The sequence below is a fragment of the Balaenoptera acutorostrata genome, chromosome 9 (assembly GCF_949987535.1).
Source record: "Balaenoptera acutorostrata chromosome 9, mBalAcu1.1, whole genome shotgun sequence".
Lineage (NCBI taxonomy): Eukaryota > Metazoa > Chordata > Mammalia > Artiodactyla > Balaenopteridae > Balaenoptera > Balaenoptera acutorostrata.
Genome location: NC_080072.1, coordinates 62563234 through 62707412, shown reverse-complemented (window position 1 = coordinate 62707412; position 144179 = coordinate 62563234). Strand labels below are relative to the sequence as shown.

At 39.8% G+C, this 144179-nt stretch overlaps 2 protein-coding genes and 1 long non-coding RNA gene across 7 annotated transcripts; 2 read left to right on the top strand and 1 right to left on the bottom strand.

The window, feature by feature from the left end:
* The first annotated feature begins 22618 nt into the window (after positions 1–22618).
* On the top strand, positions 22619–82931 carry CCDC90B (coiled-coil domain containing 90B). 3 transcript variants are annotated; one of them, XM_007168553.2, is made up of 9 exons: positions 22619–23109; positions 54139–54258; positions 56609–56712; positions 61187–61288; positions 62334–62375; positions 62475–62546; positions 62643–62696; positions 64522–64636; positions 75064–82931. In XM_007168553.2, exons 1-9 carry the CDS (start codon positions 23010–23012, stop codon positions 75117–75119), a joined length of 765 nt encoding a protein of 254 aa, XP_007168615.1. In that variant the 5' UTR covers positions 22619–23009; the 3' UTR covers positions 75120–82931. The 3 variants fall into 3 exon arrangements, with proteins under 3 accessions (XP_007168615.1, XP_057409901.1, XP_057409900.1); XM_057553918.1 differs by lacking the exon at positions 56609–56712; XM_057553917.1 differs by lacking the exon at positions 62334–62375.
* On the bottom strand, positions 73718–139393 carry ANKRD42 (ankyrin repeat domain 42). 3 transcript variants are annotated; one of them, XM_007168549.2, is made up of 13 exons: positions 138381–139393; positions 134531–134697; positions 126037–126144; positions 122952–123071; positions 121969–122104; positions 117912–118112; positions 106042–106167; positions 104631–104736; positions 100752–100927; positions 95231–95354; positions 91379–91523; positions 84261–84343; positions 73718–73848 (listed from the first exon to the last, which is right to left on the bottom strand). In XM_007168549.2, the coding sequence occupies exons 1-13, from the start codon at positions 138436–138438 to the stop codon at positions 73827–73829; spliced, it is 1572 nt and encodes a 523-aa protein (XP_007168611.2). In that variant the 5' UTR covers positions 138439–139393; the 3' UTR covers positions 73718–73826. The 3 variants fall into 3 exon arrangements, with proteins under 3 accessions (XP_007168611.2, XP_057409899.1, XP_057409898.1); XM_057553916.1 differs by lacking the exon at positions 117912–118112; XM_057553915.1 differs by lacking the exon at positions 126037–126144.
* A 121-nt stretch (positions 139394–139514) lies between these two features.
* On the top strand, positions 139515–142334 carry LOC130708854 (uncharacterized). The gene is made up of 3 exons (XR_009009280.1): positions 139515–139919; positions 140887–141003; positions 141205–142334. It is a non-coding gene; the product is annotated as an uncharacterized LOC130708854 (long non-coding RNA).
* Positions 142335–144179: the final 1845 nt, after the last annotated feature.

Genomic DNA, 144179 nt, shown 5'->3' with positions numbered 1-144179 from the left:
AAGCTATAAGATGGTATATACACTGTTATTTATGGCAACTATGCTTTAAAGAAAGAATTCATAAGAAAAAAGATTGCAAATAAATACACCAAGATGTAAATAATTGTTTTCTTGAGATAGTGGAATTATTTTGACTTTTTTTTCACCTCAGCTAGGAAAATACATGGTGATTGTACTCTGAGAGGCTGCAACTGCAGAAATATCTAACACCTCTGCAGGAAAATTCAGTTAAGTAAATCTCTGACTAAGGACTTTTATCAAAAGGATTTTAAAAATAACAATAATGCATTTATTTCAAAAGCAAGTGCCACCAAAAACAATTTTCCTAAAACCACTTCACTCCAGTATCTGCAGGCTGGTAAAAACGTATCAGTTCATGAGGGATGCATATATATTTGTATAAAAAGATGTCATGGCTATTTCCATTTGGGAACAGATCTTGCAGTTGAAATTATAAATCTGTGCTGTTTTTACCCGAAGAAGATAAAAATATTAAAAGGACAACCAGGGTAATATCTTGTTAGGAATAACTTCCCAACCAGCTCCTTGAAAACATTTTGCTTTACTTATTTCATTTGCTGGTTACGGTGGAGAGGGTCTGAGAAACCAGTTGGGACTCTCATTCTAATTATGACAGTAATTAGCTATAAAACCTTGAGCAAGTTATTTAACTTCATCATGCCTCAGTTTTCTCATCTGTAAAATGGGAATGAGAATACTTAGTTATAGAAGTATTATAAGGAATAAATGAAAAGGGGTGTGTATTTTCAACAACATATCAAAGCAGATGGTTGGACATAGTATCCCATCCTCCTACCAGCCCACGAGGTTCCTGAGGGAAATACAAGTGTGGGGCAAGGTCTGGCTAAAGAACACCCTTTACTGCTATGAGGCCATGAACACTAATGCAGACTGGGCCACGCGGAGCACTTCTTTGTCTACGCGACCTGGATCCTGGGTTCAAAGTGAAACCAAGCAGGACCTCATGGAGCTTTCCTGGGAACAGAACTCCCATGTTCCCCGCCTCTTGTTTGTAGAAAAGCTTTAGCCTCCTAGGCCTTCCCCAAGTTCCAAAGAGCAAATTTAATCAGCGATGTGAGAAAAAAGCAGAAACAAAACAGTCAAGCAAGACAAAATAATAAGAGTTTAGCCATAAAGCAAAGTCAAGGTCTTTTAGTTCCTCCTCAAGGGCTATGGATAATATCCTGAGCCATATCCTTGAGTTGTTTTGCAGGTACTAAAACCCCCACCAGGAGGAAGAAATTAACTGCATGCAGACCACCAGCATGTAGACTCCAGACCCGTTGGAACCAGAAGATTGATGATGTTGACTACGGAAATACTACCCAGTTACCTCACCACCAACCAAGAAGAAGAATGTCCATGAGCTGATCAAGCACCCTGCAACCCTCTCCCTCACTTTGTCTTTAAAAACCCTTCCCTGAAAGCCATCAGGGAGTTTGGGTCTTTTGAGCCTGAGCTGCCTGTTCTCTTTGCTTGGACCCACGCTGAATGCCTTGCAATAAATACTGCACTTTCCTTTGCCACAACCTGGTATTGGTAGATTGGCTCTACTGCACATCAGGTGAGCAGACCCAAGGTTGGCTTGGTAACAAAAGCTGACTGAGTGGCCTCCTTTGCCCCTTCCTTGTCAGCCCAGCTGAGAATCCCAGATCTTACATCTCAGGTAGGGAGGAAAGACCAATGCAGAAAGAAGCCAGGCAAACAAAAGAGCCCACGTGCTCAGGAGCAGAGCAGGAGGGCCTCTGCAGGCCTGCCCATGGGAGAGCTGGTCTGGGCTTCACAGACGTGGGCAGTAAAAACAGCCCCTGGCCTGTCTCACCTCTACACAGCAAGGAATAAGATGCTGAAGGAGCATAAGAGAGCAAGAGAGAGATGGCTGCAGTGTTCCCTGAACAAGAGAAACCCAACCCTGTGGAAGGAAGACCATCCCAAGAGACCAGCTGTCTGTCAGCTCTGACCCATAAATGGTTCAACCCAGTGGGTTCTCCTCTCCCTGTCCAATGAAATGTGCTCAGACACCAGTGATCTGTAGCAGTGCTCTCCCTACATGAGGTGGAGAGAATGAGGCAGGCTCAAAGAGTGGGTGAGTCTCCCCTGGGACTTACACAAAGGACCAGTGCATGATCCATCACACCAATGACGTTTCCCTTCCCCTTCTGGGCTCCTGGCATTGTTGATGTGGAAGGGACAGTAGAGCTGATTCATTCCAGAAAGGAGGGCTGGGTTTCAGCTACTTAGGAATAGAGAGGGGATCAGAAGCTAGCCCTCACCAGCTGTCAGCTGGAACTGGCTCCTAACAGCCTGATAGCTAATCTCTCCCCTGATCGTGTTCCCCTCATCTTCATTGTTTACACTGTAGTCACAGAAATCTCTCCAAATCACTCATCTGACCAGGCAACTCCTCTGCTGAAAGTGCGTCAGCATCCTCACTGCGTACAGAATAAAGTTCAAGTTCCTTGGTATGGCATTCAAGGCCCTTGCCTTCCTTGTCATGCTGTGCTACTGACCAGCTCAGAGACCTTCAGTGAGTTCATTAACTATTCTGTTTTTGCTTCCTCTTTGTAAAATTAAAATAATGTAGTTCCTATCTTATAGGGATTTTGCAAGGATTAAATGACATAATACATGTGTAGTTCTCAGAACAAAGCCTGGTACATGGGAAGCCCTCAAGACATTTAGCTCCTATTACCATCATCATCATCATCACTGTCTATTATTTATACCTCTGTTCATGTTTTCCCCTTTGCCTAGAATACCCTGCCTGATCTTTTACACCTGCCAGCTCCTACTCATCCATCAAGATTCAGTTCATCATTGCCTTCCCCAGCAAGCTTTCTCCGAATCCCTAGGCTTTTCTGTGATGCAGAGTTCCCATTGCGTAGCTCCATCATAGACCTTAGCACACTGTGCTTGTCTGTGCTCTGTCTCCCTCTGCAGACTGAGAGCTCCTCAAGGACGGGGAGGAGAGCTCCAAGAGCACATAAATGATACACAGTCAGTAGTCAGTAAATTGTTTACATTGAAATGACCCTGAAGGTGTCATGCATCCAACATTACATGAGAAACTGTGAGGAAGACAAAAGGTGAAAGGGATAAATCCTTGGACTTGAGGAGTATATGTGCTGATTGACTAATTCCAAACAGTACACAGATTGGGTTATACGTGCAAGAGCCCCAAGGGAGTTCTGATATGAAGTGAATTTTTGAGGTCCTTGGATACGCACTCTGGGTCAGACACCAGGTCAGCCCATCCAGCCCAGGTTCTGGCCTTTACAGCCAAAAACATTTCCAAGAGGGCCCTGAAATGGGCCAGCTGTAACCACACAAACTTGGAACCTTCTGGGAGGGCTGCGTGGATGTAAGTCTGGCCCTCATGCACTGCTGGTGGCTCTGCAGAGTTGGCACAGCGAGTGGACAAGTCCAGTTTACTGCAGCCAGTTCTGAGGGAAACTGCCCTGACCACTCTCCCCACTGAGGGAAAAGGTCATGCTCTGAGCCGCCAGACCTGTCCTTCCTCCTCTGGCCAGAACTGTTTGGAAGCCAGGATCCAAATACTCAAGGGCAGCCAACCCAAGGCTGGCCAGCAACCCGTAGAAAAAAGTGTTACCCAAGCAGGGCCAACAGTAATTAACTGAGTCAGCCTCACTCTCTGGAACTTGGTTAGAGAGTTAAGGAAGGAATCAGATACCTGTTAGAGGAAGAAGCAGCAAGAACGTTGGGCTGGTTATTCACTCCTTGCCCTCATCCCACCCTGGATGCATTCTCTACTCCTCTCTGCCCTGGTCTCCTGGGGGCTGACCTCCATGAGTACATTACCAGGCTCCTTTTCCCTCTGGCTTCTAGCTGGGTTGAAGTTCAGCCAATGGGGCAACTGGCAGGAGATTGGAGACTGGAGGAGAGGTCACAGTATTTAATCATCCAACTCCCTCCCTCCCACACCCCGTGTCTGGTGATGTCTGCCTTTGCTTGTGGCCACAGTTCCCACCAGGCAGTCCTTAGAAGGCAGCAACTTCTAACCAGGCTCCAAGACCACCATCTCCTCTCCTTGCTCCTGTAGCCCCGGGAGTGATAATGGCTTCCTGCGCTTGCTAGTTTCTGGGGTCTTCTTGTGGGTTCCTTATCTCTGCCCACATTTTTGCAAAAAATTCCTTCATTTAAAAGTTGTTCAAAAATCCCAGCTGAGGAATGCCAGCCATTTCCTGCAGGGGCCTGAACTGATACAAACAGAAACGGGATAGAGGGAGGACCTACAAACTCCTGCTCCTGAGGTCCTGGATTCTGAAGGCTCCCCCTTTTCAGCCTCCTTTATGCCCAACTACTAAGGATCCCCCTCTTCTCCTGAGGTGTGACCTTGTCTTTCAACGTTTCAGGGCTGGGCTCATGCATCTATTTTCCTTCTTACCACATGTCTCTACAATAAACGCCCTGTTCTCTTGTTCTTACACCACCGCCAATGCCTAGGTGGCTGGAGGGTGGGACCTCATGCACTGCTGGTGGCCCGTAGAGCTGACACAGCATCTGAGAAAGTCCACCTGGCTGCAGCCACCGTTAGCTTAGCTCTTGGATCCATCAGAAGGAGAAGAGGACCACTCAGAGCCTAGATGTGGACTCAGATTTGAACCCACGAATTCCTCACTGTTATCAAAGAGATAAAATAAATGAAGTAGGAGCAAGTTACTACAAAGGAATCTCGTGTACACACATTCTCTTCTGATTTTAACAGTATCCCCTTTGGCTTTTCTTTCTGTGATGATCGCTTTCCCATCTTATGTCCTTCACAGAGAACCAAGCTCACAGCCTCAACTGTGACGCGTGAACTCGGCTGCGGTGGGAACCAAGCTCTTATGATTCCTTTGTACCCTGATTTCATTCACATTTTCTTTTTCTTTTTCTTTTTTTAAAATTTATTTATTTTATTTATTTATTTTTGGCTGCGTTGGGTCTTCGTTGCTGCGTGCGGGCTTTCTCTAGTTGCAGCTAGCGGGGGCTACCCTTCGTTGCGGTGCGCGGGCTTCTCATTGCAGTGGCTTCTCTTGTTGCGGAGCACAGGCTCTAGGCATGCAGGCTTTGGTAGTTGTGGCACGCGGGCTCAGTAGTTGTGCCACGTGGGCTTAGTTGCTCCGCAGCATGTGGGATCTTCCCGGGCCAGGGCTCAAACCTGTGTCCCCTGCATTGGCAGGCAGATTCTTAACCACTGCGCCACCAGGGATGTCCCCCTTAACGTTTTAAAACTCACTGTTTCTTGATTTTCTATTCCCATATTTTATCTGGGAGGCAGCCTGCCACATACTGACCCATAAAATGAAAACTAAAAAATAAACCAAGGGTCTGGATAAAACTAAAAATAATTGCAATCACTCTTAGAGACACTGGAGAGGAGGAAGTGTGTGTAACCACCACCGTTGGACTAGCTAACCTCCAATGCCCTTCCAGCTCGGAGAATCTTTGCAAGAGTAGCCTTTGTCTGGACGGTTAAGTTTCATGCTGGTAGGCCCAGCCTCGTTCACTGCCAGGATCTGTACCCCTTGTCCTCCAGTGGGTGAGGTCTGGGGATGCTACTTGACTCCTACCTGCAACACCATCCTCACCCAGTCTCTGGAGCTGGTCCTGTCCAGAGGCAGGCATGAGAGTTTCCTCTTGACCATCTCTGCATTATTGCTTCCAATGGTCAGTACCCCAAGGGCAAGAACAGTACTTCTGCACGGCTCCTGGCTCAGGCCCTAAGCACAATAGTTTCTCAGAGAATGTTCACTGAATGAATGAGGGAGTGTTGTTCTCTGTGCGTAATCCCCAGCCTGGCAGCCTTTCCCGCAGCCCCGCTATGGCAGCCATGGTGAACTGGCTTGTGCAGCCCCTCTACCGTGCTCTTGACAGAGGCTGCATAACTAGAAACACAATTTCCCAACCTTCCTTTCGCCTATATTCTGAACGTGATTTAGTTTCTCTAATCAGAGGCACTGGTCTGAGACTAAAATGCATGGCGAAAGAGACAGAGCATGAAGCACCAATTTGGAGGGTAGAACAGAGTCGAACTGGCTTGGGCCCAGCTGTGGCAGTAGCTTTCTGATTCTGCACTTCCTGATTTTGGCAAAGGCAGCAACCCTGCAGGGTGATTTTGGGGAGTCATTCCTGGAAGCTCAATTTAGATTCTGTTTCTTCGACCCTCCCAGCAATTCTGTGAACCATAAAAGCTTTTTCATAAACCCCTTTCTGCTAACCAGGTGAAGAGATTCTGTTATTTCTAACTATGAACCCTTACTGACCCCTTCCACCCTCTCAAACTGCTCCCGGCCTTCCACTTTCCAAAGTTGTTCCCCAAACTCAAACTCCCACACGCATCATCACAGCTCAGTTTACCTAAGCTGTATTAAGAACTTGCTTTGCTCAGGGCCCTGGGCGAGACGCTGGAATTATTGACAAAAATGAGACCTAGTCCCTGCCCTCCTGGAGTTTATAGTCTAGTGAAGCAACTAATTGTGTCATCAAATAATTTATCCATCAGAGACCGGGAATCCGAGAAGGTCTTAAGTGCAAGGTACTTCTCTTCTGGGAAGCTCCCTCGTAAGGCAGCTCATCTTCCTTTCACAAGTGTTGACGGAGCCCTGCTCTGAGCATCTTCTAGAAAGTGAAACAAGGATGAGTAAACGTTTTGTGAGGTGAGGGATTTTTAAATCTACCGTGAGGTGACAATACTCGCACACCAGTCAGCTTGACTTCCACGAGGACAACACACACACGTGTCCCACCAACTCTACCCTGTTTCTTCACAATAAAGGCTCCCTCTCATTGTTTATAACAGTGCAAGGGACACACAAAAACTTACCCACATGCAGCTGTCGGGGAAGAGAATGCTGCTTGTCTTAGAGATTCCAAGGACTTGGTGCTATTCCAGCCGTATCTCCTATTAATCTCTCCATTCGCCCTGAGGCTCAGACACATCTAACTTTCACCGGCTCCGAAACATGACCTGCCCTTTGTCCCTACACCTTCCCCCCTCTGACCGTCCACACTGCTCTCCTGCTATGTCAAAATCAGCTGAATGCCACCTGCATCAAAAAACCTTCAATCGATGCCTGGAGACAGGATGAACTTCTCCACATCTGTACTGTAGACTCTTGTCATTTACAGATTTTAACACTCTCCATTTTGAACAGTTTCAAACTACCTTAAGGTCCAAGACAGGGCTAATTTGGAGTTTTGTTGAGGAGAGAATTTGAATCACAGCTGCTATGAGGCTGGGGTACAGGAAAGTGTCACTGAACCAAGAGGGTGGTGAGAAGGTTTCATGTAAACAAGGTCCTGGAGGAGAAAGGGGACAGAGAATGGTGGTGCCTTCTGGTCCACTCTCACCTTTATCCCACTTTCTTAGAGAAGAAGGGGTTGGTAAGGGATTGGAACCTAGCCCCTGAACGCTAGCAAAAGGGTCTGGGGGCATCAGGAGATGCAGGCCAGGTCCTCTAATAAGGGAAAGAGGAAGGCCGTGTAAGGGGGATGGCCAAGGACCAAGGGGGCAGGCCTGAGCACTGATGACTAGAAACCAGGGCTCCAGGTACCAGCTGTCAGGTAGAAACTAGAGACCTTAGGGCCAGAGAGCCAACCAGCCACCCAGGAGCCAAGCACCGTATTTCCATATTCCTTTGTCACATCTACCAATTGAGCCTGATATTTCTGTTGTATTTTTTCTGAATTCTGTGGGAGAGTATGAAGCTATAGAAGATTCCTCAAGTTCAGAGGTCCCAAAGGCCTTGGTATACGCCCTCTGAAATGAGAAAGTATACTGGACTTGGTAAGCGCCTCCATCACCGTACTGTCACCTGGGGGTCTTTTCCTCCACTAGACGGGCCAGGGACTTTGTCTTGGTGGTCCTTGTAGCTATCTATGGGACCACAGATCAAAGTGGAGCCATCAGGGCACTTGTCTACTGGACCAGGTTGATTGGTTCAGGAGTAAAATCATAGTCAAGCTGGCTCGTGAATCTCTCCCCTTCAATGTTTGGACTTGGAATCAGAGAAAACTCAGTCAGTCTCTCTCTGGTGGCCAAAGCCAGATGCAAAACTTTAGAGCCATCAGAGGCTGTTTTTTTCCCTTTCAAAAAAAGCCAGACTGCAACCGAATGATAGTAATAACAGCTAATACTTTTTAAGTCACTTCTATGTACCAGGCACTCTGCCAAGCCCTTTATGTGCATTTAGTCCATAATCCGTTTAGTCCTCACAACAACCCCAGGAGGTAAATAATGTAATTATATTTGTTTACAAATAAGGAAACTGAGACAAAACAAGGTTAAGTAACTTGCTCAATATCATACAGCTAGTAAGTAACAAAGCCTAAGGTGATCTGGCCCCAGAGTCCATTATAACCTGTACTCCACCTTGCAGAGTTGGTAGGCAGAAGGAAGAAAAAATGAGATGGCCAGAGGGTTGGTTACGTTTAAGCCCCTGTTTCAGCAGTTCCAGACTACATCTGGAACCATCTGCCCTGTGTCTGTTAGAGAAGGATGTGTGTGCAACCAGCACACAGTTGGTTCTCTAGGTGAATTTCTGTCACTAGCAACCAAAAAATCCCTAACGAAGATAATATATGCCCAGAACGGAGCATGGTGTCCACCAACAACCTTCATACTCTGCATCTTACTCTTCCCGTCTCAACTGGGCAGCCAAAGTGAGATCCCAGTTCCAAATGAAATCATATCCTTAAAACCCTCCAATCTCCCCCTAGTGCCCTAGGAGAAAGTTGAGACCTCTCTGTGTAACATACAAGATCTTTCGAGGTCTTGCTCCTGCTTCATTTCTCACCATTCCCCTGCCCCCTTCCCATGATGATCTACAACCAGGGGGAGAAAAATGAGTTCCTGGGCTCCCATGCACTGTCTCAACCCCACCCCATTTTATCTAAGCTCACCCCAGTTGCTCACAAGCAGTTCTCGGGATTGGTGTCTGATTTGGGTCTTGATCCCCCAACTGGTTTTTGCTACTCGCTTCTCCAGAGACAGAAAGCCAAAAACCGAACTCAAGACCTTAGCACTGCCAGATGAGGAGTGCTCAGCTGGCTGACTCCCAAACACTGTATCCACATCATTTCTGTCCACTGTATTTCACCTACCTGGGATTCTGCTGCCTAACTGAAATGACATATGAGCAAGCCCCCCGCACGGTGCCTAGAACACAGTAGTTGCTCAGTATGTGATATTTTCCTTCCTTCCTTCCTCTCTTCCTCTCTGGGGAACGCTATTATTGAAGTGCTATTGTCCTCATCCTGCCCCCATGAGAGCATTTCGGGACAGATGCCCCACTTCATCTGCTGTGCAGTATATTTGAGAACTATCAGGCCTACTATACAAGTCCTAGGACCTGACAAGAATAGTTCAAGTCCTAATGCCTTAGGTCAATGTGGGTGCTACTCTGGGGGCTGGGTCTGTGGCTGCAGGTGGGTATCAAAGGGCTTAGCTGTGAAGAGGAAAGAGCTTCAGAAGCTGACACCCCAGCAGCCCCGATGGTGCTGGTCCCACAGCACCTTTCCCTGACCCTGGATTCACGATAAAAAGAACAAGCTCAAAGCAAGTTATTCTGGAAGCACCTTTTCTCTTCAGAGCAATTCTCTTTGTGTCAGCAGAAGAGGGCTGGAGCATCTCATTCTGGTACAATTGGAACAATTACCCCTTAAATGTGATAATTACAATTTGATCATTTGTAGGCAACAACAAGATTGATTCCAAGATTTTCTCCTCCTTGTTGGAACTTTCTGTGAAGAAACTACTTATTTTCCAGAGCCACAGGCTTCGTATTTCTGATCCAGATGTGAATGTCTTCCAGTGCCTATCTTTCCAAGAGGACATAAATTCTGATATTTCTCTTTTGCACTGTTCTGCTAAATTTAGGGGTGACCATGACAATTGCCTGGATAACTTAAACCGGAAGAGGACTAGACCTTTAGCATGTGCCCATGTGCTTAAGAGCCAGCTGTCTTGTCAGATGCCATACCATTTGTCAAATGGCAACCATTTGACCAAGGTGGCAACATAAATAGTGTTTCTCTCAAGGCCATGAATACAGAAAAAAGCTATATTCAGATTGCATTTTGTATCTGGAAGCTGCATAATTGATCTGCCCATTCTGGACATCAGAATCTTATCTGCATGATTCAAGGTTTGGAACATTATCATGGCTGCAAAAAGTTGAGAATAAACAAACCTAACCTATGAAATAAACTATATACAAATTATTATGCAAATTATTTAAGCGTAAGTGTATATAAAATCAATTATAACCACCACCATGGGATGTGACTGTAACTTCAGGAATGGTGAAACCTTTTGATGCATAGCCGGGTATGTCTAAAGAACATTTCTGCCCTCTTCCTGTCTAGAAGGTCTTCATTTGTCATCCTGATCTGCATTATAATCCTTTCCTGGGCCCACAGGGCACATGTTCCACATATAAATCTCTGTAATGGCCACCTCCTAGTCTTGAGGTTTTGGGAATTCTCAGTCTCTCTCTTTTTCTGAGATGTTAAACTTTTTTTCTTTTGCATTTTAATTTTTAAAATTGAAGTATAGTTGATGTGCAATATTACATAAGTTACAGGTATACAATATAGTGATTCACAATTTTTAAACGTTATACTCCATTTATAGTTATAAAATATTGGCTATTACCCATGTTTTGTACAATATATCCTTGTAGCTTATTTTATACGTCTCACTTTTTTTTTTAACATCTTTATTGGAGTATAATTGCTTTACAATGATGTGTTAGTTTCTGCTTTATAACAAAGTGAATCAGCTATACATATACATATATCCCCATATCTCCTCCCTCTTACGTCTCCCTCCCACCCTCCCTATCCCACCCTTTTAAGTGGTCACAAAGCTCTGAGCTGATCTCCCTGTGCTATGCAGCTGATTCCCACTAGCTATCTATTTTACATTTGGTAGTATATATAAGTCCATGCCACTTACTCACTTCATCCCAGCTTACCCTTCCCTCTCCCCGTGTCCTCAAGTCCATTCTCTATGTCTGTGTCTTTTTTCCTGTCCTGCCCCTAGGTTCTTCAGAAACTTTTTTTTTTTTAGATTCCATATATGTATGTTAGCATACGGTATTTGTTTTTCCTCTTTCTGACTTACTTCACTCTGTATGACAGAGTCCAGGTCCATCCACCTCAATACAAATAACTCAATTTCGTTTCTTTTTATGGATGAATAATATTCCATTGTATACATGTGCCACATCTTCTTTATCCATTCATCTGTTGATGGACACTTAGGTTGCTTCCATGTCCTGGCTTTTGTAAATAGAGCTGCAATGAACATTGTGGTACATGACTCTTTTTGAATTATGGTTTTCTCAGGGTATATGCCCAATAGTGGGATTGCTGGGTCGTATGGTAGTTCTATTTTTAGTTTCTTAGGGAACCTCCATACTGTTCTCCATAGTGGCTGTATCAATTTACATTCCCACCAACAGTGCAAGAGTGTTCCCTTTTCTCCACACCCTCTCCAGCATTTATTGTTTGTAGATTTTTTGATAATGGCCATTCTGACTGGTGTGAGGTGATATCTCATTGTAGTTTTGATTTGCATTTCTCTAATGATTAATGATGTTGAGCATTCTTTCATGTGTTTCTTGGCAATCTGTATATCTTCTTTGGAGATATTTCAATTTAGGTCTTCTGCCCATTTTTGGATGGGGATGTTTGTTTTTTTGATATTGAGCTGCATGAGCTGCTTGTAAATTTTGGAGATTAATCCTTTGTCAGTTGCTTCATCTGCAAGTATTTTCTCCCATTCTGAGGGTTGTCTTTTCGTCTTGTTTATGGTTTCCTTTGCTGTGCAAAAGCTTTTAAGTTTCATTATGTCCCATTTGTTTATTTTGGTTTTTATTTCCATTTCTCTAGGAGGTGGGTCAAAAAGGATCTTGCTGTGATTTGTGTCATAGAGTGTTCTGCCTATGTTTTCCTCTAAGAGTTTTATAGTATCTGGCCTTACATTTAGGTCTTTAATCCATTTTGAGTTTATTTTTCTGTATGGTGTTAGGGAGTGTTCTAATTTCATACTTTTACATGTAGCTGTCCAGTTTTCCCAGCACCACTTATTGAAGAGGCTGTCCTTTCTCTATTGTATATTCTTGCCTTCTTTATCAAAGATAAGGTGCCCATATGTGCGTGGGTTTATCTCTGGGCATTCTATCTTGTACCATTGATCTATATTTCTGTTTTTGTGCCAGTACAATACTGTCTTGATTACTGTAGCTTTGTAGTAAAGTCTGAAGTCTGGGAGCCTGATTCCTCCAGCTCCATTTCTCTTTCTCAAGATTGCTTTGGCTATTCGGGATCTTTTGTGTCTCCATACAAATTGTGAAATTTTTTGTTCTAGTTCTGTGATAAATGCCATTGATAGTTTGATAGGGATTGCATTGAATCTGTAGATTGCTTTGGGTAGTATATTCATTTTCACAATGTTGATTCTTCCAATCCAAGAACATGGTATATCTCTCCATTTTTAATTTCTTTCATCAGTGTCTTATACTGTTCTGCATACAGGTCTTTTGTCTCCTTAGGTAGGTTTATTCCTAGGTATTTTATTCTTTTAGTTGCAATGGTAAATGGGAGTGTTTCCTTAATTTCTCTTTCAGGTTTTTCATCCTTAGTGTATAGGAATGCAAGAGATTTCTGTGCATAATTTTGTATCCTGCTACTTTACCAAATTCATTGATTAGCTGTAGTAGTTTTCTGGTGGAGTGTTTAGGATTCTCTATGTATAGTATCATGTCATCTGCAAACAGTGACAGCTTTACTTCTTCTTTTCTGATTTGGATTTCTTTTATTTCTTTTTCTTCTCTGAGTGCTGTGGCTAAAACTTCCAAAACTATGTTGAATAATAGTGGTGGGAGTGGGCATCCTTGTCTTGTTCCTGATCTTAGTGGAAATGGTTTCAGTTTTTCACCATTGAGAACGATGTTGGCTGTGAGTTTGTCATATATGGCCTTTATTATGTTGAGGTAAGTTCCCAACATTTTCTGGAGGGTTTTTATCATAAATGGGTGTTGAATTTTGTCAAAAGCTTTTTCTGCATCTATTGAGATGATCATATGGTTTTTAATCCTTCAATTTGTAAATATGGTGTATCACACTGACTTGTGTATATTGAAGAATCCTTGCATTCCTGGGATAAACCCCACTTGATCATGGTGTATGATCCTTTAATGTGCTGTTGTATTCTGCTTGCTAGTATTTTGTTTAGGATTTTTGCATCTATGTTCATCAGTGACATTGACCTGTAGTTTTCTTTCTTTGTGACATCTTTGTCTGGTTTTGGTATCAGGGTGATGGTGGTCTCGTAGAATGGGTTTGGCAGTGTTCCTCCCTCTGCTATATTTTGGAAGAGTTTGAGAAGGATAGGTGTTAGCTCTTCACTAAATGTTTGATAGAATTCGCCTCTGCTTTTCTAAGAATTTGTCCATTTCTTCCAGGTTGTCCATTTTATTGGCATATAGTTGCTTGTAGTAATGTCTCATGATCCTTTGTATTTCTGCAGTGTCAGTTATTTCTCCTTTTTCATTTCTAATTTGAGTCTTCTCCCTTTTTTTCTTGATGAGTCTGGCTAATGGTTTATCAATTTTGTTTATCTTCTCAAAGAACCAGCTTTTAGTTTTATTGATCTTTGCTATTGTTTCCCTCATTTCTTTTTCATTTATTTCTGATCTGATCTTTATGATTTCTTTCCTTCTGCTAACTTTGCAGGGTTTTTTGTTCTGCTTTCTCTAATTGCTTTAGGTGTAAGGTTAGGTTGTTCATTTGAAATTTTTCTTGTTTCTTGAGGCAGGATTTTATTGCTGTAAACTTCCCTCGTAGAGCTGCTTTTGCTGCATCCCATAGGTTTTGGGTCATCATGTTTTCACTGTCATTTGTTTCTAGATATTTTTTGATTACCTCTTTGATTTCTTCAGTGATCTCTTGGTTATTTAGTACTGTACTGTTTAGCCTCCATGTGTTTGCATTTTTTACATATTTTTTCCTGTAATTGATATCTAATCTCATAACGTTGTGGTCAGAAAAGATACTTGATACGATTTCAATTTTCTTAAATTTAGCAAGGCTTGATTTGTGACCCAAGATATGATCTATCCTGGAGAATGTTTCATGAGCACTTGAGAAGAAAGAGTATTCTGTTGTTTTTGGATAGAATGTCCTATAAATATCAAGTAAGTGCATCTTGTTTAATGTATCATTTAAAGCTTGTGTTTCCTTATTTATTTTCATTTTGGATGATCTGTCCATTGGTGAAAGTGGGGTGTTAAAGTCCCCTTCTATGATTGTGTTACTGTTGATTTCCCCTTTTATGGCTGTTAGCATTTGCCTTATGCATTGAGGTGTTCCTATGTTGGGTGCATAAATATTTACAATTGTTATATCTTCCTCTTGGATTGATCCTTTGATCATTATGTAGTGTCCCTCTTTGTCTCTTGTAATAGTCTTTATTTTAAAGTCTATCTTGTCTGATATGAGAATTGCTACTCCAGCTTTCTTTTGATTTCCATTTGAATGGAATATCTTTTTCCATCCCCTCACTTTCAGTCTGTATGTGCTCCTAGGTCTGAAGTGGGTCTCTTGTAGACAGCATATATACAGGTGTTGTTTTTGTATCCATTCAACCAGTGTATGTCTTTTGGTTGGAGCATTTGATCCATTTACATTTAAGGTAATTATCGATATGTATGTTCCTATTACCATTTCTTAATTGTTTTGTGTTTGTTATTGTAGGTCTTTTCCTTCTCTTGTGTTTCCTGCCTAGAGAAGTTTCTTTAGCATTTGTTGTAAAGCTGGTTTGGTGGTGCTGAATTCTCTTAGCTTTTGCTTGTCTGTAAAGGTTTTAATTTCTCTGTCAAATCTTAATGAGATCCTTGCTGGGTAAAGTAATCTTGGTTGTAGGTTTTCCGCTTTCATTACTTTAAATATGTCCTTCCACTCCCTTCTGGCTTGCAGAGTTTCTGCTGAAAGATCAGCTCTTAACCTTATGGGAGTTCCCCTTTATGTTATTTGTTGCTTTTCCCTTGCTGCTTTTAATATTTGTTCTTTGTATTTAATTTTTGATTGTTTGATTAATATGTGTCTTGGCATGTTTCTCCTGTATGGGACTCTCTGTGCCTCCTGGACTTGATTGATTATTTCCTTTCCCATATTAGGGAAGTTTTCAACTATAATCTCTTCAAATATTTTCTCAGTCCCTTTCTTTTTCTCTTCTTCTTCTGGGACCCCTATAATTCTCATGTTGGTGTATTTAATGTTGTCCCAGAGGTCTCTGGGACTGTCCTCAATTCTTTTCTTTCTTTTTTCTTTATTCTGCTCTGCGGTAGTTATTTCCACTATTTTATCTTCCAGGTCACTTATGCGTTCTTCTGCCTCAGGTATTCTGCTATTGATTCCTTCTAGAGAATTTTTAATTTCATTTATTGTGTTGTTCATCATTGTTTGTTTGCTCTTTAGTTCTTCTAGGTCCTTGTTAAACGTTTCTTGTATTTTCTCCATTTTATTTCCAAGATTTTGGATCATCTTTACTATCATTACTCTGAATTCTTTTTCAGGTAGACTGCCTATTTCCTCTTCATTTGTTTGGTCTGGTGGGTTTTTACCCTGCTCCTTCATCTGCTGTGTGTTTCTCTGTCTTCTAATTTGGCTTAACTTACTGTGTTTGGGTCTCCTTTTCACAGGCTGCAGGTTCGTAGTTCCCGTTGTTTTTGGTGTCTGCCCCCAGCGGCTAAGGTGGGTTCAGTGGGTTGTGTAGGCTTCCTGGTGGAGGGGACTGGTGTCTGTGTTCTGGTGGATGAGGCTGGATCTTGTCTTTCTGGTGGGCAGGACCACGTCTGGTGGTGTGTTTTGGGGTGTCTGTGACCTTATTATGATTTTGGCAGCCTCTCTGCTAATGGGTGGGGTTGTGTTCCTGTCTTGCTAGTTGTTTGGCATAGGGTGTCCAGCACTGTAGCTTGCTGGTCATTGAGTGGAGCTGGGTCTTAGTGTTGAGATGGAGATCTCTGGGAGAGCTTTCGCTGTTTGATATTATGTGGAGCCAGGAGGTCTCTGGTGGAACGATGTCCTGAACTCAGCTCTCCCACCTCAGTGGCACAGGCCTGACACCTGGCCGGAGTACCAAGACCCTGTCAGCCACACAGCTCAGAGGAAAAGGGAGAAAAAAAGACAGAGAGAAAAGTAATAAAATAAAATAAAGTTATTAGAATAAAAAATAATTATTACAAATAAAAAAATTAAAAAGTAATAAAAAAAGAAATTAAAAATAAAGAAAGATAGAAAGAAGAGAGCAACCAAACCAAAAAACAAATCCACCAATAATAAGTGCTAAAAACTATACTAAAAAAAGGACAGAACCCTAGAACAAATGGTAAAAGCAAAGCTATACAGACAAAATCACACAAAGAAGCATACACATACACACTCACAAAAAGAGAAAAAGGAAAAAATATATATATATCATTGCTCCCAAAGTCGACCACCTCAATTTGGGGATGATTCATTGTCTCTTCAGGTATTCCACAGATACAGGGTACATCAAGTTGACTGTAGAGATTTAATCCTCTGGTCCTGAGGCTGCTGGGAGAGATTTCCCTTTCTCTTCTTTGTTCTCACAGCTCCTGGTGTTCAGCTTTGGATTTGGCCCCGCCTCTGCATGTAGGTTGCCTGAGGGCGTCTGTTCTTCCTCAAACAGGACGGACTGGGTTAGAGGAGCAGCTGATTAGGGGGCTCTGGCTCACTCAGGCCATTGGGAGGGAAGGGTATGGATGCGGAGTAGCCTGCGGCAGCAGAGGCCAGCGTGACGTTGCAGCAGCCTGAGGCGCGCCATGCGTTCTCCCGGGAAAGTTGTCCCTGGATCACGGGAGCCTGGCAGTGGCGGGCTGCACAGGCTCCCGGGAGGGGAGGTGTGGAGAGTGACTTGTGCTCGCACACAGGCTTCTTGGTGGCACAGCAGTAACCTTAGCGTTTCATGCCCATCTCTGGGGTCTGTGCTGATAGCCGCGGCTCACGCCCGCCTCTGGAGCTTGTTTAGGTCGTGCTCTGAATCCCCTCTCCTCACGCACCCCGAAACAATGGTCTCTTGTCTCTTAGGCAGTTCCAGACTTCTTCCCAGACTCCCTCCCGGCTAGCTGTGGCGCACTAGCCCCCTTCAGGCTGTGTTCACGCTGCCAACCCGAGTTCTCTCCCTGGGATCTGACCTCCGAAGCCCGAGCCTCAGCTCCCAGCCCCCACCCGCCCCGGCGGGTGAGCAGACAAGCCTCTCGGGCTGGTGAGTGCTGCTCGGCGCCAAGCCTCTGTGCGGGAGTCTCTCCGCCTTGCCCTCCGCACCCCTGTGGCTGTGCTCTCCTCTGTGGCTCCGAAGCTTCCCCCCTCTGCCACCCGCAGTCTCTGCCCGCGAAGGGGCTTCCTAGTGTGTGGAAACCTTTCCTCCTTCACAGCTCCCTCCCACTGGTGCAGGTCCTGTCCCTGTTCTTCTGTCTCTGTTTTTTCTTTTTTCTTTTGCCCTACCCAGGTACGTGGGGGAGTTTCTTGCCTTTTGGGAGGTCTGAGGTCTTCTGCCAGCATTCAGTAGGTGTTCTGTAGGAGTTGTTCCACATGTAGATGTATTTTTGATGTATTTGTGGGGAGGAAGGTGATCTCCACGTCTTACTCTTCTGCCATCTTGAATGTCTATCACGCCTCCCTTTCTGTAGTTCCAAGTTCATGCCTTAAGTGCTGATAGATCATGAAATCAATATTTTTATGGTTCTAGTGGCCATTATTCCTAATATATCAATGCAAATATCTACAAAATGCTCCAACTTAAAGAGGCTCACAATCCTGCTTGCCTTTCTGCAGCTGCTTGCAGCTGAGCAGTGTTACATGTGTGTCCCTCGGCCTTTCAAGGGAAGAGCACCACCTCCAAGCGAAGTGCCATCTTCAGGGGTCTCCCACCACCTAGAGGTCCTCTACCCCAGGCTACTTCTCATGTCTTACAAATGTTCCCTCCTGCCCATAGCAGTTTGGAGTGTTGCTGTTTCTCCATTTCAAATTCTGTCATATCCAACCTACACATATTCTGTTAATCTGTAGAGGATACCTTTGTCACCTCTGGTTCTTCCACAGGAAAACATCTACCCCATTCATATATATATATGCCACAATTTGTTTATCCATTCATCCTTTGATAGACACATTTGAGCTGTTTCTATCTTTTGATTAATATGACTAGTGCTGCTATTAACATGTGTGTACATGTACTTACTTGAGTATCTGCTTTAATTCTTTGGATAGACATCTAGGAGTGGGATTTCAGGGTCATGTGATAATTCTATCTTTAACCTTTTGAGGGAAGACCCATTTCTTTTTGAAGTGGATGGGGAATTCTTTGTGAAAGGGGATGGATGTTTTCCTGTGGAAGACCCAGAGATGACTAGCTATCCTCTACAGAGGGCAAGACTGTGTCTTATGTCTGGATTCTCATGGCTTAGCACTGTGCCTGGCACCATAAATACTGCTCAAGGATTAGTTGAAGGAATAAATGAAAACTCAATGAGAGACACTATCAAATACAGTGTAACATTGCAAGGTACATAATGTTTTAACAGTTCTTTTTTTCTTTTTCTTTTTCTTTTCTTTCAATCATTCTTTCCTTTGATTCCTTGTAACTAGCAAACTTGTAATGGGGTGTCATTGCCAGGCCCCTAATACAATCAGGAAAAATTTCTCCCCATATTTGTGGGGGACAGGGGTTGGTGGTCCCTTTCAAGCCATGAAAAATGTGATGTTAATATAAAATAACACAAAGCTTTTGTGACAATGGGCTCCTCTGACTCAAAGATTACAGAAAAACTGTAAAATTCGTTGCAGAAATAGAGCGAAGGATTGTCTTCTGTTCAGTCCACATACGCCCTCTAGTGTCAAAAACTTCAAGTAAGCTAAGGAAGGAAATGGAGTCCATTGGGTCCCACCGGTCTCTCTCTCAATGCCTCACTCACCTGCCTTAAAAAATACACTGGGATTCCTTCATATCACCTATTCTAAGAGAAAATAACTGACCGATGTGAGTGGCCCAGGCTGCATCCACTCTCCTTGAAGTCACCAGAGCTACATTCACAGAGCTGGAGGATATCTGGCCATCTCATGCAATTATGTCCAACCTGGGTCCCCAGAACTCTAGGCATCAGAGGAAAGAGTATTGGGGTCCTCGAGAGGGTCCTGGCATTTCAAAATGCCTAAGGAAATTGTACTGTAGCTGGAGATGAAACTGGAAACCACCAAAGAAATTGGCAAGTACCTTTTCCTTCAGCTGGAATTAATCAGCTTGGCGTTGGATCGTCACTGCTTATCTCCCACTTGCTAAGTGGTAGTTACCTATGCCTTGAATTAATTGCAAATAGGAAAATAAGTAATGATTTTACATATGTGGTGGGTAAAGAGTACAAGATATGTTTAAATTGGGGACTCATAAGGGTAAAAACATAATAAAAGTGGTCCTTCACAGTGAAAACATCAGGACCCACTTCCCTGCTACCCTATTGGCTGGCCTCTGAGGTATGGATTAACTAGGTTGCTTTCAAGAGGGAGCATGTCTCATGGCCAGGTCCCCTCATCAGACATTGGGAGTAGCAAAGATTTTTCAGCCTGCACTAGTGAATGGCAGATAATGTTTTCCAGAAAGGTGCTCACACTGGCTTTTATCAGTTTGGGCTCAAAAACTTTTAAAATCTCCTGAGAGTCTACTCAAAATTCTACCCAAATTATTTAGTCTTTTTCTTCTTCTTTTTTCAGTTTTATCTCCCCAAATTCCACCCAATCTTCCAAATAACTCCTATGCCCCAACCTGTCAGGTCTTCTCACCAAACTATGACTATATTTTGAACGTTTATTCATTCATTCAACACGTTTGCCAAAGGCTCATTATGGGCCAGGCTTTATGCTAGGTGTTGGCAAAAACAGTGACAGACGTGCCTCTACCATCATGCAGGATACAAATAAGAAGTGCCGTGACATGGGAAAGTTGGGTTGCTACAGGAGTCCATAACAAATAGATGAAATCTACATGTGGGGAGAGGATGGACCCCCCCCCCAAACGGGTGTGATTTAAACTAAGATCTGAAGGATAGGAAGGAATGAACTAGGTAAAGAGGAGGAGAAAGGGCTCCAACTTGAGAGAACACCATGCACAGAGGCCCCAAAGTGGGAAGGAGCATGGAGATTAATTTAATTAATTAATTAATTAAATGTCCTTGTTTACTCCAATCCTCTCTCCTAGACCTTGTCCCTACAATCTCTGCCCACAAAATCCCCTAAAAACAGGGCTCAAATCTTATCTTCTCTTGCTAACCATGACCGAAAAGTATCATCCTCAACTGAACCAAAGGATTTTTTTTTCTGTAACATTTAAATGACACCAATCCATTACTGCCTTGTGTGGAAGCTATTAGCACACTTGTTCTATTCTCCCAGTTATATTACAAGTTCTGGGAGAGCAGAAGTCTTTGCATATAGTAGGACCCAAATAGTTGTTGGACTGAGTTATGTTTCTTTACATTCCTCACAACATCTAGCCTTAAACTAACTAGCTGGCATGCAGATATTTCTGTGAGTGAAATTAAAAGAATGAAAAATGTTTTAAAGTCCAATGAAGGGCAATGATTGTTAAGAACTGTGAAGGGTCTGAGATCTTACCTATTTGCAAGATAACAAGTTAGCCTGCCACAGTTGCCTGGATGTTGGCAGAAGACATGAGGCTCCTGGGCCAGAGACAAAGGATGTAATTACAGCACAGCAAGCCGCCTGAGCATCAGCGTATTTGCATCAGTTCCCCTTCCCCTGAGTCCCATGTCGTGATGCAGATAGGCCCAGGTGTGTGCCTGAGTGTGCAGTGGATTGCCTTACAGAGAGGAACCCTGAGCTAGAAAAACCCAAATCTTTTATAATAGGCAGTAAGCTTGAGGCTCCGTTTGGCTCCAGAGGGAGACACTGTACTTCCCAAGGCTGTTCATTATACAAACTTCCTTAAAAAGAGAGTCCATAACAAAAGGCAGAGAGGGCCTCTGCTAACGAGCCATGCAGAAGCATGAGAGACCCATGGAGAATTACTTCTGAACACTGGGCAAAGTCAACAAGCATTAGTAATAAAAATAGCCACTGCTTGTTAGGTGTTCATATGTGCCATGTACCGAGCTGAGTATTTTATATGCATTAGCTCCTTTATTCCTCTCAACACACGAGAAAATATTAACACATTTATGGGAAAATATTTTTATCAATTAAGACTTTCAGCATACAAATAATAGCAACAATGGAGAATTTGGAAACACAGGAGCCTTAGGAAGGTCTCAGGAAGTGGCTAAATCTATTAGCTGAATACCACCTGGACTCTCACTCCATCTGCTATCTCTGCTTCCGCCTTTCTGTACTTCTCTGGCAAAAATGTAACTGTGCCAGCTCCCAAATTCACTTGCTGTAGTTCCAGCGAACTTCAGAAGATGATTAAGAATCCCTGAATCCAATCGCCAATTCCATATTCAATTCCAAAGAATATGATTGGCCCATCATCAACACTGTGTATTTGTGTTGGGGAGAGAATTTTACAATAATATAAATAATAAGAGGTATTTTAATATAAAAGAGGTACACTTTTTTTCATAATCATTACTGAACTTAAGGTAATTTGTGTTCCCACTTACTGATCTATATCTCCCAGGCTGTGAGCAGCTGGAGTTATTTTTATTAACAATGCCTGTTGACTTTACTCATATCGTTTAACAGAATTATAGTCATATTGGGTATATATGTGTATATATTCAATTTTTCGAGTTTTATATATATTATTAAAATTGTTTTCCAAATATGTTGTACTAACATAAATTCCTGCCAGCAGCTTGAGTGACCCTATCTGATGGCTTATTTGGTAGAATTGATCATTATTTTTCAGAAAATCTTTAACAGGTAAGAATGGTCTATCTTTAGGTTTTACTTTTTTTTTAACTGGTGAGATTAAACTTTTTTTTTTTTTAGCCATTTATATTTCCTCTCCATTTATTTTCTGTTAAAGCCCTGGCAGGAATCAAGCGTTCTTTTAATGTGCCTCAGTGCTTAGAATAGGGCTTGTCAAGAAGCTGACACTCACAAAGCTTTGAAAACAAACTCATAGATTGACCAACCCAGTGGTAACTGTTTTACATCCTTGTAAGAATAATTAAGCCACTAAAACCTAACAATTGTTTACCATTTTAGAATTTACACAGAATATATTGGCATATTTGAACCCACAACTACTGTGTGTTGTTATTTTCAACATTTTACCATGTGGGGAAAAGTCTGGAGTACTGAGGTCTGATAGGGATAAAGGTTTAAAATTTGGTCTACCGTAGAAACGAAGGAATTCGGCTTCCCTGAAGAAAGCGATTAAACCAAATACATTTCGTCCTCCTATACACGAGAGGGCGAAGCAGCAGGATATGAAGCAGCAAGAATGAGGGGCCCGCGGGACTACACTTCCCAGAAGGTCTCTGCGCGATCCCCCGGGATGCTCAGCGGCCGAGGATTGCACTTCCCAGGTTGCCGTGCGGCTAGACGTGACTCCGTCGCCCACTGAGCCAAACTGGAAATGGGCACTGGCTCTCTGGTGGGAGTTGGCTGTTGAGCTGTACATCTCATTGCCTGGAAACGGGAGCCGGAAGGTTCTCAAACAAGATTCCGCTTTCTTAGGGCGGTAACGGCGTGCACGGGTTGGGGAAGGGAGGTAGGAGAAGCGGAGCCGCTCTGAACCATGCTAGGGAACTGTGGGTCAGTCTGTGAAGAGGCCCAGCTTTGCGGGACAGCGGTGCGAGCCTGCGCCGAGAGACGTTCGTGTGACCGGCGGAAAACTACATTTCCCAGCATCCTCTCGGTACCAGAACTACCTTACCCAAAAGCCTGAACGCGATTCATCCAGCTTTTCGCCCTTCCCCGCCAGCTGGAAAGCCGAAGACATGTGGGGTCGCTGGTTTGGGCGGCTCCTGCGTTCTGAAGGCAGCGGGGGCCGCTGGGTTTCAGCTCCCCGCGGGCGTTTTTCCCCGGCCCTGAGGAGAGGTGAGAAAAGGCACCGCATCACCTATGCCTGCGTGCTCTGTAGAAAGACGGTGCCCGTGGTTCGTGCCTGCTCGGGCGAGCGTGAGGCGAGGGTGCCACGCCTTCCAGCCCACTCCGGGTCCTGGCGACCCTGCTCCCGGGCTTCGCCCCGAGGGATTGAGGCGGGAGGGTCGAGGACGGAGAAGAGGACCGCCTTCCTCTTCGGAGGGCTTGCCTCTGAAGGCCTGGCTTCCCGCCTGTCCCCGCCACTAGAGCCCCGCCAGGCGTCTTTCTGAACCCTTCGCATTATTATCAAATGGGGCCGATAATCCCCGCCCTCTCGTAGGTGTGTCGGGAGCAACCGTAAGGTAATCTGTGTTCGGAGAGGCCGGATATCTTTCGCGGCCTGTTCAGACTTAGACTGTGTTGCTTAGGTGCAGTCCTCGAACCCAGGTCTCTGGTAAACTACAGCGTACATTTCAGGTCAGGTGCGCTTTATTTTCGCTGATTTTCAGTACTCTGTAATCACCTAGTAGCCTTTCAAAAAGAAAAAGGAAAGAAAAGAAAACGGGAATGCCGTAACTACAAGGGTTGACTGGGAGGCGCAGCTGTTAGCAGTGTGTCCTGGACGTCTGACTTTATTGAGAGACGTTTCCAGAATCTTTTTTCCCCTAATTTTAAAACTCTTTAAGGTTGTCCGCAGAGTAGGCACTTCGTAATAACCATTGTCTATTCACCTTAAATCTTCAGTGCCGGGTGGACTGAGCCGCCCAGTACCACTACTTTGTGCTGTTTTGCTCATTGTTTCGTTTTACTCACCCAGCAAGACTGCAGCTGTAGATCCCCCATCTATAAGACGCTGTTTAGTTCCCAGGGTCCTTGGCAAGGTATTTGTACATATTCAGGTGTTTAGTATACACGCACATTATGATGGGCTTTACAAAATGGACGTAGCATTTTTTTGAACCCTGGGAAATCACCGCAGTCTCAATCCTTTGTAAACTTTTAGAGCTAATATGATTTGTGTCCCTCTTCACTAAACAAATATTTATTGAGTGTTTACTGTGTACAAGTAGTTTAAGCTTGCCTCATAATGTCAGTGATCAAGGAATTTGAAAACCTTGACCTCTGACCAAGGGAAGGGTCTTAGTTAACTATCATCTAGTCCCATTCCCTATTTAAAGATAAAGGAGGGCACAGGAAGGTGATGTTATTTGTCTAAGTTTTGTGACCAGTAGTGCTGGATTCCTAGTTCATTACTACTTCCCAAACTTAGCAGAACATCAAAAACACCGGGGGTGCTTTCAAAAACACAGATTTTTTTGGCCCTCCCGCAGAACTACTGAGTCAGTCTGGAGAGGTGGAGCCCATAGATCTCTGTGTTAGTTTATTATTTAATATATTAATCCTGATAATTTGATGCATCTAGCAAAGCATACGTCTACATACTAGCATGTAAAAATATATATTAATGATCACCCACGTCACTGAAGTGTTGCAGCTCTGAAATTAGCAGTAAATTTTTAAAATTCTTTAAGTATAGTTGATTTACAATGTTGTGTTAGTTTCAGCAGAGTGACTCAGTTATATATACATATATACACACACACACACACACACACATATTCTTTTTCAGATTCTTTTCCATTATACTTTATTTTTTTCTTTTTAAAAACTTTTTATTGAAATATAGTTGATTTACAATGTTGTGTTAGTTCCAAATGTATAGGAGAGTGATTCAGTTATACATATATATTCTTTTTTTACATTATCTCCCATTATAGGTTATTACAAGGTATTGAGTATATCCATTATACTTTATTACAAGATACTAAATATAGTTCCCTGTGCTGTATAGTAGGACCTTGTTTTTTGAATCCATTTTATTGATATATGTAGTAGTTTGTATCTGCTAAACCCAAACCCCTAATTTATCCCTCCTCCCACCCTTTCCCCTTCGGTAACCATAAGTTTGTTTTCTATGTCTGTGAGCCTGTTTCTGTTTTGTAAATAAGTTCATTTGTATTGTATTAGATGCCACATGTAAGTGATATCATATGATATTTGTCATTCTCTCTCTGACTTCATTTAGTATGATAGTCTCTAGGTCCATCCATGTTGCTGCAAACAGCATTATTTCATTCTTTTTTATGGCTGAGTAATATTCCGTTGTACCACATCTTCTTTATCCATTCATCCCTCAGTGGACATTTATGTTGCTTCCATGTCCTAGCTATTGTAAATAGTGCTTCAGTGAACATTGGGGTGCATGTATCTTTTCGAATTATGGCTTCCTCTGGTTATATGCTCAGGAGTAGGATTGCTGGATCATATGGTAGCTCTGTTTTTATTTTTTTAAGGAAACTTCATACTGTTCTCCACAGTGGCTGTACCAATTGATATTCCCACCAACAGTGTAGGAAGGTTCCCTTCTCTCCACACCCTCTCCAGCATTTATTGTGTGTAGATTTTTTTGATGATGGCCATTCTGACTGGTGTGAGGTGATACCTCACTGTAGTTTTGATTTGCATTTCTCTAATAATTAATGATGTTGAGCATCTTTTCATGTGCTTTTGGCCATCTGTATGTCTTCTTTGGAGAAATGTCTATTTAGATCTTCTGCCCATTTTTTGATTGGATTGTTTGTTTTTTTGATATTGAGCTGCATGAGCTGTTTGTATATTTTGGAGATTAATCCCTTGTCAGTCACTTCGTTTGCAAATATTTTCTCCCATTCTAAGGGTGGTCTTCGTTTTGTTTATGGTTTCCTTTGCTGTGCAGAAGCTTTTAAGTTTAATTAGGTCCCACTTATTTATTTTTACTTTTACTTCTATTGCCTTGGGAGACTGACCAAAGAAAACATTGATATGATTTATGGCAGAGAATGTTTTGTCTATGTTCTCTTCTAGGATTTTTATGGTGTCACGTCTTACATTTAAGTCTTTAAGCCATTTTGAGTTTATTTTTGTGTATGGTGTGAGGGAGTGGGGTTTTTTTGTTTTTGGGGTTTTTTTTTTTTTTTTTTTTTTGGTTGCGCCACGCAACATGCGGGGTCCTTAGTTCCCCAACCAGGGATGGAACCCATGCCCCCTGCAGTGGAAGTACAGAGTCTTAACCACTGGACCACCAGGGAAGTCCTGGGAGTGTCCTAACTTCATTGATTTACCTGCAGCTGTCCAGCTTTCCCAGCACCACTTGCTAAAGAGACTGCCTTTTCTCCGTTGTGTATTCTTGCCTCAGTTGTCAAAGATTAATTCATCATAGGTGTGTGGGTTCATTTCTGGGCTCTCTGTTCTGTTCCATTGATCCATATGTCTCTTTTTGTGCAATACCATGCTGTTAGGATTACTGTAAGCTTTATAGTATTGTCTGAAGTCTTGGAGGGTTATGCCTCCAGCTTTGTTCTTTTTCCTCAGGATTACTTTGGCAGTTCTGGGTGTGTTTTTTTTTTTTTTTTTTTGTGGTTCCATATAAATTTTAGGATTATTTGTTCTAGTTCTGTGAAAAATGTTATGGGTAATTTGATAGGGATCGCATTAAATCTGTAGATTGCTTTGGGTAGTATGGCCATTTTAACCATATTAATTCTTCCAATCCAAGAGCATGGGATATCTTTCCATTTCTTTGAATCACCTTCAGTTTCCTTTATCAGTGTTTTATAGTTCTCAGCATATAAGTCTTTCACCTCCTTGGTCAGGTTTATTCCTAAGTTTTTGTTTTGTTTTGTTTTGTTTTGATGCAGTTTTAAAAGGGATTGTTGTCTTACTTTCCCTTTCTGATATTTCTTTGTTAGTGTAAAGAAGTGCAACCAATTTCTGTATGTTAATCTTGTATCCTGGTACCTTGCTGAGTTCGTGTATCAGTTCTGGTAGCTATTGTGTGGAGTCTTTAGGGTTTTATGTATATAGTGTCATGTCATGTGCATATAATGACAACTTTATTTCTTCTAATTTGGATACCTTTTCTTTTTCTTGTCTGATTGCTGTGGCTGGGACTTCCAGTACTATGTTGAATAGAAGTGGTGAGAGTGGGCATCCTTGTCTTATTCCAGATTTTAGTGGGAAGGCTTTTAGCTTTTCACCATTGAGTTATGTCGGTTGTGGGACTGTCATAAATAGCTTTTATTATGTTGAGACATGTTCCCTTTATACCCACTGTGGCAAGAGTTTTTATCATGAATGGATGTTGAATTTTATCAAGTGCATTTTCTGCATCTGTTGAGACACTCGTGGGTTTTTTTGTATTTTCTTCTGTTGGTGTGGTTTATCACATTGATTAATATGCATATGTTGAACCATCTTTATGATCCTGGGATGAATCCAACTTGATCATGGTGTATGATCCTTTTTATGTGTTGTTGGATTCGGTTTGCTATTATTTTGTTGAGAATTTTTTCATCTATATTCATCAAAGATATTTGGCCTATAATTTTTTTTTTGGTAGTGTCTTTGTGTTGTTTGGGTATCAGGGTGATGGTGGCTTCATAGGATGACTTTGGAAGTGTTCCCTCCTCTTCAGTCTTTTGGAAGAGTTTGAGAAGGATCAGTATAAGTTCTTCTTTGTATGTTTGGTAGAATTCTCCAGTGAACCCATCCCAGTCCAGGACTTTTGTTTGCAGGGAATTTTTAAATTATACATTCTAATTCACTTCTAGCAATTGGTTTGTTTGTATTCTCTCTTCTCGATTCAGTTTTGGTGTGCTCTATGTTTCTAGAAACTTGTCCATTTTGTTTAGGTTGACGAATTTATTGGCACATAATTATTCATAGTATTCTCTTACAGTTTTTTTTATTTCTGCAGTTTCAGTTGTTATTTCTCCTCTTTCATTTCTCATTTTGTTTATCTGGGTCCTCTCCCTTTTCTTCTTGGTGAGCCTGGCCAGATTTGTAGATATTGTTTATCCTTTCAGAAAACCAGCTCTTGGTTTTTTGTTTGTTTGTTTTTAAGATTATTCTTTTTGTTTTGTTTTGGCCATGCCACGCAGCTTGCAAGATCTTAGTTCCCCGACCAGGGATCAAACCCTTGCCCTCTGCAGTGGAAGCGCGGAGCCCTAACCATTGGGCCATCAGGGAATTCCCCAGCTCTTGGTTTTATTGATTTTTTTTTCCTACTTTCTTTTAATCTCTGTTTATTTTCTCTCTCTTTCTCCCTCTTTTTTTTTTTTTTTTTTTTTTCCTCCATGCCGCATGGCTTGTGGGATCTTAGTTCCCCAACCGGGGATCGAACCCAGGCCCTCGGCAGTGAAAGCACGGAGTCCTAACCACTGGATCAACAGGGAATCCCTTTTTTTTTAAATTAATCTTTATTTTGTTTACTAATTTATTTTGGCCATGCTGTGACTTGTGAGATCTTAGTTCCCTGACCAGGGATTGAACCCAGGCCAAGGCAATGAAAGTGACAAGTCCTAACCACTGCACACTAGGGAACTCCTTATTTTCTCTCTGATCTTTATTATTTGCTTCCTCTGCTGACTTCAGGTTTTGTTCTTTTTCTAATTCTTGTAGCTGGTAGGTTAGGTTATTTGAGATTTTTCTTGTTTTTTTGAAGAAGGCCTGTATCGCTATTAACTTCCCTGTTAGAACTGCTTTTGCTGTATCTATAGATTTTTTATGGTTGTGTTTTCATTGTCATTTGTCTCAAGATATTTTTAAATTTCCTCTTTGATTTTGTCATTGACCCACTGGTTTTTTAGTAGCACGTTGTTTACCCACCATGTGATGTTTCTTTTTCTGTGGTTGATTTCTAATTTCTTGCCATTGTAGTCAAAAAAGATGCTTGAAATAATTTCTATTCTCTTAAATTTTTGGAGGTTTGTTTTGTGTCCTAGTGTACGGTCTGTCCTAGAGTATATTCCATGTGTGCTTGAAAAGAATGTGTATTCTGGGGGGTTTTTTGATGTAATGTCCTAAAGATATCAGTTAAGTCTAATTGTTCTATTGTGTCCTTTAGGATCTCTGTTGCCTCACTGATCTTCTGTCTGGATGATCTGTCCATTGAAGTCAGTGCAGTGTTAAAGTCTCCCACTATTATTGTATTTCCATCAGTTTCTCCCTTTATGGCTATTAGTATTTGTTTTATGTATTTAGGTGCTCCTATATTGGGTGTGTATATGTTAACGAGTGTAATATCCTTTTCTTGTATTGATTCTTTTATCATTATACAGTGTCCTTCTTTATTTTCCTTTATGAGCTTTGTTTTACAGTCTATATTGTCTGATATGAGTATTGCTACCCCTGCTGTCTTTTCATTTCCATTTGTATGAAGTGTCTTTTTCCCCTCACTTTCAGTCTATGTGTGTCTTTGCCCTAAAGTGGGTTTCTTGTAGGCAGCATAATGTAGGTTCTTGTTTTATTACCCAGTCTGCCACTCGTGATTGGAACATTTAGTTCATTGACATTTAAGGTAATTATTGAATAAATAAATATGTATTTATTGCCATTTTAAACCTTGTTTTCCAGTTGATTTTGTATTTCTTCTTTGTTTCTTTTGCTTTTTGTATTTCTTTTTGTGGCTTGATGGTTTTCTTTTGTATTATGCTTGAGTACCTTTCTTTTTGGTGTCTGTGAATTTATTGTGTGTTTTTGATTTGTGGTTACCCGGTTTCCAAATATGTTAACCCATTACTATGTCTACTTGCTTTAGACTGATAGTTATATAAGCTCAAACACAGTCTAAAAGATCAACATTTTCGTACTCCCTTTGCCCACATTTTGTGATTTTGATGTCCTATTTTACATCTTCATGTTCATCCTTTTCTGTGCATTGTAGTTATAATCGCTTTCATAAAATTTTTTTCTTAATCTCTGTAGTGGTTTATTTAAGTGATTTACTTTCCTATTGTGATTTTCTCTTTCCTATAGATTCTTGCTTCTCTATTTAGAGAACACTTTTCAATATTTCTTTTAGGATAGGTCTAGTATTACTGTATTCTTTTAGTTTTTGCTTGTCTGAGAAATTTTTTATCTCTCCTTCTATTCTAAATGGTAATATTGCTGGGTAGAGTATCCTAGGTTGCAGGGTTTTCCCTTACTTTGAATATATCTTGCCACTCACTTCAGGCCTGTAACGTTTCTGTAGAGAAATCAGCTGATAGCCTTATGGGGGTTCCCTTGTAACTAATTCTTTATTTTTCTCTTGCTGCCTTTAGAATCCTCTCTTTTTAACTTTTGCCATTTTAACTATAAAATATCTTGGTGTAGGTCTGTTTGGGTTTATCTTGTTTGGGACCCTCTTGCTTCCTGTACCTGGATATCTGTTTCCTTCTTTAGGCTTGGGAAGTTTTCAGCCATAATTTTTTCAAATACATTTTCAATCCCCTTTTCTGTTTCTTCTCCTTCTGGGATCCCTATTACGCATAGATTGGCACACTTTATATTATCCCATAGGCCTTTTATGTTGCTTTCATCTTTTTTTTCATTTGTCTTTCTGTCTGCTGTTCTGATTGGGTGATTTCCATTACTCCGTCTTCCAGATCACTTCTTTATTCTTCTGCATTATTTAGTTTCCTGCTTATTGCCTTTAGTTTGGTTTTCATCTCAGCAAATGAGTTTTCTAGTTTAATTGGCTCCTCTTTTTAGTTTCTAGTTCCTTGTTGCAGTGATCTGTATTTCTATCAATATTCTTAATTCCTTCAGTATTTTTATTACCTCCTTTTTGAACTTGGCGTTTAGTAGGCTGTACAGGTCTGTTTCATTGTTTCTTCTTTCAAGCTAGTTCTCTTGATCCTCTAATTGGGCGTGGTTCTGCTGCTGATGAATTTTACTTATATTTCTCTGACTGAATTTAGGAGAAACAGTTATCTACTGTGGTCTTGAAGGGCTGTTTTTATGTTGGTGTGTCCCTGCATAGCCTCCATGCGTCTAGTATTTTTGGTGTGAGGACACTTTTTAGTATGGATGCCTGCCACGTATCTCCTCAGTGCGTTCTGGTCGTTATCCCCTTGATAGGGGGGTGTGATTGGTGTTGTGGTAACCAGAGCATGCACTGGATGTTGAGCATGGTCTCATCTTTGGTCTGGTTATCACAGCCCTGTCAGGGGCAGGGTTTGTTTGCTCCCCAGTTGTTGGAGTAGAAGCCCCTAGATCCATGTCTGAGCTGTAGTGTAAGGTAGGCAGGACTGGAGCACTTCTTCTGGTAGAGGAGCTACTGAATATGCCTCCGCAGGAGCTGTCCACCAGGAAGTGCACTCTGTCCTGTTGCCTGTCATCCATGTGTGCTCACAGAGTACACTGTTGTTGGCACTGCGCTTGGCCCCACCTCACCTGTCGGAATGCAGCAGTCAGCCCAAATGTCCCTCAGGCGCTATGCTCACAAAGCCACCAGCGCAGGTCCCTAGTGCATTTCCGTTGCAATCACACAGGCACCAGTACTGCTGTGGGAGCCACAGAATTAGCCCAGACCCCAGCCCCACCTCTGTGTGCATGCTAATGCCAGACCTGCCCCAGCCATGGGAACACCCCGTAATCAGTAATCAGCTCCAATGACCCACAGGCACTGAGCTTACAAAGGCACCAGCATCATAAATCTGCCAAACTCTCACATCCTTGGAGACATGGCTCAGGTTTCAGCCCCACCTCTGGGTGTGGGCAACCTACTGGCACTTGCACGTTCCCAGAGCTAGTAGAGCCAGAACCCCACCAGCTGTGAGCATGCTGAGAATCAGGCTGCTATGGTGGGATATCTCCTCTCCCTTCACACATGCATTAACAGTGGGGCTTCTGTGGCAGACCCAGGCTCCGTCCTACACACACTCCCAGTTGCAGCCCGGACCACACTCCAGCCGCTTTATGCTATCTCTTCTCAGACAACATCAGTCCTCTCCCCGGGTCTGTCTGCTGAAGCTCGAGTTTCAGCACCCAGCCCCCAGGTGCACTAGCAGATGGGCGTCTCAGGATGGGGAGTGCAGTGAGGTGGCCAGGACTGGCTGTGCTGGTCTCTGTTCTGCATGCTGCAAGCCGGTTGCTGCACTATTCCCTGAGTCTCTGAAGCGCCCTATCTATTCGGCTGATCTCCCAGCCAGTGAAGGGGGTTCCCAGAGTGAGAGAACCTTTTTTCTTTCACAGCTTCCTCCCAGGGGCATAGGTCCTGTCCCAATTCTTTTTTTTTTTTTTCTTTAGTCCTACTGCGTTACATGGTGATCTTTCTTGAAGCTTTGATTGTATCAGATCTGCCAGTGTTCAGTGGGTATTCTGTGAGAATTGTTCCACATGTGGATGGATTTTTGATGTATTTGTGGGAGGAGGTGAGCTCCACGCCCTTCTATTTTGCCATCTTGATCTCTCCCCTGAGACAAATATTCTTCACTTGGGCCATCTGAGAAATGATTCTTAGTTTCTTTGCATGTGATTTACTTATAACTCACATGCCTACACAAAATATTACCAGCTGCCTCTGCAGTTTTCCTGCTCAGGAAAGAAAGCAGGCCACTGTCAGAGTGAGGGAGGTGAGGGATGAAGAGCAGCAGCTATGTGTGGACTCTACAGTTTGCTTCAGTTTTACATTTTTTCTCAACTTTGATTCTTTGAAGAGCTAAAAAAGGCACAGAGTACAGATGTTGAAGAATATATTTATTATCGTTATTGTTTTCATAGAACTTTGACCTATAGTGGCTGCTTTGACTTAGAAATCTGACCATGCATCAGGGCTACCTGTTGATTTTAAAGCATTATAGGCTTGGACTGTACCTCAGAACTACTACACAAATAACTCTAAAAGTTATGTTTAGGTATATTTATTCAAAATCCTTACGGTTGAGTCTGATATACAGATAGGGTTGAGAACCACTGGCCTACAGGATAAACTTTAAATACCATTGCATTGCAAGCCATGATCTTCACAGTCTGGGCCAGTCTTTCTTTCTAGTCCATTCTCCCTATTCCCTGTATCTACTCTCCTACCTTTGTAGCAGTATTATAGAACTTGTCATTCTCCAGACACCAGATTTTTTTTTAATCTTCCTGTATGTTTCATTTGTTTGTTTGTTTATCTTTAGCAGAATCTGACTTGTATTTCTTCTTTTGGGACACGGTATAAAAACCAGCCTGGTTGTTTTACTCTGCTTCTCTTTAGGAAGTCCAACCAGGATATACGTTATGTGAACTTTTTTTTTTTTTTTATGCAGCAGGTTTACATTTCCCTCATCTTCTCTATTTCCAATGTTACTCATTTAGAATAAATCTTGTTTGAGACCCCATGAATTTACAGAAATCCCCAACCTATTGCTAAAATCACAAATCCAACTATTTTACAACTCATGAAGTGATTTTTATTGATTAATTTTACAGAAGCATAAATATCCTTGTTAAGAGTTGGGTACTGTGAAGAGTGCTGAAGAAATATCTGTATAAGGAAGGCTACCTAGTTTTTGGCTTCTTTCTAAGACGGATTCTCAGGCACCATATTTACCTTCTAAGGAAACTATTATTACCCTCGCTTGTTACCTTCCGTTTCTGGCTGTGGTTCAGGGAGGGGGAACTCAGAGAAAACCTAGTGATAGGGTGACAAATATGGTCTGATTTGCCCTGGACTATCCATCCCTCAGTTCCAGGCCAAGTAAGATGATTGGTTACTATACCTGGCACATTCTTAGAGTTGAAGAGATGGAACTGACAGTATGGGAGACTAAAATGACTTGAGTTCACAGAACAGATACCATAGAGGAGAATGTGCACAGAGAGAGAACTTCAGAGATTAGCAAAGGATCCACTTAGAGTACTTAATGGAGTAGTGAACAGTGTGTACATATGAGAAGACTGCCTGAGACTAGAGAAAGAACCACCCCATATATATATATATATATATATATATATATATATATATATATATATATATATATATATATATATATATATATATACACCATATATGTACGCACATGCACATATATGTATAGTTATATGTATTTAGGGAGAACAGTACCCCACACACCTACAGGACCAGGAACAATGTCTGTTTCCATCAGCCAGGTGGGAAAAAACTCATGATTCATGGGACATTGGGTAGGATATATTTAAGGGTTTTACCTCATTAGTTGGGGATAAATAACCCTAGATTGAGCACTACTCTGGGCCTGAATTATTAAAATCCAGACCTAAAAAAATCAAACCGTTTCTGAGTAATTTCAATGCATTCCAGAATGAAGCTCAAGAATACTTATTATAAATATATCCACCACCAAACAAGGTAACAAACTTATTATTTAGCATCCAATCAAAAATCACCAAGCATGAAAAAATCAGGAACACGCAACCCATAATGAAGAGAAAAAATCATTTGAAACCAAGCTAGAACTGACAGATGTAAGAATTATCAGACATGAACATGTTTAAAAACTTAGAAGATATGGAAAAGGTAAGAAATCTATCAAGTTGAGTTTCTAGATATCAAAACTAGAAGGTTATATATGAAAACTGCATTAGATAGAATTCCCAACAAATTTGTCTTGCATATAACTTGTCCTATGCATCTCTTCCATCTGGTTGTTCCTGAGTTTGGTAGTCTTGATGTTGTCACAAAATAATGTTTCTCTCCTATGAAGAAACTTTAAAAGTAAATAAAATTCTGCTGAGCTCAGAAAAAAAAATTAGTCTTGCAGAAGAGAAGATTGGAAAATTTGAAAATATAGCAATAACAACTATGCAAAGTGTAAAAGAATGTGGGAGGAGGAAGTAGAAAAAAGGTTCCAGTGAGCTCTGAGACATCTTCAGTTGGCCTAATATATGTGTAACCTGAGGCCCAAAAATAGAAGGTGGCAAAAAAATTTTGAAGAAATGATGGGTGAAAGTTTTCAAATTTGAGGGAAACTATAAAATGACGAAGCTCAACAAACACTCAAGTACAAGGAACATGAAGAAAACTAAACCAAGACACATCATTATAAAATTTGTTTAAAGCAAAGATCAAAAGATAATAAAAACAGCCAGGAAAAAAAATTAAATAGCCATACTAAATACAGAGCAACAAAGATAAGACTGACATCAGATTTCTTCTTGTAAAAAAAGGCAATTGAGAAAACATTGAGGCACCATCTATAAATTACTACAAGATAAAAAGCTGTCAAGCCAAGAATTTATTTAGGTCTTCTGCCCAAATTTTGATTGTATTATTTTTTGATATTTAGCTGTATAAACTGTATATTTTGGAAATTAATCCCTTGTCAGTTGCATCCTTTGCAGATATTTTCTCCCATTCCATAGTTTGTCTTTTTGTTTATGGTTTCCTTTGCTGTGAAAAGCTTTTACATTTAATTAGGTCTCATTTGGTTTTTTTTGTTTTTATTTCCATTACTCTAGGAGACAGATCCAAAAAGATATTGCTGTGATTTATGTCAAAGAGTGTTCTATGTTTTTCTCTAGGAGTTTTATAGTATCTGGTCTCACATTTAGGTCTTTAATCCATTTTGAGTTTATTTTTGTGTATGGTGTTAGAGAATGTTCTAATTTAATTCTTTTACATGTAGCTGTCCAGTTTTCCCAGCACCACTTATTGAAGAGACTGTTGCTTCTCCATTGTATATTCTTGCCTTCTTTGTCATAGATTAATTGATCATAAGTGCATGGGTTTATTTCTGGGCTTTGTATCCTGTTTCATTGATCGATGTGTTTGTTTTTGTGCCAGTACCATGCTGTTTTGATTGTTATAGCTCTGTAGTATAGTCTGAAGTCAGGGAGCATGATTCCTCCAGCTCTGTTTTTTCTCAAGATTGTTTTGGCTATTGTGTCGTTCTCAGTTTCTTTCATCAGTGTCTTATAATTTTCAGCATACAGGTCTTCTTGCTTCCTTAGGTTTATTCCTAGGTATTTCATTCTTTTGGATGTGATGGTAAATGGGATTGTTTCCTTAAATTTCTCTTTCTGATTTTCGTTGTAGTGTGTAGAATTACAACAGACTTCTGTATATTAATATTGTATCCTGCAACTTTACCAAATTCATTGATGAGCTCTAATAGTCTCCTGGTGGCGTCTTTAGGATTTTCTATGTATAGTATCATGCTGTCTGTAAACACTGACAGTTTTACTTCTTCCTTTCCAGTTTGGATTCCTTTTACAGTAAGTAAGTCCTCTACATACAAACGAGTTCCATTCCGAGAGTGCGTTCATGAGTCTGATTTGTTCGTAAAGTCCAACAAAGTTAGCCTAGGTACCCAGCTAACACAGTCGGCTATATAGTACTGTACTGTAATAGGTTTATAATACTCTTCACACAGATAATACTTGACAAACAGAAAAAATAAGGAAACATTTTTAATCTTACAGTACAGTATCTTGAAAAGTACAGTAATACAGCACAACACCTGGCATACAGGGGCTGGCATTGAGTGAACAAGCAAGAAGAGTTACTGACTGGAGAAGGGAGAGGAGGTGGGAGATGGTAGAGCTGAAGGATCATCAGCAACAGGAGACGGAGAGCAGGCTGCAATTTCACTCATGCCTGACGTTGATGGAATACACATTTGCATCTTTGAAAGTTTGCAACTTTCAAAGGTTTGTGTGTAGGGGACTTACTGTATTTGTTTCTTTTCTCTGCTGTGGCTAGGACTTCCAAAACTATGTTGAATAAAAGTGGCAAGAGTGGGCATCTTTGTCTTGTTCCTGATCTCAGAGGGAATTCTTTCAGCTTTTCACTGTTGAGTATGATGTTACCTATGGCTTTGTCATATGTGGCCTTTATTATGTTGAGATATGTTCCCTCCATGCCCATTTTCTGGAGAGTTTTTATCATAAATGGATTTTGAATTTTATCAAAAGCTTTTTCTGCATCTATTGAGACAATCATATGTTTTTTATCTTTCACTTTTTTAATGTGGTGTATCACACTGATTGATTTGTGGATACTGAAAAATCCTTGTATCCCTGGCCTAAATCCCACTTAATCATGGCATATCCTTTTACTGTATCGTTGGATTCCGTTTGCTAGTAATATGTTGAGGATTTTTGCATTTATGTTCATCAGTGATATTGGCCTGTAATTTTCTTTTTTTGTGATAGCTTTTTTTTAAATTTAATTTTATTTATTTTTTTATACACCAGGTTCTTATTAGTCATCCATTTTATACACATCAGTGTATACATGTCAATCCCAATCTCCCAATTCATCACACCCCACCCCCACCTCCTGCCGCTTTCCCCCCTTAATGTCCATACGTTTGTTCTCTACATCTGTTTCTCAGTTTCCGTCCTACAGACTGGTTCATCTGTACCATTTTTCTAGGTTCCACATATATGCGTAATATACGACATTTGTTTTTCTCTTTCTGACTTACTTCACTCTGTATGACAGTCTCTAAATCCATCCACGTCTCTACAAATGACCCAATTTCATTCCTTTTTATGGCTGAGTAATATTCCATTGTATATATGTACCACAACTTCTTTATCCATTTGTCTGCCGATGGGCATTTAGGTTGCTTCCATGACCTGGTGATTGTAAATAGTGCTGCAATGAACATTGGGGTGCATGTGTCTTTTTGAATTATGGTTTTCTCTGGGTATATGCCCAGTAGTGGGATTGCTGGGTCATATGGTAATTCTATTTTTAGTTTTTTAAGGAACCTCCATACTGTTCTCCATAGTGGCTGTATCAGTTTACATTCCCACCAACAGTGCAAGAGGGTTCCCTTTTCTCCACACCCTCTCCAGCATTTGTTGCTTGTAGATTTTCTGATGATGCCCATTCTAACTGGTGTGAGGTGATACCTCATTGTAGAATTGATTTGCATTTCTCTAATAATTAGTGATGTTGAGCAGCTTTTCATGTGCTTCTTGGCCATCAGTATGTCTTCTTTGGAGAAATGTCTATTTAGGTCTTCCACCCATTTTTGGATTGGGTTGTTTGTTTCTTTAATATTGAGCTGCATGAGTTGCTTATATATTTTGGACATTAATCCTTTGTCCGTTGATTCGTTTGCATATATTTTCTCCCATTTTTAGGGTTGTCTTTTCATCTTGTTTATGGTTTCCTTTGCTGTGCAAAAGCTTTTAAGTTTCATTAGGTTCCATTTGTTTATTTTCTTTTTATTTCCATTACTTTAGGAGGTGGATCAAAAAATACCTTGTTGTGATTTATGTCAGAGGGTGTTCTTCCTATGTTTACCTCTAAGAGTTTTATAGTGTCCGGTCTTACATTTAGGTCTCTAATCCATTTTGAGTTTATTTTTGTGTATGGTGTTAGGAGTGTTCTAATTTCATTCTTTTACATGTAGCTGTCCAGTTTTCCCAGCACCACTTATTGAAGAGACTGTCTTTTCTCCACTGTATATCCTTGCCTCCTTTGTCATAGATTAGTTGACCATAGGTGCATGGGTTTATCTCTGGGCTTTCTATCCTGTTCCACTGATCTATATTTCTGTTTCTGTGTCAGTACCATATTGTCTTGATTACTGTAGCTTTGTAGTATAGTCTGAAGTCAGGGAGTCTGATTCCTCCAGCACTGTTTTTTTCCCTCAAGACTGCTTTGGCTATTCGGGGTCTTTCGTATCTCCATACAAATTTTAAGATGATTTGTTCTAGTTCCGTAAAAAATGGCCATTGGAAATTTGATAGGGATTGCATTGAATCTGTAGATTGCTTTGGGTAGTATAGTCATTTTCACAATATTGATTCTTCCAATCCAAGAACATGGTATAACTCTCCATCTGTTGGTATCATCTTTAATTTCTTTCATCAGTGTCTTACACTTTTCTGCATACAGGTCTTTTGTCTCCCTAGGTAGGTTTATTCCTAGGTATTTTATTCTTTTTGTTGCAATGGTAAATGGGAGTGTTTCCATAATTTCTCTTTCAGATTTTTCATCATTATTGTATAGGAATGCAAGAGATTTCTGTGCATTAATTTTATATCCTGCAACTTTACCAAATTCATTGATTAGCTCTAGTAGTTTTCTGGTGGCATCTTTAGGATTCTCTATGTATAGTGTCATGTCATCTGCAAACAGTGATAGTTTTACTTCTTCTTTTCTAATTTGTATTCCTTTTATTTCTTTTTCTTCTCTGATTGCCATGGCTAGGACTTCCAAAACTATGTTGAATAATAGTGGTGAGAGTGGACATCCTTGTCTTGTTCCTGATCTTAGAGGAAATGCTTTCAGTTTTTCACCATCAAGAATGATGTTTGCTGTGGGTTTGTCATATATGGCTTTTATTATGTTGAGGTAGGTTCCTTCTATGCCCACTTTCTGGAGAGTTTTTATCATAAATGGGTGTTGAATTTTGTCAAAAACTTTTTCTGCATCTATTGAGATGATCATATGGTTTTTATTCTTCAATTTGTTATTATGGTGTATCACTTTGATTGATTTGCATATATTGAAGAATCCTTGCATTCCTGGGATAAATCCCACTTGATCATGGTGTATGATCCTTTTAATGTGTTGTTGGATTCTGTTTGCTCGTATTTTGTTGAGGACTTTTGCATCTATATTCATCAGTGATATTGGTCTGTAATTTTCTTTTTTTATAATATCTTTGGTTTTGGTATCAGGGTGATGGTGGCCTCATAGAATGAGTTTGGGAGTGTTCCTTCCTCTGCAATTTTTTGGAAGAGTTTGAGAAGGATGGGTGTTAGCTCTTCTCTAAATGTTTGATAGAACTCACCCGTGAAGCCATCTAGTCCTGGACTTCTGTTTGTTGGAAGATTTTTAATCACAGTTTTAATTTCATTACTTGTGATTGGTCTGTTCATATTTTCTATTTCTTCCTGGTTCAGTCTTGGAAGGTTATACCTTTCTAAGAATTTGTCCATTTCTTCCAGGTTGCCCATTTTATTGGCATAGAGTTGCTTGTAGTAGTCTCTTAGGATGCTTTGTATTTCTGCGGTGTCTGTTGTAACTTCTCCTTTTTCATTTCTAATTTTATTGATTTGAGTCCTCTCCCTCTTTTTGTTGATGGGTCTGGCCAGTGGTTTATCAATTTTGTTTATCATCTCAAAGAACCAGCTTTTAGTTTTATTACTCTTTGCTATTGTTTTCTTTGTTTCTATTGCATTTATTTCTGCTCTGATCTTTATGGTTTCTTTCCTTCTGCTAACTTTGGGTTTTCTTTTTTCTTCTTTCTCTTGTTCCTTTAGGTGTAAGATTAGATTGTTTATTTGAGATTTTTCTTGTTTCTTGAGGTAGGCTTGTATAGCTATAAACTTGCCTATTAGAACTGCTTTTGCTGCATCCCATAGGTTTTGGATCCTCGTGTTTTCATTGTCATTTGCCTCTAGGTATTTTTTGATTTCCTCTTTGATTTCTTCAGTGATCTCTTGGTTATTTAGTAACGTATTGTTTAGCCTCCATGTGTTTGTATTTTTTACATTTTTTTCCCTGTAATTGATTTCTAATCTCATAGCATTGTGGTCAGAAAAGATGCTTGATATGATTTCAATTTTCTTAAATTTACTGAGGCTTGATTTGTGACCCAAGATGTGATCTATCCTGGAGAATGTTCTGTGCACACTTGAGAAGAAAGTGTAATCTGCTGTTTTTGGATGGAATGTCCTATAAATATCAATTAAACCTATTTGTTCATTGTGTCATTTAAAGCTTGTGTTTCCTTATTAATTTTCTGTTTGGATCTGTCCATTGGTGTAAGTGAGGTGTTAAAGCCCCCCGCTATTATTGTGTCACTGTTGATTTCCTGTTTTATAGCTGTTAGCAGTTGCCTTATGTATTGAGGTGCTCCTATGTTGGGTGCATATATATTTATGATTGTTATATCTTCTTCTTGGATTGATCCCTTGATCATTATGTAGTGTCCTTCCTTGTCTCTTGTAACATTCTGTATTTTAAAGTCTATTTTATCTGATATGAGTATAGCTACTCCAGCTTTCTTTTGATTTCCATTTGCATGGAATATCTTTTTCCATCCCCTCACTTTCAGTCTGTATATGTCCCTAGGTCTGAAGTGGGTCTCTTGTAGACAGTATATATATGGGTCTTGTTTTTGTATCCATTCAGCAAGCCTGTGTCTTTTGGTTGGAGCATTTAATTCATTCACATTTAAGGTAATTATTGATATGTATGTAACTATTACCATTTTCTTAATCGTTTTGGGTTTGTTTTTGTAGGTCCTTTTCTCTCTTGTGTTTCCCTCTTAGAGAAGTTCCTTTAGCATTTGCTGTAGAGCTGGTTGGTGGTGCTGAATTCTCTTAGCTTTTGCTTGTCTGTAAAGCTTTATATTTCTCCATTGAATCTGAATGAGATCCTTGCTGGGTAGAGTATTCTTGGTTGTAGGTTCTTCCCTTTCATCACTTTAAGTATATCATGCCACTCCCTTCTGGCTTGTAGAGTTTCTGCTGAGAAATCAGCTGTTAACCTTATGGGAGTTCTCTTGTATGTTATTTGTCGTTTTTCCCTTGCTGCTTTCAATAATTTTTCCTTGCCTTTAATTTTTGCCAATTTGATTACTATGTGTTTTGGCATGTTTCTCCTTGGGTTTATCCTTCCTGGGACTCTCTGTGCTTCCTGGACTTGGGTGGCAATTTCCTTTCCCATGTTAGGGAAGTTTTCGACTATAATATCTTCAAATATTTTCTCGGGTCCTTTCTCTCTCTTTTCTCCTTCTGGGACCCCTATAATGCAAACGTTGTTGCGTTTAATGTCCCAGAGGTCTCTTAGGCTGTCTTCATTTCTTTGCATTCTCTTTTCTTTATTGTCTTCTGCAGCAGTGAATTCCACCATTGTGTCTTCCAGGTCACTTATCCGTTCTTCTGCCTCAGTTATTCTGCTATTGATTCCTTCTAGTGTAGTTTTCATTTCAGTTATTGTATTGTTCATCTCTGTTTGTTTGTTCTTTAATTCTTCTAAGTGTTTGTTAAACATTTCTTGCATCTTCTCGATCTTTGCCTCCATTCTTTTTCTGAGGTCCTGGATCATCTTCACTATCATTATTCTGAATTCTTTTTCTGGAAGGTTGCCTATCTCCACTTCATTTAGTTGTTTTTCTGGGGTTTTATCTTGTTCCTTCATCTAGTACATAGCCTTCTGCCTTTTCATCTTGTTTATTTTTCTGTGAATGTGGTTTTTGTCTTTGTGATAGCTTTGTCTGATTTTGCTATCAGGGTGATGGTGGCGTCATAGAAGGAGTTCAGAAGTGTTCCTGCAATTTTTTGAAATAGTTTCAGAAGGGTAGGTGTTAACTCTTCTCCAAATGTTTGGTAGATTTCACCTGTAAAGCCATCTGGTCCTGTACTTTTGTTTGTTGGGAGTTTTTTTTTTTTTTTTTTTTTATGACTGTGTTGAGTCTTCGTTTCTGTGCGAGGGCTTTCTCCAGTTGCGGCGAGTGGGGACCACTCTTCATCGCGGTGCGCGGGCCTCTCACTGTCGCGGCCTCTCTTGTTGCCGAGCACAGGCTCCAGACGCGCAGGCTCAGTAATTGTGGCTCACGGGCCCAGTTGCTCCGTGGCATGTGGGATCTTCCCAGACCAGGGCACGAACCCGTGTCCCCTGCATTGGCAGGCAGATTCTGTTGGGAGTTTTTTAATTAATTATTTTCAGTACTGGTAATTCGTCTGTTCATATTTTCTATTTCTTCCTGGTTTAGTCTTGGGAGAGTGCACCTTTCTAAGAATTTGTCCATTTCTTTCAGGCTGTCCATTTTATTGGTATATAGTTCCCGGCAGTAGTCTCTTATGGTCCTTTGTATCTCTGTGGTGTTGGTTGTAACTTCTAATTCATTTCTGATTTTATTGGTTTGGGCCCTCTCCCTTTTTTTCTTGATGAGTCTGGCTAAAGGTTTATCTATTTTGCTTATTTTTTCAAAGAACACGGTTTTAGTTTCATTGATCTTTTCTGTTGTTTTCTTCATCTCTATTTCATTTTTTTCTGCTCTGTTCTTTATGATTTCTTTCCTCCTACTAACTTTGGGTTTTGTTTATTCTCTCTCTAGTTGCTTTAGACGTAAGGTTGTTTGAGATTTTTCTTGTTTCCTGAGGTAACCTTGTATCGCTTAGAATTGCTTTTGCTGCATCCATAGGTTTTGGATCATCATGTTGTCGTTTTCTTTTGTTTCAGGTATTTTTTTATTTCCTCTTTGATTTCTTTAGTGACTTATTGGTTGTTTAGTAGTGTATTGTTTAGCCTTGACGTATTTGTGTTTTTTTGCAGTTTTTTTATTGTAGATGATTTCTAGTCTCATACTTTTGTGGTCAGAAAAAAATGCTTGATATGATTTCAATTTTTAAAATTTATCAAGCCTTGTTTTGTGGCCTAGCATGTGATCTCTCCTGGAGAATGTTCCATGTGCATGAGAAAAGGATGTTTATTCTGCTTCTTTCAGGTGAAATGCTCAATAAATATCAATTAAGCCCATTTCATCCAATGTGTTATTTAAGGCCTGTGTTTCTTTATTGATTTTCTGTCTGTATGATCTGTCCGTTGATGTAACATGTAAGTTAAAGTCCCCCTGTTATTATTGTGTTACTGTCAATTTCTCCTTTGTCTGTTAATATTTTTCTTATATTTTGAGGTGCTCCTATGTTGGGTGTATATATATTTTCAGTTGTTAAGTCTTCCTCTTGGATTGATCCTTTGATCATTTTGTAGTGTTTTTCTTTGTCTCTTGTGACAGTCATTATTTTAAAGTCTATTTTGTCTGATATAAGTATTGCTACTCCGGCTTTCTTTTGATTACCATTTGCATGGAATACCTTTTCCATCACTTTCAGTCTGTATGTTTCTCTAGATCTAAAGTGAGTCTCTTGTAGTTAGCATACATGCGGGTCTTGTTTTTGTATCCATTCAGCCAGTCTGTGTCTTTTGGTTGGAGCATTTAGTCCATTTACATTTAAGATAATTAACTATATATATGTTCTTATTGCCATTTTGTTAACTGATTTGGATTTTTGTAAGTCTTTTATTTCCCCCTTCTTTTGTTCACTTGTCTTGTGATTTGATGACTATATTTAGTGTTGTGTTTGGATTCCTTTTTCTTTTCTTTTTTTAAAAAATAAATTTATTTATTTATTTTTGGCTGCGTTGGGTCTTCGTTGCTGTGTGCGGCCTTTCTCTAGTTTTGGCTAGTGGGGGCTGCTCTTCATCTTGGTGTGTGGGCTTCTCATTGCGTTGGCTTCTCTTGTTGTGGAGCACAGGCTTTAGGCGCATGGGCCTAGTTGTGGCTTGTGCGCTTGTAGTTGTGGCTTGTGGGCTCTAGAGTGCAGGCTCAGTAGTTGTGGTGCACGGGCTTAGTTGCTTCACAGCATGTGGGATCTTCCCGGACCAGGGCTGGAACCTGTGTCCCCTACATTGGCAGGCGGATTTTTAACCACTACGCCACTAGGGAAGTCCCCTTTTTCTTTCTTGTGTGTAGATCCATTATAAGTTTTTGGTTTGCGGTTACCATGAGGTTTTTGTATAGCAGTCTATGTATACAGATGATTGTTTTAAGTTGCTGCTCTCTTAATTTCAAATGCATTTTAAATACCCTTCATTTGTATTCTCTTCCCCTCACAATTACCGGGAGTTTTTTCGTTTGTTTTTGGTTTTTCTTTTGGGTTTTTTTGGCCGCACTGCACGGCATGCGGGATCTTAGTTCCCTAACCAAGGATCGACCCCATGCCCCCTGCATTGGGAGTGCAGTCTTAACCGCTAGACTGCCAGGGAAGTCCCCACAATTACTGCTTTTGATATCATATTTTACATTTAATTGTTTTGTGTATCCCTTAACTGCTTGTTGTGGATACACATGATTTTACCACTTTAGTCTTTTGAACTCCCTACTGGCTTTGTGTGTGGATGATTTCCTACCTTTACTGTATGATTGCCTTTACTGGTGAGCTTTTACATTTTGTACTTTTCTTGTTTCTAGTTGTTTTCTTGTTTCTAGTTTCTAGGTGGTCTTTTCTTTATCATCTAGAGAAGTTCCTTTATCATTTGTTGTAAAGCTGGTTTGGTGGTGCTCAATTCTTTTAGCTTTTGCTTGTCTGTAAAGCTTTTGATTTCTCCATCGAGTCTGAATGAGAGCCTTGCTGGGTAGAGTATTCTTGGTTGTAAGTTTTCCCCTTTCATCACTTTAAATATATTATGCCACTCCCTTCCGGCCTGCAGAGGTCTGCTGAAAAATCAGCTGATAGCCTTATGGGAGTTCCCTTGTATGTGTTTTGTTGATTTTCCCTTGCTGCTTTTAGTATTCTCTTTTTATCTTTAACTTTGTCATTATGATTACAATATGTCTTGGTGTGTTCCTCTTTGGGTTAATCCTCTGTGGGAATCTCTGCGCTTCCTGGACTTGGATGACTGTTTCCTTTCCCAGGTTAGGGAGGTTTTCAGCTACTGTCTCTTCAAATAATTTTCTCAGGCCCTCTCTGTCTCCTCCTTCTGGGACCCCTATAATGCAATATTATTGTGCTGATGTTTTCCCAGAGGTCTCTTAAACTGTTCTCATTTCTTTTCATTCTTTTTTCTGTTCAGCTATAGTGATTTACACTGTCTTCTAGCTCACTGATCTGTTCTTCTGAATCATTTAGTCTACTATTAATTCATTCTAGTGTAATTTTCATTTCAGTTATTGTATTCTTCATCTCTGATTGGTTGTCCTTTGTATTTTCTACCTCTTCATTAAAAACTTCTAACTTAAAAAAAAAAAAAACTTCTAACTTCTCTCTCTGTTTATCCATTGTCCTCCCGAGTTCTTTGATTATCTTTACAATCATTACCCTGAACTCTTTCTTGCATAGATTGCCTATTTCCACGTCAGTTACTTCTTCTGTGGTTTTATCTTGTTCCTTCAGCAGGCACGTATTCCTCTGCTATCTCATTTTGTCTGACTTGCTATTTGTATTTTTATGTATGTGGCAGGTTAGTTACCTTGGAGAAGTGGCCCTCTGTAGGCGGTGTCCTGTGCATCCCAGCAGTGCACTCCTCTCTTGTCACCCAAGCTGTATGCTCTAGGGGTTCCTCCTAAGAGGGCTATGTGGGCAGTCTGGTAGGTTTGGTTGGCCCCTAATCTAGTTGGTTGCCACAGCCTGCCTTGTGTGGATGCTGCTAGCTGCTATTTAGTGGGGCCTGGTCACAACGTGGATGGTCGCAGAATCCTAAGGGGTCCCAAGGCTAGTGCTCACTCACTGGTAGGTGGAGTCAGGGTCCCAAAGTCTCCTGAGCTGTTGCCCACCCACTGGCAAATGAAGCCAGATCCTGGTGTTAGTGCCAGGCTACTGTCAGGCAGAGCTGGTTCTGGAGTCTGGCTGCAGGGCCCAGGGACCCCAGAGTTCATTTCAGATTGTTGGTGTGGGGCCAGTTCCTGACACTGTTGGATCTGGGGTCCAGGGTGTTCCAAAGTTTGCATTGGCCTGCTAGTGGGTAGGGCCAGGACCCAGCTGGCCCCAGGGTAGGGTCTGGCCTCCACTGCAGGATTGTAGGTTTGTTGCTTCTAGTGTCTGCCTCCTGGTGTGTGAGTCTGGTCTAAGGGCTTGTGCAGGCTTCTTGGCAGGAGGGACCGGTGCCTGCCCACTGGTGGTTGGAGCTGGGAGTTAGCCCTCCTGTTGGCTGGGCTTTGTCTAGGGGTGTGTCCAGAGGTGGCTGTGGGGTTTTTAGTCTTTAGGCAGCTTCAGTGCTTATGGGTGGAGCCGTGTCCCTGCCCAGTTAGTTGTTTGTTCTGAGGCTTCCCAGCACTGGTGCCTGCAGGCTGTTGGGTGGTACTAGGTCTTGGCTAATGAGCCAAGATAGCAGCTGCCAGCAGCAGCAGTGCTCACACAGCTGAATGTTCCCCAATTTCTGCCACCTGTGTCTATGTCCCCAGGGTGAGCCGCAGCCACTCCCCTCACTGCCTCTCCAGTAGACTCTCCAAGACCAGCAGGTAGGTCTGGCCCATGCACCTATCAAGTGACTGCTTTGCCCTGGGTCCTGGTGTGCATGAGATTTTTGTGTGGGCCTTTAAGAGTGAAGTCTGTTATTCCCCCAAGTCCTGTGGGGCTCCTGCAGTTAAGCCCCATTAGCCTTCAAAGTCAAACGCTCTGGGGCCTCATCTTACAGGTGTCAGACCCCTGGGCTGGAGAGCCTGACGTGGGGCTCAGAAATCTCACTCCTGTGAGATTACCTCTGCAATACAATTATTCTCCAGTTCGTGGAGATGGGATTTGATTATATCATGTGTTCACCCCTTCTCTCCATCTTGTTGTGGTTCCTTTAGTTGTAGAAGATCTTTTCTGGTAGGTTCCAGTCTTTTTCATCAATGGTTGCTCTGCAGATAGTTGTGATTTTGCTATGCTCGTGAGAAGAGATGAGCTCAGGGTCTTTCTACTCCACCATCTTGGCCGCTCTCTCCCAAGATGGAGCTCTTTTTTTGTGTACACAGTTAAGTTAGAAAAAGCCAGCCTGATAAAAACGTCTTTTCAGAATTCTGACCTTAAACAAAAGCCCTTCTAGGGGGAACTTGCATTTCTCTTCCTGTGTCTTTGAAATGTACATGTACATGTGCATGTAATGTACATGTAAATGTATGTAATTTACATGTAAATGTACATAATGTACATTTACATGTACTACCTGATCTTCATCTGTGTGTGTGTGTGTTTTGAGAACTTGGTCTCTGCCATCCAAAAGGTGCACATATGGTATACATTTGGCAACCTATTGAACAGACTGGGTTTCTGAGCAGTCTTTTGTGTGGTGGCTTTTTGCCATCTTAACCTTTGTTCAGTCAGCCTGTACAATGAAGTCTTTTACTTTCTTAACTGTTTTGAGGAGTAAACTTTCTGGATCTTGTTTAGGTGCCATCTTTTGCACTCTCTTGCGAGGAAGCCTCTTGCATCTTACTGGTTTGAGTCACTATTAAGATATATCTCATTAATGGCTAGATGATGGATCCTTCAAATTTGAGAAGTTTCTAAATTGGTAAATTTTTAGAGAGCTCATTATAAACAGCTGTTTTATTGGTACCAATGGGGGGGGGAAACAAATTAAAAGGTGGGAAATACATATAAATGGTGTTGACTGAAAAAAACATGCACAACATGAGAGTTGTGAATTAAGTTTTATTTGGGGCATAATGAGGACTATAGCCCAGGAGACAGCCTCTCAGCAGCTCTGAGGAACTGCTCCAAAGAGGTAGAGGGAAAGGTCAGTATATATATGATTTTAGTGAAGGGGGATATGTGCAGTCAGGCACACATTTTTGCAGAAGGTTACTGCTGGTCATGAGAAGCAGATGTCTCCCTTAATGATTTTAGTGCTTTTCTAAACATGAAAAGATACCATAATTTGGGCTCATAAAATCTTCTCCTGAAAATATCTAACTATCTGAAGGCCTGTTCTGCCAATTTTTCCCAAAGCACAGAGTGCCTCATTCCTGATATCTGCCCTGAACTCCTTTCAGGGTGTGTTGAAGGTCAGTGACTGCAGTGGCTAGTGACTTAATCCTTAGAGAGGCAGATGGCAAATGCCAGTTTTTAGTTGGCAGTGGTTAACCTAAAAACTCCCTTAGTTTAAAACAAACCCAAAATACAAATGGTTTGGGAAGCCTTGTTTGTGGTCTCCACTTCCCCTCAGTGGGTCTTACAGATGCTACTAAAAACATTAGAATAATTCATGTTAACTAGGTTGATTAACAGGGGGAAAGAAAACTGAAGGGAAATTCTAGAGACTTTTTCCCAACCAGGTGGAAATTTTAAAGGGACGTGTCCCAAATTAATAAACTCTTTAGATGGTTATTTTTAAATGGAGTAAATAAAACAGAAATTAATGGAATTAAATCAGAGGTTTGGTTTGATACAGCACTACCTGAGATTGGATGGGCCAAAGGGATTCCCTTGCTGTCCCCAACATTACAGGGCCCTGGACAAGTCCACTCCGTTTACCTCAGTGTTTTATTTATTTGTTTGTTTATATTTATGTATTTATATATTTAAAAGGCTGGAAGAAAATTACACTCAGATACCTGACCAATAGTTACTTGGGGCAACAGGCCAATAAAGTTAAAAGATTGAGAAAAGGGCTTGAAACCCTTGGCTCAGCCCCCCCCACTGGGGATCCCAGAGCCTTTTATACAAAAATAGATATAATGGTCAGGATAAAAAGAAAGGCTTCTAGGACTCCTCGTAAGACCTACACTTGTTGATTGGGTCCTAATGGAAACTAAAGTTAAAAGAACAAAAGTTGATAGAATTGAGATGAAAATTTATAAAAATGTACCCGTTTTAAGTGGGCTTTATATAAGATGGTTACATCTCTTTTGCTTAATTATATCATGGAATAGACATGTTTCACTGGTGAATGCTTCCCCTGCTTGGTATTATAAGGCAGGGCATATGAATTTGCCCCTCAGGAAATATTAATTAAACATGCTAAAGGAAACCAGTAGCATTACCTGAGCCCATACAGTATAAAGTAAAACTGAGAAAGAGGGCCTTTGTTGAATGCCTTATGCAAGCTTTTGAAGGCATGATAAATTAAGCCCTGAAATCCTAGAACAGAGAACTCCTGAATTACAGTTTAGTTGGAAATCTTCTCACTGATATAAAAAAGGAAATTAAAGAAAACATAGTTGGGCAAATTAATCTTTTAATATCATTTAGGTGACAGACCTGTTCTTTGTGGAAATAAAAGCAACATCTTTGTCTTGCAAATCTCTATAAATCAGAAATGTAAATACAGCTCACAATGATCTGAGACTGAACCTAATTAGCTCAGTCAGGTTTCAGAACCTGAAACCAACGGGGGAAAAAGGAAAAAAGTGGCCTTTTTAAACTCAAACCACTGGAAAGGCTCCCTCAGCCAGAATCTAATTCATAGCCTCCTTAAGGGTTTATCAAGGACAAATACAAATATTAAGTCTTTTCCACAAATAGTAAAGCCTTTGTCATCTGAGCAAAGAAATTTAACTTACCTCAACTGTTATAAATAACTAGTAAATTTACATTGTAGTACATGAATCATAATTAAGTTTTTAAAGTGAAGCTATGAGATCTCTAAATTTGTCTGTTTATGTGTCTGTGTAGACATTATACGTATGAAATATCTCTAGCTCTGGGAAATATTATCAAAATTAAATTTATAAAGAGCTCTATTTAATTGACTTAAAAGTAAGTACTTACAAATTAAATATTTCTAAATATGAAAGAAACTGGCCGGAAGGAATTTCAGGGTCACATGATCTAGGAAGTATTCAATATTAAACTAACGTCTGGTATTAAAGCTAGCTTAAGTTTGCTGGTTTAATCAATGTAGACATATCTTACTTTTATAATAAAAGTAAGTTTACCGAAGGTCAACATGTTCATGTTAGTTCTGTTACAGAGTTTGTCAGCAAAAAAAAAAAAATGTTTTCACTTGGTATGGTAGTATTTTCATAAGTTATAAAATAAAGGGGAATGGGATGAGAGTTTTTAGGTGAACTCTTTAGGAATAATTATGTTTGGGGTATGTCTATTTAAAATAGTTTCTCCAGATTTTTGGTAAGTTGAGTTTTGCTAAGTTAAATTAAATGATGGCAGTTCACTGAATATCCAGGTCATTTCAAATAAAATAAAATACTGGAACAGTAATTGCTAAACAGATCTAAATTTACCTACTTTTGTCTCCTTACGAGAGGGACACTAAAGATGTTTGGGTTTATTAGACCCATATCTTATACCACATTGAGGAAAGAAATTATGTTATATGTTTCTAGAGGTTATAGGATATTCCAATAAGGAAATGCTGGTATGACAGTTTACAGTTACTTGCTGATTGTCGATTTTTGGTAGAGAGTAAGGTTTTTAAGGGTTAAAGGTGTAATATGTAATTAAAGTTACTAAAAATAATAAGGGAAACATTTCAATATGCAAGGAAAGTAGGATGGGTGTTTTCAGCAAAAGGTGTGAGGAATGAAAATACATTTTGTTAAGGGGAAAAAATGATTGTCCTAAAACTGCTTATTTTTGGATGGAAAAATATAGGACAAACTAATACGTATACAAAAGGTCTTAGAAGGTATGTAGAAAGGGGGCCCTGAAAAAGGAGTTTTGTACATAGGAATTTTGTACAGTTTTGTACAGGCTGGGATTAGATTAAATTTAATTAGGTAAATGGATTTTTATTTTATTAAAATAAATGGATTTTTTTTTTATTAAAAGTAGGCTGGTGCAAGACTGGATTTGGTTCCTCTCTTTGTTAAGAGAAAAAAGTTTTCTTGGAGTATTGCTATTGGTAACAGATTGTGTGAGTTTCTTTGCCTTTAAGTGATCTGTATTTGTTTATTGAAGTATTGTTTCACAATGACCTATGATCCTATTTGACCAAGTGTTTTGGAACCTTTTTGATGTTTTTGACAAACTTCCCAAATATGAAATTCTTGTTTTTTTTTTTAAATAGTTCCGCTAACATCTTTTTTTTTTTGGCTGCGTTGGGTATTCGTTGCTGTGCGCAGGCTTCTCTAGTTGAGCAAGTGGGGGCTACTCTTCGTTGTGGTGTGCGGGCTTCTCATTGCAGTGGCTTCTCTTGCTGTGGAGCAGGGCTCTAGGCACACGGGCTTCAGTAGTTGTGGCACATGGGCTCAGTAGTTGTGGCTCATGGGCTGTAGAGCGCAGGCTCAGTAGTTGTGGCTCACGGGCCTAGTTGCTCCGCGGCATGTGGGATCTTCCCAGACCAGGGCTCGAACCCACGTCCCCTGCATTAGCAGGCAGATTCTCAACCACTGCTCCACCAGGGGAGCCCCAGGAAGCTTCTCTTTGTGGAAGGTATTCAAAGTTTGTTGACTGAAGTCAGAGAACTGTGTACTAATATGCCTTGCTCTGAGACCATAAGATCTCAGACAAATTACTTAGCTCCTCTGAGCCTCAGTTTTCCTCATCCACAACATGAGAATTCTAAGGATAAAGTAATAGGTGTGAAAATAGTAACATGTTGTATAAATATTATTACTGATTTTTTCCCCTAAACCCCAAATAAAAGACTGAACTTTTAATCAACTGAATCAACTTCTAATCAAGGATAGGTAACTAAGGGTACCAATCATTGTTCCTAATGCAGTTGTTATAGAAACCTGCCCCTCTTTTTCCTCTAATTTTCTTTTTCTCTCCCTCCTTAGGTTTAATATTGACCCACAGGCACACTGCTTAACTCTTCTAGATGCCACTCAAAGCCAGAAAGATTGCTGACCTCTGTGCTAATGAGTGTGTGTGTGTTCAGAATTGATCCACCTTTACATCTGCTTCCTTTTATTTCTGGTTAACCAGAATGCATCTGAGTACTTGAATGAATTAATCTAAAGGACTGGACATTACTCTTTCATTATTTGAATTTAGAGTTTATGTTTAGATTTTTTTTAAAAACATCTGTTTCCTGTTTATTAGTCTATAGAGTCAGTGAAGACATCTGTTATGTCTGGTTTTGCTTATCATCCCCTGTGCCTAACACAGTGCCTGGCACTCAGATGTTTCTTGACTAGAAAGTTATATAGGAAGGAATCACATTTGCCTTACACTATACTAGCAGAAAAGTAATACCTAAGGTTGCAGCTTTGTCTTTTAAGTACCTAGATGTCTTAAGTGGCTTAGGATAAAAAAGACAGCATGGGGTAAGAGAGCATGAGATTTGGAGTCAGAAGACCTGGATCTGAATCCTGATTCTGCCAGAGACTCTATGACCTTAGGCAAGACCTTAGGCAAAACCTTAGGCTTTATTTACCTTTCCTAGGCTTGATTTTCTTATCTAAAAAGGTGAATAATACCACGAGGACTTGGTAGTATATAAAGTATCTAGTATAGTACCTTGTGTTTGATTAGTAGTTTATACTAATTAGCAGTTATTTTACTTAATACATAGTAATGGCAATAAAGTTGTATATAGACAGAGTTCTCCCCCAAAGAAAATACTTTTTAATAAATTCATCAGCAGTAGATGGAAAAGAACCATTCTGTGTCTAGGTTAAAAATTGGGAATTTATTGAAATAGGCCATTTATTTCAAAAATGAAAACAACGTCCTAGGTCTTTTGTGTCGATACCACTAAATACTCCAGGATTTAAAATCCGATTCACTGATTGATTCAACAATAAAATATTGTGAGCCAACTATTTGCCAAGCACTGTTTTAGGTACTAAAGATACAGATGAAAAACACAGTCCAGGCCTCATGGAACTTACATTCTGGTTCAGAGAGACAAGCAGTAAACAAGATAATTTCGGATTAGAACTGAGAACTGTGTAGGAAATAAACTGTGGATATATAAGAGTGGGAGGACAGAAAGCTACTTCAGATGGGGGTATATGTATAAAAATTATCACAGCTCTATGAGAGACTTCTGAGCAAGGAGGAGAGTTGCTGGACAGTTTCTGCTCTCCAGTAATCAGAGATAATACCCAAAGCTTTGATGTATATTATGTTATGATGTTAGACTGACTCTTAAAATTTTGGAATACTGAAAGACAGCAAACATTTACTGAATGTTTACTATGTACAGAATAATGTTAGAGACTTCTCAAATAAAAGAATTAGGGGAAGGGCTTCCCTGGTGGTGCAGTGGATAAGAATCTGCCTGCCAATGCAGGGGATACAGGTTCAATCCCTGGTCCAGGAAGATCCCACATGCCGCGGAGCAACTAAGCCCGTGCGCCACAACTACTGAGCCTGTGCTCTAGAGCCCGTAAGCCACAACTACTGAGCCCACGTGCCACAACTACTGAAGCCCACGCGCCTAGAGCCCGTGCTCTGCAACAAGAGAAGCCACCGCAATCAGAAGCCCGCGCACCGCAACGAAGAGCAGCCCCCGCTTGCTGCAACTAGAGAAAGTCCGCACGCAGCAACGAAGACCCAACACAGCCAAAAATAAATAAATAAATAAATATTAAAAAAAAAAAAAAAAAAAGAATCAGGGGCTCAGGGACCTCCCTGGCAGTCCAGTGGTTAAGACTGTGCTCCTAATGCAGCGGGTATGGGTTCGATCCCTGGTCGGGGAATTAAGATCCTTCATGCTGCATGGTGTGGCCAAAAAAAAAAAAAAAAGAATCGGGCTCAGATAAGTCCTTTATCTTGCTTGAAATTACAGAATTCCCAAGTAGAAGAGCTGGAACTGTATTATAAATAGATGGGGGGAAATGTTTTAGAAGCTAAAATGTGATGCTTCTATTAGTTACTACCAAAAAAACTGCCTTCTCTTTTCAGATTTCTTCACCACCACAACCAAGGAAGGATATGATATGAGGCGAGTGGACATAACTCCTTTAGAACAAAGGAAATTAACGTTTGATACCCATGCATTGGTTCAGGACCTGGAAACTCATGGTGAGAAACATGGATCCCTTTTGAAAGGAGAATATAAACAGCACTCATAACAAATTACCTAGTCAAGACAACATCACCATTATGAACAATTAAGAGTCACTGTTTAGGTTGCTTCCATGTCCTGGCTATTGTAAATAGAGCTGCAGTGAACATTGTGGTACATGACTCTTTTTGAATTATGGTTTTCTCAGGGTATATGCCCAGTAGTGGGATTGCTGGGTCGTATGGTAGTTCTATTTTTAGTTTTTTAAGGAACCTCCATACTGTTCTCCATAGTGGCTGTATCAATTTACATTCCCACCAACAGTGCAAGAGGGTTCCCTTTTCTCCACACCCTCTCCAGCATTTATTGTTTGTAGATTTTTTGATGATGGCCATTCTGACTGGTGTGAGATGATATCTCATTGTAGTTTTGATTTGCATTTCTCTAATGATTAATGATGTTGAGCATTCTTTCATGTGTTTGTTGGCAATCTGTATATCTTCTTTGGAGAAATGTCTATTTAGGTCTTCTGCCCATTTTTGGATTGGGTTGTTTGTTTTTTTGATATTGAGCTGCATGAATGGATAAAGATGTGGCACATATATACAATGGAATATTACTCATCCATAAAAAGAAACGAAATTGAGTTATTTGTAGTGAGGTGGATGGATCTAGAGTCTGTCATACAGAGTGAAGTAAGTCAGAAAGAGAAAAGTAAATACCGTATGCTAACAGATATATATGGAATCTAAAAAAAAAAATGGTCATGAAGAACCTAGGGGCAAGACGGGAATAAAGACGCAGACCTACTAGAGAATGGACTTGAGGACACGGGGAGGGAGAAGGGTAAGCTGGGACGAAGTGAGAGAGTGGCATGGACATATATACACTACCAAATGTAAAATAGATAGCTAGTGGGAAGCAGCCGCATAGCACAGGGAGATCAGCTCCGTGCTTTGTGACCACCTAGAGGGGTGGGATAGGGAGGGTGGGAGGGAGGGAGATGCAAGAGGGAAGAGATATGGGGATATATGTATATGTATAACTGATTCACTTTGTTATAAAGTAGAAACTAACACACCATTGTAAAGCAATTATACTCCAATAAAGATGTTTAAAAAAAAGTCACTATTTAAATATGAGCCATCCATAAAATAGAATATTTTAGTCATGAAAATGGTATAGCTTGAAGAATATTTACTGATGTGAGAAATGCTCAAGATACATGTGCAGAGTGATTCCAATTATGTAAAAAAACAACTGTAGTTTCAAGGCTGATACTAAAGTTTATGTGGAAGTACAAGCATAATGTTTAAGAATAGAAAAAAAAGAAAATCAAAGAACAGTCACAAAAAATTACCAGATGTCAAAACAGTTATTTAAAGTATATGAAAAAATAAAAATTTTTTTAAAAAAATAAAGTATATGAAACTATAGGAATAGAAGAGTTGATTTAATGGAATAGAATGGCATTCAGAAACGTGTGTGTGTCTTAGAATAAAAGCTAAATGTAAAATAAAGAAAGACTACAAAAAATATTATAATATAGAAATATTTTTTGACTTTTAAGAGTAAGGAAGCAAGACATAAAACTCAAAAGCAATGAAAGTAAAAGTAAAGACTGACAGATGTGACTACAGAAATATTTATTTAAATCTGTGTATCAAAGGATATGATCCGTAAGGTTAAAAATGTTAGCAACACATATGACAATGAGCCTATTGCTTTAATATACAAAGAATTCATATGAATCAATAAGAAAAGTTAAGCAGTTTTATAGAAAAATGGACAAAGGCCATAAACAGCTCACAGAAAAATAAATTACCAATAAATATATGTAAAGATGCTTAATCAAGGAAATGCAAATTTTAAGTATAAATTAAAATAATGTAATACCATTTTAATGCCAATTACATACTCAAAAAAGACTAGTAATACCCATGTTGATGTAAATGTGGGGAAATGGATCAGTGGAATTAAAATTGGAGAGTGCTTTTTAGAGAGTAATTTAGCATAATCTGTCGATTTTTAATTATAACCATTTTTTTAAAAGACTGCAGTTGACCCTTGAACAACACAGGGGTTGGGGCACCGACCACCTGTGTAGTCAAAAATCTGCATGTAACTTTATAGTGGCCCTCTGTATCCGCAATTCCACATCCACAGCTTCAACCAACCACAGATTGTGTGGTATGGTAGTATTTACTATTGAGAAAAATCTGCATCTAAGTGGACCCACTCAGTTCAAATCCATGTGTTCAAGAGTCAACTGCATGAAAATTTAAATGATAGAAGTTATTCTAGCTGTCTATTTTGAGAAGGATGTGCACTTTTTAAAAAATATAAATACCTATTTGCTGCTTGTAGGATTTGACAAAGCACAAGCAGAAACAATTGTATCAGCATTAACCATTTTATCAAATGTCAGCCTCGATACTATCTATAAGGAGATGGTCACTCAAGCTCAACAGGTAATCTTTTCATTTTTATCACTTCTGACAGTTTCATTAGGCAATCTTTTTCATAACTGCATCTCTGTTTACCCACCCACCTTCTAAACACACCTGCGTCTTCCTTATTATTCTCTCTAAAGGAACCAAAAACAAAAAACGTGTAGTAAAGTCAGTATCCAGGGAGACTGAGGAGTTATAATAGTCATCACAAAATTATGGTAACACAAAGAGTAAAATTTTTTCAGATCTTTCATTGTGTAAGATAATTATATTATTTGAGTTATGGGATGGTGGTAGGTTGTTAGTGAAACAACTTTTTCCACATAGAAAGCCCACCACAGTAGAAGAGCTGACCACTTTACTGCAGTCATGTGTATGTTCTACAAAGTTGGAAAGCTGGAAGGGACTTACATGGCTGGGAAGGAGTTCATAAATCTCCTGGCTAAGATGCTTTAATCTGACCAGATACCTGAATCCTTAAACGCCAAGTAATACCATTTACTAAGAACTTAAGAAGTGAGAGGCAGTGCTGGGGACTGCTCATATATGATCTTATTTAATCTCTCTAACAACCTTGAAAAGTAGGTAGAATTATTCTATTTTACCACTGAAGAAAGGATCAGAGAGGTTCAGTAATTTGCAAGAGTTGTCACTGTGGTGCTATGGACAAAAAGCAATAATTTTTTTAAAAATTTATTTATTTATTTATTTTTGGCTGTGTTGGGTCTTCGTTTCTGTGCAAGGGCTTTCTCTAGTTGCGGCAAGCGGGGGGCACTCTTCATCATGGTGCACGGGCCTCCCACTATCGCGGCCTCTCTTGTTGGGAGCACAGCCTCCAGACGCACAGGCTCAGTAGTTGTGGCTCACGGGCCTAGTTGCTCCGCGGCATGTGGGATCTTCTCGGATCAGGGCTCGAACCCGTGTCCCCTGCATTGGCAGGCAGATTCTCAACCACTGGGCCACCAGGGAAGCCCCAAAAAGCAATAATTTTATATGAAGGATAGAATAAGCTAAATGAACTTAACTGTAGAATAATAATTCATAATCTGTCAATCATGAATTAATTACTGTGTTTAAGAATCTGTTTTCTTTCTCTGGTTATATTTTTTTAATTTTAATTTTTTAAATTTAGGCTTTCTTCTTCAGATAAATATTTCACAGCAGAGAAATATTAGGATTTCTTTCTTACATAAAATTAGGAGCTCTTGCATAAAATGTCATTACTTTAAAGGTCATGAAAGAGTGAAATTTTTAAAAGATTTTTACTGTAATATCCAATTAATTATATATTTAGAATTAAAAGCATTCAGCCCCTAGATTTAACTTAACTTTAAATTTGTATGTGTATTATTTTCGCTAAATTTATTCAGGATCATAACAGACTATTAAATCCACCAAAGAAAAAGCCACTCATTTAATCCCCCAAAACCTTTGAGCTATCCTGAAAGAGCTAATGGTACTCTTTTTTTTTTTTTTTTTTTTAATATTTTATTTATTTATTTATTTATGGCTGTATTGGGTCTTCGTTTCTGTGCGAGGGCTTTCTCCAGTTGCGGCAAGCGGGGGCCACTCCTCATCACAGGGTGCGGGCCTCTCATTATCGCGGCCTCTCTCGTTGCGGAGCACAGGCTCCAGACGCGCAGGCTCAGTAATTGTGGCCCACGGGCCCAATCGCTCCGCGGCACGTGGGATCCTCCCAGACCAGGGCTCGAACCCGTGTCCCCTGCATTGGCAGGCAGACCCTCAACCACTGCGCCACCAGGGAAGCCCGCTAATGGTACTCTTAAATCAGATTTTTAAGTTTCTCTGTAATATAAGCAGTGAATTAAAACTGTTGTTTGAGGAATTTTTATGCTGCCAGGGCCATTTAATCTTACATTTAAAATGTAGGATTGGATGTAGGAACACTACTACTGAACTTTTGGGTTTTTTATTACTGGTGTATGAAATCAAAATCCCATTCCATCCTTGAGCCATAGGCTGTGAGGCAAACAAGCTTCATACTTGATCACTTCAGAAACAGCCATGCTAAGTCAAGTGTGCTCAGTCTGAGAATTCGGTTATATTCTGAACTTGCTTATAGTCTGAATAACATTCACATTCTCTGGTGGCTCCACAGTCGTTACAATGATCACACTTTTAATAGATTTGACTGGATTATATTTTTCCACTTAAAGTTTTTGAAGATGGACATACGCGCTATCTTATAGGCTTTTTGAGTCCCAAACTATTTAAAGGCGGAAAGGGAGATAGAAAGAGTTTAGAGTCACAGTACAGTAATTCCTTATTCTCAAGTTCAGAGTCTGTAAGAAGTATGTAGTTACATTTTCTACTCTTCTCTATGTAGTTCTGGTAATAAAATAACATTTTATTAAAGACTTAAACAAAAATAATATTATAGTTAATGTCTTAGAACCCCTTCATAATGATATTTTGGGGGAACAAGACCGACAACCCCTAGAGGCCACTTCTGTATGACTTCTGAGGTAATTCTCATGAATATTTCAAGCAGAACTGCATAAAAGAAAATGAACCTCCTCCCCAGTAATATAGATGAGGGTTAGGGAAGGCATTAGAGTCAGGGATGTCTATTGTACACAGTAAAAAATACTTTTTAATTTTATGATAGGAATAATATTTAAAGCAAAACTCCCTCCACATCAAAACATTGGAGTCACACTGTCCTGCTTCAGCCATTAGACACCTGTCTCATCACATTCATCGAATGCTAACTGTGCACCAAGTATTACTGTAAGCATTTTACATGCATTATATCATTTAATCCTCAAAGCAACTCTATAAGGTATAGGTAGTTATTATTCCCATTTCAGCAAAGAGGAGGGAAGCTAAATAACATGCCCAGAGGCTCATAGTAAATGGCAGCGTTTGGATTCAAACCCAGGCAGCCTGACTCCAGAACTCACATTTTTAACCTCCAGTCTATGTGGCTGTGCCATCTGAGAGCTGTTTTTGGAGAAGATGTGTGCATTCCAGACCCTTTGAGGACTGAGTCATTCCGTAGCCATGCATCTGGAACTACTGTAGCCTCTGTTTTCCAAACGTCAAGGCAGTTTTGAAATAGCCTTTCTCACCCATACTGTGGTCAGTGGAGCACTGTAACCCCAACAGTGTACTCCTAGCCACAAACTATGACAAAATGGGGGTTCCACTAGGCATTCTGTTCTTGTTTGGGGTTTTCTGTTTTGTTTATAAACCCTGTTATAGACGGTCTTTTTCAAGGTTACACCTTCATCTACTTTTTCTTTTGATTAAAAAGGGATTAAAAAAAAAGATGAGTCAGCAAGCTACACGATTTTGAGAAGTTTAGTGGTGAAAGTTATATTTTCCTTGTAAGACTGCTTTAAATCATTTCTACAAAAATGTCCCTCCCTAGCAAAGTAAAAGTTTATAAGTCTATCAGATAGGGCTTCCCTGGTGGTGCAGTGGTTAAGAATCCGCCTGCCAATGCAGGGGACCCAGGTTCGATCCCTGGTCTGGGAAGATCCCACATGCCACGGAGCAACTAAGCCCATGCACCACAACTACTGAGCCTGCACTCTAGAGCCCGCTAACTCCTGAAGCCCGTGCACCACAACTCCTGAAGCCTGCTCACCTAGAGCCCGTGCTCCACAACAAGAGAAGCCACTGCAATGAGAAGCCCATGCACCACAACAAAGGGTAGCCCCCGCTCGCTGCAACTAGAGAAAGCCCACACGCAGCAATGAAGACCCAACACAGCCAAAAATAAATAAAATAAATTTTAAAAAAAGAAAGAAAGAACTTGTGTGGTGACGGAGGTGTTAACTAAAAACTTAAAAAAAAAGAATCTATCAGGGACCACCTTTTCTTTCACAAATTCTTTGTAGTGCCAAATATAGGAAAGATACTCAGGAATTTAAACCAAACTATGTTATACTGACAATTATTTAAACCATACTTCTATTTTATTACCTGACTTCTAAGTCTTATTCAGTATCCTAGAAATTTCTGATGGCAGAAGATCCTTCAAAATCAACTTCCCTGGCGGTCCAGTGGTTAAGACTCTGTGCTTCCACTGCCTGGGGTGCAGGTTCGATCCCTGATCGGGAACCAAGATCCCGCATGCCATGCAGCCAAAAAATAAAAATTAAAAAAAAAAAAAAAGCAAAGCAATGAAAGATAAAAACTTTCCCATGAGATATTTTAAAAATAAATAAACAAAAAAAGAGTATTTGCTGAGGAACTCTTGGAGGTTAAGTAAGCATTTAATTGGGATTCTTTCATTGAAAAGACCTAGACATTTGTTTCTCTTCACGGGGAAATACTTTTTCTTCCTTGAATCTCCTACTTGTTTTCATTTTGATATTTCAGATATATAGGTTTCACATGTTTTGTTTTTTACTTAGCCAAGCAACATTATACCTTGTAGCAAGACAATAATTTTTTTAAAGTTTCATGAACAATTCCATGCAAGGGGATGGCATCACTAGGTTATTTTAATTTTGCATTTTAGGAAATAACAGTACAACAGTTAATGGCTCATTTGGACTCCATCAGGAAAGACATGGTCATCCTAGAGAAAAGTGAATTTGCAAATCTGCGAGCAGAGAACCAGGTGATACAAGTCTCAATTTATTACTATTAAAATAACTGATTTCATAAGTATCCTACTTGGTGAAGAATAGGACCCTAAAACAATTTCATGTGGTTATTAAATAATTATTAGCAAGTTTTTAGATAAAAGTATACATGTTTAACCATACCTAATCTATGTATACATCATAGTTTCTTGCATACTGAAGAATAACACTTGTATCTTATACAGGTCACATAAAAGAGGAAATCTTTGAGCTACATATATTTTATTAAATTTCTAGTGTAGTTCAGAATAATGTTCTCAGAACTGATAGTAATGTGGCATTTTCCATTTTTTTGGTTCTGTAATAATTATTTTGTCACTTAAGAGAAAAATGTTTCTGTAATTCAGTCAGAACTTTGTTGTTACCCACTAGCTTAAAATATTTTAAAATTTAGAATATCAATCTTTTTTTTTTTAAATAGAATACAGTAGGTCCCCCCTTATCTGCATATTTGCTTTCCACAGTTTTAGTTACTTGTGGTCAACTGAAGTCTGAAAATATTAAGTGGAAAATTCCAGAAATAAACAATTCATATGTTTATGTCACACTGTTCTGAGTAGCATGATGAAATCTTTCACCGTCCCACTCCATTCCCCCCAGGACATGAATCATCTCTTTGTCCAGTGTATCCACACTGTATATGCTACCCACCCATTAGTATAAGAAAAAACATAGTACGTATAGGGTTCAGTACTATTCGAGGTTTCATCCACTTGGGGTCTTGGAACATATCCCCAGTGGATCAGGGGGGACTACCACATTGAAACATAAATACATTGTCTAATGTTATGTTCCTAATTATTTTCTGAATACGATGAACTATTAGTTCTTTTGATGAACTATTAGTTCTTTTTTTGTCTTTATTCTTAATCAGATAATGTATTAGAAATCCACAGAATGTCCAACTTTTGCTTATGCAGGGTTTTTGCTTATGCAGGCCCCTGATAGATTTTTTTTAATAAATCATAATATGGACTTTTGGTTTAACACCAATTGTGTGTGATCTTTCTTTATACCTAGAAAATGAAAATTGAATTAGAACAAGTTAAGCAACAACTGATAGTAAGTGAAACTTTTTTCCCCACTTCAGAATAGTTCATTAATTTCAGAACAAATATTCATTACAAGATCACTTTTTTAATATTTTTATTTTCTTTAAAGAATGAAACCAGTCGAATCAGAGCAGATAATAAACTGGATATCAACCTAGAAAGGAGCAGAGTAACAGATATGGTAATGTGCTTTTAAATGTACTTTTTTGCACTTACTCCTTTTTAATTCCTTTTAGTCTTCTTTTTTTTTAACCTCTTGATAAACCATATCGTTTAGTTTACAGATCAAGAAAAGAAACTTATGGAGGCAACCACAGAATTTACCAAAAATGTAAGCTGCTATGTAAAAGTTTCTCTTCTGTATAGCTCTCATGCCTTATGTAACTGCCTTTATGTGTATCATTTTACAAGTTTGGACTTTAACAAGCTAGCCCTATAGAATCCATGATTTCCTCATAGCTATTATAGTTAACCAGTACTTTGGGGGAAGCTGCTACCAGGTGGATGGTAGTACCTGAGCTGTGACTTCTGAGTCAGAATCAAGCTTTCCAGGTAGCATACTTTTTTTTAACTAAATTATTTTTATATGGAAGAGAACTATTTTTTTAAAAAGACAAGGATTCACAATTAGTATTTCATTGAATGCCTAGGTTCAGTCAAATAAAAAATTTTTATGTTAGATACTGTTTTACTTACCTTTTTTGTCTATTAATTTATTTAATCCTCATATCAGCCTCTGTGTGAGGTAGGCACTCTATTCCCATTCTACCAGTTTGGAAAGTGAGGCAGAAGGAAGTTAAGGTCACACAACTAAAAAGTGGTAGAGCCAGATGTCAACCTGGATGCTAAACTCCATACTCATAACTACTGTTTACCTCAGTAATCCTAAATTGTGATCATTATTTAATCTCTGTGGCTGAGTAAAACCTAGCTTTCTGACTCAGCCTAGTCCTTTTCTTAAAAGTTAAAAGTCACTCGGTCTGCAGTCTAACATAAGAGACATCACTCTTGATTATAATTCAGTAGACGTGAAGGTCCCATTTGCCGTTCTAAGCAGCCTATTCCCTTCTCTAACTTCTTGGCCAGATAAAGGAGATAAACAAGGAAATCAACAAATTCTCTCCCAGCTAATTTCTGAGCTCTAAATATCATCTTATTTCTCTTTCTACCCCTTAGTCCCTATGCACATAGCATTCAGTGTTACCCAACAAGCATTTCTGCCATCTCCTTTAATATTGGTGCCAGTTCATATTATAAACCCAGTTGGTTTTTCCTTTTGCAAAACAATATTTAAAGTTTTAACCATGATATCCTAAGGACTTTATACACATAAGGTGATAGTTCTGTGACTAACATTTTTCCTTCTTAGCTTATCCTCATATATTTAGGTCTCAAATACAGGCATACCTCAGAGGTATTGCAGGTCCATTTCCAGACAACAGCAATAAAGCAAATACTGAAATAAAGTGAGTCACACAAATTTTTTGGTTTCCCAGTGCATATAAAAGTTATGTTTACAATATACTGTAGTTTATTAAGTGTGCAGTAGCACTATATCTAAATAAACAATATCCATACCTTAATTTAAAAATAAGAACTGCTACAAGATGCTAACCATCTTCTGAGCTGTCAGTGCGTGGTAATCTTTTGCAATAGTAACGTCAGAGATCACTGATCACAGATCACCATAATACAGTAATAATGAAAAAGTTTGAAGTATTGCAAGAACCAAAATGTGACACAGAGACATGAAGTGAGCAAATGCTCATGGAAGAATGGCGCCGATACACTTGTTTGACTCAGGGTTGCCACAAAGCTTCAATTTGTTTAAAAAAAGCATGCAGCATCTTCAAAGCACAATAAAATGAGGTATGCCTGTATCTTCCTGTGAGGTTTTTAGTAGAATGTGCCCAGAATGTGATAATCCTAAGAAATAGTCTCCAAATATCAAAGTAGCAGGAATACTTTTTGTCAATTTGTAATATTCATGTAGTGTTATTTTTTCTTTTTAATATCACTGTGCTTTTTTACTGTGTTTCCCCACTTAAAACTTTTGTTACACAAAATTAGCCCATAAGTGAGGATTTCTAAAGTAAACATTTTTCTCCATGATACACAGGGACAAAATTTAATTGTCTTATTCTTAATTACTACAGGATACCAAAACCAGAGGTATTATTTCAGAGACCGGTAACAAAATTGACACTGAAATTGCCTCCTTAAAAACCCTAATGGAGTCTAACAAGCTTGAGACAATTCGTTACCTTGCAGGTAAGGCTGTGTTTGTCAGAGAAAGGAATTACTGTCATTTGATTTTTGGACTTATTAGCTCCTACCTCCTAAGGGAGCCATGGGGCACAGAAGAAAAAAAGGAGGAGCTGTAACAGATCTCCTTTATTGTTTGGTTCCCTGGAGTACTTGGAAAATGTAAGTTTAATAGGCAATAAATTTAGGATATAAGTTTAACAGGCAACTCTGCATCCTCCTAATAGGAAAAAGCATATGGATGTCAAAGATAAACACAAGTACAAAACGATGCAAAGATACACTGGGTATTCCACAATGAAAAAAATGAAAATTTTTAGATAAAGATCACCAAAATAGATATAGACCATGAAAAACCACAGCAAGCAAAGGGGCAAAAACTACCTCCTATCTTGAATCCAACTGACAGAGCAGGGATACTACCCAAAATTAGATTATTTGTCACATACTGAGTTCCTCAAGTACCATGTGACCTTACCAATTTACAGAGCCCCAAGGAGTTAGAAAGAATGCCCTAGTCGAGTAGTACTTTTTTCTTTGTATAAAAAAGTAATATATTTTCATCCTAAATTGTTCATATAATTCAAAAGCAATATAGTAAAAGTGAAAGCCTTCTCCCTCCCCATATGTATTTACTATTAGTAGTATATATCTTTCTAGGCTTTTCCTTCTATATGTGAACATTGCAGATTTTTAAAATAGTAATTAAATGATACTGTACAGAGTACAACGTCTAAAAATTTAACCACGTCTTGATTATCTTTCCACGTGAATACATATACAGACTTTTTTTTTTTACTAGAAAACATACTATTCCATTGTATGAAAATACCATAATTTATTTATCCAAACCTCTATTAAGAGACATTCTGCTCCCAATTGTTTTTATTAAAAACAATATTGCGGGCTTCCCTGGTGGCGCCAGTGGTTAAGAATCCACCTGCCAATGCGGAGGACACGGGTTCGAGCCCTGGTCCGGGAAGATCCCACATGCCGCAGAGCAACAAAGCCTGTGTGCCACAACTACTGAGCCTGCACTCTAAAGCCCATGCTACAACTACTGAAGCCCATGTGCCTAGAGCCCGTGCTCCGCAACAAGAGAAGCCCCTGCTCGCCACAACTAGAGAAAGCCCACGTGCAGCAACGAAGACCCAATGCAGCCAAAAATAAAATAAATAAGTTTATAAAAAAAAAATATTGGACAGAATAGCCATATATATGTGTGAGTAAATATACACATACCCCTTTATGCCCTCATGCTAGTATTTCTATATAATAAATTGCTTATGCACATGTAAAAATTGGGGTCAAAAAGATAGGCACATTTAAAAATTTATGTTATTGTCCAAAATAAAATTGCTGCTTTATACCATCTGTGATTTTCTGGGTAGGCACTAATCATGTTGAAGCGGCAGCAGGAGTAGAGATGGAGCCCCTAGCCCTCAGCTGATGCACACCCCCACTCCCCCTTCCTCTCTTCAACTTGAATGACTTAGCGTCTAAGATCCATTTGAAGAAAGGGTTCTAAGGCTAAAACAAGTTTTGAAAACCCCTATTCTAGCAAAGTCTCTGGAACCAGAGATCTTCTGTCCAATAGGAATGCTAATGGGAAATGCCAAATCAGCGCAGTTTGCAGTGTTCATTCCCACTTTCAAAATAGACCTCAAAGCACCCCAGGTTAGGAAGAGCTTCGTATTCCACTCAGCTTCTTCTAGTGTATTTACCTAAAGAGTTATCTTCCTTTCCTTTTTTCACTGAGGATTTACAACTAACAGTTCTGAAGGCACCACCCTCTATTTTTAAGAGTAACAGCAACTTCCTTGGAGACAGGTACACATAGTGTTGAGTCCTGCTTCCACCACTTGCTAGCAGTAAAACTTTGGGCTTGTTGCCTCATCTGTATGATGGGAATACTATCAGCAACCTCATAGGGTTTTAATTATGGCTAAATAAGATGATACATGAAATTCTTTAGCACACTATCTGGAACATGGTAAGTAGTAGCAGGATCAAATGAGAGAATGTATAATTGACCAGTGGCAACAAGACAAGAAACTGTTAAGTGTTATTCTTTTTTTTTTTTAATTTATTTATTCATTATTTATTTTTGTCTGTGTTGGGTCTTCGTTTCTGTGCGAGGGCTTTCTCTAGTTGCGGCGAGCGGGGGCCACTCTTCATCGCGGTGCGTGGGCCTCTCACTATCACGGCCTCTCTTGTTGCGGAGCACAGGCTCCAGACACACAGGCTCAGTAGTTGTGGCTCACGGGCCCAGTTGCTCCACGGCATGTGGGATCTTCCCAGACCAGGGCTCAAACCTGTGTCCCCTGTATTGGCAGGCAGATTCTCAACCACTGCGCCACCAGGGAAGCCCCTTAAGTGTTATTCTTTCTCCTCAACTGTCCAGCTTCCCCCCGTGTCTCAGAGAGACCTAATCCCATTTCTTAAAATTAAGGAAATGATCTTGTCATTAATCAAGTTTCAGTAAGTAGTGTGATCAAATGGGATAATGTATAGATTTACACATTAAAAATAGGATAGGCTTAACTATGAAAGGCTGTTTCTCATGTCCTTTTTTTTTTTTTTTAATTGTTTGGCTGCGTTGGGTCTTCTTTGGCTGTGTTGGGTCTTCTTTGGCTGCGTGCAGGCTTTCTCTAGTTGCGGCGAGTGGGGGCTACTCTTCGTTGCAGTGCGCGGGCTTCTCATTGCAGTAGCTTGTCTTGCTGCAGAGCACGGGCTCTAGGTGCACAGGCTCAGTAGTTGTGGCACAGGGGCTCTAGAGCACAGGCTCAGTAGTTGTGGTGCACGGGCTTAGTTGCTCCGCGGCATGTGGGATCTTGCCGGACCAGGCCTCGAACCCGTGTCCCCTGCATTGGCAGGCAGATTCTTAACCCCTGTGCCACTAGGGAAGTCCCTTTTGTGTCTTTAATCATAGAAGTTTGCTCTTCATCTCAGAGTCTCTATTTTAATATCATGGCTGTTTAAACAGACTAGAATCTAGGGAGTCCCTAAAAGCCTCACCCAAATTCACCTTCTTAAGGAGAACAGAAAGGTTTTCTATCCAGAATGATGTAACATAGAGAGCAGGTGGTATATTAACTATTTAAAAAGCCTGATGTGGGCCTTCCCTGGTGGCAGAGTGGTTAAAAATCAGCCTGCCAATGCGGGAGACACGGGTTCTAGCCCTGGTCCGGGAAGATCCCACATGCCACGGAGCAACTAAGCCCGGGTGCCACAACTACTAAGCCTGCACTCTAGAGCCCGCAAGCCACAACTACTGAGCCCACATGCCACAACTACTGAAGCCTGTGCTCCTAGAGCCCATGCTCCGCAACAAGAAGCCACCACAATGAGAAGCCCACGCACTGCAATGAAAAGTAGCCCCCCGCTTGCCACAACTAGAGAAAGCCCACAGGCAGCAACGAAGACCCAACACAGCCAAACACAAATAAATAAATAAATTAAAAATAAATAAAAAGCATGATGCTTTCTCTGCCTTTTTTTCTACCTCATTGAGTTTTTTTAAAAGAGTTTCCATTAAAATTTCATTTTTTATTTATAAATTTTTAATAATTATGAAATCATTTTTTCTTTTTGCCATTAAATTTTTTTTGTTAATAATTGCTTCACCATACTGTGTTAGTTTCTGTTCCACAACAAAGCAAATCAGCCATATGCATACACATGTCCCCATATCCCCTCCCTCTTGAGCCTCCCTTCCATCCTCCCTATCCCACCCCTCTAGGTCATCGCAAACCACCAAGCCGATCTCCCTGTACTATGCTGCTGCTTCCCACCAGCCAACTATTTTACATTCAGTAGCGTATATATGTCGATGCTACTCTCACTTTGTCCCAGCTTTGCCCTCCCACCCCATGTCCTCAAGTCCATTCTCTATGCCTACCTCTTTATTCCTGCCCTGCAACTAGGTTCATCAGTACCATTTTTTTTTTTTAGATTCCATATATATGTGTTAGCATACTGTATTAGTTTTTCTCTTTCTGACTTACTTCACTCTGTTGACAGACTCTAGGTCCACCTCACTACAAATAACTCAGTTCCATTTCTTTTTATGGCTGAGTAATATTCCATTGTATATATGTGCCACATCATCTTTATCCATTCATCTGTTGATGGACATTTAGGTTGGTTCCGTATCCTGGCTATTGTAAATAGTGCTGCAGTGAACATTGTGGTGCATGTCTCTTTTTGAATTATTGTCTTCTCAGGGTATATGCCCAGTAGTGGGATTGCTGGGTCATATGGTAGTTCTGTTTTTAGTTTTTTAGGGAACCTCCATACTGTTTTCCATAGTGGTTGTATCAATTTACATTCCCACCAACAGTGTAGGAGGGTTCCCTTTTCACCACACCCTTTCCAGCATTTATTGTTTCTAACTTTTTTGATACTGGCCATTCTGACTGGCATGAGCTGATATACCTCACTGTAGTTTTGATTTTCATTTCTCTAATAATTAGTGATGTTGAGCATCTTTTCATGTGCCTCTTGGCCATCTGTATGTCTTCCTTGGTGAAATGTCTGTTTAGGTCTTCTGCCCATTTTTTAACTGGATTGTTTGTTTTTTTGATATTGAGCTCCATGAGCTGTTTGTATAGTTTGGAGATTATTCCTTGGTCTGTTGTTTCATTTGCAAATATTTTCTCCCATTCTGAGGGTTGTCTTTTGGTCTTGTTTATGGTTTCCTTTGCTGTGCAAAAGCTTTTAAGTTTAATTAAGTCCCATTTGTTTGTTTTTATTTCTGTTACTCTAGGAGGTGGGTCAAAAAAGATCTTGCTGTGGTTTATGTCAAAGAGTGTTTTTCCTATGTTTTCCTCTAAAAGTTTTATAGTGTCTGGTCTTACATTTACGTCTTTAATCCATTTGGAGTTTATTTTTGTGTACGGTGTTAAGTAATGTTCTAATTTCATTCTTTTACATGTAGCTGTCCAGTTTTCCCAGCACCACTTACTGAAGAGGCTGTCTTTTCTCCATTGTATGTTCTTGCCTCCTTTGTCAAAAATTAGGTGCCCATATGTGTGTGGGTTTATCTCTGGGCATTCTATCCTGTACCATTGATCTATATTTCTGTTTTTGTGCCAGTACCATACTGTCTTGATTACTGTAGCTTTGTGGTATAGTTTGAAGTCAGGGAGCCTGATTCCTCCAACTCCGTTTTTCTTTCTCAAGATAGCTTTGGCTATTCGGGGTCTTTTGTGTTTCCATACGAATTGTAAGATTTTTTGTTCTAATTCTGTGAAGAATGCCATTGGTAGTTTGCTAGGGATTGCACTGAATCTGTAGATTGCTTTGGGTAGTATAGTCATTTTCACAATATTGAGTCTTCCAATCAGAGAACATGGTATATTTCTCCGTCTGTTTATGTCATCTTTGATTTCTTTCATCAGTATTTTATAGTTTTCTGAGTACAAGTCTTTCATCTCCTTAAGCAGATTTATTCCTAGGTATTTTATTCTTTTTGTTGCAATGATAAATGGGAGTGTTTCCTTAATTTCTCTTTCTGATTTTTCATTGTTGGTGTATAGGAATGCCAGAGATTTCTGTGCATTTTGTATCCTGCAACCTTAGCAAATTCATTAATTAGTTCTAGTAGTTTTCTGGTGGCATCTTTAGGATTTTCTATGTATAGTATCATGTCATTGGCAAATAGTGACAGTTTTACTTCTTCTTTTCCAATTTGTATTCCTTTTATTTCTTTTTCTTCTCTGATTGCTGTGGCTAGGACTTCCAAAACTGTGTTGAATAGGAGTGGCGAGAGTGGACATCCTTGTCTTGTTCCTGATCTTAGAGGAAATGCTTTCAGTTTTTCACCATTGAATATGATGCTTGCTGTGGGTTTGTCATATATGGCCTTTATTATGTTGAGGTAGGTTCCCTCTGTGCCCATTTTCTGGAGAGTTTTTATCATAAATGGGTGTTGAATTTTGTCAAAAGCTTTTTCTGCATCTATTGAGATGATCATATGGTTTTTATTCCTTAATTTGTTAACGTGGTATGTCACATTGATTGATTTGCATATATTGAAGAATCCTTGCATCCCTGGGATAAATCTCACTTGATCATGGTGTATGATCCTTTTAATGTGCTGTTGGATTCTGTTTGCTAGTATTTTGTTCAGGATTTTTGCATGTATGTTCATCAGTGATACTGGTCTGCAATTTTCTTTTTTTGTGGTATCTTCTTCTAGTTTTGGTATCAGGGTGATGGTGGCTTCACAGAATGAATTTGGGAGTGTTTTTCCCTCTGCAATTTTTTGGAAGAGTTTGAGAAGGATTGGTGTTAGCTCTTCTCTAAATGTTTGATAGAATTCGCCTGTGAAGCTCTCTGGTCCTGGACTTCTGTTTGTTGGAAGATTTTTAATTATGGTTTCAATTTCATTACTTGTGATACGTCTGTTTATATTTTCTAATTCTTCCTGGTTCAGTCTTGTAAAATTGTACCTTTCCAAGAATTTGTCCATTTCTTCATGGTTGTCCATTTTATTGGTATATAGTTGTTTGTAGTAGTCTCTTATAATCCTTTGTATTTCTGCAGTGTCCATTGTGATTTCTCCTTTTTCATTCCTAATTTTATTGATTTGCATCCTTTCCCTTTTTATCTTGATGAGTCTGGCTAAGGGTTTATCAATTTTGTTTATCTTTTCAAAGAACTAGCTTTTAGTTTTATTGATCTTTGCTATTGTTTTCTTCATTTCTATTTCATTTATTTCTGCTTTGATCTTTATGATTTCTTTCCTTCTACTGAATTTGGGTTTTCCTTGGTCATCTTTCTCTAGTTGTTTTAAGTGTAGGGTTAGGTTGTTTATTTGAGATTTTTCTTGTTTCTTGAGGTGAGACTGAATTGCTGTAAACTTCCCTCTTAGAACTGCTTTTGCTGCGTCCCATAGGTTTTGGGTCGTCGTGTTTTGTTGTCATTTGTTTCTATGTATTTTTTTATTTCTTCTTTGATTTCTTCAGTGATCTCTTGGTTATTAAGTAGTGCACTGTTTAGCCTCCATGTGTTTGTGTTTTTCAGTTTTTTTCCTCTAATTGATTTCCAGTCTCATGGCATTGTGGTCAGAAAAGATGCTTGATATGCTTTCAATTTTCTTAAATTTTCCGAGGCTTGATTTGCAACCCAAGGTGTGATCTGTTCTGGAGAATGTTCCATGTGCACCTGAGGAGAAAGTGTATTCTGCCACTTTTGGGTGGAATGTTCTATAAATATCAATTAGATCTATCTAGTCTATTGTGTCATTTAAAGCTTGTGTTTCCTTATTTATTTTCTGTTTGGATGATCTGTCCTTTGGTGTAAGTGGGGTGTTAAAGTCCCCTACTATTATTGTTACTGTCAATTTCTCCTTTCATGGTTGTTAGCATTTGCCTTATGTATTGAGGTACTCCTATGTTGGGTGCATAAACATTTATAATTGTTATATCTTCTTCTTGGATTGATCCTTTGATCATTATGTAGTGTCCCTCCTTATCTTTTTTTTTTTTTGGCTGTGTTGGGTCTTCGTTTCTGTGCGAGGGCTTTCTCTAGTTGTGGCAAGTGGGGGCCACTCACTCTTCATTGCAGTGCACGGGCCTCTCACTGTCGTGGCCTCTCTTGTTACGGAGCACAAGCTCCAGACGCGCAGGCTCAGTAGTGGTGGCTCACGGGCCTAGTTGCTCCACGGCATGTGGGATCTTCCCAGACCAGGGCTCGAACCCGTGTCCCCTGCATTGGCAGGCAGATTCTCAACCACTGCGCCACCAGGGAAGCCCCCTCCTTATCTCTTGTAACAGTCTTTATTTTAAAGTCTGTTTTATCTGATATAAGTATTGGTACTCCAGCTTTCTTTTGATTTCCATTTGCATGGAGTATCTTTTTCCATCCCTTCACTTTCAGTCTGTATGTGTTCCTAGGTCTGAAGTGGGTCTCCTGTAGAGAGCATATATATGGGTCTTGTTTTTGTATCCATTCAGCCAGTCTGTGTCTTTTGGTTGGGGCATTTAATCCATTTACATTCAAGGTTATTATTGGTATGTACCTATTACCATTTTCTTAATTGTTTTGGGTTTGTTTTGGGGGGTCTTTCTCTTCTCTTGTGTTTCCCACTTAGAGAAGTTTCTTTAGCATTTGTTGTTACTGAATTCTCTTAGCTTTTGTTTCTCTGAAAAGCTTTTGACTTCTCCATCGAATCTGAATGAGATCCTTGCTGGTACAGTAATCTTGGTTGTAGGTTTTTCTCTTTCATCACTTTTAAGTATATCCTGCCACTCCCTTCTGGCCTGCAGAGTTTCCACTGAAAAATCAGCTGATAACCTTATGGGGATTCCTTTGTATGTTATTTTTTGTTTTTCTCTTGCTGCTTTTAATATTTTTCCTTTGAATTTAATTTTTGTTAGTTTGATTAATATGTGTCTTCGTGTGTTTTTCCTAGGGTTTATCCTGTATGGGACTCTCTGTGCTTCCTGGAGTTGGGTGACTATTTCCTTTCCCACATTAGGGAAGTTTCCACTATAATCTCTTCACATATTTTCTCAGACCTTTCTTTTTCTCTTCTTCTTCTGGGACCCCTGTAATTCAAATGTTGGTGCATTTAATGTTGTCCCAGAGGTCTCTGAGATTGTCTTCAATTCTTTTCATTCTTTTTTCTTTATTCTGCTCCTCAGCAGTTATTTCCACCATTGTCTTCCAGCTCACTTATTTGTTCTTCTGCCTCCATTATTCTGTTATTGATTCCTTCTAGTGTATTTTTCATATCAGTTATTGTGTTGTTCATCTGTTTGTTTGTTCTTTAGTTCTTCTAGATCTTTGTTAAACATTTCTTGTATTTTCTCAATCCGCGCTTCCATTCTGTTTCTGAGATTCTGGATCATCTTTACTATCATTACTCTGAATTCTTTTTCAGGTAGATTGCCTATTTCCTCTTCATTTATTTGGTCTTGTAGGTTTTTACCTTGCTCCTTCATCTGTGACATATTTTTTTGCCATCTCATTTTTTTTTTTTTTCTTTTATGAGTGGGATTGTGTTCCTGTTTTACTGGTTGTTTGGCCTGAGGCTTCCAACATGAGTTTGTAGGCTACTGGGTAGAGCTGGGTCTTGGTGCTGAGATGAGGAACTCTGTGAGACCTCACTCTGATAAATATTCCCTGAGGTCTGAGGTTCTCTATTAGTCCAGTGGTTTGGACTCGGAGCTTCCTCCTAACCCCGGGCTCACAAATCAAGATCCTGCAAGCTGCATGGGGTGGCAAAAAAAAAAGAACAATAACAAAGTAAAAAATAAAATTAGACTAGGAAACTAACAGATATGTTAGAAATAATGTAAAAATAAAAATATAGATGAATCAACAACCAGAAGGTACATCAGTACCACAATAGTAAAAAAGAGGAGGAGGGGGAAAAAAAAAAAAAAAGATGGGGAGGGTGTTGGGTGTGGAGAGTGGGACCTAAGCAGGGCAAGGTTTGGGCAGTGGGCAGGGCCAATGCTCAGGACCCACAGGGCTGGAAAAGGCCCCGGGGGCTCTGGGGGTGAGGCTTAGGCTCAAGGAATGGAAGGGACCCAGGTGTGCCTCCCACCCCTCATTTCAGAGGGCAGGGGACCTCACCTGGGAGCCCAGCAGGCTTCCTGGGCTTGCGTGGGCAGGGCAAACGCCCTCCTCTCCTCTCCTGCTCCTCCAGTCTGGGGTCTGGGTGGGCCCCTCCTGCCTGCCTCTCCTGATCTCCCCAGCCTCCCTCCTATGCCCCCAGTACCAATGTAGCCGGGTCGGGGGGGAAGGGGCAGCCTTGGAGGGCAGGGGACCAGCCTGGGAGCTCAGCAGGCATGAAATCATTTTTAAATGTACTGAAAAGGCAATTAAAATTTTCTTATGGATGATATGGATGTCTATTTTACTGGCTTAACTACGTAATTTTTTTGTACATGTAAGAAAGGTGGTTTTTCACTTATAAATTATTTCTAAAATTAGAGTTTGTAATTATTTAAAGTAGTCATTGTTAATAATGCTAATGTTAATAATGACTTTAAACACTTTATAGATTCTAACTGACATAATCTACACTTTTAAATTACTGTCATCCTTATTCTGGTTTAAAATACAGGAAGCTTTTAAGAAGAATTGGTATTAATCCAGCCCTAATGGATATCCTTTATCCTTAGCTTAATTTTCTAGCGAATGAAAAACCTGAAGTAGAAAATTGGTTGGATTGGGAATTCCCTGGTGGCCCAGTGGTTAAGACTCCATGCTTCCAATGCAGGAGGCGTGGGTTTGATCCCTCGTTGGGAAACTAAGATCCCACATGCTGCGCAACACAGGCAAAGAAAAAAAGAAAAGAAAATTGGTTGGATTTCCTGATTTTGCTTTCAATTTAAATTGAAGATGACATTATTCTCTTTGTCTCTGCAAGACAATCACAAATGCATGACCTATAACATGTTTTCTTCTTTTCACAGCCTCAGTGTTTACTTGCCTGGCAATAGCATTGGGATTTTATAGACTCTGGAAATAACAGTGAAACTACTATATTATGCTCCTACTCCTGCCACTGTTGACTTCTTAGAACAAACACTGTGCCAGGATGGATTTACTCTGAACATTGAAAATTGAAGTAGAAAAATACAACATTATTTAAAGTACATATGGACTAATGGAAATGTTTTAGAATGGGAAGGTGTATTTTGTCTTTGTTTTTTATATATGTCTTTATTTCGTTATGTTGAAAAGATGCTCTTCAAAACCTGATTGATTTGAGATAAACAGGCCTTTTGTCTTTATCCTTTTGATAGCTCACAGAAACTGAACCAGACTTTTCTTGTTTGCTTGAACAACTGTAAATCATACAGGATTTCTTTGGTATGTGTTGCAAATTTGTTTAGCTATAAATAGGGAATCTAAAGTATAGAGCAGTCAAAAGATTGACCTTGTATGGTCCAGCGAGTGAGAATCAGAGGCTCTCCAACTAAATTTTTTTCAAAGAGCTAACAGCTGGGTTGTTTTCAAAACAAAACTTTCTGTATTTTGATTCAAAATATCTCAGAATCCTCTTGCCTAAGAAAATTCTTGGCACACTGTAGATAAATTTGTGTTGGATTAATAAATAAAGACCATATAGGTTCCATTGTAATAAACTCTACAGTACATTTGCTCACTCAGTAAATAAGAATGCCTTCTATGGGCCAGACAACATGCTGGTACCCATGTGCACAGAGCTGAACATGGCTTCCTTATCATGGAACTGACAATCTTAGTTGGAGAAGACAGACAGTAAACAGGTAAATTATTCATTTGTTACAGTTTAAATATGCTAAAATATTGAGGGGGAGTATTTCTTTTCTCCATGTGAAGGAAGCTCCAGTAGCATAACATTGTAATCACTCTTCCTTCAACCACCCTGCCCTAGGTGATTAAGTAAGGTGAAAGGAGAAACAAGGCCCAAGTAGCCCAGCCACTTCTCCCCATTCCTGTTTGGGACCAGCCTGTCTACAGAGAGCATTCATTCTGTAGGATCAAGTTCACCTCTGCAGGGTGAGGCCTGCTCTAGTACAGTGATACTTGGGACAAGGTAAGTCTGTCTGTCCGATTCGGGGGTCAGTGATAAGTTTACTGGACTGAAGATATTAACCACATTCTCCAGTATCAGTTTTATCAGTAAGTAAAGGTATTATTTAGGTCCTTATATCAGTTCATTTTTTTGAGTTTATTTTTGTATATGGGGTTAGAGAATATTCTCATTTCATTCTTTTACATGTAGCTGTCCAGTTTTCCCAGCACCACTTATTGAAGAGATTGTCTTTTCTCCGTGATATATTCTTGCCACCTTTGTTGAAGATTAATTGGCTGTAGGTGTGTGAGTTTCTCAGCTCTCTATTCTGTCCCATTGATCCAGATGTCTGTTTTTGTGCTAATACAACACTGTATTGATTACTGTAGCTTTGTAGTAATGTCTGAAGTCTGGGAGGGTCATGCCTCTAGCTTTGTTCTTTTTCCTCAGAATTGCTTTGGCAATTATGGGTCTTTTGTGGTTCCGTATAAATTTTAGGATTATTTGTTCTAGTTCTGTGAAAAATGTCATGGGTTGTGGTCAGAAAAGATGCTTGAAATAATTTCTATCCTCTGAAATTTGTTGAGGCTTGTTTTGTGTCCTAGTATGTGGTCTATCCTAGAGAATGTCCCATGTGCACTTGAAAAGAATGCGTATACTGGTTTTTTGGGGTGCTGTGTCCTGAAGACATCAATTAAGTCTAACTGTTCAATTGTGCCATTTAGGATCTCTGTTGCCTTATTTTCTGTCTGGAAGATCTGTCCATTGATGACAGTGCAGTGTTGAAGTCTACTCTTATCGTATTCCTGTCAATTTCTCCCTTTATGTTTGGTAGTATTTGTTTTATGTATTTAGGTGCTCCTATATTGAGTGCATATATGTTAATGAGTGTACTACCCTCTTCTTGTATTGATCCTTTTATCATTATACAGTGTCCTTCTTTATGTTTCTTTATGGCCTTTGCTTTTTAAAGTCTATTTTGTCTTATATGAGTATTGCTACCCCCACTTTCTTTTCATTTCCATTTGTACGAAATATCTTTTTCCATCCCCTCATTTTCAATCTATGTGTGTCCTTCACCCTAAAGTGGGTCTCCTGTAGGCAGTATATTGTAGGTTCTTGTTTTATTATCCAATCTGCCATTCTGTGTCTTTTGATCAGAGCATTTAGTGCATTGACATTTAAAGTAATTATTGGTAAGTATATATTTATTGCCATTTTAAACCTTGTTTTCCAGTTGATTTTGTATGTCTTCTTCCTTTCTTCTTTTTGTGTTTCCTTTTGTGGTTTGTTTTCTTTTGTATTATGCCTGAGTAACTTTCTTTTGGGTTTTTGGGAACCTATTGTGTTTTTTTGATTTGTGGTTACCCTGGTTTTCAACTGTTAAACTGTCACTATATCTACTTGCTTTAGACTGGTAGTCATATGAGCTCAAACACATTCTAAAAGCTCTACATTTGTTACTCCCCTTCCCTACATTTTGTGATTTTCATGTCCTATTTTACATCTTCATGTTTATCCTTTTCTGTTCAATCATTTTCACAGAATTTTTTGGATTGTTTTTTAACTGTGTACTGTCTTATTTTTTTTTAATTTATTAATTTATTAGTTATATTTGGTTGCATTGGGTCTTCGTTGCTGCGCGTGGGCTTTCTCTAGTTGTGGTGAGCGGGGGCTACTCTTCGTTGCAGTGCGCAGGCTTCTCATTGCGGTGACTTCTCTTGTTGCTGAGCACGGGCTCTAGGTCGTGCGGGCTTCAGTAGTTGCAGCACGTGGGCTCAGTAGTTGTGGCTCGCAGGCTCCAGAGCGCAGGCTCAGTAGTTGTGGTGCACGGGCTTAGTTGCTCCATGGCATGTGGGATCCCCCCGGACCAGGGCTCGAACCCGTGTTCCCTGCATTGGCAGGCAGGTTCTTAACCACTGCGCCACCAGGGAAGCCCTGTACTGTCTTATTTAAATGATCTTCAATCCTTTTATATATTTACCTTTTCTATTGTGAGTTTCCCTCTCCTATAGATTGTTGCTTCTTTTCAATTTAGAGAAGAGCTTTCAATATTTCTTTTAAGATAGGTTTAGTATTGCTGTTTACTCAGTTTTTGCTTGTCTGAGAAATTCTTTTTGTCTCCTTCTATTCTAAATGATAATCTTGCTGGGTAGAATGGTCCTAGGTTGCAGGTTTTTCCCTTTCAGGACTTTGAATATATCTTGCCATTTCCTTCTGGCCAGCAAAGTTTCTGTAGAGAAATCAGCTGATAGCCTTATGGGGGTTCCCTTATAACTTTTTCTCTTGCTGCCTTTAGAATCCTCTCTTTAACTTTTACCATTTTAATTATGATATATCTTGGAGTAGGTCTGTTTGAGTTCATCTTGTTTGGGACCGTCTGTGCTTCCTGGACCTGGATATCTAATACCTTCTTTAGATTTGGGAACTTTTCAGCCATAATTTATTCGAATACATTTTCAATCCCCTTTTCTCTTTCTTCTTCTTCTGGGAACCCTATTAGACATAGTAGATTGGTGTGCTTTATATTATCCCATAGATAGCATATGTTCTGTCTGCTGTTTTGATTGGGTGATCTCCATTATTCTATCTTCCAGATCACTTATTTGTTCTTCTGCATTATTTACTTTGCTGTTTATTGCCTTTAGCTTTGGTTTTCATCTCGGCAATTGAGTTGTCTAATTTTGATTGGCTCCTCTTTACAGTTTCTAGTTCCTTGTTACAGTGATCTACATTTCTATCAATCAATAGCCTTTCTTAATTCCTTCAGCATTTTTATTACCTCCTTTTTGAACTCAGGGTCTGGTAGACTGTAGAGGTTTCTTTCACTGTTTGTCCTTTCAGGGGATTTCTCTTGTTCTTTTAATTGGGAGTAATTCCTTTGCTTCTTTTTTCTTATATTATTTCTCTATGAATTTAGGAGAAGCAGTTATCTACTGTGGTCTGGAAGGGCTGTTTTTATGTGGGAGCATCCCAGTGTAGCCTGCTTGAGTCCATTATCTTTGGTGCAAGGGCTGTTTTTGGTATCGATGCTTGCCATGTCTTTCCTCAGTGTGTGCTGGCCATTATCCCCTTGATAGGGGAGTGTGATTAGTGTCATGGTGACCAGAGCCCACACTGGATGTTGGGCAAGGCCTCCTCTTTGCTCTGTGGGTGTCACAGCCCTGTCAGGGGCAGGGTCTGCTCCCCAGTTGTTGTAGTGGAAATCCCCAGATCTGGTTCTAAGCTGTGGTGTGAAGTAGGCAGGACTGGAGCACTCCCCCTGGGAGAGGAGCCATTGCATGTTCCTCCCCAGGAGCTGCCTGCCAGGACGTGGGATTCTGTGATGCCACCTGCCACCCGGTGTGTGCACCCACAAAGATCAGTGTTGCTGGCACTGCCCTTTGGGCCCACCTCCTCTTGGGGACCCTGGTAATAAGTTCAGAGCATACGTGCTCACCAAGCCACCGGCACATAAACCCACTGGAGCTGCATCCCCTGAGCCCGCAGACAGTCGGCCCAGGGCGCCCTCAGGCACACGTGTGCAGTTCCAGTGAAAAGTCCGCCAGAGCAGGAACCTGCATCCCAGCAACCACAGTGGGATGGCCAGCTATCAGTTCAGCTTTCAGCCTCACCTCCACATGCACACACCCCCAGTAATGGTCCAGACCACACTCCAGACCCTTTGGTCTGTCTCCGTGCAACCAAACCGAGTCCTCTCCTCGGGTCTGTCTGCTGAAGCCCGAGTTTCAGCACCCAGTCGCTGTGCACACCAGCAGGCGCACATCTTGGGCTGGGAAGTGTGGTGACGTGGTCAGGACCTTCTGTGTTGGTCTCTCCGTACCCTGCGGTGCCTCAGGCCAACTCTCATACCCTCCTCTCCAGCCTCTGAAGCTCCCTATCTGACCTGGCATACCTCCCAGCTGGTGAAGGAGGTTCCCAGGGTGAGGTTAGCATTCTTCTTTCACAGCTCCCTCCCAAGGGTGCAGGTCCCATCCCAATTCCTCCTCTTCTCCCTTTTCCCTTCATCCTACCCAGTTACATGGGGATCTTTCTTGAAGCTTTGGTTGTATGAGATCTGGAAGCATTCAGTGGGTGTTCTGTGAGAACTGTTCCACATGTGGATGGATTTTTTGATGTATTTGTGGGAGGAGGTGAGCTCCACATCCCTCTACTTATAAAGGGGAAAAAATATGAGGCAGTGGAAAACACTATGGTCATCACCAACACTAGAATTAGTGATGGTCATTTGTAGAATAGCTACATTGACTATATATATAAAACAGTGAATATACTAAATGATATATATCAACTCACCTATTTTTCATTGCAGTCCTCTTAAGTAGGTGGTATTATCCTCTTTTACAGCTAAAGAAACCAGCTAAGTGAAGTTAAGGTCACACAGTTATAACTTCACACAGGTGAAGTTGCCAAGATGACACCGCAGATAAGTCACAACACTTTAACTCAAGATTTTATGCTCTTAATAGTAAGAGTAATCTCCAAGTTGAGTTCTCTGAGAACTCACTGTAGTTGTGATTTGCATTTTGCTAATACTTAGCAATGCTGTCCAGGCTCTTCTTTCCATGTGTCCTGGCTCCTTTTTGTCTTATGCTCCATCACCCCTGGTAGTGCTCTCATTTGCAAAGTTCAGTGACTCACTACCACCCCACATTCCAGAAGAAGAAAGGGGAAGGTGTGGGAAAGCCCTTTCCCTTTAGGGACATGACCCCTGAGGTTTTACACACCATTTTCGTTCACACTCTATTGGCCACACTTGGTATCTTAGCTGCAAAGAAGACTGGGAAGTCAGTCCTTATCCTGAGCAGCCACAAGCCCAGGTACATCCTAATACTATAGAAAAAGGGGAGAAGAGGTATTGGGAGACATCCAGGGAACCTCTGCCACAAGGGTGCATGCTTCTATTACAACACTCTTCTGGTATTTCCTACCTTACTTGTACAGAGACTAGAGATGTGGCCTTGAGAAAACAGGAGGAAGTGTAACAAACTATTTCCAGGGTTGGGATTACTTTAGAGTCATCAGGCTAGAAGGAAAAAGTAAGGCTGTGTGTAGTCCCAGAAGGTGAGAGAAATGTTGGCTTTGGGAATTCCAGAATGCAGACTCCGAAATTCCCCTCCTAAGGTTAGAATCCCAGCTCCACATTGCTGTGTGACTCTGGGCGACTTTCTTAATCTCCATGTATGAAATGCTGTACCTCTCTTCATACAGCTGTGGTGAGAATTAAGTGGTAATACATGTAAAGGACTTGGTACAGATCACACACATAGTAAGTGCCCAATAAATGTTGACAACTGTTTTTACTACAGATTGAAAGCCTGTTGGAAACCAGAGAAACTAACAATAATGACTATAAAGGTTATGAAAAGGATAGGTAAGCCATTTTTGAACACTTGCTTACAGGCCTTTGACCAGGCTAAACTGGTCTTAGCAATCAAATGCACTCGTGTCAGGGCAAACTGGTCCTGATGATACTGGGCCAAAATGGCCCGTCCATGTAAGGTACTTGCCAGGGCCTAGAGGTGGACAGTCTGGGGTATGGTGGGAAGGCTGATGCCAGTGAAGCAAGCTCAAAGCCAGCAATCAGATCTTCAGAGGGAGGCAGAAACTAGACAAGTGCCCCAAGAGAGTCACACGTCTTTGCTAGCTCAAGGAAGAAAAGGATGGGGTAGGAAAAGTGAGGGAATTGAAGTCCAAACTGAAATGAAATGCCATGGTGGTTTTTTGGTCAGCGAAGTCAAGGGAAAAGAGAAAAAAGAGAAGAATAATAAAGCCACATATTTTTCATCCTGTCCAGTCAACCTCATCTCTGTTATTCCTTTCTTATAAGGCTTGCAAGACAAAACAATGGTTGAATTCTAAAGCAGATTATTTAAATGTATATTTTTAGCAAACATGCATTACGGTTTTTTTTCTTTTTACAAGAGCTGATTGATTTTCATTTTATGTAAACTTCCCTGGAGATATTTGGTTGTTATTGTAAGAAGTTGTCCTTTTGTAAAACTTACTTGTCTTTTTCTCCTAAGTTCAGATGCTGTTTAAAAATCAAGTCATTTGACATACACATGGCCAATAGGCACATGAAAAGATGCTCAACATCACTAATTATTAGAGAAATTCAAATCAAAACTACAATGAGGTACCACCTCACACCAGTCAGAATGGCATAACATTTGTAGTGAGGTGGATGGACCTAGAGACTGTCATACAGAGTAAAGTAAGTAAGAAAGAGAAAAACAAATAACTGTATGCTAACACATATATATAGAATCTAAAAAAAAAAAAAAATGGAGCTTCCCTGGTGGTGCAGTGGTTGAGAATCTGCCTGCTAATGCAGGGGACACGGGTTCGAGCCCTGGCCTGGGAAGATCCCACATGCCGTGGAGCAACTAGGCCCGTGAGCCACAATTACTGAGCCTGCGCGTCTGGAGCCTGTGCTCCACAACAAGAGAGGCCACGACAGTGAGAGGCCCGCGCACCGTGATGAAGAGTGGCCCCCGCTTGCTGCCCTCACACAGAAATGAAGACCCAACACAGCCATAAATTAATTAATTAATTAATTTTTTAAAAAAATAGTCATGAAGAACCTAGGGGCAGGACGGGAATAAAGATGCAGACCTACTAGAGAATGGACTTGAGGGCACGGGGAGGGGGAAGGGTAAGCTGGGACGAAGTGAGAGAGTGGCATGGACTTATATACACTACCAAACGTAAAATAGATGATAGCTAGTGGGAATCAGCCACATAGCACAGGGAGATCAGCTTGGTGCTTTGTGACCACCTAGAAGGGTGGGATAGGGAGGGTGGGAGGGAGACACAAGAGGGAGGAGATATGGGGATGTATGTATATGTATAAGCTGATTCACTGTTATACAGCAGAAACGAACACAACACTGTAAAGCAATTATACTCCAATAAAGATGTTAAAAAAAATGTAAACACAATAAAAAAATCTACAAATAACAAATGCTGGCGAGGGTCTGGAAAAAAGTGAACTGTCCTACACTGTTGGTTGGAATGTAAATTGGTGCAGCCACTGTGGAAAACAGTATGGAGATGCCTTCAAAAAACTACAAATAGAGCTACCATAGAATCCAGCAGTCCCACTCCTGGGCATATTCCCAGACAAAACTATAATTCAAAAAGATACATGCACCCCTGTGTTCATAGCACTATTCACAATAGCCAAGACATGGAAACAACCTAAGTGTCCATCAAGAACTGAATGGATAAAGAAGATGTGGTATAGATACACAATGGAATATTACTCAGCCATAAAAAAGAATGAAATAATGCCATTCGCAGCAACATTTACTTCATACTAAATGAAGTAAATCAGAGAAAGACAGATATATGATACCACTTATATGTGGAATCTAAAATATGACACAAATGAACTTATCTACCAAGCAGATACAGACTCACTAACACAGAACAAACTTGTGGTTGCCAAGGGAGAGGAAAGGTGGAGGAGGGATGGATTGGGAGTTCGGGATTAGCAGATGCAAACTATTATATATAGAATGGATAAACAAATAAGATACTAGTGTATAGCACAGGGAACTATATTCAATATCCTGTGATAAACCATAATGGAAAAGAATGTGTGTGTGTGTGTATAGCTGAATCACTTTGCTGTACAGCAGAAATTAACATTATATATCTATACTTCAATAAAATAAATTTTTTTAAAACAAGTCATTTGAAAAGTTGGCAGAAAAGCTATACCTACACTAGTAAAATGGTACTCTCTAGAGAAAGTAAAAGAAATATAATTCTATTATGAAGCCATAATAGAACTTCTAATAATCCTTAGACCTTTTGATTACTGTGTTATATTTTAAAGTTTATGTCAGTACTTGCAAAATTAACTACTCATAAATCTAGAGTTTTGACTTGCCTACATAAATACATAAAAAGTATATTGGGAGGGGGAATACAACTGAGTCCATGTAATTTTAATCCCTTTGACATTATACATTTCTGCCTTCAGAATTGGAATAAAAGAATGTCAGAGTAATTCTGAGAAGAATTTATAGATTTACATTTATATCAATTTAAAAATAAAATTCAAGCAAGTTTATATAAAGTTATTTCACTGATTAGTACCTTTTCACAAAAACTCCCCCAGAAGACACCTTTTTCTTCACCCGCCTCTTCTCTTTGCTTGACTCACAGGAAGAGTCATCTTCCTACAAAGGAAAAGAGAGCCAAATAAGATTTCTATGCTAGACACATTTTTGTCTTTCTACGTTACTGTTCCAAAAGAAAAAATTTAACCATGATAATATTTTCAACTCTGGTTTACATTTCTTTTAGAATTTTGTGTAAATACTTACATCGGAAGCACCAGTTCATATTGGGGTGATTCATCAGACTGGAAGGCACCTTGAGAAATCATCCAGTCCTACCTTTACCTCATACATCCCCCACACAGAACACCTTGTTGTTTCTGCTTCTATTTTAGACCAACATATTACTAAACAAAATAACACAAAGCATTAGCATGGCATCCTCTGGATTCTTTGCAAGCCCCGTTCTGTTAGGAATCACATTTCCTGGATCCTATATTTCCTTCTCTGTTCACAAAACATCCCTCAGCTGCTCTTGTCTCTTCCACTTTGCCCTGCCACACGCTGTTTCTGAATATTTCTCACCCGTTGTGGTACTCTCAGTACCTAGCACAGAAGATTCTTAATAAATGCTCTGGGAAGGAGTAAGAGAGGACTAGAAACACAGTGGATACTCACTAGATGTCAGTCATCTTTGAATAATTCTTCTGGTCAGAAAAGTGCTCTGCGCCCAGTTGGGCAGGACAGATCTGAATGCAGGAGTTTCAGGAACATCACAAGGCACGTGTCCATCAGGAGAGCCCCTGGCTAGAGGTAGGATTCCCCAAGGTGTTCCTACCTACACCTTTGCTAATGAGGTCAGTCAGCTTAACTCATAGTAGTGTGTGACACAGAAGCAAACTGCTGTTATTCCACCACCACCCAGGAAAACAGAACCACACATCCGTTCTCTCCCCCTTGAGGGGAATAGATGGGGAATCTGCTGGCCCTCCCTTATAGTGGCCAGGCACTGGTGGGCATAGAGCAATATGATGGTCCCTTCTCTTCAAAAAGCTTGCCAACCAGTCTGAAGACCAGTAACAACAAACCTTTTTACTGGGGCTTAGCATATGGTACCACTGTATTTCATACTTTACATATATAACAAGGTGAAGTAGGCTGTATTACCAACATTTTATAGATACAAGGACAGAAGTCAAAGAGGTTAATCAACTTTTCCCAAGGTCACAAAGCTAAGTAAATGGCAGGATTCAAATCCGAATTTTGTCCAACACCAAAGTTCATGCTGTAACCATTCCTCCATCCTGTCTTCCAGCAAAAAAATTTGCTCATTCAGTTCCTAAAACTGCACTGTATACTGTGTATACTGTGCTACAGGTATACAAAAAGGAATGAGATCTGGTTCCCACTCAGGAGTCTGTGGTGGAATAGCAGATATAAAAGAGGTGCTCAGTTCACTCCCCGGCTTTCAAGAGGTCCTCAAGATCATTAGGGGATGAATGCAAAAATGTCTATGAAAGAAAAACACTGAGGTAGAGCAGGAGTTTTGACCTCATCCAACTAGATAGAACTAGAGAAAGAATATAGAAAATGTAGGAAAAGAAAGGAAGCTACTTGTCAGAGGTAGCCAATTTTCTAGTGCTTAATAGGGTTACCAGACTTTCAGAAACAGTTAATATTTATTTTCCTTTACTTTTCATATATGCTAACTCCTAAAGGAGGTTTAAACAATCCCAAATACTCTAGAAATAGTGGTCAAATACCAAAGCATCTACTAACATCAAATATGTAAGTTGTTCTATCAAACCAAGCAAGCCTTACTGTAAACTAGTTCAAAAGAAAATATGTGCTTGGCACTCTACAGGCCTCCAGTAAGTGTTCGTTGAAAGTTCCAAACTTTCAAATTCCAGAAGTTTCTGCATTTGGGGAACATTCTTCACCAAGATTACTCATTCCCTCGTCATAAATTATAGCCAGAAACATATATCTCCCTAATATGTGTTTTCTCCCAAACTCAGGAAAAGAGAACTGCAATACTGAGATATTAAACGCATGAATGAATCATGGTGCTTAGGCACCTAAAGCAATTCTAAGTGTAAACTAAACAACCACCCCTGTGTAAAAATATATATATTTTAAATATTAACCAGTTTCCATCTGAAAGAATTTACAGGTTTGTTGAAGAGATTAATAATACTGCGTGAAACTGTTGACAGGTTATGTGTCTACAAATTATTCCCTGGGTATATGGAATTCTTGTTTTTAAAACAACTTCAGGGCTTCCTTCCCTGGTGGCACAGTGTTTGAGATCTGCCTGCCAATGCAGGGGACACGGGTTCGAGCCCTGGTCTGGGAAGATCCCACATGCCGCGGAGCAACTGGGCCCGTGAGCCACAACTACTGAGCCTGCGTGTCTGGATCCTGTGCTCCGCAACAAGAGAGGCCGCGATAGTGAGAGGCCTGCGCACTGCGATGAAGAGTGGCCCCCGCTTGCCGCAACTAGAGAAAGCCCTCGCACAGAAACGAAGACCCAACACAGCCAAAAATAAATATAAAAATAAATTAAAAAGAAACAACTTCATGCAATCTGATGTTTTGGGAAGCATACACAACTAAAAGGAGATAAATCCCACTTTGATTACCAGAACAGTCTCTTATCAGAGTGTCAAAACAGTATAACCAATAAAGAGAGAGAGAGAAATCACAAACTTCTAGAACTTCCTTAGACTAACAGCTCAGCTTGGATAAACTCACTTAAGCCCTCAGATTGCTCCAAGGGCCCTTACAGGCTCACAGGCTAGGATGTCAGAGGACAGGGAGAAGCCCAGCAGAGACCATATCGAAGCCCAACCCGGTTCCACATCCTTGTAGGTAGAAAACAAGGGTAAGTTAAACACAGAAGTATTCATAGAACATTACCAGTTCCAGGTTGGCCGTTCTTGATTAGCAAGCATGGCCCAAAGCTTTAGACCAACAACTTCTCGAATGATACTGGTTTTGGAGATGGAAGCTATGAGGAGTTCAGTGCTGCATCAATCTGTGGACAGACATCTCTACCAAAGCTATTATAGTTCCCATCTAGTTTAGGTTTTTTAAGTAAACATTTTTATTTAAGTACAATACACATATCAAAAAGCACCCCAAAAAGTGTACAGTGTGATGAATTTTTACAAAGTGAAAACACCCAATGTGACCACAACTGAAATCAAGAAACTGAACATTACCTGTATCCCAGAAGCATCCATTTGCCTCCTCCCAGGCACTATTAACTTGATTTCTTTTACAAATTTTGGGACTGCATGGCATCATACTGTAGTTTTCTTTTGCTCAGCATTATGTTTGTGAAATTGACCCACAGTGATGTGCAGAGCAGTAATTCATACATTTCCATTGCTTTATAATGTTCCATTGTATGATTATACCAAAATGTATTTATTCTTACTGTTGATGGAATTTTTTATCTAGTTTGGGGGATATTTATAATAATGCTAATATGAATATTCTTGTTCGTGTCTTTTGGTGCCCATCTGTGTACATCAAGAGACATGTACTCACTGCACTGGGAACTGAGTCAAAGATATGTATATGTTCAGCTTTACTCAATATGGCCAAACAATTGTCCAAAGTGATTAAAATCAATTTACACTCCACCAGTGGTGTATAAGAGTTCCACTTGCTCCACATCCCCATCAATACTTGGTAATGTCTGTTTTGTATTGTTTTAATTTTAGCCATTTTGGTGGTATATTGGCATCTTATTGGGTGTTAATTTATATTTGTGATAACTAATAATTCTGGTAACACTTCTGAGTACATTTTCATGGTTATTGGCCACTTGGATGTCTTCTTTTGTGAAGTGCCTGATCATGTCTTGCCCGGTTTTTTACTGGGTTGTCTGTCTTTTTCATACTGGTTTGTGTAAGTTCTTTGTGCTTTTGGATACAAGGAAGGAAAATAAGAAGGAAGAAGATATATTTTCCTACTCTTTGGCTTGCCTTTTCAATCTATTAATGTTGTCCTTGATAAAGTGAAGTCTTATTTTAATAAAGTCGAATCTATCAATTTTTTTTCTACCCCCAAGTCACAAAGATATCCCACTGTGTTATCTTTTGGAAGCTTCATCACCTCAACTTTGGATTTAAGACATATCTTGAAATAAATGTTTGAATTACTGTGTATAATTCCAGTATAAGTAACATTTTATCAAATTACTATAAATTTTATATTTAAATTTTCATAAATAAATTCACTTATTTGAAGAGCTAACATCAAAAATTTTAAAGACCAATTTTTCAAACTAAATTTTCTCATAAGCATAGTGAGTGAGCTGGAAGGGCAAGGGGGCTATACTGGCAGTAACAAGTGTCATTAAAAGGGGGTTAGGCAGTTAGGTTCAAATCATGGCTGCCCATCTAACAAGCTCTGTGACTTTACGCGAATTCCTTATTTTCTCTGATATTTGGTTTCTTATTTGTAAAATGAAGATAATAACGTGTGCCAGATATAAAGTTCCTGGCACTGAGCGCAACACATAGCAAGTACTCAGTAACTGTTGATGATGATGATGCTATTAATCAAGGCAAGTTAGATGATCTCACAGAACTTAAATTTTCAGTGCTGTGTGTAAAGTAGCCAATTAAACTATAATACTATTAAACTATAATGATGAGGTGCCCTCAGAGCAGTACAAAGTGCTTGCTGAAAGGAGGAAAGATCATTTGTGGTCAGGGGGGTTAGGACAAGGGTGACGAACAAGATGGTTCCTAAAGAGGATTTTGAGAGGCAGAGTTAACAGAAAGGTTTCAAGGTATATGGACAAAATGAGCAAAGGCTTGGGGGTGGGAAAGTGTGGGGCAAGTTCAGAAAAGGTAGGCCACGTGTAGGAGAAGAGAAAACAATAAGGCTGGTGAGGTGGGTTAATGCAGGCTGAGACAATATGTGAGAAAACACTATAAAAATTTATTATTATTATCAAAACCAGTTGTTATTATTAAAAACCTATTTAAGTGCATTATCTCAAACTATCCTAGGAATTTTTTTTCTGGCTAAAAATTATACTCTTGCAGATTCTTTCACAGGGGAAAAAGTCATATGCAATCATAGGTCCTTACCAGAAGGTGGCAGGAGAGATTTAGTCAGAGCTTCTTGAAGCCTCTATATAAATGAGCACTGAATCAAAAGTTCATTTTATTTATACTTTACATATTTAGACTCCACAATAAACTAATTCCTCCTACTTTCAGATGCAAAGAGCTATACACATTTATTTATCCACTGACTGTTTATACAACTCAAATGTAGAAAATTGAAAGAAAGGAAAAAAGAGAAAAGGATATGAGGAAGGTAGACTATAATACCATGAATACTAGTAGACAGAAAATACCTCAGGAGTTCTACACAGTATTTCATCTAACATCAATACCATCCCATGAGGTAGGTGTTATCCTCGTTTTAAAGATGAGGAAATTGAGACCCAGAAGCTTTTGCAGAACAGAAAATAAGCAGCTGCCATGAGAGGTCAGTGACATTTGCTCATTTACAAAACCTCGTGTAACCTACAGCAGGACCGCAAAAAACAATGGACCCAGAGTACAGGGACCTCGAGTCAGCGCTCCTGAAAGCTACACATTGTTGGTAGAGAGCAAGGTCTTAGGAAGGATGTGCTCTATTAGTGTGTGACATGAAACCACCCTGGGAACAGACATTTCTGGGCAAGAAAAGAATAATTTTAAATAGCTAAAAACCAAAAATTTTCTATGTAGACCATCAATCTGGATTGACTCAAAAGGTGTGCAGCTTGGGTGATCTCCAAAAGATCTAGGCAGCTAGCTAGCGAAGAACAATGTATGTTCTTGCCTCTGAGGAGACTGGAACTGGCAGAGTTCCTGCCACAAGGTGGAGAGGGAGCGGAGCTGGAGTGTCAGTGGTAGTTTATAAAAGGTGTGTGTCTGCTAGCCAACACCACATGACTGCCCCAGCCAGCCTCTCCAGACTAAAGTGTCCCCAGAGGCTAAACGTGGTATAAGATGGTCACTGCAAAAATGAAGATAATGGATTAATTATGATGATTATTTCTATCCCTTGGAAAATTAAGCACTGGTGAGATACCAAAACCCAGAGAAAGTGAATTTGTATACAGAAATATACACATGTTTGCAGATGAACAGAATGTTGTCTAATATGAGACCAAACCATTAACAGCGGCTTCCTCTGGAGAGTGGAACTTGGTATGGGGAGGAGCATCTGCCCTGTTTTTAACATTTTACAACAAGCACATATATTAATATTTTTTAAGTGGTTATTAAAGAGACTAATGATCAGTTTGTACAAAATACAAAGAAGCCAGGAAGTTTTTATATCATATTTGAGGTGATGTAGATCTGGAACAAAATTAACTTACCCACGAGGACTGAAGAAAAAAATTCCCTATGGAAGGAAAATATGAAAGGTACCTGAATCCCCACACTATGTCACATGAACTGTCCACAAAGGCCACACCTGCAGAGCAGAGGAGAGTGAGGGTCAAAGTTCCCCCGGTGAGCTTTCTGCCTGCTCTACTGAGACTAGATGGCCTGAAATACAAGCACCACTGGGGGCTTCTTGCTGTCACTTTCACTCTATTTATACTCCACCTGCTTTTCTTCATTTGTTCTTTGTTATCTGTTTCTCATGTCAGTTTCTTTTTAGAGCAGTTTATTTGGGATATTTAGAATTAAAGCATACATACTCCATAGCTGTCTCAGAATTCTTATTGATTACTCTGCTTATAAAATTTTTTTCCTTACATGATACAGTAATAAGAATAAAACTTACTGCACACATATGAACCAGGTTGCTATTCCAACTGATAGATAGGTAGATAGATAGACACATATGTATGTGTATGTATATATAGTTTTATAGAGTAATGTGTGTGTGTGTGTATATATATGTATGTGTATATGTATATTCCTTTACTCCTTACAACACTCTAGAAAATATAAGTTATTAACTCCAACTTACAAATAAGGCAAAGAGAGGTTAAATGACTTGTCCAAACCAAAAAGGGCTGCAGCCAGGATTCAAACCCAAATAGCCCCCTCCAAAGCTGGTACTCTTAGCTACTCTTGTATACTACTTCTTGAGAAAGATAAATGTGTTAAGAAGGATACCAACCACAGCCGCAAAGTTGGGAACCTGAGTTTTCTCCAGCATCTCCCTGAGTTGATCCACCTCTGCTCGATACTCATCCAGCTGACATTCTAATTTTTCTCTGCGTAGTCGTTCATACTCCAGGTGGCCCTGCAGCTCTTTGATAGTCCTGTCAAAAAAATTTGGTTTCAATCAATCTCCAATATCAACTAGCAATTATTTTTGGTAATAGTGAAAAGTATCCATACATTATATACATTATATTTAAGGCAAATAAAACAAAGGAAGCATTTTTTCAACAAATATATATTGAGGGTATACTATGAGCCAGCACTGATCTACATACTGGATATAAAAGTAGTGAACAAAACAGGCCAAATCTGCCCTTGTGGGGCCTATCTTGGCAGCAGTGGTGGAAGACAGTAAAGAAAATAAATAAGTAAATATATGTATTTAAATATAAGTAAGTAAATATAAGTATGTTGGAAGGTGATAAATGCTAAGGGAGAAAAAAATAAAGCAAGAAAGTAATAGAAATGTTGTTGAGGAGGGGGTTAATACCTCATACACAATGACCAGGGAAGGCCTTACTGAGAAGGGGGCTTGTGACCAAAGTCCCAAAGGAAATAAGAGATAATCAAGTAGACATCTGGGGGACGAGCATCCCAGACAGAGAGAATAGCAAGTGCAAAGGCCTTAAGGCAGAAGAACACCTGGTGAACTTGAAGAAAGAAGCCAATGTGGCTGGAGTAGAGTCAGAGAGGTAAAAGGGAGCCAGAACAAGCAGGGCCTGGTAAGTGGCAACAAGGACCAGGCTTTTACTGTGAGTGAAACGGGAAGCCATTAGAGGATCTCAACAGAGAAACGGCATGATCTAACTTAAATGTCTTTTGCTTTGTTTAGCTTTGTTTTTTTAATGATGTACTTTGAGTGAATTACACAAATATCAAGTAAACAACTTAATGAGTTTCCACTAATGCATCCACCATGACTACCAAGATACAAAATACTTCCATCATCTCAGAAAGTTCCCTCGTGCCCTTCCCAGGCAACCCTCACTTCACAGAGGCAACCACACTTCTGAATACCTATAGTGTTAGATTCGTTTTGTCTCTGCTTGTAAATGAAATTGTACATTATATTCATTTGTGTGCCTGGCTTCTTTCAGTCAACAATATGTGAGATTTATCTGACTTAGGTTTTAACATGATGAACAGACTGCAGGGGATGAGGCAGCAGGGACAGGAAGTTGGGTGACATATCAGGAAGATGTTAAAATATATCCAGACAAGCAATGCTAGGACTGGAACCAGGGTTCCTTTCTGCCTTATTGCTGGATGGTGAGGGCACCAGAACTCCCAAGGCATGCTGAGTTGGATGTCAGGTCTGAAGGAGGGCAATCTAAGAGTATACAGTAGTAGCCCTGGTATGGAAGTGAGTGGGGTTGAGGTTGGAGATAGGAAAGAAGAACATTAACTGTGGAAACCTAGAATTCAGCAAATGAGAAAAGAAAATCAGCCAGGACAGAATAACACAACCACGTTTTGCTGTATTCCGAGTTTCATCTAACCAATCAATAACAACAAAGGCAAAAGGACATCCCTCAAACTAATACTTATCCAGGTTTCCTTTACAATTAGATATAAGATCAGGAGTTTGTACTCAAAGAATAAATGTCTTAAGATGTACTCAACACAAAGTGAGAAACACATACTAGAGAAGAAGTAAAGCTTACTCAGAGGAAACACTGCAGTCTCAGCTAGTAAGAAACTACAATCTGGCACAAAGGCTAAAGCAATCTTTATAAAAAAAAAAAAATCCTGCTCAAATGACTTACATCAATATAATAACCATTTCACAGTGAAATGTGAACATTAGAATTAAAAGTTCCATTAAAGACTATTATTAAAATTGTAATGACCTTGGATAATAGGTTTGGAGTCATACAGACTCAGACACAAATCCTGGCTCCACCCCGCACCCTTAGTCCTCCCTTTGTGACTTCATGCGAGTTACCTAACTTGTAAGTTCAGTCTTGGTTTCCTAATCCACGTAGTGAGATAATAGCTAATGGAGCTGTGAAGATTGCAGGAAACAATACACACAAGAGGCTTATACAGTGCCTACCATACAGTAGTGCTCAGAAATACTGCAAGCATCCCTAGCAGTAGTACAGTAATAAGCCTTGGAAGAGAAGTAAAGGAACAAAATTTAAAGCTCATTATCTAGGAAATAATTGCTCTACTGTGAAGTACTTTTCTAGATTACAAGGGAGCTAAGAACTTTCGGCTAGGTTCTTAGGCAGAGGCCAATACTAAAAATATTCTACATCTCAAACACTTTAATCAATACAGAAGCAGTCAAGAATTCCCTGGTGGTCCAGTGGTTAGGACTCCACACTTCCATTGCAGGAGGCACGGGTTCAATCCCTGGTCAAGGAACTAAGATCCCGCATGCTGTGCGATGCAGCCAAAATATACATACCTACATACATATATATAGAGAGAGAGGCAGTGGACAGCTACTTATGTGATGTGATTTATGAGATACCAAGAAGGCCCCTGATTAAAAAAAAGAAAATTTCTTTTTGGTCTACCACAACTTCCTAGTGCCTAAAATCCCATTAAGAGACAGAGTATTTTGGCTTAAGATTTTGTCTTCTGTTCAAACTCCCAAGTACCCATCTTATCAAAGATTTAGATGTTACTCTGAATACATTTACCAGACCTCTTACTGAGATTAAATTCAGCACAGGGTGAATGCAAGAGAAACAGGAGGTTCTAAGAGTATGAGGGAAAGAGGCCCAACCAAAGGAGAGGGCAGGGGAAGCGGGGAATCCACGTGCACTGCTCTTTACAGACCCGTGTTCTGACTAAACTGGAAGTCTCCCCTCCTGTTTCCCTGTGTTCCCTGGCCACTGTGGAAAGCAGAGAGACAAGCAAAGAGGCAGTGGGAGGAAATAAACACTTGGCATCCTCTATCCCAGCAGCCATTAATTAACTAGAGAGGTACCATATGTACCAAGAGCCAATTTCAGGTGCAGGAAGTGAAAGGTGAGGGAATATGCAAGCGTTCTGAGGGGTGCCACTGTTCGTGAACATAGGACTAGGTTGGTGACTTGTGAGCAAGCAGTCCAGTTCGATAGGGATGGCTAGAGACTGTGTTGGTTGAAAAGCTCAAAGTAGCTGTGGTCTCAAAAAAACGAAAACAAAAAACAGGAACTCTTCTTAGCGTTTTAGTTTTGCGAGACAAAAAGTTCTGGAGGATGGCTGTACAAAAATGTGGAATGTACTTAACACTACTGAATTCTGCCTTAAAAGTGGTTAAGATTAATTTTATGCTATGTATATTTTACCACAATTTTTTTTTTATTTTTAAAAAATTTTTTAAAACTTTTTTAAAAAATTGGTGCACAATTTTTTTGCACCACAACTAAGACCTGTGTTGGGTCTGTTGCTGCGCGCGGGCTTTCTCTAGTTGCGGCGAGCGGGGGCTACTCTTTGTTGCGGTGCACAGGCTTCTCACTGCGGTGGCTTCTCTTGTTGCAGAGCACGGGCTCTAGGTGTGCGGGCTTCAGCAGTTGTGGCACATGGGCTTAGTTGCTCCGTGGCATGTGGGATCTTCCCGTCCTAGGGCTCGAACCCGTATCCCCTGCACTAGCAGGTGGATTCTTAACCACTGTGCCACCAGGAAAGTCCCTTACCACAATTTTTTAAAAATCTTAACACCTTCTCCATCTGGGGGCTTAGGAGGAAAACAGGTTGGACACTCACACCCTTTGGTGGGGATGAAACAATAAGTTGTTGATCAACAAACCCTCACGTGGCATTTAGAAAGGTAAGTAAAAACAAACCATCAAAGTTTTGAGGACATTACTTTTCAGACTCAAGCTGTTCTTTCTTCTGCTTTAGATCTTCTGTTATGCCTCCCAAGTGTTTATAGTTGCTCTCAGCAATTTCCAGGAGGTGTCTCAATTCTACAATTTTCTTATAAGCTCTCACTGCAAGACAGAATTGAACAGGAAGCTAGTTTAGACAGGTAACAGCTCATGTGCTCACAGGATGCTGGTCCTGGAGCATACTCTTCCTCTAAAGCCAGTGTCTGCACGGTCAGTGTCTGTGTGGTTCGGGGAAGGAGATGGAGGGAGGGTGGTGTCTACATGGAAGGATACTATCAGTAGCAGAGTATTAGGGTGAACAAGCAGTGAGATATCTAAATGGAGGGTTCTGTCCCTGCTGTCGGAGGATATATCATTGTTATGACTGTTAATACCAGGGAAGGGGAGGGGAGGGGAGGGGAGGGGAGGGAGGCTGGCTAGCAGTGTTTTAGGACTGGTTGTATATTACAGGACCAGGCACAATCTATTTATGTCGGAAAATTAGAAAAACTGAAATATGCTTGATTTATTTATGATAAATCAGAACTAATCCAGCCCCCAAATTTTATGATTAGTCACTTGTAAGATCTAGGCAAGAGGATATTGAGAAGGAAGTGTGTTGAGAGCTACCTTGAGCTATTCTCCAGCTGTCAAAACCATGATTTTTTTCTATCCTTTGTGGTACAAGTTCTCAACCTGGGGTGATTTTCTCCTCCAAGGAACACTTGGCAATATCTGGAGACCTTTTACTTGTTAAACCTCGGGGGATGGAGGGAAACAGACTATTGGCATGTAGAGGCTCAGGATGCTACTAAATATCTTAAAATGCACAGGTGGGCCCCCCTCAACAAATAAGTATCTGGCCCAAAATGTCAATAACACAGAAGCTGAGAAACTCTGCTTTACAACCAGGTTAGCAAATCACAGCCTCTTCTCCCTGACACTCACCACTCTGATTTATCTCTCAATAGGTTAGAGCTGCAGGTTCCAAACTACATACATCAGAATCAACTGGGGTACTTTTTAAAAATGTATATGTTTGAGCCCCATAGCAGTCCTACAAATTCAGGTATCAGTAGTTAGTAAAAGCTCCTCAGACAATTCTGACGGGCAGACAGGTTTGGGATCCACCATAACTAATAGCAAACAAGTAGAGGGGATTTTTTTTTTTAATGTTACATAGAATGGAAAGAATTGTGATGGTTTATTTAATTCTTTAATATTTGAAGGCTATGTTTTGAAAGAGCTGTTCTATGGGATCATCGGAGGTAAGAGCTAGGATTAATTGGGATTAGTTCCAGGAAGAAAGATCTTAACAAAGGCGAAACTTTTCAACAAAAACAGTTAAGAGGGTGGGAGGGAGGGAGACGCAAGATGGAAGAGATATGGGAACATATGTATATATAGAACTGATTCACTTCCTTATAAAGCAGAAACTAACACACCATTGTAAAGCAATTATACTCCAATAAAGATGTTAAAAAAAAAAAAAAAAACCAGTTAAGAGCTATCATGTATTTGTGGAGTGCCTGTGATGGGAAGGACACTACGATAAGTGCCTTATACATTTACCCCTTTCAAAAGGTAGAAATGGGCCACATGGGCGATAGTGGGGGCCTTGTCACTGAAGGTGATTGGATGCTGGATGACATGTGACAGCAATGTTGAGCCAGGAGTCAAACCTCAAATGGGGTTCTATGATGCCATGACCCTAAACCTAATTCACTAAAGAATGCTCTGAATTGAGGCTCAGTTCCAAGAAGTCTGCGATGACAAGAAATCCAATCAGTCCCCTCTAGGCACTCTGGCAAAACCTAGTGTTCCAAGAAGAGACTGGCCAGTCCTTTGGATTTTGCCCTGGAATAAAATTAAATAGGGACAAGAAAATAGCACATGACTTCATATATAGTACCTTCACTAGCTGCAACCACCCCAGCTGGGCACCAGCCAGAGCCTCACTATATGGCAAGGGTGTAAGAGTGCATTTGTGTCAAACACACCACAGAAGGAAACAGTTCTAGCCTCGTTCTTGGTCTTTCCTGAAACATCTTTTAAAATTTTTGTGATTCACTGACAATGATCACTTCACAAAAATCTCCTACTCAACTAATTTCAGAAGACACTGAAATTCTACAAATCAACTGTTCATCTTCTGCAGTTCTAGTAAGTCCTTGCTAATTCTCAGTACAATCAACAAAAAAGAAATTTAAGCACAAACAAAATTTTAAAATAGATAAAATGGGGGCTTCCCTGGTGGCGCAGTGGTTGGGAGTCCGCCTGCCAATGCAGGGGACACGGGTTCGAGCCCTGGTCTGGGAGGATCCCACATGCCATGGAGCAACTGGGCCCATGAGCCACAACTGCTGAGCCCATGCTCCGCAACAAGAGAGGCCACGATGGTGAGAGGCCCGCGCACCGCGATGAAGAGTGGCCCCCGCTTGCCGCAGCTGGGGAAAGCCCTCGCGCGGAAACGAAGACCCAACACAGCCAAAAATAAATAAATAAATAAATAAATTTAAAATAGATAAAATGAATTTCATCAAAATTAAAAACTTGCACTGGCAAGGACATCATTAAGAAAGTTAAAAGACAACCCACAGAATAGGAGAAAGTATCTGCAAATACTTATACTTGCAGATATAAGGGACTTGTATCTGCAAGTACTCTTACAACTCAACAGTAAAAAGATAAACAACTCAGTTGAAAAATAGAAAAAGGATTTGAATAGACATTTCTCCAAAAGCTATACAAATGATCAACAGGCACATGAAAAGATACTCAACATCATTATTCATTAGGGAAACACCAATCAAATCTACACTGAGATACCACTACACACTCACTAAAACAGTTTTAGTTATCAACAAGACAAACAATAACGAGTATTGGCAAGGATGGGGAGAAACTGGAACCCTCAGGCATTGTTGGTGGGAATATAAAATGGTGCAGCTACTTTGCATAACAGTTTGAAAGTTCCTCAAAATGTTAGACATATTTTTACCAGATGATGCAGCAATTCCAACTGCTAGGTGTATATCCAAGAGAAATGAAAATACATTTCCATTTTCAAAAAAGCATGTATACAGGGCTTCCCTGGTGGCGCAGTGGTTGAGAATCTGCCTGCCAATGCAGGGGACATGGGTTCGAGCCCTGGTCTGGGAAGATCCCACATGCCACAGAGCAACTGGGCCCGTGAGCCACAATTACTGAGCCTGCGCGTCTGGAGCCTGTGCTCCGCAACAAGAGAGGCCGCGATAGTGAGAGGCCCGTGCACCGCGATGAAGAGTGGCCCCCACTTGCCACAACTAGAGAAGGCCCTCGCACAGAAACGAAGACCCAACACAGCCATAAATAAATTAATTAATTAAAAAAAAAAAGCACGTATACAAATATTCATGGCAACATTATTCTTTTTTTTTTTTTTTTTTAATTTATTTAGGCTGTGCCAGGTCTTAGTTGTGGCACTCTTCGTTGCGGAATGCGGGATCTTTAGTTGCAACAGGCGGACTTCTTAGTTGCGGCATGCAGGATCTAGTTCCCCAAACAGGGATCAAACCCGGGTCCCCTGCACTGGGAGCATGGAGTCTTACCCACTGAACCACCAGGGAAGTCCCAGCAGCATTATTCTTAACAGCCAAAATGTGGAAACAACTCAAATGTCCAACAACTGATGAACAGATATATGAAATGTGGTATAGGGACTTCCCTGGTGGTCCAGTGGCTAAGACTCCACATTCCCAATGCAGGGGGGCCGGGTGTGATCTCTGGTCAGGGAACTAGATCCCACATGCTGCAACTAAGAGCTCGCATGCTGCAACAAAGATCCTGCATGCCGCAACTAAGACCCAGTGCAGCCAAATAAATTTAGGAATAAATAAATAAATAAAAAATTAAAATTAAAAATAAAATAAAATGTGGTGGGCTTCCCTGTTGGCGCAGTGGTTGAGAATCTGCCTGCCAATGCAGGGGACACGGGTTCGAGCCCTGGTCTGGGAAGATACCACATGCCGCGGAGCAACTAGGCCCATGAGCCACAACTACTGAGCCTGCGCGTCTGGAGCCTGTGCTCCGCAACAAGAGAGGCCGTGACAGTGAGGCCCGCGCACCGCGATGAAGAGTGGCCCCCACTTGCCGCAACTAGAGAAAGCCCTCGCACAGAAAACGAAGACCCAACACAGCCAAAAATTAATTAATTAATTAATTTTTAAAAATAAATAAAATAAAATAAAATAAAATGTGGTATATCCATACAAAAATATTATTTGGCAATAAAAAGGAATAAAGTATGAAGTAATGATCCACGTTACAATGTGCATAAATCTTGAAGACATTGTGCTAAGTGAAAGAAGCCAGTCACAAAAGACCATATATGGTATCATCCCATTCATATGAAATGCCCCAAATAGGCAAACCTATAGAGACAGACAGTAGATTAGCAGTTGCCTAACTGGGGGGTGGTTTGAGGGGAAGGAAGAAGGTAGAGGTTAGGGGGATTGACTACTAATGGGTATGAGGTTTCTTTTGGGGGGTGATGGAAATGTTACAAATATTATTGTAATAATGGTTGCACAAATCTGAATATACTAAAAACCATTAAATTGTACACCTTAAATGGGTAAATTGAATGGTATGTGAATTATATCTCAGTGAAGCTATTTAAAATAAAGCTGTCAGGAAATTCTGAAGGGATCATTGACTCTGAGCCTCACTGTGGGGTGATCCAGGTGGGCTGCTTGTTGGGAGCCCCTAATATTAGCATCTTTTAGGTTGCATTCACCAGGAAAGAGGTTTCTACCATCACATGGAGAGTGAGGTTCTGCCTGATGATGTTCTGGGAGCTCTTAAAAAAATTTTTTTTTTTTAATTTAGACATGAATTAGAAGTTTTTCTCAGAGAATACAGTTTTGGTACAACTAGTTTTTCCTGCCAGAATAACTGAAGATACTTTCCAGAGATCACGAGGAAGGGAATTGACATTTACTAAGCCTCTAGGCACTTCCCATTCTCTAGTGCAGTCTGTGGGATGACATTACGTTAATATTCTCATTTTTACAGATGAGGAAACCGAGGTTCAGAGAGTAACTAGAAGGAGTTCAGCTACAAAGAGGTGAAGCTCTGATGTCTGAATCCAGTGCCCAAGCTCTGCTCACTTTACTACAGCTGCCTTTGCTTTGGTTAGCCTCCGTTCAAAAAGATCCTTCTCACCTTTCTCCTATGAAAGAGTGCCATTGAAACAGTTCTTCTCATCCATTCATATGAACCATGGCTCTCTGACAAATATCATGAGAAGTGAAATCGGGTTATATGGCAGGAAAATACCCCTTTCCTCTTTGAGGGACAAAGATCATGTCTCACATTCTTTATTTGTTCAACAACCCCTAGTACAAAAATCTGTACTAGTTCTGGTTCCCCAAAAAATATCAAAGTATTTTACTTTGTAGATGGTAGTTGTCTTTAAAATAATTCCCAAATCTGTGGTATTTTTTAAAGGAAAAATCATGGAAGAGTTGGCACACTTACCTCTGGCATCTGTTTTATCCAACTCACTGAGACCTATATCATCCTTGGCATCAGTGCTTCCCTCAACACCATGTCTTATGAAAAACTTAATATCATTTTCATCAATTTCACTCTCATCATCGATATCATATTTCTGTAGTCCTTCCAATAGCTTTACTGCTGCTAAATGGGCAAACCTGTAGAAAAGAATTAGTAATTACAAGATCCACAATCTTTTTCAAATTGAAATAGCAGTTTGCATTTAATTTAGGAAATTACACTCTACATTATCCCACCAACTCACGCACCAGTGAAGAACGAAAACTGTATCTGAAGGTCAGTGACAATTTGATGCATATCCAGCAATGTGGGGAATTCAAACAGTTAGTGGAAACTAAGGACAAGCAGTCATATTAAAGACTGATCCCAGAATTTTTTTTTTTGGCCACGCCGCGGGGCTTATGGGATCTTAGTTGCCCGACCAGGGATTGAACCCGGGCCCTTGGCAGTGAAAGCGAGGAGTCCTAACTACTGGACCACCTGGGAATTCCCAGATTCCATTTTTTAGTGGCAAAAATCCAACTGAAAGAAGTGACCCAATATCAAAAGAATATTTGGTGTGCCCCCAAACGGAGCTGCTCAACTGAGTAGAAACCCCAGAACCACCCTACTTGATTTACCTGTATTTACTACCCTTTCCTAATGGCCTAATTTAGATCATAGAATTAGTTCTGGTTCCTTTTAGGGAAAACTATAGCTCTAGCCCCCTTAATCTTCATCCTTCCTCAACCCTCAAAGCACCCAGCATAGCTTTTAAATTTAATGGAAAAATAATGACTTTTATATCCACATTTCTTATTTTCTTTGATCCTTCCCACATCTCTATGAAGCTTCTAATAATATACCCTTGGTTTTCAGGTTGTTGTTGTGATTGTATGTAATCTGTATATTTTTCCCACAGTTTTGCTAATTAAAATGTTCAATGCTTTCTCTTAGGACATGGAGAATTACTCGCTAAACATAAAAACCTCAAATTTTATTTTGTTCACACACTTCCATAACCACGTGCACATGCACACATATATCTTTACCTTTCACCAGGTACTGCAAATCATTAACAATATAGTAATAAACACAGGAAGTTGTAAGGTTAATAGAATTCATTATCTCTATTACTAGATTGTCACTTCACAGCTGTCATTTACTGAGTACTTGTTTTATGCCAGATTCAAGGTTATTTCTATAACACTACACTCACACTAGCACTTTGGTGCATGAATGACAAAGAAATGTGGGCCAGAAATTATGAATATCTTCAGATACAGTACAAAATCACCCATGTGATACTGATACAAAGACAGACAAATAGATCAATGGATAAAATACAGACTACAGAAATAAGCCCACGCATACATGGACACCTGACTTGGACAAAGACACAAAGGTAATAGAAGAAAAAGGACAGCTTTTTCAACAAACGGTGCTAGAACAATTAGATATCCATATGCAAAAAAAAGAACTTGGATACATATACCTCATACCACATACAAAAATTAACTCAAAATGGATCACAGACCTTAATGTAAAACCTAAAACTGTACCTATAACAATGTCTAAAAGAAAACATAAAAGAAAATCTTTGTGACTTGGTGTAGATCAAAGATTTCTTAGATATGATACCAAAAGCATAACCCATAAAAGAGCAAATTGATAAAAAATTTTTGCTCTTCATTGTTAAGAGAATGAAAAAACAAACCACAACTGGGAGAAAATCTTCACAAAACAAAAATCTGAGAAAGAACTAGTATCCAGAATATAGAAAGAGCTCTAAAAACTCAACAATAAGAAAACCACCCAAGTTTTAAAAGTGGCTAAAAGATCTGAACAGTCACTTCACCAAAGGAAAACATACAAATGGCAAATATGTATATGAAAAGATGCCCCAAATCATTTTCCATTAGGAAAAAACAAAAAACACAATGAGACACCACTACACACCTACTGGAATTATGAAAATAAAAAAATCTGACAATATCAAATGCTGGCAAGATAAGAAGCAACAGAAACACTCATCCACTGCTGATGGAATGCAAATTGGTGTGGTCACTTTGGAAGGCACTGTGGCAGTTTCTTATAAAGATAAACACACCCTTAGCATCTGACTCAGCAATCCTACTAAGTATTACTCAAGTGAACTGAAAACTTATGTTCACACAAAAATCTGTATGTGAATGTTTATAGCAGCTTTATTCATAATCACCAAAAAGTACATACAAACAAGATATCCTTCAACAGGTTAGGGGATAAGCAAACTATGGAATAGTATGGAATTCCACAGTCAATGGAATACTACTCAGCAATAAGAGATGAACCACTAATACACATGAATGATTTTCAAAATAATTATGCTGAGTGAAAAAAGCCAGATATATAAGAGTACATACTGTATGATTCCATTTATATAAAATTCTAGCAAATGCAAACTAATCTATAGCGACAGAAAGCAAATTAGTGTCTGCTTGGGGATGGGGCAGTGGAAAGCAGTAGGAGGGAGAGAGATTACAAAGGTGCACAAGGAGATTTTAGGAGCTGATGGATATGTTCACTATCTTGATTGTGGTGATGATTTCACAGGTATATACATATATCAGAATTCATCAGTTTGTGCTGTACAAATATGTGTACTTTACTATATGCCAATTATACCTTGATAAAGCTATTTTAAAAAATAAAAAATAGTGGGCCTGAGTTGATAATGATGCTACTATGTGGTAAAACAAAACCATATTCCATGGTTTCAAAGAGATCCCACAGACAAAATTTTAAGGAACATGAACTCACAAACAAAAATTGCATGGCAATTTAATGAATAATTGGGCCCTTGCATCCCATCAAGCCTCATGTGCAACTTTTAGCCCACACTCCTACTTTAGATTCAAGCAGTTCTGAACCACATGCGTTCCTCAGACACACAAGGTGTTATCTTACAACTCTTCCTCCTTCAACTGTCAGCATAAATGTTGCTTTCTCCAAAAAAAAGTTTTCCCAGACTTCTATATAAATTCTGTCCCCCACAGTTGCCTTCATAACTCTTACCATCATCTGTATTAACATTTCTCCCCCACAACTTTAGAATAGGAATACTTGGGCACTTTTTCTTCTGCGCTCTTACTGCACCTTATACATGACATGTAATACGACATACTGATTATAATCAATAAAAGTTATGTTTGCACATTTGTCTCTCCATAAGACTGTAAGTTTCTTGAGGGCAAGGACTATTTTTTTTCATCTTGGTAATCTTAATGCTAACCACAGCACTTGGAGCATGGTAAGTATACAGGAAGTTAAATGAAAAAACAACCAAATGAACAAATGGATGAACTAAATATTCCGTGAGGGCCTGACCTGAATGAGTTGGAGGTGTTCAGTAATAGGTGTTACATTTAATTCAAATATAAATATTAAAATTTGTTTCAAAATCCATGTGACTCCTTTTGATTACTCCTTTTTATCACACAGCATTTCTCAACGGGTACCAGCATTTGGGTGGGACAATTCTTTGTTGTACACTACTGTTCTGAGCACTGTAGAATGTCTGGCATTCCTGGACCTGACCTCATGAAACATTAGTGATGGTCTCCATCACTGTGACAACCCCCTCCCCACATTTCCAAATGCACACCCCCCGAGAAGGGGGACTACTACCTCCCAGCTGAGAATCACTGCTTTAGAGAGAAGAGCTGATATGCTGTCAAATGTCAATTCAGCTTGAAAATTATCATTCCGTCAGCATTTGACTGAGTCCTATAATCCAGAAATCTTCAGAGATTTCTGAGTATAGGAGAGTAAATGCAAAACTTTAAAAACAAAAGAAAGAAGCAAAGCAGATAGGGATACCTCTTAGCCACATCACTGGGTTTCTCCCTTGCTTTATTGGTAATATTACTGTCTGCTCCCATTTTAATTAGCCACTGCAAACACTCTATGTGGCCTTGCCCAGCAGCTGTAAAAACAAAACAAAATGTACACACAAAAAAGTTATTGTTATTAGAACAATTTTCTAAAATTTTGGACAGTACCACTGCAGAGTACTTTTGTAAATACTAATCCTGACAATAACCAACAGAAGTAGGTTGGCCAGATGTTATTTTCTCTATTTCATTTATTCATTCATTAGACAAATATTTAATCAAGTATCTGCTGTACTCAGCCCCTATGCAGAAAGCTTTGCATACAGATATAGACATTGAAGCTCAAAGAGGCTATTTAACATCACACAGCCAGTAAGTAATGGATTTGAAACTATAATCTAGGTTTTTTTCTAATCCTTATCCAGTGCTCATCTACTGTATTCATAGCGCCTGACCAATCTTGTATCAGGCCAAATGTAAGTGCAATCTGTGTGAATGTGAAAGACTTTGAAAATCTTTTGCCATCTTGTATAAATAGCTTATTCCTCTGACCCTCATAACTCAAAATGTTCAGGGCCTCTCACTGATTACCTAAACTGTTCACCACCTTTCCTTAAAACACATGCACTCAATATTAATTTTCACCTCCACAACTCTGCTTATGTGTCTTCTCACCTAGTGCCCATCACTCAATCATATGATCATCTAATTTCTCCCCTCCTTCTAGGTCCATCTCAAAATGCAGGGAAACTGTTGGGGCGAAACTCAGTCTAAAAAGATCCGAGTTTAGGTGCACTAAACAACAGACTGGAGGACAGGACAGAACTTAGCAAGTGGCTGGCATATATAGACACTCAATAAATGTCTATAGAGTTGATGAATAAATGAATGGAATAAATGAATGGAAAAAATGAATGAAATCTCAGCTTTGCTCTTACTAGCTGTGTAACCTCAGTCAAGAAACCTGAGGGGGCACTTCCCTGGTGGCGCAGTGGTTAAGAATCCGCCTGCCAATGCAGGGGACACGGGTCCGAGCCCTGGTCCGGGAAGATCCCACATGCCATGGAGCAACTAAGCCCATGTGCCACAATTACTGGGCCTGCACTCTAGAGCCCATAAGCCACAACTACTGAGCCCATGTGCCACAACTACTGAAGCCCGTGTGCTTAGAGCCCGTGCTCCGCAACAAGAGAAGCCACTGCAATGAGAAGCCCGCACACCGCAACAAAGAGTAGCCCCTGCTCGCCTCAACTAGAAAAAGCCAGCGCGCAGCAGCAAAGACCCAACACAGCCAAAAATAAATAATCATTTAAAAAATAAATAAATAAAAAATAAAAGCTAAATAACTCAACAGCAATTGTGTCAGAACTGAAGATGAAGCAGGAATCATAACTTACCTTTATGCATAAGAGTTGATCCATTATTATCACGTTCATTAATATTGATTACTCCATCTTCTATTAATTTCTTAAGCATTTCCAAATCACCCTTAAAGGCAGCCACATGACCTGGAAATGCTAAAGCTATGAATAAAAAATTCAGCATTTCAGGAAACAAAGGAATTCATTCCTTTTCCCTGCCTTAATCAGTCACACATTTCAGGTTTCAGTATTAACGCAAGTATGAGAATGTTATATTGGAATTAGTTCAGTTGATGCAATGACAAGTAATAAAAAGAGAATCATAAAATAAGATTATTATTAATTGTGTAGCCTTTCCATCCCTCAGGATCTCAAACATGCCAGGAGGGGCTTCCCTGGTGGCGCAGTGGTTGAGAATCTGCCTGCCAATGCAGGGGACACGGGTTCGAGCCCTGGTCTGGGAGGATCCCACATGCCGCGGAGCAGCTAGGCCCGTGTGCCACAACTGCTGAGCTTGCGCGTCTGGAGCCTGTGCTCCGCAACAAGAGAGGCCATGACAGTGAGAGGCCCGCGCACCACGATGAAGAGTGGCCCCCGCTCGCAGCAAATAGAGAAAGCCCTCGCACAGAAACGAAGACCCAACACAGCCAAAAATAAATAAATAAATTTATAAAAAATTAAAAAAAAACATGCCAGGAATATATGGTACCAGAACTATTCTTGCCATCTTCCCTGTTTCTCTCAGGCCACCACAAAACACAAGGAGATGGTCATTTTCAACCCTTTGTATAAAGATATACTTGGTCTCAAGTCCTACATTTGCACAGACCACTCCCTCTCTGTTTACAAGTGAAGAAAGCAAAAGAAACTGGAAGGAGATAAAGTATATGTGTGTATCTATACATAAACATAGACATAGACAGGTGTGAATGCACCTGACCTAGTGCCTAGCACATAGTAAATACTTAATAAAATGTTTTTAATGATAACAACTATATACTGAACCCTTACTGAATGACAAGCATGGTAGTAAGCACTTGTAAGGATTGCCTCATTTAACCCTCTTAACGACCCTGAGGTAGCTATCCTCATTTTTATATATGGAAAGGAAACAACCTAGAATACCCAAGGAGTATTTTAAAAAGAACAAAGTTGGAGACTTACAATACCTGACTGTAAGTCTTACTATAAAACTACAGTAATCAAAACTGTGTAGTACTGGGCTTCTCTGGTGGCGCAGTGGTTAAGAATCCGCCTGCCAATGCAGGGGACATGGGTTCGAGCCCTGGTCCGGAACGATCCCACACGCCGCGGAGCAACTAAGCCCATGCGCCACAACTACTGAGCCTGCACTCTAGAACCCGCAAGCCACAACTACTGAAGCCTGTGCACCTAGAGCCTGTGCTCCGCAACAAGAGAAGCCACTGCAATGAGAAGCCCGCGCACCGCAACGAAGAGTAGACCCCGCTCACCGCAACTAGAGAAAGCCCGCGCGCAGCAACGAAGACCCAATGCAGCCAAAAATAAAATAAATAAATTTATTAAAAAAAAAAAAAAGAGAGACACAAGAGAGCTTGCTTCCTCTCTTTCAAAAAAAAAAAACTGTGTAGTACTGGCAAATAAACAGACATACCAATAAGACAGAATGCATAAACAAAATATGCATCCATACAATGGAATACTATTCAGCAATAAAGAGTAACGAACTACTAATATACACAACACAAATGAATCTCAAAAGATTAGAGAAACCCATTAGAAATCCATTTCCATTAGAAAACCCAAACTAATCTATAGTGACAGAAAACAAATCAGTGGCTGTGTGCCGCCAGGGTGAAAAGAGGGATGAACTGCAAGAGGGTATGAAAAAACATTTGAGATGAACTGCATACTTTAAATAAATACAGTTTATTTTATGTAAATCATACTTTAATAAAGTTGTTTTTAAATAAGGATATCATTTGTGAAAAAACAAGTCACAGTGTGAGAGAAAATATCTATATCAGATAAAATTAATAAATGATTGGTATCAGAACTATATAAAAGAGCTCAAATTATTTAGAAAAGGACAAAGAACACAATTCTACAGGCAATTCAATAGAAGAGAAAACGAGAATAGCCAATAACTTTACTAAACAATGTTCAGCGTCATTAGTAATCAAAAAAATGCAAATCAAAATACAAATTAGGGCTTCCCTGGTGGCGCAGCGGTTAAGAATCTGCCTGCCAATGCAAGGGACACGGGTTCGAGCCCTGGTCCGGGAAGATCCCACATGCCGCGGAGCAACTAAGCCTGTGCGCCACAACTACTGAGCCTGAGCTCTAGAGCCCACAAGCCACAACTACTGAGCCCACATGCCACAACTACTGAAGCCTGCGTGCCTAGAGCCCGTGCTCCGCAACAAGAGAAGCCACGACAATGAGAAGCCTCCACTCGCCACAACTAGAGAAAGCCCACGCTCAGCAATGAAGACCCAACACAGCCATAAATAAATAAATAAATAAATAAATTTATAAAAAAAAAAAATACAAATTAAACCTCTTCATACCCAACTAAGTGGCAAGAATTTTTACATCTGACCATACTGATTATTGTTTCTCTAAATTCTCACCAAACATTGCTGATGAGAGTGTAAATTACTATAACCACTCTGATAAAGAATGCAGCATTTATAACTATTTATACTGAAAATGGGTATATCCCACCAAACAAAACCTAAAGTAGAGTTTCCCAGCTATTTACCAAGGCAGAGCTCTTAACTCTCAGTCTTCAGAGAAGACAGGCAGTACCTCAGGAAGCCTCATCCAACAGTGCCAGTGAGCCATACAAGTATCATCTTCTATGCGGGCAAAGTGTGAAAAAGGTAGGGAAGCACTTCTCTAAAGAACATCTTGTGCACGTAAACAAGGACACATACAGGAATATCCGTTACCACCTTGACTGTAATTCTGAAAACTGTAAACAATCTAAATGTCAAATTGGAGAATGGATAAACAGTGTTTTTTATTAAATGCAATACCACAAACAATTTAAAAGAATAAACTAGAATACATCTATCTGTCTAATAAACCTCAAAAATCATAACATTTTGTGAAAAAAGAAAGAGAGAAGGATACGTTACTGTTTTATGCCATTTTTATAAAGTTTTAAAAGAAGTTTCAAAGACTTCTAGTTGTCCACTAAAATCCCCTTCCTTCCACAATAACAAGAGTTGCACCTGAGCTGAGGTCTCTCAGCTGGGTACTGAATTATCCAGGCTTTCTTGCAGCTGGGTGTGGCCATGTGACTAAACTCTTGCCAATAGAATGTTAGCAAAAGTGATGACTGCAAATTAGACCTTGAAAATCCTAGCTTATACTCATTCTCTCCCCAGCTCCTGCTGGATTAGCAACAACTAGAGAGAGCTAGTTAGGAAGAAAACAGGTCCCTGAATGACTACATAGAACAGATGCACTCTCCAACCAGGGCTACCATATAAAAGAAATAAACTTCTATATAATTTAAGCTGCTGAATTTTAGGATTTCTTATTAGATATAACAGTTTAGTCACTTACTCTAAAAATACACAAAATGATACTGCATATTTTTGTAAGTACATATATACTAAATATAAAACCAGAGAATGGAATTATAAACCCAAAATAATGGTTACCTCTGAGGAGGGAGAAAAGGGAATGAATGGTATTAAGGAGAGAGAACCAGGAAGCTTCAAGTGTATCTTATCTATAATATTTTATTCTTAAATCTAGTGGTATAAAGAGTTCATTGAAGACCCTCAAGATGGCAGAGGAGTAAGACGTGGAGATCACCTTACTCCCCACAAATACATCAAAAATACATCTACATGTGGAACAACTCCTACAGAACACCTACTGACCGCTGGCAGAAGACCTCAGACCTCCCAAAAGGCAAGAAACTCCCCACATACCTGGGTAGGGCAAAAGAAAAAAGAAGAAACAGAGACAAAAGAATAGGGACAGGACCAGCACCAGTGGGAGGGAGCTGTGAAGGAGGAAAGGTTTCCACACACTAGGAAGGCCCTTCGCAGGCGGAGACTGTGGGTGGTGGAAGGGGGGAGCTTTGGGGCCACGGAGGAGAGCACAGCAACAGGGGTGCGGAGGGCAAAGCAGAGAGACTCCTGCACAGAGGATCGGTGTCAACCAGCACTCATCAGCCCGAGAGGCTTGTCTGCTCACCCGCTGGGATGGGTGGGGGCTGGGAGCTGAGGCTCAGGCTTCGGAGGTCAGATCCCAGGAAGAGGACTGGGGTTGGCAGCGTTAACACGGCCTGAAGGAGGCTAGTGCACCACAGCTAGCCAGGAGGGAGTCCGGGAAAAAGTCTGGAGCTGCCGAAAGGCAAGAGAATTTTTCTTGCCTCTTTGTATCCTGGTGCACAAGGAGAGGGGATTAACAGCGCCGCTTAAAGGAGCTCCAGAGACGGGCGCGAGCCACGGCTATCAGCGCGGACCCCAGAGACAGGCATGAGACGCTAAGGCTGCTGCTGCAGCCACCAAGAAGCCTGTGTGCAAGCACAGGTCACTCTCCACACTGCCCCTCCCGGGAGCCTGTGCAGCCTGCCATTGCCAGGGTCCTCTGATCCAGGGACAACTTCCCTGAAAGAACACACGGCGCGCCTCAGGCTGGAGCAAAGTCATGCCAGGCTCTGCTGCCGCAGGCTCGCCCCGCACTCCATACCCCTCCCTCCCCCAGCCTGAGTGAGCCAGAGCCCCCTAATCAGCGGCTCCTTTAACCCCCTCCTGTCTGGGTGGGGAACAGACGCCCTCAGGTGACCTACACAGAGGCAGGGCCAAATCCAAAGCTGAACCCCAGGAGCTGTATGAACAAAGAAGAGAAAGGGAAATCTCTCCCAGCAGCCTCAGGAGCAGCGGATTAAATCTCCACAATCAACTTGATGTACCCTGCATCTGTGGAATATCTGAATAAACAACGAATTATCTCAAAATTGAGGAGGTGGACTTTGGGAGCAACTGTAGACTTGGCGTTTGCTTTCTGCAACTAATTTCTTTCTGGTTTTATGTTTATCTTAGTTTAGTATTTAGAGCTTATTATTATTGGTAGATTTGTTTATTGATTTGGTTGCTCTCTTCTTTTTTTTTAATATATATATATATGTTATTTTTCCTTTTTCTCTCTTTGTGAGTTCGTATGTGTATGCTTCTTCATGTGATTTTGTCTGTATAGCTTTGCTTCTGCCATTTTTCCTAGGGTTCTGTCTATTTTTTGTTTTTTTGTTTTTCTTTTTTTTTGTATAGTTTTTAGCACTTCTTATCATTGGTGGATTTGTTTTTTGGTTTGGTTGCTCTCTTCTTTCTTCCTTCCTTTCTTTTTTATTTATTTATTTTTATTTATTTATTTTTTATTATTAATAATATTTTATATTTTATTTTAATAAATTTATTTATTTACTTATCTTTCTTTCTTTCTTTTTCTCCCTTTTCTTCTGAGCTGTGTGGCTGACAGGGTCTTGGTGCTCCGGCCGGGTGTCAGGCCTGAGCCTCTGAGGTGGGAGAGCCGAGTTCAGGACACTGGTCCACCAGAGACCTCTCGGCCCCAAGTAATATCAAACAGCAAAAGCTCTCCCAGAGATCTCCATCTCAATGCTAAGACTCAGCTCCACTCAACAACCAGCAAGCTACAGTGGTGGACACCCTATGCCAAACAACTAGCAAGAGAGGAACACAACCCCACCCATTAGCAGAGAGCCTGCCTAAAATCATAATAAGGTCACAGACACCCCAAAACACACCACCGGAAGCAGTCCTGCCCACTAGAAAGACAAGATCCAGTCCCACCCATCAGAACACAGGCACTAGTCCCCTCAACCAGGAAGCCTACACAACCCACTGAACCAACCTCACCCACTGGCGGCAGACACCATAAACAACAGGAACTACGAACCTGCAGCCTGTGAAAAGGAGACCCCAAACACAGTAAGTTAAACAAAATGAGAAGACAGAGAAATATGCAGCAGATGAAGAAGCAAGGTAAAACAAGGTAAAAACCCACCAGACCAAACAAATGAAGAGGAAATAGGCAGTCTACCTGAAAAAGAATTCAGAGTAATGATAGTAAAGATGATCCAAAATCTTGGAAATAGAATGGAGAAAATACAAGAAACATTTAACAAGGACCTAGAAGAACTAAAGAACAAACAAACAATGATGAACAACACAATTAATGAAATTAAAAATTCTCTAGAAGGAATCAATAGCAGAATAACTGAGGCAGAAGAACGGGTAAGTGACCTGGAAGATAAAATAGTGGAAATAACTACCACAGAGCAGAATAAAGAAGAAAGAATGAAAAGAATTGAGGACAGTCTCAGAGACCTCTGGGACAACATTAAACACATCAACATTCGAATTATAGGCGTCCCAGAAGAAGAAGAGAAAAAGAAAGGGAGTGAGAAAATATTTGAGGAGATTATAGTTGAAAACTTCCCTAATATGGGAAAGGAAATAGTCAATGAAGTCCAGGAAGCACAGAGAGTCCCATACAGGATAAATCTAAGGAGAAACACGCCAAGACACATATCGCCAAGACACATATTAATCAAACTATCAAAAATTAAATACAAAGAAAAAATATTAAAAGCAGCAAGGGAAAAGCAACAAATAACATACAAGGGAAACCCCAGAAAGTTAACAGCTGATCTTTCAGCAGAAATTCTGCAAGCCAGAAGGGAGTGACAGGACATATTTGAAGTGATGAAAGGGAAAAATATCCAGCAAGGATCTCATTCAGATTTGATGGAGAAATTAAAAGCTTTACAGACAAGCAAAAGCTAAGAGAATTCAGCACCACCAAACCAGCTTTACAACAAATGCTAAAGGAACTTCTCTAGGCAGGAAACACAAGAGAAGGAAAAGACTTACAATAACAAACCCAAAACAATTAAGAAAATGGTAACAGGAACATACATATTGATAACTACCATAAATGTAAATGGATTATATGCTCCAACCAAAAGACATAGACTGGCTGAATGGATACAAAAACAAGACCCATATATATGGTGTCTACAAGAGACCCACTTCAGACCTAGGGACACATACAGACTGAAAGTGAGGGGATGGAAAAAGATATTCTATGCAAATGGAAATCAAAAGAAACCTGGAGTAGCAACTCTCATATCAGACAAAATAGACTTTAAAATAAAGACTATTACAAGAGACAAAGAAGGACACTACATAATGATCAAGGGATCAATCCAAGAAGAAGATATAACAACTGTAAATATTTATGCACCCAACTTAGGAGCACCTCAATACATAAGGCAAATGCTAAAAGCCATAAAAGGGGAAATTGACAGTAACACAATCATAATAGGGGACTTTAACACCCCACTTTCACCAATGGACAGATCATCCAAAATGAAAATAAATAAGGAAACACAAGCTTTAAATGATACATTAAACAAGATGGACTTAATTGATATTTATAGGACATTCCATCCAAAAATAACAGAATACACTTTCTTCTCAAGTGCTGATGCACACTGTCCAGGAATGATCATATCTTGGGTCACAAATCAAGCCTTGCTAAATTTAAGAAAATTGAAATTGTAACAAGTATCTTTTCCAACCACAATGCTACGAGACTAGATATCAATTACAGGAAAAAACCTGTAAAAAATACAAACACCTGGAGGCTAAACAATACACTACTTAAAAACCAAGAGATCACTGAAGAAATCAAAGAGGAAATCAAAAAATACTTAGAAACAAATGACAATGAAAACACGACGACCCAAAACCTATGGGATGTAGCAAAAGCAGTTTAAGAGGGAAGTTTATGCAATACAATCCTACCTCAAGAAACAAGAAACATCTCAAACAACCTAACCTTACACCTAAAGCAATTAGAGAAAGAAGAACAAAAAAACCCCAAAGTTAGCAGAAAGAAAGAAATCATAAAGATCAGATCAGAAATAAATGAAAAAGAAATGAAGGAAACAACAGAAAAGATCAATAAAACTAAAAGCTGGTTCTTTGAGAAGATAAAGAAAATTGATAAACCATTAGCCAGACTCATCAAGAAAAAAAGGGAGAAGACCCAAATCAATAGAATTAGAAATGTAAAAGAAGAAGTAACAACTGACACTGCAGGAATACAAAGAATCATGAGAGATTACTACAACCAACTATATGCCAATAAAATGGACAACCTGGAAGAAATGGACAAATTCTTAGAAAAGCACAACCTTCTGAGACTGAATCAGGAAGAAATAGAAAATATAAACAGACCAATCACAAGCACTAAAATCGAAACTGTGATAAAAAATCTTCCAACAAACAAAAGCCCAGGACCAGATGGTGTCACAGGAGAATTCTATCAAACATTTAGAGAATAGCTACCACCTATCCTTCTCAAACTCTTCCAAAATATACCACAGGGAGGAACACTCCCAAACTCATTCAATGAGACCACCATCACCCTGATACCAAAACCAGAAAAAGATGTCACAAAGAAAGAAAACTACAGGCCAATATCACTGATGAACATAGATGCAAAAATCCTCAACAAAATACTAGCCAACAGAATCCAACAGCACATTAAAAGGATCATACATCATGATCAAGTGGGGTTTATCCCAGGAATGCAAGGATTCTTCAATATACGCAGATCAATCAATGTGATACACCATACTAACAAATTGAAGGATAGAAACCATATCATAGTCTCAATAGATGCAGAAAAAGCTTTCAACAAAATTCAACACCCATTTATGATAAAAACTCTCCAGAAAGTAGGCATAAAGGGAACCTACCTCAACATAATAAAGGCCATATATGACTAATCCACAGCCGACATCATTCTCAATGGTGAAAAACTGAAACCACTACCTCTAAGATCAGGAACAAGACAAGGTTGCCCACTCTCACCACTATTATTCAACATAGTTTTGGAAGTTTTAGCCACAGCAATCAGAGAAGAAAAAGAAATAAAAGGAATCCAAATCGGAAAAGAAGTAAAACTGTCACTGCTTGCAGATGACATGATACTATTCATAGAGAATCCTAAAGATGCTACCAGAAAACTACTAGAGCTAATCAATGAATTTGGTAAAGTAGCAGGATACAAAATTAAAGCACAGAAATCTCTTGCATTCCTATACACTAACGACAAAAAATCTGAAAGAGAAATTAAGGAAACACTCCCATTTACAACTACAACAAAAAGAATAAAATACCTAGGAATAAACCTACCTAAGGAGATAAAAGACCTGTATGCAGAAAACTATAAGACAATGATGAAAAAAATTAAAGATGATACAAACAGATGGAGAGATATACCATGTTTTTGGATTGGAAGAATCAACACTGTCAAATGACTATACTACCCAAAGCAATCTACAGATTCAATGCAATTCCTATCAAACTACCAATGGCATTTTTCACAGAACTAGAACAAAAAATTTCACAATTTGTATGGAAACACAAAAGACCCCGAATAGCCAAAGCAATCTTCAGAAAGAAAAATGGAGCTGAAGGAATCAGGCTCCCGGCCTTCAGACTATAATACAAAGCTCCAGTAATCAAGACAGCATGGTACTGGCACAAAAAGAAAAGTATATATCAGTGGAACAGGATAGAAAGCCCAGAGATAAACCCACGCATATATGGTCACCTTATCATTGATAAAGGAGGCAAGAATATACAATGGAGAAAAGACAGCCTCTTCAATAAGTGGTGCTGGGAAAACTCTGACAGCTACATGCAAAAGAATGAAATTAGAACACTCCCTAACACCATACACAAAAATAAACTCAAAATGGATTAAAGACCTAAATATAGGCCAGATACTATAAAACTGTTAGTGGAAAACACAGGCAGAATACTCTATGATGTAAATCACAGCAAGATCCTTTTTGACCCACCTCCTAGAGAAATGGAAATAAAAACGAGACTAAACAAATGGGACCTAATGAAACGTAAAAGCTTTTTCACAGCAAAGGAAACCATAAACAAGACAAAAGACAACCCTCAGAATGGGAGAAAACATTTGCAAATGAAGCAACTGACAAAAGATTAATCTCCAAAATTTACAAGCAGCTCATGCAGCTCAATGTCAAAAAAACAAACAACCCAATCCAAAAATGGGCAGAAGACCTAAATAGACATTTCTCTAAAGAAGATACACAGATTGCCAACGAACACATGAAAGGATGCTCAACATCACTAGTCATCAGAGAAATGCAAATCAAAACTACAATGAGGTATCACCTCACACCAGTCAGAATGGGCATCATCAAAAAATCTACAAACAATAAATGCTGGAGAGGGTGTGGAGAAAAGGGAACCCTCTTGCACTGTTGGTAGGAATGTAAATTGGTACAGCCACTATGGAAAACAGTATGGAGGTTCCTTAAAAAACTAAAAATAGAACTACCGGGCTTCCCTGGCGGCGCAGTGGTTAAGAATCTGCCCGCCAATGTGAGGGACACAGGTTCAAGCCCTGGTCCAGGAAGATCCCACATGCTGTGGAGCAACTAAGCCCATGCGCCACAACTACTGAAGCCTGCGCACCTAGAGCCCGTGCTCCACAACAAGAGAAGCCACCGCAACGAGAAGCCCGCGCACCGCATCGAAGAGTAGCCCCCGCTCGACGCAACTAGAGAAAGCCCACGCGCAGCAATGAAGACCCAGCGCAGCCAAAAATAAGTAAATAAAATAAATTAAAAAAAAAAAAAAAAAAAGAACTACCATACGATCCAGCAATCCCACTACTGGGCATATTCCCTGAGAAAACCATAATTCAAAAAGAGTCATGTAGGGCTTCCCTGGTCACGCAGCGGTTGAGAATCTGCCTGCCAATGCAGGGGACACGGGTTCGAGCCGTGGTCTGGGAAGATCCCACAGGCTGCAGAGCAACTAGGCCCGTGAACCACAAATACTGAGCCTGTGCATCTGGAGCTTGTGCTCCGCAACAAGCGAGGCCGCGTTAGTGAGAGGCCCGCGCACTGCGATGAAGAGTGGCCCCCGCTTGCCGCAACTAGAGAAAGCCCTCGCACAGAAACGAAGACCCAACACAGCCAAAAATAAAATAAATATTAAAAAAAAAAAAAAAGAGTCATGTACCACAATGTTCATTGCAGCTCTATTTACAATAGACAGGACATGGAAGCAACCTAAATGTCCATTGACAGATGAATGGATAAAGAAGATGTGGCACATATATACAATGGAATATTACTCAGCCATAAAAAGAAATGAAATTGAGTTATTTGTAGTGAGGTGGATGGACCTAGAGACTGTCATACAGAGTGAAGTAAGTCAGAAAGAGAAAAACAAATACCATATGCTAACACATATATATGGAATCTAAAAAAAAAAAAAAATGGTTCTGAAGAATCTAGGGGCAGGGAAGGAATAAAGACACAGACATAGAGAATGGCCTTGAGGACACAGGGAGGGGTAAGGGTAAGCTGGGACGAAGTGAGAGAGTGGCATGGCCATATATACACTACCAAATGTAAAACAGATAGCTAGTGGGAATCAGCCCCATAGCACAGGGAGATCAGTGCTTTGTGTCCACCTAGAGGGGTGGGATGGGGAGGGTGGGAGGGAGATGCAAAAGGGAGGGGATATGGGGATATATGTATATGTATAACTGATTCAATTTGTTATAATGCAGAAACTAACACACCATTGTAAAGCAATTATACTCCAATAAAGATGTTAAAAAAAAAGTGTTCATTATATTACATTAATCTCTCTATATTTCTGCTTAAAATATTTCATATAAAGAACAGAATCTGGATGAATGTGTAGACAATGATACATAACATATTTTAATACAACATTTGTCTTATAACTCCTTTCTTTTCCTTCTCCATTTATTCTACTTATTAAATGCTAAAACACTTCAGGTTTATTACTTACTTTCTTGATCTTTTGGATCATTTCCTTCATACTCAGCCCCCTGGATAAACTGTAAAATGTTCTGCTTAAAGAACCTCTGGGCTAGGTCCAATACATTTTCTCCATTATCATTGAAGGCTTTCAAAGCTTGGGAGGCACTGCTCATTCTACTGAGTAGGAATTTAAAACAGTGAAGGTGGCCTTCCATGGCTGCTAAGTGAACTATAGGTGAGAGAAAAAATAATAATTTAATTTTAAATTGACAATAAAATATCTTGAAAAAAGAAACAACACATTAACTCTAATCCTCCTAGGGAGACAACTATCCCTATCCTATATAACAGGGATGTACTCTGGATGCAAGAATAACAGACCATTTTTCCAGCTTACATGTCCTTACTCAGTCAGCCTTCTAGTCAAGCCACAGCAGTAGATTAAATGGTTGAATAGCTACACCTACTGTGAATGTAGAGAGGCCAAGTGAGGGTCACCAACGAGCAGGTCTCAGAAAATTTTCTTGGAAAGTGAAATCCCAACTGTGCAGCTTATAATTATATGGAAAAAAATGCCTTCTATGTAATATAGGTGCTAGATAGATAAATTTATCTTAATATTTTGGAAAAAAGTGGAAGAAATAAACCAAAATAGTCACTATGCAAATAGGGGTAATGTTATTTTTATCACTATGTATTTTATCACTTTTTCATAAACATTATTTTTTTTATAAACAAGAAGACTAGATCAAAACTGCAGACTAAGCACACACACTATCTCACCATTTCTTCTCTTAAATTCTTGAAAATAATAGGAAAGATATTTTTTAAAGCCATAAAGGACAAGAAAAACAGACAAGAACACCACGAACAGACAAGAAATGTTAAGGAATCCCTGAAAGAAAATATCAATATAATCAATCAGATTGAGGGACAGCCATAACCCAAAAGCTGCAAAAAACAGGAATGGTTCTGGGGTATTACAAGCTTAGAGGCAATGACTACAAAGAACAAGAGAGCCTTTACACCTCTTGAGAAGTGACTATTTGGGAAAGACTCCAATTTGTATACAAATCTTGGCTCTGGAGAAGTAGGGCAGTGCCCAAGTGACCAGTAAAACTCAGGAGAATCAATTAAGTAACAATGTCCACAAGATAAGTAGTTGGCACATGCCACTGTACACTTTCTCAGCTGAACCTTCCACTAAAAAACTCCCCCTGAAAGTTCAGACTCCTCCAATTGCTTACTCATCATATACATGAAATGTGTCACAGGCATTTCGAACTTAACAGGTCAAAAACTGAACTCCTTACCCTTTTTGCATACATATTCCCTACACAGCTTTCCCCATCTCAGTTAATGGAAATGCTCTCCTTTCCATGAAGGTCAGGCCAAAACCCCTGGAGCCATCCTTGACTCCCATTTCTGTCACTCCCCACATCTAATCAATCAGCAAATCTTACTGGCTCTATCTGTAAAAGATACACAGACCCCAATTACTTCTCACTATCTAGTCCAACCAAACAGTAACCTAAATTATTGCAACAAGCTCCTAACCGCTCACGCCCACACCCTCACTACAATCTAGTATTATAAACACAATAGCCAAAATGATGGTTTTAAACATAGATCATGTCACTCCCACACTCAAAATCCTTCAATGGCTCTTGTTACCTCTCTGACCTCATCATCTATTACCCCCTCACTTCTGTTCCAACCACACTGACTTGCTGTTACTCAAGTAACGCAAGGCACAACCCTGCCTCAGGAGCTTTACACATTGCTGTTACATCTTCCTAAAATGTTCTTCACCCAGGATATCAAGACTTGCTCCCTCAACTCCAAGTCTTCACCCAACTGTCACCTCTTCAGTGAAGGCTTCCCTGACTACCCTATTTCAAACTTCATCCCCTGTAACACTCTATTCCCCTTTGCTATTTAATCCAAACACATATCCCTATTTAATATAATATATATTCTGTTCATTCATTTTTATTATTGTCTGGCTCCCCCCTCACCACACACAAAGGCAGAGACTTTTGTCTGTTTTATTTGCAGTGATATCCCCAGCACCTAGGGGACTGACACACAGATGCTTAATAAATTTTGAATTAATAGTTTTTAAGACAGAGGTCTGAATATAAGCAGTCTAGTCCTGAGGCCACATTCTTAACCTCTACCTTATACTATTAAAAAATATACCACACATGGTTATAAAATAATTATACATGTTTAAGGAAATAAAAGTTGAATTTTTTTTCAATGAGCGGGCAACAAGAGACTAACAAAGTGATCAGGCAAATTCAATAAAGAACTAAATAAAAGTGAAATTCCCCCCTACCCTGTATTACAGAAAAGTCAATTCCATGTGGAAATGTGAAAGTAAAATAATAAAATTCCTAGAAGATAATATAAAAGAGTGTCTTCATGAAATCAAGACTTTCTGAATCCTGTTAAAAAAAGTCTTTCCTTACTTTTTTTTAACAGGATTCAGAAAGCACTAACCATAAAGAAAGAGCTTATTAAACTGGACTACAGTAAAATGAAAACTTCTATTCATCAAAAGATATCTTAAAAGAATGAAAAGGCAAGACAATAGAATGGAAAAGACACTTAAATGGAAAAGATATTTGCAACACATGTAAGTGACAAAGAGCTTGTAGCTAGAATATATCAAGAACCCCTACAATTCAATTAGAAAAAAAGAGGAACAACTCAAAAAAAAAAAATGCAGAAGCTTCAAACTGGTATTTCACAGAAGAAAATAACTAAACAGCCATTAATCATATGAAATGATGTTCTACATCTCTAGTCATCAGGGAAAATTCAAATTAAAACCACAATGAGATATTACTATACACTCAAAAGAATGACTAAAACTAAAAAAACTGATAGTGTCAAGTGCTGATGAGAAGGTGGAGTAACTGAAAGCCTTAAACACTGCTTGTGGATGTATAAATTGATAACAACCACTTTGGAAAGTCCAAAGAAGCCACATACAAAAGGACACCAGTGTGTTATTTTATTCCATGGAGTTCAGAAAAAAAACAATACTAATTTTTATGTTGGAAGTCAAGGTAGTGATCAACTTTGGAAGTTGGCAGTAACTAGAAAGAGGACACGAAGGAGACTACCCTGTTTCTTGATTTAGCTGATGGTCACAGAGAAGTGTTCACTTGTGAAAATTTAGTGAGCTGTGCATTTGAATTGGGCGTTTTTCTGTATGTATGTTATACGTCAAATATAAAATTTTTTTTTAAAAGACTGAGAGTAAAATAGTTGCTTCCAGATACACAAAAATTGAGAGAGTTCATACCAACAAACCTTCACTAAATGAACACTAAAGGATGTCCTTCGGAAAGAAGCAAAATGATCCAAGATAGCAGTGTCAAGAGATGGAAGATGAGGGCAGGGAGGAAGGTCAGAGCCAAATTATGAAGGCCCAGCATGCCAAGCTAAGGAATCAGAGATCCACTGGGATCTAGGGAGTTTTTAATAATCAAAGTGATTATTTTCCCTGGACTTCCCGTTCATTTGTTTGCTACCTAAGATTCCTTTAAGACATAGTTCAAGTATTGTTTCAGTAACCAATCTCACTGTGGTCTAACTCTCTTCTGAACTTCTACAGCACCTCTTAGAAGAAGACAGGGTACTTAGAGTATAGGTCTCAACTGGCTAGTTGACCACAGGCTAGACAACTGCAATTAGCAAATTAACTCAAATACACTAGTGTCCACTATCTGTACTATTACTTTTTTAAGTAGTCTGTGGGGAAGAGACATATGAAGTTAAAAAACAATAACACTAGACAGTAGATGAGGGAAACAGCTGGTGGGAAGAGTAAATCCAAGTTTAATTTTGGATATTTCTCTTTTGCTGATATGGTTCCAGAAAAAAAAATCAGTCACATGATGGGTACATAACATAGACATAATATAAGATAAAAAATGTTCATGTCTACATATTTACTACTTTAGTTTTGTTAGGAAATATTAGAATGACGACAGTTCAAATTTCTTAAACATGATCAAACATTGTTAAAGTTTACATTAATAGAAAAACAAAATATTAGCTTTTGTGAATACCTGGAAGGTTTCCATTGTAGTCCACATCTTCTATGCTACATCCCCATTTAATGAGAAGTTGCAAACAGCCAAGCCGCCCATGAAAAGCTGCATAATGCACAGGTTTCCACTCTCTCTTATCAGTCACGCTGGGATCCTAGAGGTAACATTCACAAGGACTCAGTTTTTTTACGTTTTGCAGGCGAAACACTAAGTCTAGCAGCTTAATTCTTCAAGTGAGAATTGGAGGCTGTTCTTAAAACTATAAGGCAAACACTAAATATCACAGAAATATTTACTGCAACCACTGATTTGAACATATGAGCTAATAATATACAAACGAAATTATAAAGTCTTTCAAAAAAGAACTAGCCACATAAAAGTCGTTTCTAAAAAGGAACTTAACTAGTCATTTTACTGGTCACAAGTTCCTGACCAATAAAATGAAAGAGATGGATTCAAATGATCAAATCTTATCCTTGGGAGAATAACCAAAGAGTTAATGAAAAAATATTTAACTCTTATAAGAAGTTATTTTTTACAACCACTGGGTAATATTAAAAATAAATATCACAATAAATGAAATTTCTGGAGATATAAATCACTTTCTAAATTAGTGTATGAAATAACAGTTACAAAAGAAACAGGTAAACACACAGCAATTCAGAAAGATTTACAATCCCTGGTTAAGATGTGTCTGGAAGCTTCAGAATCTTCCCTGTTAAACTCTGAACTGACATGAAGAATCCATAGCCTCTGAAATATTTTGTGCCACTAAGCTGTTTTTTTTGTTGTTGTTGATGATTTACCTAAATTATTGCTCCCATGTTTAAAGATAGAAAAGCTAAAGAGAGAGATCAAATTACTTCCTCAAAGTCACATAAGGGATTTACAAAGTCAGGAAGAGATAACCAGACTACCAAATGTCAGTCCATATTATATGGACTGTATGGACTATAGTCCATATCATTATACATTCTCACTTATTAACAGGAATCCCTCACCACTCCACTTCGCAGCATTATTTGTAAAGTGAAAGAATGTCCGTGTGTTGTAGCCAGGTGTAAAGGAGTGCATCCACGATCATCTTGAGCTGCCAGATTGGCTCCATTAATTATAAGAGCCTGAAAGTAGAGAAATAAGAATGAGTTTATATGAATATAGATGTTAAATCATAAATGCAGATGCAGATTATTTAAAGGCAAGGAATTTGTTAACCTATAGCTAAGCTATTATGTAAGTTCTTACATGTGTGCTACACACAAAGTGCGAGAAATTCTTAGCTACTCCTAAGAAAATGCTTGAGATCCTTTTTAACATTGCCTAGGGGAGACATGTATACCCGATTTCACATTCTGATTTGAGCATGTACATACAATTTATAAAACAAACTTTTCATGAGCACAGATTAACAACCACTAACTTAAATAATTTAATGCTAAGCTAATAAAATTGAAATTTAAAATTCCTCTATTTCAAAAGCAGAATCTTTTATTAACTGGGTTTTGAATACAATAAAAGGATTTCATTATTAAAGTAACCAGTTCTAAGCTCCAAATCAAACTTCTAATGGCATCTGAGGAGATTCCATCTGAATTTACAATTGGCCCAGTTTCTGTATATGGGTTATATCATATACACAACACACCCCTTTATATAATATACAGAATAATTGGTTTAAAAAATTATTAGCAAATATTTTTCAGTTTTATCTCCCTCAGACTTTTTTTCCTTTTTAACCAGCCTATATTTACCAGCATCTCAGCAAAAGTTTACTTAGTCATAATTCCTACCAAGAGTTTTAGGAAGAACAGTATCCATGATTTTGCCTGACTCCCACTAACAAACTAGTCAATAATCATCACAAACCATATACTGAGTGCTTAGTATGTCACTACAAAGAATATGAAGATATATCCACTTAGGGGATTAGGACACATGTAGAGACAAAGACAATCAACTATACAAAGCAGTCCTTGGTAAGTAACAACTACACAGTATAGTACCCCAAAACATCACAAAAGCTCTAAGAATGAAGAGATCACTTTGGGGAACAGAAGGACAATCAAGGGAGAGGGAGTGGGTTAAACTAATGCTTAGAGGAAGGAAAGCATCAAGTAAAGCTTCATTTGACCCTGATATCCCCTTAAGTTACTATTGTATTTGCTCCTTCCTTTCACTGCCTACTTTTCAAATACCTCAATGCCTCAACTTCAAATCCACCTGCAAATTGGGTGCTGTCCCTATCACTGCATAGAAATATAGCCAACCTCCCCCCATAGAAGAGTTCTCTAGTTCAATGGCATTTCCTTAAGTGCTATTCCCCTTAGTTTTATTCTGTAAGTGATACTCTGCCTGACTTCAACTTCTTCCTTCACTTACACAGCGCTAATGGGTCCTGGCTCTCTATCTCTCTTTCTCCTCTGAATTCCTTACTCATTTCGCTGCTTCCTCCCATCCCTACTAGTAACATTCTTTAACATTCAATCCTCAGTACTCTGTACTCTTCTCTAAGTTTTATTACTGCTGAAATCTTTGTCACCAGTGTCCTTTTCAACTGCCCTGTCCTTCTGCACCCGAATGACCTATAGGCACCTTAAACTCAACATGGGCCAAAGTTGAACTCAACATCTTTCCTCCCAAACCTCCCCTGCCTTTCAGATGTCCCTATCTATAGTGCCATAATTATCTGTCGTTCTGACTCAAAACCTTACAGTCTCACTACACTTTGCCAATGCCTGCTATGCAAGATGTTTTAAATAATTTTCTTTGTTTCCCACTGCCACCAACTAATCTCACCCTCTATGGTTAGTGATAATACCAAAAGTCTCTGATTATCTTGCTTCCAAACTCTCTCTTCATCTTACATAATCCTGGATACATCTTGCTAGAATAATTTCCTGAAATACTGTTTTCATTACCACATTCCCCTGTTAATGTCCATGTGCATGTGTGTGTATGTATGTGTATGTGTGTATATACATATATATACACACATACACATGTGCATAGTATACATATAAAATTCTCTTTCCTATACAAATGAATCTTTATTCCTAAGACATTTTACAAATCTGGCTTTATTTAAACTTAGTTCAGAACAAATCATCTACACTCAGTCAAACTCATATAATGGTATATTCCTTGAACTCACCTCATTTTTCCAATTCAAAATTTCACATAGAATTATAGCATAGAGGTTAATGGGACAAAGTCTAGGTTCAAACCCTGGCTTTGTCACTAACTTAAGCAACGAACTTAACTCTCTGAATCTGTTTCCTAACCTACATGAAGGGAAACTCGTAAGATTATTGTATTAAATGAAGTGATGCATGGGAGACAGTGATTGACACATAAAAAGTGTTCAATAAATAAAAATCATTATTTTTATTTGCTCCTGACACCATCCCTACCTACAATGCTTCTTCACTACTTATCTTTTTAAAATCAACCCATTCTTTTAGAATTAGCTGAAATTTCATTTCCTCCATTTATGATCCCCCTATCTTCTCTTAAGTTCTACAGTTCTTCTCATCTATACTTTTCATGAGAACCTTACTCAGAGACTGTGAATTTGTACTGTTTTGTAACTCACTGAGTAAAGCTACTGTCATTCCCAATAGAATCTCAGGCTTCTTATAGGCAGGGACTGTTTGCTTATATGATTTTGTATTCCTCGAAGTTCCAGCCCATTTCACGACATTGATTAAGTCTATTTACTCTAATAAACTAGATCCTGCCACATATTTATGTATAACTCTGGCCAGGAAATACATTAAATGAGGAATTTTAGGCATGGCAAGCTATAAGGAAGATAATCTGGGCATGACTATGACATCCCTTAAAACAACCCAAACAGATAGCCAACTACTTTAGAGATAATATAATTTCCAATCTTATACAATCTGTTTGAGTGACAGTTGGTACCAAAATATCTGAGTCCTGGAATCCCGTAAGTTTTTGTTTAGAACACAGAACTACTAAGTCTATGGGATCAAATTATTAGAATAAAGGCAATAGCCCAACAGAACTATGCTAAGTAATTAAACTTATTGAATTTTTTTAGAAAGTAACCAAAGTTATTATTACCTGCATGCAAGCATCCTGTCCCCTGATTGCAGCTATGTGAGCTGCTGTCCAACCTCTCACCGTTACTTGTGAGAGATCAGCTCCATGCCAGAGGAGCCAATGAAGACACTACGTTAAGAAAATACCCATGTTAACCATGTTAGCAGATATTTTTAACATTTTTATATCTTTAAAGTTAGTCTATCATCATGAAATACTACAGCCTGAGAAGCATCATAAGTGAATGAGGGGGCCAGGTATAAGAAAAACAAAAGCACAAGCACAATGATATGGTAACCCACATTTGGCCTTACTGTTGGGTAAACACTATGGAGTGGTAGGAGCTGTGGCAAACTGGAGACCACATTCCTTGTCCACAAGGTGAAATACGACTTAATCCCAGCCAGTTTTTGCAGTGAGTGAAATGCTGGTCCATATCTTATGTTTGACCAATACTCTACAAGCCAAACAAAACACATCTGTGGTCAAATTCACTCAATGGCTGCCAATTTACAATCTCTGCCATAGATCTTTAAATGGGTCCAGAAACTTCTCGTTATCACAGAAGACACTGTAATTCTGATGATACTTTCGAAGAAAATAAGTGGCATATTAAACAAAGTGGGGGAGTAAAATACATCTTCATTTAAGATTTTTTAAAATTAACTTAAGTCTCAATATAGTTCAGTACTAGAGGTCTGTGCCACATATAGTGTTACTGTCTTTATATGTTCAAGTTTGTAGATTCTACCTTAAAGAAGTTTCTTTCTTTATAAAAGAATTGATTGTATCATTGGGATACACTGTCACATCGATCATTGCGGTATCATTTTTTGAAAAGGCTAATCATTTAGGTATCATTTGCCTGTCATGGAGATTAATGGCCAATAAAATACGGGGGGGTGGAGGTGAACCTCACTAATAATCACAGTAAGTCATTCATTTACTCAACAAATATTTATGGAGAACCAACTATATGCTAACACTGTACAGGTACTGGAGAATAAAACCACTGTAAACATTCACGTACAAGTTATTTATCTCTCCAGGGTAAATATGCAGAAGTGAGATTTCTGGGACACAGGTAAGTATATGTTGTTTAACTTTGTAAGAAACTGCCAAACTGTTTTCCAAAGTGACTGTACCATCTTACATTTCTACCAGCAGTGTATGAGAGTTCTAGTCGCTCCATATCCTTGTCAATATTTGCTATTATCATTTCTCTGGGTTATGTTTTTGTTTTTGTTTTGCCATACTAATAGGTGTGTAGTGACACCTAATTGTGGTTTTAATTTGCATTTCCCTAATGGCTAATGATGTTGAACACTTTTTTCATGTGCTCATTACCATCCACATGTCCTCTTTGAGAAAGTGTCTATTGAAGTCATTTGCCCGTTTTTAATTGGGCTGTTTTCTTACTATTGAATTGTGAGAGTCTCATATATTCTGGCTATAAGTTCTTAGTCATATTTATGATTTGCAAAGATTTGTAACTCACTGAGCAAAGATTTGTAACTCACTGAGTACTACTATGTTTTCTTCTAGAAGTTCTATAAGGTTAAGTTTTACATTTGTTTATCATCGCTTTCAGTACATTTTTACATATGGTACCAAGTATGAGTTGAGGCTCACTTTCTTACGTATGACTGTCCAACTGTGCCAGCACCATTTAGTAAAAATACTATCTGTTCTCCATTAGATTGCCTTTGCATCTTTGTCAAAAATCAACTGACCAATCAGCAGGACTTCAGAAATGGCTAAGTGAGGAGCTTGGTAAATCCTCCCCAGGAAGCAATGACAAAGCTAGACAAAGTTGTCAAAAACAACCATTTAGGGAATTCCTTGGCGGTCCGGTGGTTAGGCCTCCGAGCTTCCACTGCAGGGGGCACGGGTTTGATCCCTGGTTGGGGAACTAAGATCACACATGCTACGTGGTGCGGCCAAAAAAAACCATTTAAAGACTCTGGAAGGCATACAACAAAATGAGAAGCATTTATTCAAGAAAAATCTACTGATTCTCAGTTAGAACAGGGAGAGCCCGTGGCATAGTAGCCTGGGACTACAAGGATCCTTACCCCCAGCATCATAATGCATAAGTTCTACCCAGGTGGACAGCTCCACTGCCCTGCTGGAGGGACTGAAAAGTCCAGGCCCAGGCACATTTTCAAACACAATTCTAATCCTCAGTGGCAACAATTTAGGAAAGCCAACATCAGAGCTAGCCTGAAGTCATGATACTTGTTGGGGCAAACAACAAAACTAAAAACCACCAAGAAAATTAACAGAAAAATACAAGAAATGAGACAGCCAAAGTGGGCCTTGCTAAGATTCCGCTTATCCCTTGTGATCTAAAAAGCTGTGTACATATACAAAGTCACTCATACTCAGGAAAGACTGAAGAGGTCCCAAGTTGGCTAGACATTCTTGGCTAGACATAAGGCCCTGAAAACACAGGGGGAAAAAAAAAGCCAGGCTGACTTGTATACTGCTTGGACTTTGAAAACATTCCCCAAACCATACACAGATCTATCAGCAAAAGATGGACTCCTTACTGGCTCAAGGTATTTAGGCACAACCTCTGATTAATCACTGGCTGATCACTAAGCTATGCTGACCCAGGGGTGACCCCTATGAAGCCAGGCTTAAAAATAAAAACAAGAGGGGAATTCCCTGGCAGTCCAGTAGTTAGGACGCCACACTTCCACTGCAGGGGGCAAGGGTTCGATCCCTAGTCTGGGAAGATCCCACATGCCGTGGAGCAACTAAGCCCCTGTGCCACAACTACTGAAGCCCCCATGCCTAGAGCCCATGCTCCGCAACAAGAGAAGCCACCGCAATGAGAAGCCCGCGCACCGCAACGAAGAATAGCCCCCCACTCGCCGCAACTAGAGAAAGCCCGTGCTCAGCAACGAAGACCCAACGCAGCCTAGAATAAATAAATAAATAAATATTAAATAAAAAGGATATATATATATGTATAACTGAGTCACTTTGCTGTACAGCAGAAATTAACACAACATTGTAGATCAACTATACTTCAATAAAATTTTTTTAAAAAAGAACTCTAATATCAAAGTTATTGTGAGGAATAGACAATATACTTTGTCAATACATACCAAAACTCAAGGCACCTAATAAATACTAAGCACTGCAAAAAATAAAAATTAAATGTCCAGTTTTCAAAATGTCCAAACTAAAAAATTATGAGACATACAAAGAAAACAAGAATGTATAACACATACACAGGAAAAAAAAGGAATCGGGGGCTTCCCTGGTGGCGCAGTGGTTGAGAATCTGCCTGCCAGTGCAGGGGACACGGGTTCAAGCCCTGGTCTGGGAAGATCCCACATGCCGCGGAGCAACTGGGCCCGTGAGCCACAACTACTGAGCCTGCGCGTCTGGAGCCTGTGCTCTGCAACAAGAGAGGCCGCGATAGTGAGAGGCCCGCGCACCGCGATGAAGAGTGGCCCCCGCTTGCCACAACTAGAGAAAGCCCTCGCACAGAAACGAAGACCCAACACAGCCATAAATTAATTAATTAATTAATTAATTAATTTAAAAAAAAAAAAAAGAATCGATAGAAACCATCTCTGAGGTACTTCCCTGGCGGTCCAGTGGTTAAGACTCTGCAATTCCAATGCAGGGGGCACGGGTCCCATCCCTGGTCAGGGAACTAAGATCCCACATGCCATGAGGTGTGGACAAAAAAAAAAAAAAAAAAAAAAAGAAACCATCTCTGAGAGGGCCCAGATGCTCAACTCAGAAAGACTTCAAAGCAGGGGCTTCCCTGGTGGCGCAATGGTTGAGAATCTGCCTGCCAATGCAGGGGACACGGGTTCAAGCTCTGGTCTGGGAAGATCCCACATGCCACGGAGCAGCTGGGCCCGTGAGCCACAATTACTGAGCCTGCGCGTCTGGAGCCTGTGCTCCGCAACAAGAGAGGCCGCGATAGTGAGAGGCCCGTGCACCGCAATGAAGAGTGGCCCCCGCTTGCCACAACTGGAGAAAGCCCTCGCACAGAAACGAAGACCCAACACAGCCATAAATAAATAAATAAATAAAGACTTCAAAGCAGCTATTACATATAGCTTTAGAGAACTAAAAGAGATTATTTTTTAAAGAATTTATGTTGGGACTTCCCTGTTAGCACAGTGGTTAAAAACCCCGCTGCCAATGCAGGGGGTACCGGTTGAAGCCCTGGTCCAGGAAGATCCCACATGCCGTGGAGCAACTAAGCCTGTGCACCACAACTACTGAGCCCACGTGCCACAACTACTGAAGCCCGCACACCTAGAGCCTGGGCTCCGCAACAAGAGAAGTCACCTCAATGAGAAGCCTGCACACTGCAACAAAAAGTAGCCCCCGCTTGCTGCAACTAGAGAAAGCCCGCACGCAGCAATGAAGACCCAATGCAGCCAAATAAATTAATTAATTTTTAAAAATTTATGTTTAATGAATTAAACAAAAATATGATGACAATGATTCATCAAATAGAAAATAAAGAGACAGAAATTTTTTTAAAAAAAGAAAATTCTGAAGGTGCAAAGTATATCTGAAATAAAAGTTTCCTACAGGAGCTCAAAGGCTGATTTCATCTGACAGGAGAAAAAAAATGAAGTCTAACACAGCACAGTTTTCACCAGCTGTTAATTTAGTGATCATTTTATACTACCAACATAAGTACCATGAGTCTTAAGAAATTTCAGAAAGGATAATAAAATGTAAAGGTATTAATGCAGTACTCAAGTAGAGAATTAGGAGATGATCCTCAAATGGGAAAGTAGAAAGGCGCCAAAACCTTTTGATTTAGATTTATTTTTGTTAAAATTTAACAAACATTTCTTGAACAGCTGCTATGCACTATGCTAGACAGTAAAAATATAAATTTAATTCAGCAAATTCATCAATACAACAAACATTTATTGGGAACCCACAATGTGACTCCAATATGCCAGACACTATGCTAGATGCTGTGGAAAAAAAGATAAATAAAACCCAAATGGTACCTTCAAAGAGCTCAAAATCTAACAGAGAGGGACTTCCCTGGCGGTCCAGTGGTTAAGACTCCGTGCTCCCAATTCAGGGGGCCCGAGTTCGATCCCTGGACAGGGAACTACATCTCGCATGCCGCAACTAAGACCCGGCACAGCCAAATAAATAAAAAATAAATAAATAAATATTTTTTAAAAAAATATTAAAGGGCTTCCCTATTAAAGGGCTTCCCTGGTGACGCAGTGGTTGAGAATCTGCCTGCTAATGCAGGGGACACGGGTTCGAGCCCTGGTCTGGGAAGATCCCACATGCCGCGGAGCAACTAGGCCCGTGAGCCACTATTCCAGGCCTGCGCGTCTGGAGCCTGTGCTCCGCAACAGGAGAGGCCGCGATAGTGGGGGGCCCGTGCACCGCGATGAAGAGTGGCCCCTGCTTGCTGCAACTAGAGAAAGCCCTCGCACAGAAACGAAGACCCAACACAGCCAAAAATAAATAAATAAATAAATAACGGAGTTCCTTTAAAAAAATAAAAAAATATTAAAAAATATCTAACAGAGAATGCAATTCAATGTGATAAATACAATTTTTTAAATGTGTATAAAATTGAGGGAAAAGTTGCTAGTTGGAGGATACTGAGCGGGGAAACACAGAAGGCCCTGCCAAGTGGGTGCTACCTGACCTGGATTTCAACAAGCTAACCACTGGGAAGAGGTGAGACCAGGCAGACGAAACGGCATGTACACAGTCTATGATAATATGAAACAGTGGACTAGTTTGGGAAATGACAGTAGTCACCAGTACTGCAGCATAAAACAAGTCTGATGGGAGATGAGGTTGGAGAGGCAATTCTACCATATTAAATAGCTTAAACTTTATCCTACAGGGCATAGAGAGTCACTACAGGGACTTAAGGAAGGTTTTAAGTAATAGCAGATTTTTGTTTTAGAGCAATAATTTTGTATGCCAGTTATGAACTAGAAGTAGACAAGACAGGAAAGAAGGAAATCAAGTAGCTCTAAGGCAGTGGCTATGAAGGTGGAAAGGACAAATTTGAGAGATAAAGACGGAACAGAATCAACTGACTTAGGGATCAGTTCTCACTACATCAATGTGCATCATGAAGCACTTGACCTAGACAAATGCTGATACTGTGTTTTGCTTCTGTAAAATCCTGAGACAACTCAATGTGATGCAAAGGACATTAGCCTGGAAAACTAAGAAAGGGAGGGAAAAGAATAACAGTTTAGTTTTAGACCAACTAAATTTAAGATGCCAGTCAGATATGCATGAGCTGTTGATAAGCGCCGGATGCAGAAACCAGAATTCAAATTCTGGAGAGAAAGCGAATCAATGAATTATTATGTAGAAGTGATTAAGCCAAGGAAGTCTAAAAATGGCCTGGAGAGAGAGTGTAAAGTTGAAGAGAGACACCCATTGGCAACAGCATAAAGAAAACCACTAATTTTAGAGAAGGCAGGGTAGGTTAATCAGAGAAGCTGAAAAGATCCCAGGAAAGAGATGAAATAAATGGTATAGCAACAAGTCCTATCCTATTTGAAATATGGCAGAGTAAAATCAGTATTTCCTCCTCTCTTCAAAATCATTTAAAAAATAAAAAAAGAGCAAGAAAACCCCATCTTTGATGAAGCTAGGAGATATCTGAAACCACAAAACAGATGGGAAAGCTGCCAAAGTATAGATCAAACAGGGATGTGGGAGGAAACAGCAGAGAAAATCCACACGCAGGGCTGCAAGCACAGAAAGACCCGTCAAGGCACATTTCTCCCAGGTGAGAGGAAGCCTCTAAAAGGCCAAAGCAAAAACCCCTACAGTTCAAGTGGGGCACACAAACTGGTGGAGAGATATTCTTTGGACCAGATTTGGTTCCAAAAAGCAGAAAAGCCCAAACAAAGAAATCACACAGAGAAGCCATATTCATGGAAAGCAGACTCTGTTTGTGTGGCAGGGAAAAAAGAGAGTTGCACAGTGAATAGACCTACTGCAGCCTACAGACTGGGGAAATGTAATAGCTAAAATAAGCTCCCCACACACAACCATGAATCATGAGAAAAATTCCAGTTGGCTTTGCACACAGCCCAAGAATAAGAAGTTGTGCATACAAATGAACTTATCTATGAAACAGAAACAGACTCACAGACATAGAGAACAGACTTGTGGTTGCCAAGGGGGAGGGGGGTGGGAGAGGGGTGGATTGGGAGTTTGGGATTAGCAGATGCAAGCTATTATATACAGAATGGATAAACAACAAGGTCCTACTGTACAGCACAGGGAACTATAGTCAATATCCTGTGATACACTATAATGGAAAAGAATATGAAAAAGAATGTATATACATACGTATAACTGAATCACTTTGCCGTACAGCGGAAATTAAGACAACACTGTAAATCAACTATACTTCAATAAAATAAATTAATAAAAAAAAGAAATTGTGCATAAAAATATTCACTAAGCACTGCTTGTACTAGTGAAAAATTGAAACCAATGAAATATCCATCAATCAAAAAATCAATAAATTCTGATATTCATCTAAGAATAGACTATTACAACATGGCTGAAAGGAATGAACTAGAGTACATATATGTAACCATGTTGTTAAAATGCAAAAACACATTGTTGAACAAAAAAAGCAAGCTGCAGAATGATACAAATAATATGATGACATTTATATAAAACATGTCCTTTAAAACAGTGATATAATCACATGTAATAACAGCATAAAACACATATGGTAATAATAAACACCAAATTCAGGGTAATAGTTATCTCTGGAGTTGGAAGGAGAGAAATGACACCTGGGAGGGGTGCTCAGGGACTTCAAATGTATCTGTGATACTCCATTTCTTTTCCAAAAATCTGAAGCAACTACAGCAAAAATATTAGGATTTGATAGAGCCAGGTATGCATTACGTTATCCTCTGCAAGTTACCCTCTATGCTTGCCTTAGGAACCCAGCCGCCACCCTGTGAGGAAGCACAGACTAACCCACGTGTGGGGACCTCACAAAAAGACCCCCGTGGAGAGGGGTCAAGGGGCCCAGCCTACAGCCAGCATCTACTACCAGATGTCTGCGTGAACAAGCCTTCAGAAGATTCCAGCCCTGGCTTTTAAATCTTCTAGGTGGAGCCCCAAACATCATGGAGTAGAGACAAGCTGTCCCTGAAATCCAAATTCCTGGTTCACTCCTGAGCATAAATAAATGGTTATTTTATACCACCAAGTTTTAGGATAACTTATTACAAAGGTAACCAGAACACCGAAATGTTAGACTGAACTGAAAAGAAAAATATTTGTATATAAATGTATAACTGAATCACTCTGCTGCACAGCAGAAATTAACACATTGTAAATCAACTATACTTCAATAAAATAAATTTTTTAAAAAAAAGAAAAGAAAACTATTTTCAGTGCCTAGCATAAGGCCTCAGTCCTGTTTGCTAAATTTACAAAACTGTCAACAGCACTAACTTACCTCAGTTTAATAACTTATATAGTTTCTTACCTCCAAACTGCCAGAATGCGCTGCCCAATGTAAAGGGGTAAATGTATGGAGAACGTCCACTTCATTAATGCTGGCACGACGTTCTACTATTTCTGAAAGCTGCTTTACATCTCCAGCGCGTACTGCATCATGTATGCTACCAAAATGCACTTTCTTCCTGGCACCTACTGAAAAACAAAATTGCTTAAAGTTTATTACAAAACTAAAAAAAGACTAAAGCAACGATCAAACTGAAAGTACAAAATCACTTTGGCTTTCCAAAAAATGTACTACAAAGATGTTTGTGATTTAACATCTTAATCTGACTTCAATTTCAGCTCTAATATGTCAAGAGCACGGACGTTTCACTCCCATCCATACAGGAAAAAAGCAGAACAAACTGAAAGTCAACAACTTTTCTTGCACTCGTCAAAGAATTGAGGTCTCAGGACAAACGGCCACCCTGAATTTGGACAGACAGGCAAATACAGAGAAACACGGTCAAGTTCAGCTTACCTGGAGCAGAAGCCACTAGAACCATAAGCTTCTAAAAGCACTTAAATAAATAAACCAAAACATAAAACAGAAGCAATATTGTAACAAATTCAATAAAGACTTTAAAAAAAAAAAAAAAAGCACTTAAATAGTAATTTTGACAAATTGCTGGGGGCTGGGTATGTAGTAGCCTAACAGTGAGAAACTCCTCGGGGCCATAGTCTTAGAGGAGGTCTCCTCATTTTCATAGATTTTACCTTCAAAACTCAACCAGGTTATCATTGTGAAAAACCAAGAAAAATCACCTCATGTCTTTGGTAAAGGAGAAGAGAGGTAACCATTTTGAAATCTGCCCAGCTATTCTCTGTAACAAAGACCTACTCTCCAGTGAAAAAGACTTTACCAGGACCTTATCTCACATAGGCAGATATATTTTACTAATATTTTTCATATCTTTCTCATATGTCCTACACTAAGAAAGGAATGGCAGGTCACAATTTTTACTTCGTATGTTCTAGCGTCTTATATTTTATAATATAATGTTCCAAACATCAAGACTGGATTGTCAGCCTTACTGTACCATGAAATATTTTAATGTGCATTGTGAACCAGAAGTAATAAAAGTATCTAAGCACGAACAGACAGTTGTTGGAGAAGGAAGAAGTAAATAGTTCAATCAAAGCATTTCCTAAACCAAACAAACAGGCACAATTCCTGACCTCAAATTGTTTTGAAAAGAACTCACCAACACCTCTGGCAGATAATCTATGCAGCCTTGTATTACTATTTATCTATGTACATGTCCTCTCTCCACAATTAGCATGTTAATTTCTTGACGGCTGAAATCATATCTTACACCAACCCTTAGCAAAATGCTATGCATTTTACTCAAAAGTCCTTTCTGAGCATGTACCATATGCCAGGCACTACGATAACACAATGAATAGACATGGATTTAAGACATTTTCTTTCCACTGACACTTTAAAATCTATTGGGATAAATTCAATGAAATCGAAAACCTGAGAGTAACATCCTAAGAGATTACAGGTAAAGTAAAGGAGGAGGAGGAAACACTCGAGCAAGTCTTTGAAGAGCAATTAAGATCTATGCATACGGGTAAGAGAGTAAGGAAGCACCCAGAGAAAACCAAACCATTTGGTAAATGTTTAATGATGTTAATCCCCTAGGTCAGACCTTCATTACTCTCCTTTATGTTTGTCTTTTTTATATTTTGGCCATGCCGTAAGGCATGTGGGGTCTTAGTTCCCCGACCAGGGATCGAACCCATGCCCCATGCAGTGGAAGCACAGAGTCTTAACCACTGGACCTCCAGGGACTTCCATTATTCTCCTTTAAACTAGTACTGCAAGATCTACAAATGATGTTCTACCCACTCTAATACATTTTATACAGGGACGCTCTAACCCATCGTATACAAGGACACTATTCTGATCACTTCATTCCTCCACTCTGAACTGCTTCTGGTTATCCACTGCTAGTCTAGAGAACCAAATCCAAACCCTCAGTATGACAGTCTATGCCCTCCCATAATTTGGCTCCATCTAATTTGACAGCCTTTTTTCTCACCACATTCCGTTCCAATTTATTCATTCATCCACCCATCCATCCACTCAACATTAATCTGGTATCTACCATAAGGATAAAAAGATAAAGAAGACATGGTCTCTATCCTCAAGGAACTCACAGAGATATACAAACACAAATTACAAAATAATGTAGTAAGAGCAATGACAGAAATATTCATAAGAAGTTATGAAAGCACAGAAGACTTCTAACTCAGCTAGGGTAGGAGGGAAGGAGAGCAGAAAAAGATTTCCAGAGAAGGTAACACCTAAAATGAATCTTCAAGGATTAGCAGTAATTTGCCAGGTGAAATGGATGTGGGGAAAGGCATCCTGGACAGGTCAAGAAACTATAAAAATACCCACCCTATTGTTGAAGCATAAAGTGGAAGGAAAAGAGGCTAGAATTAGACAAGAGGCAGGCTGTGCTGGAACTTGTTGAACTTGAGCAGAGAGTGGGGAGTCATTGAGGGATTTTAAGCAGAAGAATAAGAATGATCAGATTTGTAATGCTGAGTCTATATGGCTGGCTGCAGTGAGGCGAATTCATTGAGCAAAGGGCAAGAGTAGAGACTCAGGGAGACCATGTAGGAAGATATCTACAGTAGTCTACACCAGAGAGGTTGAGACCCTCAACCAAGTGAATGGCAGTAGGAACAGAAAAGGAGACAGATTCAACATGTATTAAGGAAACAGGATGAATTCAACTTGGATGGATATAGTGGGTGAAATAAGGGAAAAGTAACGGGACAACTCCAAGGTGTCTGGCTTAGTTACATAAGTGGTGTACTGCCACTGAGACAGTGAACACTAAAGGACAGAGAGGGCATATGAATACAAAATTATATTTTGAATGTGTTGATCTTGAGGTGCCCATGGAAGAGTTGCAGAAAGGAGTTGTACATATGAGTCTGCAGCTCCAGTGAGAGGTCTGGAGTTGAGTTCTCAGTGTTAGCTGTGTCTCAGTATTAGGCAGCTTTTTCTGATCCCAAACCTCACCCTATACTGGAGCCAATGGCTCTCTACTCTTCTTTATAGCATTCATCACACCAGTAATTACTTGCTGAGTATTCATCTTCCCCTCTAGAAGGAAGGAATGTGCCTGTCTTCTCTGCTTACATATCCTTAAGACAAAGCACATAATAGGCACTCAATAAATATTTACTGGATGACTGAATGAATAACAGATTCTGGGGTCGTCAGTAGGGTTGAAGCCATAGTACATGACAAGGAAAAAAGCACTAATGATGGCACTATCCAAGGAAAAAAGCAACGTTTTAAGAAGAGGATAGAAGAAAATTCAGGGTAGATAAGTAGATAGGTAGGTAGGTAGGTAGATAGATAGATAGATAATACGAGTCAGTAGAGTGGAAGGATAGGTAGATGATAGATAGATAGATAGATAGATAGATAGATGGATAGATAGATAGATAGAGTCAGTAGAGTGGAAGGAAGAAAATGAGATAAGTCTAATATTATCTCCACAGAGTCAAATGCTGCAGAGACGGTAAGAACTTAAAAGGGTCCATACATTTTAACAAGAGTTGATGTCAGCTGGGAACGAAGTCTCAGGAACGCGCGCAGATATTAAAACAAAAAAGGAAGTAAAGCTGAAATGAGGAAGGATGGGGGCCAGGTGAGCAGCTTTGGGACCTACTGAAAACAGGTCAATTAAGGGAAATGAGGAGTAACAGGTGAGAAAGGGAACTGCCAGAAGGGGCGAAGCTCCTGTGAGCTTAAGTGAGAAAAGGAGTGTGGCAGAGACGAGGCCCAGCGAAGTAATCTGACTCACACGGGGTCGCAGTCTCCGTGGAGGAGGTGGAGGGGCCTGAACCGGACACCCCGGACATGGTGCGACCCGTCGGACTCCGGGGAGGAGTCGAGTCCAGGCCCCTGCTGTTGCGGCGGTCTTCGCTCGCTGTCACCCACGAGCCAGTGCAGCAGCGGCTGTCTTTCTCGTCGTCGCTAGGCCCGGGGACGCCGTCCTCCGTCGTTCTCTCCCAGAAGCCCCGGCAGCGGGAACCTTCGTCTTCGCTTTCTCTCTCCCAGAAGCGGCGGCGGCTGGCGTCTTCGCTGACGCTCACCACGGAGGAGTCGCTGGTCACGTAGCCGCGGTCTTCATTCACCCCCTCTTCCCAAGAACCGCTGAGGCTGCGGCCGCCATCCACACTTCCGCCCTCCCAAGAGCCACTGAGGCGGCGGCTGTGGTCGTCACTGCCTCTCTCCCCGGAGTCGCTGGTTCGGGGACCCCGGACCTCCCTGACTCCCTCCCAAGTCCCACCGAGACGGAGGCCGCGGTCTCCTCTGACCGTTCCCCCGGAGTCACTAGTGGGGTGGCTTCCGACTTCACTTAAAGTCACGTCGCTGCTGCAGTCTCCCCTTACTCTCTCCCAAGAGTTGCTGGGACGGTGGCCACCGTCTCCCCTGACTCTCTCCTGAGAGACACTGCGACGGTGGCCCAGGTCTTCACTGACCCTTCTCGAGTCATTGCGGGAGAAGCCGACATCTTCACTTGCTCTTCCCGTCGGTACCCTGCAGCGGTGGTCGCTGCCTTCACGGATTCTTTCCCTGTCTTCGCTACGACTAAAGCCCTGGCCTTCGCTAACTCTTTCCCTGGATTGGTCGCCGCGATGGCCGTGCCGGCCGTTTATCCTCCACACGCGATGGCTGGTGCGGCGGCCGCCGTCTTTGGTTGCTACTCCCCGCGATTCGCTGTGGCGGCGGCCGCCGTCTGCGAGTACCCTCTCCTCCGAGTCGCTTTCCAGCGTCCCGACTCCAGCCACCTGGTTGCAGCGGTGGTGGAGCCGTCGCCTTGGAAATGAGTAAACTTCCGGCGTGCTGCGGTCATTTCCGGTTCCTCGAGGTCGTGCGTCACTTCCGGCTTCCCTGCATTTTTTTTTTTTTTTTTTTTTTTTTTTTTTTTTTTTCCAAGGCTTCTCCTCTAGACATGGTGGAGTGGACTGGTTTTCGGTGAAATTCCGCTCGGTCTCACATTCAGCCTGTCTAGGCCCCGCCTCTATAACGGCCTGGCATAGGTCGCGCCCGCCGTGGCTCGGCGACGCACATGGAGACTCCAGGACTGCAGTCGGCGTAGGTGACCTGCGTGTGTGCCTCGGGCCAGACGGGGCCTTTTATCCTCGGCAAACCGAGTGTCATTTTTCAGTGCTGGTTGGAGCACTGGAGAAAATATATTCTTACCCAATCATTTCATAAGTATGGACAAAAGACCTAACGGAGGAGTTAGCAGCTGCAGCGCTATCATTGTTGCGTGTTACTACTGCCAGGCTCTTTGATAATCGCTTGGTACTAATTCTCACACTAATTTTGTAAGGTAGGTGTTATCCCCATTTTACAGGTGAGGAGATTCAGGGTATCAGTAATTTGCTAAGATCCAACAGCAGATAAGTTGTGAAGCCAGTATAAAAACACAGGTCATTAGTCAAAAGACTGCACCAGGTCTCCTGACTCCAAGGTTCCTTTCACTGTAAAATGTTTACTTTCAACAGTTTGGCCCAGATCTTTTTCTGCAACCCTATTGCATAACCTGTATTCTTCCATTCATATTTATAGCAAATATATCGGTCAGGTCTTGTGCTAGCAGCTGAAAACACAGAAATTAGAATTCTCTGCCCTCCAAGGGCATCACCCACCTTGATTCTCCTCTTACCCTGTTTTTTCCCATGCTTTTGCCACAGGTTTTGTTTAGTGAACACAGCTGGCAAATTCCCGTGACCCTACCTTTCCTCTCTTGAAATACAGTAAATGCCTTTCTTTAACTTCCATGGCCTTTTGTAACATTAATAACTTCCATTTGTTGAGTTCTTATGATGAGTCTGGCACTGTACTGAGCGCTTTACATTAGTTTTTCTGTTTAATCCTTAACATAACCTACCAGGATAGTATTACCGTTCCTTTCTACAGTTAGAGAAGTATAGCACCAAAGTTAATTGCCTGAGGGTACACAGCTAGTAAGTATTAAGTCCCTGCATTAGGTTTCCAACCTAGATCTTTGATTTTGCTGTGCATACTCCTCGAAGTCTCTGAATTCCCACAGCCTTTATTAGACGACTTATCATACTGTATTACAATTACCTATTTAACAGTTGGTGCTCACCCCTACCCCCCACGGACTCTGACCTTCTGGAAGGTAGAAACTGTATCATCATTCATCATGACATCATCTAGAATACTTAGTTGAAGGGAAGGGTTTACTAACTGTTGTGTGGGTGAGTGAGTGGGTTGATGGTTGGTTGATTGTCTGGTGGATGAACTGATAGATTGAAAGTAAAATTTTTCAGGGACTTCGCTGGCAGTCCAATGGTTAAGACTCTGCGCTTCCACTGCAGGGGGCATGGGTTTGATCCCTGGTCGGGGAACTAGGATGCTGCATGCTGCTCGGCGTGGCCAAAAGAAAAGTAAGAAAAAAAAGTAAAATCTTTCAGTTGGAAAGGAATTTGGGATTAGTCAGCCCAATCCTCTCATTTTTGGAAATGGGGCAACTGAGGCCTATTGTCTTACCAGACATCTATTGAGTTATTAATATGGGCCAGTTTTTATGCTAAATGATTTGCAAATAGTCTTAAACTTAATCTGTATTATTATTTCTGTTTTTACAGGTGAAGAAATCAAGATTTGGCAAGATCACATAACTAGGTGGTGGGGAGTTGGAACCCACTATGACTGAACTCCAAATTAATACAGTGTTTGTAGCCAGTTATATAATAATGGTAAAGGCATTACTTTTTTGCTCTGTTGTATGGATAAACACACTGAGGCTGAGGGAATAAGGCAGCACACTCTTAAAGGATACACACTTGGTTGAAAGGATCAGAAAAGGAAACAGAAACACAGAGAAGCAGAAAAAGTAAAATCTCCCAAAATAAACTTGAAAGGAATTAAAAATAAAAGCAGAAGTTAATGAAATAGAAAATAAAATTGATCATAATAGTAGCTGGTGTTCAAAAAGAACAATAAATAGACAGCAAATCTGAGGAAGAAGAGGAGAGAAAACAATATCAGAAGCAAAGGGAACACATTACAGATATGAGGGACTTTGAAAACAAGTGAATTATGTAGTGAATCCTGAAATAACCCCCTTTTTATTTATGTTTGTGTTTATTATAGAGGTGGCATTTCAAATAGAGAAATGAGGGCTCTTCAGAATTTCCATATACAAAAATTTCAGAAGAATTAAAGATATTAAAGTGTTAGAAGGAAATACAGAAAATTTCTTTTATAAATCTTAGGAAGGCCTTCTTAAGCAAAACAAGCCCCACAGAAAAAAAGTTTACTATATAAACTTAAATGTTTATGCCACAAGATACATTACCATAAAGTTGAGACCAGAGATAGGCTTAATGTTTATTATCTTCTAACAATTTAACTCAGTGATAAAGAGTAAGTCGATAGGGGCTTCCCTGGTGGCACAGTGGTTAAGATTCCACCTGCCAATGCAGGGGACATGGGTTCGAGCCCTGGTCCGGGGAGATCCCACATGCCATGGAGCAACTAGGCCCGTGTGCCACAACTACTGAGCCTGCGCTCTAGAGCCTGCGAACCACAACTACTGAGCCTGCGAGCCACAACTACTGAGCCTGCGTGCCACAACTACTGAAGCCCGTGCACCTAGAGCCCATGCTCCACAACAAGAGAAGCCACCGCAATGACAAGCCTGCACGCCTCAACGAAGAGTAGCCCCCACTCACCGCAACTAGAGAAAGCCCATGCACAACAACGAAGACCCAATGCAGCCAAAAATAAATAATAAATTAATTTTTTTTTTTTTTGTTAGCACTTTTATGAGTTCATCAGTTTTTCATTAGAGTTCTGAAAATGCTTATTCATTCAGTTCAGCAGTACAGTCAGTTACCAGAAACCTGTACTTGTCAGAGTCTTTTCCATGAATTTCTTGAAGATGAAACTCTTTTATAGGAACATATTTGCAAAATCATCAGAGTACACCCAGAACTGTCTGTAAATGACAAAAGACTTAAAAATGACCATGGTTAAAGATTTGATGAAAGTTCATAATAATGCAGTTGACAAGAAAATTAGTTATTTCTGAGATATACATTTTAAAGTAATAACTAGGATTATTACTTATAACATTATACCAGAACATATAAGATTTTTAGACGTTTCCTGTAATGTCTGAAACATTTATATTAACATATTTCCATACATATTTCCATACAAATACAAATATAAGATTTTTAGAAATTTCATGTAATGTCTGAAACATTTATATTAACATATTTCCATACATATTTCCATACAAATACAAATATAAGATTTTTAGAAATTTCATGTAATGTCTGAAACATTTATATTAACATATTTCCATACATATTTCCATACAAATACAAATATAAGATTTTTAGAAATTTCATGTAATGTCTGAAACATTTATATTAACATATTTCCATACATATTTCCATACAAATACAAATATAAGATTTTTAGAAATTTCATGTAATGTCTGAAACATTTATATTAACATATTTCCATACATATTTCCATACAAATACAAATATAAGATTTTTAGAAATTTCATGTAATGTCTGAAACATTTATATTAACATATTTCCATACAAATAACCCAATGAAAGTTTAGTATTAGTTGTTTTGTTTGTTTTTTTATACTGCAGGTTCTTATTAGGCATCAGTTTTATACACATCAGTGTATACATGTCAATCCCAATCGCCCAATTCAGCACATCACCATCCCCACCTCATCGCAGTTTTCCCCCCTTGGTGTCCATATGTCCATTCTCTACATCTGTGTCTCAACTTCTGCCCTGCAAACTGGCTCATCTGTACCATTTTTCTACGTTCCACATACATGCATTAACATACGATATTTGTTTTTCTCTTTCTGACTTACTTCACTCTGTATGACAGTCTCTAGATCCATCCACTTCTCAACAAATGACTCAATTTCGTTCCTTTTTATGGCTGAATAATATTCCATCGTATATATGTACCACAACTTCTTTATCCATTCGTCTGTTGATGGGCATTTACGTTGCTTCCATGACCTGGCTATTGTAAATAGTGCTGCAATGAACATTCGGGTGCACGTGTCTTTTTGAATTACGGTTTTCTCTGGGTATATGCCCAGTAGTGGGATTGCTGGGTCATATGGTAATTCTATTTTTAGTTTTTTAAGGAACCTCCATATTGTTCTCCATAGTGGCTGTATCAATTTACATTCCCACCAACAGTGCAAGAGGGTTCCCTTTTCTCCACACCCTCTCCAGCATTTGTTGTTTGTAGATTTTCTGATGATGCCCATTCTAACAGGAGTGAGGTGATACCTCATTGTAGTTTTGATTTGCATTTCTCTAATAATTAGTGATGTTGAGCATCTTTTCATGTGCTTCGTGGCCGTCTGTATGTCTTCTTTGGAGAAATGTCTATTTAGGTCTTCTGCCCATTTTTGGATTGGGGTGTTTGTTTCTTTGATATTGAGCTGAATGAGCTGTTTATATATTTTGGAGATTAATCCTTTGTCCGTTGATTCATTTGCAAATATTTTCTCCCATTCTGAGGGTTGTCTTTTCGTCTTGTTTATGGTTTCCTTTGCTGTGCA

Excerpts from the sequence above, each read along its gene's own strand:
- CCDC90B (XM_007168553.2), top strand. The coding sequence starts at position 23,010 with ATGTGGGGTCGCTGGTTTGGGCGGCTCCTGCGTTCTGAAGGCAGCGGG. Across the intron at positions 62,547-62,642 it reads GGAGCAGAGTAACAGATATG|TTTACAGATCAAGAAAAGAA; the intron begins GTAATGTGCTTT and ends CATATCGTTTAG. Across the intron at positions 64,637-75,063 it reads GACAATTCGTTACCTTGCAG|CCTCAGTGTTTACTTGCCTG; the intron begins GTAAGGCTGTGT and ends TTCTTTTCACAG.
- ANKRD42 (XM_007168549.2), bottom strand. The coding sequence starts at position 138,438 with ATGTCCGGGGTGTCCGGTTCAGGCCCCTCCACCTCCTCCACGGAGACT. Across the intron at positions 134,698-138,380 it reads CACGGAGACTGCGACCCCGT|TAGGTGCCAGGAAGAAAGTG; the intron begins GTGAGTCAGATT and ends TTTGTTTTTCAG. Across the intron at positions 123,072-126,036 it reads GACAGGATGCTTGCATGCAG|GCTCTTATAATTAATGGAGC; the intron begins GTAATAATAACT and ends CTCTACTTTCAG.